The sequence below is a fragment of the Coregonus lavaretus genome, assembly GCF_964263955.1.
Source record: "Coregonus lavaretus genome assembly, chromosome: 2".
Lineage (NCBI taxonomy): Eukaryota > Metazoa > Chordata > Actinopteri > Salmoniformes > Salmonidae > Coregonus > Coregonus lavaretus.
In genome coordinates this window covers 26,832,076-26,950,512 of record NC_139989.1, presented here as the reverse complement: position 1 = coordinate 26,950,512, position 118,437 = coordinate 26,832,076, and the positions used below count along the sequence as shown (strand labels likewise).

At 42.5% G+C, this 118,437-nt stretch overlaps 1 protein-coding gene across 1 annotated transcript; it reads right to left on the bottom strand.

Annotated features, from left to right (window-relative positions):
* Positions 1-46,325: 46,325 nt before the first annotated feature.
* Positions 46,326-116,563, bottom strand: LOC311100441 (enhancer of polycomb homolog 1-like). Its single transcript, XM_084141362.1, has 14 exons — positions 116,143-116,563; positions 99,807-99,966; positions 92,652-92,797; positions 89,830-90,036; positions 85,853-86,001; positions 84,550-84,706; positions 73,033-73,191; positions 72,625-72,714; positions 72,237-72,385; positions 64,526-64,962; positions 49,235-49,395; positions 48,866-49,007; positions 48,227-48,644; positions 46,326-48,025 (listed from the first exon to the last, which is right to left on the bottom strand). Exons 1-14 carry the CDS (start codon positions 116,293-116,295, stop codon positions 47,953-47,955), a joined length of 2,601 nt encoding a protein of 866 aa, XP_083997488.1. The 5' UTR covers positions 116,296-116,563; the 3' UTR covers positions 46,326-47,952.
* Positions 116,564-118,437: the final 1,874 nt, after the last annotated feature.

The window sequence follows — 118,437 nt, the reverse complement described above, 5'->3', positions numbered from 1 at the left end:
TGTTCCACTTCCTCCAGTCCATTCATATTGTCCATGTTTGAGTATTTGAATCCAACTCTCCACATCCCCATATACTTCTGGAAGAAAATAAAACACCAACCAGTATCTTTTGCAAAACAACACATGCAAATTAAAACATCAATATCAACAATAATATAAGAATAATATATATATATATGAATCACATTCCATTTCCCCCTTTTGGGGGGCCAGTATAAAAAAATATGTATTCACTAACTGTAAGTCGCTCTGGATAAGAGCGTCTGCTAAATTACTAAAATGTAAATGTAAATTCATAAGAAAATACTAAATATCACAATAATATAATTATCCCACAATCAGATATTCAAAATTTCCTAGGGTTATTTCAACCCTAGTTTTCATAACATTTTAGTCTGACTTTTTTAAAAAATTTTGATTCAATTTTTTCAAAAACCATTTCACTGATTTATCCACAAAACTCTTTACCATTTTCTGAGGACATTAAATCGGAAAATTCCCACCTGCTTATGACTTCTTTACACAATAACTTTGCAACCAACTGAGCATCTTTTAGCTTAGTTGGACATCTTATGCACCTCTTGGTGTAGGAATGTAACCAAGAATAACAGTCACACCCCTGCAAACATTATTTTTCAGACAGATTATGCACCTGCCTATGACATAGTCAAACTGTTAAAGCAAATATGGTGCCCAAAAACCATACTCCTTTGTGATCTTTCTCCTAACCTCCCCCCTTGCAACATTAGCTAACCCATAGCTTCCTAAATCATCAGACCTAATAGGTCTAGAGGCACTACTATCAACCCCTCATGGTTTCTCCAAAGGCAACAAAGGATTGTTACTCTGAGGATTTTTTATTTTCTTCAAACACTTGCTTTCGAAAGTCCTTCAATTTGTGATTCAATCCCTTGGATTGCTTCATCTTTCAATGAATACTGATTCTTCCAAGGAGGTCTGGCTCCTCGTCGAAGTTCAACTTTCACCGGTTGGGCTGATTTCACAAGTCCAATATTGGTACTGTGTTGACACCACAACATTCTGGAACTTGTTGCAACATCTCCTCTTTCATAGGGTCTGAGCTTGTGGCTCTCCTTGTCCTTGAGCCGAAATCATGATTTTCAGAAATCGCTGATCTTCACTCCTCCAAATCACCAAATTCTCTTTCATCGGTACGAAAACAGCTTTCTCTGCTTCTGTCATAATTTCTCCTATTTGCTTCTGCTCATAGCCTTCAGAAACCAACAAGGTCACATGTGGCACACTCTTCTCAATCTCAAATTCTTTATCCAGATAATCGTCTGTGTTTATCTTCATAGCTGCTCCTTGTGGTCCTAAAATTATGCAACATGAGCTGAGTTGAACTTTCTTTGGTTGATGACTCAACCATTCCTCCGAGTCCGATTGGGCAGCATTCTTGAAATACTTGAGCGTACAATGAAATGGATATTCCGGAAGCCTCGCATCTGGCATGTTTGTCACAATGAATTTCTCCCATATCTTAGCCTGCTTCAAAAAATCTTCACTGAGATTTCCAATCCAGAATACTGAAGAAGAATCCATCTCTGTCGTCATCAACAATTGGTAAACCTTTTCCTTTGGCACTTCTACCAGACAGCCGTCTGGTGTACATTTTATTGTACAGTTCAATTTACACAATGCATCTCTTCCCAACAATGCAATAGGTGTATGTTCTGATACCAGTATGGGTATTGTAATTTTCTCATTTTCATAGCAGAGCTCAATTGGTTCCTTAAGAGTAATCAACTGTTTCACTCCCTCAAATCCCTATCCTAATTAGTTGATTTGACATAGTGAGATGTGTAACCTCTTCAGGCTGAACACAGATAAAAGCAGTTCCGCTATCAACCATCACTTCCAATGGTCAGTTGTTTATTTTCACCTCAATTGTTGGATCTTTTTCCGGTCCTGATGCTACCAGCTGACACCCCCCTTTCGGATCTTCTGGGCACCTCTAGAATCCTTGCTCCGGGCCCCTATAAGGGTTCACCGGTCCTCCAGATGATCTTGACTGGCCCTTGTACCTTCCTCTGAAATTCCCTCTGGTGTTTCCTCCTGGCCCTTTACACTCACGGGCAAAGTGACCAACCTGTCCACAATTATAACACACTTCAGAAGATTGCTGGAAGTATGGCTTAAATTTTCCTCCTCTTCCTCTTCCTAAGCCTTCTCGTCCTCTTCCTCTCCAATTCTGTGTCTGTCCAGCGACTGTCTATGGATATGAAACAACTGGTACCGCTATTGGTGGCTGGTACAATTGCGGTTGGAACTGGTTTGGTTGAAGCTGTGGCAGTGATTGTTGATTTGGTGCACACTGATTCTGCATAACCAAAGCTTGTTTCTTCTCCTTCTTATTCTCCACCAGTTGTATTTGATTGAGTTTTCTGAGAGTTTCTTGGTCCTGTTCTTTCTGGTTGTGTTCCTTTTTCCGGTACAGATCCACTTGATGGGCTATATGATCTGTATAGACACCTTTTGTCATGCTTCCAAGTCCAACCACCTCTGCCAGTTTGCTCCTTACTGGTGAGGGCAGTCCCATCTGTAGTTTAGCTCTCAAAATTGACTGCTCAATTTGACTCATATCTGGATCATTTCCGGTAATATTTCTTCACACTTGATGAACTCTTGACACATAGGCTCTCGGATTTTCTTGTTGTCCTAGTGGGTCAATCAGAATGTTGTCAGGATGCACATTTGTTGGAAACGTATCTTTCAGTGCTCTCCACAGCCGATTTCTACTTGCAGCCAACAATTCAGGGTCATTCACTGCAGTCCCCACATATCTATGAAGTCCAGCTCTCTGAAAAATGTATTCCATACCTGGAATCCCAAGGAGATTAGCCAAAAGTCTCTTAATGTCTCCTATGGCAGACTGTGTTCCCACCGTAATTTCTTCCAACTTTGAAATCCAAGGATATGCTCCATCTTGAAGAGTAGGCAGCTTCTCAAGTATATCTGACATATCGGTATTCTGCAAAGGCTTATACTCCAGGTTTTGTCCTCAAATTATCACTGGCATCATCTTCTTACTTGTGCTCCCTTGTCTTGGCCTCAATGTATACTTCTTCTCCAATTCTTGGGATCCTTTTTTCAGCAGTTTTTTCTTCTGTATCTTCAGCTTTTTGAGTTGTTCTTCCAGTTCTCTTACTTCTTCTAAATTATTGGCCTTATCCAGGCATGATATGCATCGATCTATATCTTGTTCTATTTCTTCTGTGCTAGTCATTGTAGGATAAAATCCTCTTGAATTGAAGTACCTTTAATCTCCAAGTCTTCATCGCTGTCTCCATCTTCACTTTCATCAGAACTCGAATCTCTTGTATTCTTCTTCTTCCAACTTCCATAACCCCTTCTTTCCGCTCTGGCCAACCTCTGTCTGATCACAGGGTCATATCCACCCATGATCTCTTCTGAATCATTCTGATCATCATCATCATCATCATCTTCAAGGTCCATCCTCCTGAACCTCACTCCACCCTTAGTTTCCAGACATCTCGTTTTGTTCTTACTTTTGGAGTTTGGATTCATCTTTATGGTCGTTTCTGCTTGTCCTCTCTCTATTATTCGTTCATCTTCATCTCTGATGCAATAATCACCCTCCTGAATGATCACTGGAAGCTGAGGATAGACGTCCTTAAACTCTACTTCTTCCTCGTAAGGTGGGGGTCTTTTTGCTGAATCCATATGTGAGAAAGGTGTATTGACTTCTGCCATTAGTTTTTCTGTTACCTTCACCTCTTTTGCCATTTTCTCTATACCTCTGTCTCTTTTATCTTTTCTATCTTTTATCAGTTTTTGTCCTTCATTTTCAAACAGCTTAAGAACACCCAGCTCTCTTTGTCTCTTTGGTCCTCTGTAGCTCAACTGGTAGAGCACGGCGCTTGTAACGCCAAGGTAGTGGGTTCGATCCCCGGGACCACCCATACACAAAAATGTATGCACGCATGACTGTAAGTCGCTTTGGATAAAAGCGTCTGCTAAATGGCATATTATTTTTTTTATTTTTTTTTATTTCTTTACGTTGTTCCCCTTTTTTCCCCTTCTTTTGATCTGCCTTATACGTGGATACAAGCACTTGCATTATCTTGATGACGTCTGGGTTAAGAGTCCCTTCCACTGGCCATGGTTGTTCAATGTCAGGCCAACGTTTATTCCATTTTCCAGATAACCTTGCAATACCATTAACTAGAGGATTACCTTTTTGTACTACATCAACAGGAGTAATTACTTTTGTAGTTTTGATGTCCTTTTTCCCCATTGTAACGACTCTTTTATATGTTTCTCTCCTTTTTTTTGTTCTTTTTTTTGGGATTAAAAATAATTAATTAATGAATTCAATATATCCATTTATTTTATTTATTTTATTTTACCAAATTATTGATTAGTGGCAATCTTACCACATCCGGTCAGGAAAAGTAAAGGAAAGTAGTCAACTTCATAGCAATCCAAAAAAGAAAGACCTGTAATCCAGCAACACTACAGCACTCACAAACCAATTGCTAATAATCACCCAATTACCTTAATTTTACAGAATAATGTCAGTGCTGGATTTCCAACACAACTCTAATCAAAACAACTCATTCACAAAAACCCTAATGTGGAATTATCAATTACATCAATTCATCAGTCTGTTGCCAAGTTCCTGTGAAATGGTTACAACATGAAATATTCTATGTATACACAATGTATCTATTATATCCTGTAAGGGAAAGTAGGTTTTGTGGATAGAACAGTACTGGCCTTAATTGGACTTGATCCGTTGCAGCACACCCTGTCGCTTGATGTACTCGTCAGCACCTCCTCTCTCTCTCTCTGTCTCCTCCTTCTCGTCTCTCACATGACAGAAGAACAAAGGAAACAGACAACAATTTAGTATTTTATGCATACCTATGTTCACATTGGTGCTAAGAAATAAGCAAACCGCTTAACTCAGGAATATTATAAATAGCGCAATAACATTTAATTTAATTTATTTATTTAATTATTTTTTAATCCGTCAACATATCTTTCATTTATCAATTCAATCAAATAGTTTCATAGTTAAACAACAGCCGATTTAACAAACAGAATACTTTAATCGTATGTAAGTCTCCCCCTCCCTCTCTGTCTTGCTCTGAGTCTGCGTCTCCCAGCAACTCAGTGCAGGCAGGGGAGTGGCATATTTGCTCTACGTAACTCTAAACTCATAAAATCCCACGCGTGCGTAGTTCATTCACCAGTGTGATTTCAGAGTGAAAGGAGCTCTCCCAAGCAGCTCTCTCCCAGCCTAAACAACAGAAAGTAGACAGACCAGCTGTACCTCCGTCCTGTCCCCCCATATACAAACAGTAACACTTAACAGAACTCACAAACCAACACAGAACATAGAACACAAATCCTACTTCGAAGTTTCTTATCTTCACTTATTGTAATCTGCAGATTTATAGTTATTTTCTTATCCATTACAAAACATCTCTATACACTCTTAAAAAAGTCTGCCCTGTAGGCTCATGATATTCTAATAGTTAGTAAACGTTCTCTGTTTATAGAGACTCATAAGATTTTTTACCTTAACGTCCTTCCAGGGGGCTCATATATAGTTAACAATTATTAACGTTCTCACCAACGGAGACTCATAAGATTTTTAACCTTAACTTACATATTTCCTTATGAAAACAAAAACGCCTGTTCTCAACCAAAACATATATATGTATATATCTCTAACATAAATCTTATCCTAACATGAGTCGACACACAGTTTAAACACAACAGAGACGTCTTTATTTTATTATTTTTCTCTCTCCCACACACACACAGACATAGGCTCTCTTCCTCTCACACACACACAATTCAAGAGGACTGCATCCGTTCATACAATACACTAAGCATGCTACCGTCGCTCCTTATTTCTCAATGGTCCTTCCTAAATTTGTGCTACCTCGAGTTGCAGATTATTCAATGAGAGGTTACTTCGAACATATACTTCGTCAACTATATTTCGAGAGGTAACGTGCAATTGAATGTATCTTCCACAAACTCACAGTTCCCCGAACTAACCCGACAGTCAATCTAATGACTCTCCTAGGATTTATGGCCCATCTTAATGATCGCCTCGTTTGAGGGCTTCCTTAAAATCAGCGACGTCCTAAAAGTATACTTTTTCCTTATTTCCTGGCCTTATTCCTTCATGCTTTTCCTGGACACTCCTTTTAATGTTATTCAAGCCAAATATCGGTGTGCCCAGTGTTAATAATTCCTATAGACACTCCCCCCAGTTTGCGTTGTTCCCAACGCAAACAAATTTAGAAATTTAGAATGGATTCTCATCACACAGCAAATAACAGCAAAGCGCACACACAAGTCCTTTGACGGTACATCTGAACGCACACACATACACAAGCACACGAACCGACCAGCGCCCAAAGCTGTGAGAAATCTCACCTTATCTGCCGGTGTCTTGAGCGGGAGACACTTCGCAGCCCATGAATGGAATGCTGAGAAAAGACGTAATACGTCCCAAATCCTCGTCGCCATTTCTGTGGTGTCCGAGACAACGATGCCGATTACGCTGTGATGATAAGAATTCCGCTGACGCTGTACTTTGATTATAAAGATGTATTATTTCAAAGGATTCCAGCGTCAATTTACAGACATCTGCAGATATCTGGAGAATAACCAGACCCAAATCTCTGATATGTTATTTCTCCCCGTCCTTTGTTCAAAACATGGTATTTATCCTATGTAACATAAGATGGGTGGTTTTTGACAGACCAATCCCCGGCTTCCACAAATCTCCAAATGTCCTCTATTCCAAGAAGCCTATGTAGTAATGCTTTCCAGATGTTTCAGCAAAGCAGAGTAAAGTTAATATATTACACCATTTGTAAATGTCAGCAAAATCATAGACATTCAGACACTACAATCATCCAGATGGTCATTGGCAAACTTCCGATGGGCCTGGACATGCGCTGGCTTGAGCAGGGGGACCTTGCGTGCGCTGCAGGATTTTAATCCATGACGGCGTAGTGTGTTACTAATGGTTTTCTTTGAGACTGTGGTCCCAGCTCTCTTCAGGTCATTGACCAGGTCCTGCCGTGTAGTTCTGGGCTGATCCCTCACCTTCCTCATGATCATTGATGCCCCACGAGGTGAGATTTTTGCATGGAGCCCCAGACCGAGGGTGATTGACCGTCATCTTGAACTTCTTCCATTTTCTAATAATTGCGCCAACAACACTGCTGCCACATGCCCACAATCTTGACACCTGTAACAACGTAATGTATTCGGCACAAAATCTAATACAGGATAACTTACAGTGGCTTGCGAAAGTATTCACCCCCTTGGCATTTTTCCTATTTTGTTGCCTTATAACCTGGAATTAAAATGGATTTTTTGGGAGTTTGTATCATTTGATTTACACAACATGCCTACCACTTTGAAGATGCAAAATATTTTTTATTGTGAAACAAACAAGAAATAAGACAAAAAATGTAATCAACTTGAGTGTGCATAACTCAATACTTTGTAGAGCCACCTTTTGCAGCAATTACAGCTGCAAGTCTCTTGGGGTATGTCTCTGTAAACTTGACACATCTAGCCAATGGGGTTTTTGCCCATTCTTCAAGGCAAAACTGCTCCAGCTCCTTCAAGTTGGATGGGTTCCGCTGGTGTACAGCAATCTTTAAGTCATACCACAGATTCTCAATTGGATTGAGGTCTGGGCTTTGACTAGGCCATTCCAAGACATTTAAATGTTTCCCCTTAAACCACTTGAGTGTTGTTTTAGCAGTATGCTTAGGGTCATTGTCCTGCTGGAAGGTGAACCTCTGGCCCAGTCTCAAGTCTCTGGAAGACTGAAACAGGTTTCCCTCAAGAATATCCCTGTATTTAGCGCCATCCATCATTCCTTCAATTCTGACCAGTTTCCCAGTCCCTGCCGATGAGAAACATCCCCACAGCATGATGCTGCCACCACCATGCTTCACTGTGGGGATGGTGTTCTCGGGGTGATGAGAGATGTTGGGTTTGTGCCAGACATAGCATTTTCCTTGATGGCCAAAAAGCTCAATTGTAGTCTCATCTGACCAGAGTACCTTCTTCCATATGTTTGGGGAGTCTCCCCCATGGCTTTTGGCGAACACCAAACATGTTTGCTTATTACTTTTCTTTAAGCAATGGCTTTTTTCTGGCCACTCTTCCATAAAGCCCAGCTCTGTGGAGTGTATGGCTTAAAATGGTCCTATGGACAGATACTCCAATCTCCGCTGTGGAGTTTGCAGCTCCTTCAGGGTTATCATTGGCCTCTTTGTTGCCTCTCTGATTAATGCCCTCCTTGCCTGGTCCGTGAGTTTTGGTGGGCGGCCTGCTCTTGGCAGGTTTGTTGTGGTGCCATATTCTTTCCATTTTTTTAATAATGGATTTCAATGGTGCTCCGTGGGATGTTCAAAAATTTCGTATATTTTTTTATAACCCAACCCTGATCTGTACTTCTCCACAACTTTGTCCCTGACCTTTTTGGAGAGCTCCTTGGTCTTCATGGTGCTGCTTGCTTGGTGGTGCCCCTTGCTTAGTGGTGTTGCAGACTCTGGGGCCTTTCAGAACAGGTGTATATATACTGAGATCATGTGACACTTACAGTGAGGGAAAAAAGTATTTGATCCCCTGCTGATTTTGTACCTTTGCCCACTGACAAAGAAATTATCAGTCTATAATTTTAATGGTAGGTTTATTTGAACAGTGAGAGACAGAATAACAACAAAAAAATCCAGAAAAACACATGTCAAAAATGTTAAATTGATTTGCATTTTAATGAGGGAAATAAGTATTTGACCCCCTCTCAATCAGAAAGATTTCTGGCTCCCAGGTGTCTTTTATACAGGTAACGAGCTGAGATTAGGAGCACACTCTTAAAGGGATTGCTCCTAATCTCAGTTTGTTACCTGTATAAAAGACACCTGTCCACAGAAGCAATCAATCAATCAGATTCAACACTCTCCACCATGGCCAAGACCAAAGAGCTCTCCAAGGATGTCAGGGACAAGATTGTAGACCTACACAAGGCTGGAATGGGCTACAAGACCATCGCCAAGCAGCTTGGTGAGAAGGTGACAACAGTTGGTGCGATTATTCGCAAATGGAAGAAACACAAATGAACTGTCAATCTCCTTCGGCCTGGGGCTCCATGCAAGATCTCACCTCGTGGAGTTGCAATGATCATGAGAACGGTGAGGAATCAGCCCATAACTACATGGGAGGATCTTGTCAATGATCTCAAGGCAGCTGGGACCGTAGTCACCAAGAAAACAATTGGTAACACACTACGCCGTGAATGACTGAAATCCTGCAGCGCCCGCAAGGTCCCCCTGCTCAAGAAAGCACATATACAGGCCCGTCTGAAGTTTGCCAATGAACATCTGAATGATTCAGAGGAGAACTGGGTGAAAGTGTTGTGGTCAGATGAGACCAAAATCGAGCTCTTTGGCATCAACTCAACTCGCCGTGTTTGGAGGAGGAGGAATGCTGCCTATGACCCCAAGAACACCATCCCCACCGTCAAACATGGATGTGGAAACATTATGCTTTGGGGGTGTTTTTCTGCTAAGGGGACAGGACAACTTCACCGCATCAAAGGGACGATGGACGGGGCCATGTACCGTCAAATCTTGGGTGAGAACCTCCTTCACTCAGCCAGGGCATTGAAAATGGGTCGTGGATGGGAATTCCAGCATGACAATGACCCAAAACACATGGCCAAGGCAACAAAGGAGTGGCTCAAGAAGAAGCACATTATGGTCCTGGAGTGGCCTAGCCAGTCTCCAGACCTAAATCCCATAGAAAATCTGTGGAGGGAGCTGAAGGTTCGAGTTGCCAAACGTCAGGCTCGAAACCTTAATGACTTGGAGAAGATCTGCAAAGAGCAGTGGGACAAAATTCCTCCTGAGATGTGTGCAAACCTGGTGGCCAACTACAAGAAACGTCTGACCTCTGTGATTGCCAACAAGGGTTTTGCCACCAAGTACTAAGTAATGTTTTGCAGAGGGGTCAAATACGTATTTCCCTCATTACAATGCAAATCAATTTATAACATTTTTGACAAGTGTTTTTCTGGATTTTGTTGTTGTTATTCTGTCTCTCACTGTTCAAATAAACCTACCATTAAAATTATAAACTGATCATGTCTTTGTCAGTGGGCAAACGTACAAAATCAGCAGGGGATCAAATACTTTTTTTTCCCTCACTGTAGATTGCACACAGGTGGACTTTATTTAACTAATTATGTGACATCTGAAGGTAATTGGTTGCACCAGATCTTATTTAGGGGCTTCATAGCAAAGTGGGTAAATACATATGCACACACCACTTTTCCGTCATTAATTTTTTTAGAATTTTTTGAAACAAGTTATTTTTTTCATTTCACTTCACCAATGTGGACTATTTTGTGTATGTCTATTACCTGAAATCGAAATGAAATCCATTTAAATTACAGGTTGTAATGCAACAAAATAGGAAAAACGCCAAGGGGGATGAATACTTTTGCAAGGCACTGTATATATCCTAACATCACTTTGTCGGGCAAAGACTCAACATCAAAACTCAAAAGAACAGACAATGACAGAACCAAACGACGAGCATCACAAACACCTGTAATCTTCCTCTTCAGTTGGCCAGCTTTGACATTTACCGCTACACCAGTAATCACTGCTTTCAATGGCTTTCAGATCTCCATATCTCCCTTCTCAGGCTCTAGGGCCTGAGAGGGTGGTACGGCTTGTGACAACATTCCATGTAACTCCTCCGCCGAGAAATCTTTCAGTCCCAGGAACTGCACCGCTGCATCCACAATAATCTATTTTCCTGGACCTTCTCTCCACCTTGGTAGTGCCATTAATCACCATAGCAATAAAGGCAACAATGTCCACCTTCTTAACCTTTAAATATCAGGGTCCTGCTGGTGAAAGGCAACCCCTGCAGCTTGACTGATCTACAAAAAACCTTGCATCATAAATAACCACTCATTATTATTTGTTGATCAGTCAGTCACAATGTACCCATGATACATTACAGTTTTCATCATCTCCAACAAGGCCAATGGGCGCATTCGAGCGGATCACTTTGGTCATGGCCTTTCGAAGTGTGTTGCATTCTGGGGCAAAACATTTTCCGACTTGCGCCTACATGTCGACTGCATGAACTTTACAAAAATCATGTGATCAAAGGTCATGAAGTTTTGAATGCAGTCGACTACAAGTTTCTGCAGTTTCCCTTCACTAACTTCATCCTACACCCAACACCTGCATTGTGAGAGGCTCTATTGTCAACCAATCATATGGGTGTTCAAATCAATGTTTATTTGTCACATACACAGTTTACCAAGTGTTATACCAGTGCAGCGAAATGCTTATGTTACTAGCTCCTAACGATGCAGTCAAATGTCAAACAGCTAAAACGTAAAGAAAAATACAAAAAAAAGAAAGGCAAGAAATCAAGAATTCAATTAATAACCAAAATAGTGCTGTAGCAGTCTCAAAATGCAATCCATACGTACAGTTGAAGTCGGAAGTTGTACATACACCTTAGCCAAATACATTTAAACTCGGTTTTTCACAATTCTTGACATTTAATCCTAGTACAAATTCCCTGTCTTAGGTCAGTTAGGATCACGACTTTATTTTAAGAATGTGAAATGTCAGAATAATAGTAGAAAGAATGATTTATTTCAGCTTTTATTTCTTTCATCACATTCCCAGTGGTTCAGAAGTTTACATACACTTAATTAGTATTTCGTAGCTGTTGAGCTGAATCTCAGGAGTGAGTCAAAGAACTACACTTCCCAGAGTGCACCAGCAGCAGCAAACCGGCTGCTTGTCACCTGATCAATCATTTTCACTGATTTGGAGCACCTGTGAAGGCATGGAGGGGCTCAGTCATTCAGAAGAACAAACTTCAGAGAGAAGACTCCAAGTTCAGTCCAAAGACGCCAATGGTAAAAGGCTTAAATGGTTAATTCATTTCAGTTATTTAGAATGTTTATTTAAATGTTTAAACTAATTTACGTTCATTAAAATGTTTAATTAAAATGGTAACTTTTTGTTCTGTCTTTAAAGGTTTACAACCTAATTTACTGGACAGACCAATCAACTGAAAGCAAACAAAAAATAAAAAAGATTGAGTCGGAAATTTGAGTTGTCCCTGTGTCCTTTGGATGGTGAACAAGAGGAGGACTTGACAGTAGCATTGCCTTTAAATTGTTTAACTTGGGTCAAACGTTTCGGGTAGCCTTCCACAAGCTTCCCACAATAAGTTGGGTGAATTTTGGCCCATTCCTCCTGACAGAGCTGGTGTAACTGAGTCAGGTTTGTAGGCCTCCTTGCTCGCACATGCTTTTTCAGTTTTGCCCACATATTTTCTATAGGATTGAGGTCAGGGCTTTGTGATGGCCACTCCAATACCTTGACTTTGTTGTCTTTAAGCCATTTTGCCACTACATTGGAAGTATGCTTGGGGTCATTGTCCATTTAGAAGACCCATTTGCAACCAAGCTTTAACTTCCTGACTGATGTCTTGAGATGTTGCTTCAATATATCCACATAATTTCCCTTCCTCATGATGCCATCTATTTTGTGAAGTGCAGCAAAGCACCCCCACAGCATGATGCTGCCACCCCCGTGCTTTACGGTTGGGATGGTGTTCTTCGGCTTGCAAGCCTTCCCCTTTTTCCTCCAAACATAACGATGGTCATTATGGCCAAACAGTTCTATTTTTGTTTCATCAGACCAGAGGACATTTCTCAAAAAAGTACGATCTTTGTCCCCATGTGCAGTTGTAAACCGTAGTCTGGCTTTTTTAATGGTGGTTTTGGAGCAGTGGCTTCTTCCATGCTGAGCGGCCTTTCAGTTTATGTCGATATAGGACTTGTTTTACAATGGATATAGATAATTTTGTACCTGTTTCCTCCAGCATCTTCACAAGGTCCTTTGCTGTTGTTCTGGGATTGATTTGCACTTTTCACACCAACGTACGTTCATCTCTAGGAGACAGAACGCGTCTCCTTCCTGAGCGGTATGACGGCTGAGTGGTCCCATGGTGTTTATACTTGCATACTATTGTTTGTACAGATGAACCTTCAGGCGTTTGGAAATTGCTCCCAAGGATGAACCAGACTTGTGGAGGTCTACAATTTATTTTCTGAGGTCTTGGCTGATTTCTTTTGATTTTCCCATGATGTCAAGCAAAGAGGCACTGAGTTTGAAGGTAGGCCTTGAAATACATCCACAGGTACACCTCCAATTGACTCAAATGATGTCAATTAGCCTATCAGAAGCTTCTAAAGCCATGACATAATTTTCTGGAATTTTCCAAGCTGTTTAAAGGCACAGTCAACTTAGTGTATGTTAACTTCTGACCCACTGGAATTGTAATACAGTGAATTATAAGTGAAATAATCTGTCTGTAAACAATTGTTGGAAAAATTACTTGTGTCATGCACAAAGTAGATGTCCTAACCGACTTGCCAAAACTATAGTTTGTTAACAAGAAATGTGTGGAGTGGTTGAAAAACTAGTTTTAATGACTCCGACCTAAGTGTATGTAAACTTCCGACTTCAACTGTATGTACACCGAGGGAATTTACACAAGCTAAACTAAGAATGATATGTACAGCTGTAGATACATTTGAGTGAGCTATGTCAAGAATCAAGTATATAAATGTGTTGTAGTGTAACTAAAATACAATGTACAGTAGTAGAAATATTAGAATAAGCTATGTCGGGGATACAGTATTTAAATACACAGTGTGAAATGCGAGTGACCAGTGGTTCAATGACTGTATAACATGTGACAGCAGCGTTGGCTGTGAGTGTGTGTGTGAGTGAGTGTGCATCAAATGGTAGATGGCTAGTTATGGCTGTTCAACAGTCCGATTGCCTGGTAATAGAAGCTTTTTTTTAGTCTCTCAGTTTTGGCTTTGATGAATCTGTTCTGTCTCCATCTGTCGGACGGTAGCTCGGATGACTGAAGTCCTTGATGATCTTCTTGGTCTTCCTTTGACAACGGGTGCTGTAGATGACCTGGAGGGCAGGCAGTGTGCCCCCGGTGATGCATTGGGCTGACTGCACCACCCCTCTGGAGACCCTTGCGATTGCGGACGGAACAATTGCCGTACCAGGTGGTGATATAGACCGACAGGAAAAATGCTAATCTCCTCTGTAATTGTAATGGTGAGAGGTTAGCATGTCTTGGGGGAATGATATTTGTGCGTCTAACTTTTTCACTCATCATTATTCACGATTCATTCAGGACTATCCATAATCATGGTAGCATCCACTTTAATGTAGAAGTGTTTAGAAACATATTCTATAATTTTTTACAATAAAAGTGACTCCAAAATGACACAACACATTATTTACCATTCATTTCTATTGGGCACAAAATAAACACAACCCAAACAAACAGCAAATACATCCAACAAGTTTGTGGAGTCACAAGCTTGCCAGAAGATTCTGACCCTACTTGTTTACGCTGAGCTTCACTGGGGTCGGAACGCAATCATGGTTACATTAAGACACCGCCCTTACAGAAAAAGATAAAAAGTGCAGTAACTGCAGTCAATGTGGTATTTTGGACGCAGTAATTGCAGATTAACTGCAGTGTACTTTATACTGCACTGTAACTGCAGTTACACTGCAAAATTACTGCAGTAACAACGCTGTATTTGCAGTGTATAGTGTGAAATACACATATAAACAATAACCTAATTGTAGGCACATTTTGCTGAGGGGAATTAGGAGATTCTGGATCTTTCCCCCACGGCATCTTTTCCCCACGCGTTTCCATGACATTTCCATTGTTAGGGTCGAGTTCCATTGACCTCTATACCGCATCTATGGTATAACTTACATTAATTAATGAATATTGAAAAATATAAACATTAATATTGAAAATATGAAATGTTTGATTTGGCAAATTTGAGGTACCTGGGAATCGCTTTAAATCCTTATCTAGAGAACATGATTTCTGAAAACCTTGACCAACTATTGAACAAAATTCAAATAGCTGGGATAAGCTACAAATCTCATTATGGGGTAGGATACAGGTTATAAAGATGGTCAAAGCTCCTAAACTGAATTACATCATCAGCATGTTACCACTATCCATACCTGTCTATACTTTTAAATCCATAGACAAAATTATTACTGGGGTTATTTGGGCCGGTAAAAGGGTCAGGATGAAACTAGTGAGATTACAGGCAAAGATTGAGAAGGGAGGATTAAAGCTCCCTAACATTCAATTATATCAAGAAGCCTTTGTAGCTGCCCAAATAGGCTCTCTCTTTATTGAGAACTCGACTAGGCCAATTTGGGTGGACATGGAAGAGGAACTTAATGCCCCATTCGGAGCATCAGATTATTTGAGTCAACAAAAATTGGGACTGCAGAATCCAATAATGTCCCATACTAAAAATATATGGAGCCAGATTCATAAGAGAGAGAGATCTTCACCTTTCTTGACAAGCTTTGCTCCTAAATTGAAAATCGGGGGACACATGGTTTTCTGGAAAGATTGGTATAGAAAAGGGATAAAGAACATTGGTTGTCTGTATCAACAAAACACGTTTACCTCTTTTGAAGAACTAAGGTCCAAGTATAATTTACAGAAACAAGACTTTTGGAGGTATCTCCAGTTTAGAGATTGTATGTTTAATGTAGGACGAAACAACAACAAATTCCCAGTACATTCCGATATAAGTGTTAAGATAGAAATCCTATGCAAGTTACCACATACCACAGGGCTTATATATAGCCACCTTATAGGTGCATTTAATGGAACTTGTAAGGGCCTAAAGGCTGTATGGGGAAAAATACTTGGAGGTAACATTTGGAGAGGAGGAAGGGAATATAATAGTACAACAGATGCTCCTCCCTATGAGAGATGCCCGGTCCAAGCTGATTCAATTTAAAGTGTTCAATAGGTTTTATTGGACTCTGAGGTTGAACAGAATCGGTTTGATAGAATCCAACCTATGCTGGAGATGTCAGTCAAGTACAGGTGATATGATCCATATGTTCTGTAACTGTAGCCTTGGCAGAAACAGCTTCATACAAAAGTGATTTATAAAATGAATGGTGAACTCGATACTTTTTCTGACATGTGGGGACATTTTCTCTCAGAGATAGAAAGTGAAAACAATATGTAATGGTCTGATAGACTTCAGACAGACATAGACGACTGGTAGGGGTATGTTTTTTGTTTAGTTTGTTTAGTTTTTTCCTTTTGTTGTAATAGTTGTTATGGGAGAGGGTGGGGGGTTGTGGGTGAAAAATGAAAAGTTTGTTTCATTTTCCATCTTTATTGTGTGTGTGGTGCGTTCGGGGGGTGTTCACGCCCCTTGACTTTTTCCGCATTTTGTTGCGTTGCAGCCTTGTTCTAGAATGGATTAGGTTGTTTTTTATTTGGTCCATTTTGGAGTGGGGCTGTCGCGTGGGGGGTCTGGGTGCTTTCCGGGTGCACTGTAAATTCATGTATGTCAAATGATTGTTTAATGCCAAATGTAATTCAATTGCATTGTTGTTATATCGTGAAAGGAAACAATACAAATTACAAAAACGAACGCCTACTCTTTACATGACATAGACTGACCAGGTGAATCCAGGTGAAACTATGATCCCTTATTGATGTCACTTGTTAAATCCACTTCAATCAGTGTAGATGAAGGGGAGGAGACAGATTAAAGAAGGATTCTTTCCTGTATGTATCAAGAATGGTCCACCACCCAAAGGACATCCAGCCAACTTGGTACAACTGTGGGAAGCATTGAAGTCAACATGGGCCAGCATCCCAGTGGAACGCTTTCGACACCTTGTAGAGTCCATGCCCAGACGAATTGAGGCTGTTCTGAGGGAAAAAGGTTGATATTGGGAAGGTGTTCTTAATGTTTTCGACACTCAGTGTATATGTACATTGTACAATCAATTGGTGAGAAGGAGAACCTCAAATATCACATTCATTTGTAGATATCCACTGTATACATGAATTGCAGCAAAGTTGGTTCCTGTTTCAGTCCATCTTTGGTCACGTTCGCGTGCGTCAAACAAAAACACCCTAATAATTGGTTGACGATAGAGCATCCCACAATGCAGGCGATGGCTGCAGGATGAAGTTGGTGAAGAGCAACTGCAGAAACTTACAGTCGACTGCAGTCAAAATGACATGACCTTCAATTACATGATTTATGTCAAGTTCATGCAGTCGACATATAGGCGCAAGTCAGACAATTTTTGTCCCCATAATGCAGCACACTTTGAAAGCCATGACAAAAGTGATCCGCTGAACGGCACACTCCATGTATGTAGTTACCGATGACTCAATGGTGACCCGTCATTCAGGGCAGGTGGGGCAGAGCCACCTGTTTTGCATGTTATTTGGGCATTAATACGTCTCACATATCAGTTTGCAAACAATGTTAAAAAAATAATTATTGAGTTAATAAAGCCGCATACAGACATGGTCTCTTTTGTTGCTTTCTTGAGTAAGGCAGCTCCAAAATGCAGGTGTTTCAGCCTAGCTCAGTGCTTTCTGTGGTGGAGGGGCAGCCAGCAAACACAAAATACAGAGCGTAGGGGTTGGTAATCTTCTCTAGATGTGCCGTGATTAGCTCAGTGTTCTGTCACTCATGGGGACACTACGCCACCGCAAAATCTACAGGGAGAGCTTGAAAGTTCAAGCCCCCTTGGGTGCTGCCATAGATTTACATTAGAAGTGCCCATCCAAGAAGGCTCAAGGTCATTGGCCACAGATAAAATGACGTCAAATCACGTTATATCTAACGTAGCTTTTATTGGACTGATCATGTCAATATCATACTTTCAAAATCTTAGCTAGCAAGCTAGACAAGCAGTCATCATCATGAATCACGTCGACAATCTACTGGCAAATCCTTTTCAATCCTTGTCATATGAAGAGAAATTATAGATAAAACGTATCAGTGCTCATCGGCCATTGGACATAAACATTACACAACAAGTTGGAAATCGCAAATTCAACAATGAGTGGTTTGGAAGGAATCAGTGGCTCTTTTCCAAGCTTAAAATGATAAACATTCACACGCAATACCATGGGTGTCACGAGTTCCTCCGAAGCTGCCTCCTCTCCTTGTTCGGGCAGGCTTTGGCGGTCGTCGTCACCGGCCTTCAAGCCACTGCCGCTCCTCATCTCATCATTCCATTGGTTTTGTCTTGTTTATTACACACACCTGGTTCATATCCCCTCATCAGTACCTGTATGTGTTCCCTCTGCCCCCTTGTCTTTGTGTGTGATTGTTTATTGTGGAGGATAGTTAAGCTCGGTGGAGCTCCATGTATTTTGTATCGCCGGGATATTTCCCTGTGTGCCTTGTATTTACTGGAGTGTTTTTTTACGTATTACTGCGTAACGCTGTATTTGCGGAATAAAGCCTGTTATTCTGTGATTTACCCTCCTGCGCCTGACTCCTTCGACATCACCTCATCACAGAATCACACACCAGAGTCAGCAGGAGAGGAGCACATGCCTGGAGTCGTGGCACGGGTCCGGGAGCATTCGACGATGCTAGCCAGCTTGGGAGAAGCGATGTTTCGGGACTAGCTGAGCAACCGAAAACAGTCACCCACACCCCAGCACCCAGAGGGATACATATATCCCGACCACGGGATTTCGACGGTACAGCTGCCCTCTGCCAGGGATTCCTCCTACAACTGGAGTTATACTTCTCAACCATCAGCCCGGCTCCATCGGAGCGGGAGAAGCTGTCCGCCCTTGTCTCCTGCCTCTCTGGGAAAGCCCTGGAGTGGGCCATCGCGGTCTGGAGTGAAGGAGGAGCCGCATTGGACAACTTCAGGGAGTTCGCTCGCCTCTTCCGGGCCGTCTTCGATCACCCGCCCGAGGGTAGAGAGGCGGGCGAGCGGCTGGTCCACCTAAGGCAGAGGACTTTGCCCTGGAGTTTCGGACTCTAGCGGCTGGGTCCGGGTGGAACGAGCGGGCCCTCATCGACCACTTCCAGTGCCATCTGCGAGAGGACGTCCGAAGGGAGCTAGCCTGCCGTGACACCACGTTGTCCTTTAATCAACTGGTATACATGGCCATCCAGTTGGACAACCTGCTGGCTTCTCGAGGACATCCTGGACGGGGCCTGCCCGTTTCACCCTCCCCCAACCCAGATCACGAGAGGATGGAGCTGGGTGGTGCGGCAATCCGGGAGAGTGGAGGACGACAGTGCCTGTGTCACTCTGGTGGCAAGAGAGGACATTTCGCTTCACGCTGTCGTCAGCATTCCTTTGGGTCTGAAGGCGGCAGGCAGGACGCTCTCGCGTCACCCCAGGTATCCAACACCCACACTCGTTCAGAGCCCTCTACTGTGCACTGTACCCTACACATCCACTTCCCTGATTACACGGTAGTTCCCCAGTGTAAGGTGCTGGTCGATTCAGGCGCAGCTGGGAACTTTATGGACAGGTCATTTGCACATAGTCTAGGCATTAGGGTCCGGGTTCGTTAGGGAAGTTACAGCACCAGTCACTATGGTTACGCACAAGGCCCATAGAGAGGAAATCACCTTTTTTATTATTGAGTCTCCTGATTTCCCTGTTGTGTTAGGTCTTCCCTGGTTAGCACTACACAACCCAACCTTTTCATGGCCGCAGAGGGTTCTCACGGGGTGGTCGTGAGAGTGTCAGGGTAGGTGTCTAGGGGTTTCCGTTGGTGCAACCACGGTGGAAAGTCCAGACACTACCTCCACCGTGCGCATTCCCCCCGAATACCTCAATTTGGCGCACGTGTTTTCCAAAACGCAGGCGACCAAATTACCACCTCATCGGTCGGGGGATTCGGTCCCAGGAGTCATGTGTATCCTGTGTCGCACGCTTAAACTGAGGCGATGGAGACATACATCTCCGAGTCCCTGCGCCAGGGGTTCATACGTCCCTCCACTTCGCCCGCCTCCTCAAGTTTATTTTTTGTGAAGAAGAAAGATGGAGGTCTGCGCCCGTGCATTGATTACCGAGCACTGAGCAAGGGGACAATACGTTATAGTTATCCTCTACCCCTCATTCCATCGGTAATCGAGTTAATGCATGGGGCGCGCTTCTTCACAAAATTAGATTTTCATAGGGCGTACAACCTGGTGCGTGTCCGAGAGGGGGACGAGTGGAAGACAGCATTCAGCACAACCACGGGGCATTACAAATACCTGGTGATGCTGTACGGTTTGATGAATGCTCCATCCGTCTTCCAGTCCTTTGAGAATGAGGTGTTTCTTGGTCATGCTTGGTCGCGGTGACATTCTGTTGTATTCTGCTACACGCGCCGAGCATGTGTCCCTGGTTCGCAAAGTACTGGGCCAACTGTTGGAACATGACCTTTATGCCAAGGCAGAAAAGTGTCTGTTTTTCCAACAGTCCGTCTCCTTCCTCAGATACCACATTACCACCTCAGGTGTGGAGATGGAGGGTGATCGCATTACAGCCGTGTGTAATTGGCCGACTCCAACCACGGTAAAGGAGGTGCAGCGCTTTATAGGCTTTGCCAACTACTATCAGAGGTTTATCTGGGGATTTGGCAAGGTCGCAGCTCCCATCACATCTCTGTTGAAGGGTGGGCCGTCCCGGCTCCGCTGGTCTGCTGAGGCTGACAGGACCTTCAGTAACCTGAGGGTTCTGTTCACCTCAGCCCTGGTAATGGGCCATCCCGATCCATCACTACCGTTCGTAATAGAGGTGGATGCGTCCGAGGTAGTGATAGGCGCTGTCCTATCTCAACGCTCGGGCACGCTCATAACAATGAGCTAATGAGGTGTGATTTCACCTGGCATTGAAAATGTTAGCCAACAACAGACTAGCTGCACCTCATTTAGTTTGACCTTTTTTCAATTGACATTTATTTGTATATATCCATAAAAATAATGCCAGCTGATTCATGATTTAGACTGGCTGAGAAACGCTGCCTGTCTGTCTCGTCCCGACTCCCGACACGTTCATTACTATGGGACAGCTTGAGATCGAATTTGAATATTGAAACACTGTTGCAAATGTCGGAGAGACAGACAGCAAGGTTTATACAAATCTCTGCTGTTGAAAACTAAATGTTAGTCTAAAAGAAATGTCTAGATGCTTTTTATAGCAGAGATCAAGTTTATAAATTGCCTGGCAGGGCTGATGAGATAGTGGATTGCGCAGTCAGATGGAACAGAGTAAATAGGCATTTTAACGTCATAGATTTAGCCGGTGGTAACTTGTGGAATAGACACTGTCTGGAATGCGGTTTTAACCAATCAGCATTCAGGATTAGACCCACCCGTTGTATGATTAGTTATATTGACTACGTCCGTCTTAGCTCGCTCATTAATGTCTTAATCGAAATTACGGATTGCCTCTTATCCGTTCATTGTTCCCGTATGCCATAGTTTGTACATCTCAATTGTCTGTAAAAACCACATTTGTTTAAGCAAATCAGCCATATCAGTGTTTTTTAAAAAGGCAGTAAATGAGGCTGAATGACCTGTTTCGCTGCCAGACAAGGCTCCGCTGATAGCCAGGTGTAGCGGTGGTAAGGATTCACTCCATGGGGCTGAAAAGAATGCTCTGCTGTTGGGACAGCTTTATGTAGGCCCTAAAAGTTTGTGGCACCGTTTGTCACCGTTATAGTGCCATTAATGTATTGTTTAGTGTTGTGTTGTGTAGTGGCTTTGCTGGCATGCATAAAAAAACGAAATGTTGTGTTTGCCCCACCAAGATATTCATGCCACTGCCATGACTCCCTTCTCCCCTCTGTTTGTAAACAAACCAAAAAGCCAGGGTCAGGGTGGCTTCGCTAAATCGCTACGCCAGGGGTTCCCAAACTTTTTTGTCCCACGACCCCATTTTGATATCTGAAAATTCTCGCTACTCCAACCATGTAAAAACATTATAATGTAATTAACAGCCAATGTTTACTTTTTTAATTGGGGCAATGGCAGTCAATTGCAAAACATTTTCAAATAAAATTGTATTTGTCACATGAGCCGAATACTTACTTACAAGCCCTTAACCAACTGTCACGACTTCGGCCGAGGCTGCCTTCCCTCTTTGTTCGGGCAGGCTTCGGCGTTCGTTGTCACCGGCTTACTAACCACTGCCACCCCAATCATCCTCACAATTGTCTTGTCTTGTTAATCACACACCTGGTTTTAATCCCCTCATTAGTCTGTGCAGTGGCGGCTCCTGAAAAAATTCTCAGGGGGGGCAATTTTTCTGATGATTTAGGTGACCTACACACATTTTAAAAAAGATATGTCCAGCAACAACATGAAGACAGGGGCAGCATATAAGTCAATACCAGAAGCATTTATTGACTGATCTCAAAAGTGTTGGCTTACCAGGGTTGGTGGAGCCCTCAGTTTCATCTTTGCCTCGCAAAGCTAACTCAAACACTCCGCAAAACTTCACACACTGGATTAGCCGGCTGAGGATGTGGCGGTTCTTGCTAATGTCGTAGTAAATATATTTGTTATAGTGAATATGGAATATGATATGTTGAGTAAAATTTGTGCTAAGATCTATTTAGGTCAGGAGCTGGTTATAAGTTCAGTTCCTATCCAATAACAATGGACAAAAGGGTCCTATCTTGTCAGCCTTGTCAGTTTCAGTTCTCCAGTAAACTTGTGATTATCAACACTAACCTCATCGTTGTGGCGGCGGACAGCTAGCCTGTATCCCTCATCCAGTTGAGTGGGAATGTTCACTCTCCCCAAAGCAGACAATCTCAAACAGCTATCCATGTGGGTCTTTGACAGCTCATGTTTCTTAATCTTTCCTGAAAGATGGTGCATGTCCGTTACACACCAGTCGCTGTCCAAGCGGTGCTGTCTGCCGTGCCGCCTTCAGGGTGAAAGAGTAAGCAGGGGGTAGCAGAAGACTGCATTAGCTACATCGCAGCCTGCTAGCCAGGTTTTTCGTTCGTACCAATTTTTGGAAAATCCTCGGGTGTAGGACTTCCCCCCTTTAGTAGAAACCTGTTGAATTATTAAATTTGGTCTGGGAGGTCCTAATTGTTTCGTTGCCAATTTATCTTGATTTGTTCGCCGACAAAAAGTAACTTATTTCAAAGAGACAATCGAGTTGCACTGAACGCTATAGCCATCTTGATAGTAGTACGTGAATTGATTGATGAGGCTACCCGCTCTTTTCTTAGTTACGTTCATGGTTACGTTACGTATGACGAAAGCGCGTAAGTGCAAGCCCTCAGAAACCCATAGAGATTGTATTGAAAGCTCTGATATTTGAAAAAAATAGATTTTACATGGGAGTCTATGACAGACTTCTGGGCGATTTTCAACCTGACTGAAATCGCCCCAAAAGGGGGGGGGGCCATTTGAAGCACGACTTTAGCCTGATTGGACATTTAGTGGCACTGTGGCAGATCAGACGTCTAGATTACAACACTGATAACTACTGTTGCCGTGATATAATTGATTAGAAAAAAAATCCCTTCCTTTTCCCGTTTGGCAGTGCGTCGCCCATATCGCCCTATTGAACACACCGCCCCTGAGTCTGTGTATAAATGTTCCCTCTGCCCCCTTGTCCTTGTGGGTGATTGTTAGTTGTGAGAGTAGTATAGCTCGGTGGAGCTACTCGTACATTTTGTTGCCAGGGTAGATTTTCCCCTGTGCCTATGTATTATTGGATTCTACCGTTACAGTGTATTTGCCAGGGATGAGAGTTTCCCCTGTGCCTGTTTCGTTGATCGCTTTTTGAGCGCATTTATGTGTCCACGAAGGACTAACTCTGTATTCAGTGATTACCCTCATGCGCCTGACTCCTTTCATCACACTCATCACACCTAACAATGCAGTTTTAAGAAAGAATACCTACAAAAAAAAAAGTTTCAAATAATGAAAGAGCTGCAGTAAAAAAAAATAGCGAGGCTATATACAGGGGGTACCGGTACTGTCACGTCTCCTCCCGTTGCTCCCCTCCGGTGCTCTGATTCACAGGTCTACTGAGCCACCGGTTTGAGTGCACCACCTCGGCAACACCGGAATGGAAACCCAACGCACCCTAATCACCTCCAGCGCACCTGCACCTCATCATCTCATCACCACCCCTATATAGCCCTGGACTGTTCAGCGTTGTGTTGTATGTGATTGTTAGTGTCATGTCGTGTACTTGCTTTTTGTTGTTTGCTGCCCAATTTGGGGGGGGGGGGCGAGACGAGACGAGACGACGATGACGACAATGCAAATAGTCTGGGTAGCCATTTGATTAGATGTTCAGGAGTCTTATGGCTTGGGTGTAGAAGCTGTTTAGAAGCCTCTTGGACCTACATTTGGTGCTCCGGAACTGCTTGCCGTGCGGTAGAAGAGAGAACAGTCTATGACTAGGGTGGCTGGAGTCTTTGACAATTATTAGGGCCTTCCTCTGACACCGCCTGGTATAGAGGTCCTGGATGGCAGGAAGCTTGGCCCCAGTGATATACTGGACCGTGCGCACTACCTTTGCGGTCGGAGGCCGAGCAGTTGCCATACCAGGCAGTGATGCAACCAGTCAGGATGCTCTCGACGGTGCAGCTGTAGAACCTTTTGAGGATCTGAGGACCCATGCCAAATCTTTTCAGTCGCCTTAGGGGGAATAGGTTTTGTCGTGCCCTCTTCACGACTGTCTTGGTGTGCTTTGGAACATGTTAGTTTGTTGGTGATGTGGACACCAAGGAACTTGAAGCTCTCAACCTGCTCCACTACAGCTCCGTCGTGCTCAATCCTCTTGTTTTTCCTGTAGTCCATAATAATCTCCTTTGTCTTGATTACGTTGAGGGAGAGGTTGTTGTCCTGGTAACACACAGCCAGGTCTCTGACCTGTGTTGTTACCTACCCTTACCACCTGGGGGCGGCCCGTCAGGAAGTCCAGGATCCAGTTGCAGAGGGAGGTGTTTAGTCCCAGGGTCCTTAGCTTAGTGATGAGCTTTGAGGGCACTATGGTGTTGAACGTTGAGCTGTAGTCAATGAATAGCATGGTCACGTATGTGTTGACCCTGTAAAACAACATATTTCATTGCACCTATGTGCATTCATTTTTTGGGTTTGCCCGAAGATTATGACCACTTGCCTGAAAATGTAGATTTGCTATTTACATGCAGAAATGCCATAAATAGTAGGCTATTGCCTGCCTTTCACCTACACATGGGTGAGGAATCAGAAAGATCAGTTCTGGAATTATTAGTATTGTGGTTGTTGTCATTAAAACAAATTGCAGAGCAGACTCAACTTGCCCAACTGCCATAAATGCCATAAATGTTCTGTCTTTCACTTAAACATTTTGGAGGAACGAGAAAAATCAGCTTTAGGCTACTGGAAATCTTTGCAGTTTGGTTTTTTATTTTTATTACCTGCCCAGTGGGGCAACCTCAGAGCAGGCTCAACTAGCACGACTGCTCAGTTCACTTGCCCCAGACAATAGGGGAACCCTTAGTGTCAATCCAATTAAGCCAACTGTGTGGCTCAGTTGATAGAGCATGGCGCTTGCAATGCCAGGGTTGTGGGTTTGATTCCCATGGGGGACCAGTACGAAAAACAAAAGGATGGAAATGTATGCACTCTGGATAAGAGCATCTGCTAATGACTAAAACGTAATCCCTGCATCCACTCTCCTTCTGCAACGGAATTGAATACAGAGTTTAATGGTAATACTGGAGTTTTAAAGGCTAGATAACCCAACTCCTTGGACCATTAAACGTAGCTACCGGTAACCTTTAGCAACTGTGGATAATTGGTTCCAAAGTTGTTTCAAGCATAACTAAAGGTTAGGTAGTTAGTAGCTATCTAGGCTACGTGCCTTTCTCTGTTTGCTGAAATGTATACTTTTATAAAATGTTAATAAAATACAACCACCAACTGTTTCCTCATTGTTATTGCTCTTAGATGGCAACTCAATTGTGCCAATTGAATCTCAACAAGGAATCAGTTGGTAGTTGTATTTGATCAAAATTGTATAAAAAAGTATGGTTTCAGAAAACAAAGAAAGGCGTGCAACAACAGAGGACAAACGTAGGGACACGGTAAGGGTTTAAGAATTTACATATTTGAAGTATCGATGCATAGCAACTCGAAGGAGGTTCATTAAAAGAACTCTAGTCGTGTGCTCTGGGGAGGAGTTGAGGTATTTGGCTACCTCTGACTATGCCCTCCTGCTGCACATTTCTCATATCATAGGATCTCCCTTCGACACACTGCTGCAACATGTCCGAATCATTGGCACCTAAAGCACCATAGCGGATTCGAACATATAGGCTCTCACAGAATAGCAAATATAAACTAACATGACCTTATCAGGCAGAAGCTCAAAGCTCAACAAGACTGACATAGTATTCTCAGTCTTGCCATTGCCACCCTTCTACATCTTACACCAGGAATATTATTTTTCATTTGATCCACCTCTACACTCAATGGTACCCCACTGATCACTCCTTTGAGCGGCGCACTGCTCCGGAGAGCAAAGCATGACAAAGGTTGAGCCCCGACACTGCTGCGAAACAATTCCACTTCTCTAAACTTTCACAGATGTAACCGTTCCCAGTTTGTCCTTTACCCAGCTTGAAACAACGTACGGGTCAGCCAAAAAGCAGGAATCTACTCCTTCCAAAAATCTCACTACTACCGGTCCAAAATCTGCATCGAATTTGGTCAAGATAAAAGTGAATTGCTATTTTGATAGGTGAGGCTTATTTGATCTAATAGAAGTTTCATAATGCTTAGGTTGTTACGAGTGTACTGATATATACTGAGTATAGCAAACATTAAGAACACCTTCCTAATATTGAGTTGCACCCCCCCCCCCCCCCCCCCCCCCCCCCCCCCCCCCCCCCTTTTGCTCTCAGAACAGCCTCAATTTGTCGGGTCATGGACCCTACAAGGTGTCGAAAGAGTTCCACAGGAATGCTGGCCCATGTCGACTCCAATGCTTCCCACAGTTGTGTCAATTTGTCTGGATGTCCTTTGGGTGGTGGACCATTCTTAATACACACAGGAAACTGTTGAGTTGCAGTTCTTGACACAAACCGGTGCGCCTGGCACCTACTACCATACCCCGTTCAAAGGCACTTCAATATTTTGTCTTGCCCATTCACCCTCTGAATGGCACACATACCCAATCCATGTCTCATTTGTCTCAAGGCTTAAAAATCCTTCTTTAACCTGTCTCCTCCCCTTCATCTACACTGATTGAAGTGGATTTAACAAGTGACATCAATAAGGGATCATAGCTTTCACCTGGATTCACTTGGTAAGTCTATGTCATGGAAAGAGCAGGTGTTCTTAATGTTTTTTATACTCAGTTTACATGTAATGCACATGACATTCCGGCAACTTTAAGAAAACCGATTTTATATCAAAGTTGTGCCTGTTATTTACACGCATATCAAAGTAAAAAAAACTAAAACTGAAAGGGTGCATACTGTGTGTTGTAAAGGTATAAAGCCAAGGTTGGCAATCTACTGCCACTTACAGTTATGGAATGTTTGCTCACGAGTATAATTAATTGGCTGATCCCTCCTGATGACCCGGATGGAGTCATGTGATCCTTCCTTCACCCATAGGAAGGCCCACCCAGTTGACTATTTTAAGATTGTGGAAGCCCTCAATGGCAATGTCCATACCAAAACGGGTCCTCTATCTAACACTGATGGTAAATTACTGTCACAGATGTTATAATGGCACAGATATAAAGATGAGTCCTCTATCTATTTCAATGCGAACGTAGCATTAAAGGATGCCAAAATGTCACAAATATTCTAACTTCATTAATTATTTCTCATTATGCTTTAAGATGTAAATAATCCTTCCTCCAAAGGACCGTTCTATGGATAAAATGTAGTGAAAATCCCCAAAATCATGGTCTTTTTTTGTTCCACTCTTGCCCCCTACTGGCCCTCCAACACCACTTATCAGCGTGACCCTTGACGAAGCAGAGAGAAGAGCAAACATCTCTAGGACTGATGAAACCAAAAACCTGTTTTACTCACTGTGTGTGTGTGTGTTTATGTGATGTGTGGCATGTGCACCTGTGTATGTGTGTACGCTTGCATGCTTGTGTGTGTGTGCACACCTGTGTGTGTGTATGTGATGTGTGGCATGCGTGCCTGTGTGTTTGCGCTTGCACGTTGTGTGTTTGTGTGTGTGTGTGTGTGTCTGCCCCTGGCTGACAGTCCTGTCATTACAGAGCTACAGGGTGTGAGTGAGGCACAGCAGGCTTATCTCAGGGCCCATAGTGTGCCCCTGTCACGCCTGCTGTAGCCCACGGCAACCAACAGGAAATTGCAACAGGGAACAGGAAGCATGCACGGCATCAGACCATTCACAGGACTTTGTCTCAAATGGCACCTTATTCCCTATACAGTGCACTACTTTTGACCAGGGCCCATGGTCAAAAGTAGCGCACTCACTATATAGGGAATAAGGTACCATTGGCGACGCATCCTGAACGTAATGAGAAATCAGTTAAATAAATCAACTGAACAGGTGTTCCCCAGATAGAGGGTGCATCCCAAATGACACCATATTCCCTATATAGTGCACTACTTTTGACCAAAGCCCCATGGGATCTGGGCAAAAGTAATGCACTATATAGGGAATAGGGTGCAATTAATTGTTTAAATTATTTTTTATTTAACCTTTATTTAACTAGGCAAGTCTGTTAAGAAAAAAATATTATTTACAATGACGACCAAAAGGCAAAAGGCCTCCTGCGGGGACGGGGGATTAAAAATAAAAATATAGGACAAAACACACATCACGACAAGAGAGACACCAGAACACTACATAAAGAGACCTAAGACAACAACATAGCATGGCAGCAACACATGACAACACAGCATGGTAGCAACACAACATGACAACAACATGGTAGCAACACTACATGGCAGCAGCACAACATCGCAGCAGCACAAAACATGGTACAAACATTATTGGGCACAGACAACAGCACAAAGGGCAAGAAGGTAGAGACAACAATACATCACGCGAAGCAGCCACAACTGTCAGTAAGAGTGTCCATGATTGAGTCTTTTAATGATGGAGATAAAACTGTCCAGTTTTAGTGTTTTTTGCAGCTTGTTCCAGTCGCTAGCTGCAGCGAACTGAAAAGAGGAGCGACCCAGGGATGTGTGTGTTTTGGGGACCTTTAACAGAATGTGACTGGCAGAACGGGTGTTGTATGTGGAGGATGAGGGCTGCAGTAGGTATCTCAGATAGGGGGGAGTGAGGCCTAAGAGGGTTTTATAAATAAGCATCAACCAGTGGGTCTTGCGACGGGTATACAGAGATGACCAGTTTACAGAGGATTATAGAGTGCAGTGATGTGTCCTATAAGGAGCATTGGTGGCAAATCTGATGGCCGAATGGTAAAGAACATCTAACCGATCGAGAGCACCCTTATCTGCCGATCTATAAATTACATCTCCGTAATCTAGCATGGGTAGGATAGTCATCTGAATCAGGGTTAATTTGGCAGCTTGGGTGAAAGAGGAGCGATTACGATAGAGGAACTAAGTCCAGATTTAACCTTAGCCTGCAGTTTTGATATGTGCTGAGAGAAGGACAGTGTACCGTCTAGCCATACTCCCAAGTACTTGTATGAGGTGACTACCTCAAGCTCTAAACCCTCAGAGGTAGTAATCATACTGGTGGGGAGAGGGGCATTCTTCTTACCAAACCACAATACCTTTGTTTTGGAGGTGTTCAGAACAAGGTTAAGGGCAGAGAAAGCTTGTTGGACACTAAGAAAGCTTTGTTGTAGAGCTTTTAACACAAAATCCGGGGAGGGGCCAGCTGAGTATAAAACTGTATCATCTGCATATAAATGGATGAGAGAGCTTCCTACCGCCTGAGCTATGTTGTTGATGTATATTGAGAAGAGTGTGGGGCCTAGGATCGAGCCTTGGGGTACTCCCTTGGTGACAGGCAGTGGCTGAGACAGCAGATGTTCTGACTTTATACACTGCACTCTTTGAGAGAGGTAGTTAGCATACCAGGCCAAAGACCCCTCAGAGACACCAATACTCCTTAGCTGGCCCACAAGAATGGAATGGTCTACCATATCAAAAGCTTTGGCCAAGTCAATAAAAATAGCAGCACAACATTGCTTAGAATCAAGGGCAAAGGTGACATAATTTAGGACCTTTAAGGTTGCAGTGACACATCCATAACCTGAGCGGAAACCAGACTTCATTCATGTTAATTCTTTCCTCATAAATGTATCAAACACTGGCACCTTGTGGTTAGGATCAGTCCTTCACTGAGGTTTGGTAATGAGATTGAGGGCCACGGCTATCAGCTTCTCAGTTGAAACATAAACCTGGTATGAAATTATGACATTCTTATGTAGATTGTTAACTTACACGCACGCACACACGTAAACATACAAACACACACATACACACACGCTCTAGAATGAAAGCGTATCCATACACAGTTCAGCCCAGATTGTACCTAAACAAACTCTCTCTCTCTCTCTCTCCTCTCTCTCTCTCTCTCTCTCTCTCTCTCTCTCTCTCTCTCTCTCTCTCTCTCTCTCTCTCTCTCTCTCTCTCTCTCTCTCTCTCTCTCTCTCTCTCTCTCTCTCTCTCTCTCTCTCTCTCTGAGAATGCCTTCCTGTCCATCTCCCAACAGAACAGCCTCTTAATTATGGGGGTCTCTGCTGCTGCCAATTAGTGTAGCAGCCCCACTGGTTTTAATTATACAAACTACACTGATAATGACTACAATGCAAAGACACGCTGTCATTAGACTGGCTGCACACAAACTCTACATTTTTATTTATACAGTCACTCTGTGCATGTAATTCAAAACAACATGATGTTATACACAATTGCTGGAAAACAGAGCAGATTCTTAGTATTGAATTCACAATATGTACTGAAGATTGAAAATGATTATTCAAATAGGTATGGTAGATAGTCACCTTGCTATTCATATGAGCTATTCATAAAATAAAAGATGACATTGAGATGTTCAAGAGGTTTGTCATGAAGGTCTGGAGTACTAAGAGAAGTAGCTGTGTGAGTGATGAGTCATTCTGGTTTTACAGGTGCAGAGAACATACTGTACATAACAGTTTACCATATTTTAAATCCTCCAAGCATCAATCCCCACCACTCTCCTGCCCTCCACTTTCTACTATCAGCCTCCAGCTAACTTCAAACAAGAAGAGGGTCTATTCTATTCGGTTCTATTCTATTTTACCCTGATTCAGTGAGCCAACCAAATGTCAACATTTTGTGTCAACAAAGATGAGGGAAACTTTTGTCTACATCCCTAAATGATACAGTATTCCTGGTCAGAAGTAGTGCACTAAAGAATAGGGTGCCATTTGGGATGCACACTTAGTCTGCCTCAACAGAGTTGTGGAGTAGTGAGCAGGTCAGATTACTGTGATCGTAAGGAAAATATACCATCCACTGACACAACGGTGAGGTGACAGGTTTCACAGGTGGGATAGAATGAGCCCCTCCCCCTTCCATAATTAGTGTTCTTCTCTGTTCTGCTCAGGTGCTCATGGGAAATTAAGAGACACTATTTGTAACCATGCTTGCAACATAGCTTTTTAGACAGGAGAGCTAGTAAACAAAGGCAAATTCTCTCATAATAAGCGAAGATTAAAGAGGAAGGTGACATTATGGCTGTGTACAATACAATTGTTCACACTGAAATAAGAGAGAAGAAATTCATGAGTTTGGAGCATTGTGTATGCCTAATTTCAATGCAGGTATTTTTTGTGTTGTACATTCACAAGGAACAACCCACCACCCACACACGCAGAAAATGTGAATATATGGGCACCACTTACCATACAGCATCAGCGGCCATTGAATTCATCTAAAGTTTATATGGTAACGGTTTCTGTGTTGTCCTTGAAATGCTCCTGTTGCTTCCAATATGTTGTAGGTAGGTTACTTATTTGACCTAATGGGCATCATCAGACAGGTAGCAGCACAACTGACGCAGCCACGATGCAATCGCAATGTGTCTGTCTGGGACTGATGTCTATTGGAATCATGAAGAACAAATTGGAATCTTCTCACCTCTCAAATAATTAAAATCTGCTCAGTTAATAATTCTTATGTCAATCAATGTAATTTCACTAAAATAAAAAACATCTGACATCAGTTATTTTGTCAAGTAACAATATGTTGATAGAAGAAAAAAAGTAGAGTATTAAGCATAGGCATAGCCAATGGCAAAACACATTTTGTGTCAAAAGTAATCCCTTTTTTATCGTCCCCTCTTGAACAGTACAATTTTTCAATTTTGGCCACTAGATGGCAGATGGAGCTCTAATCTGAAGATGAGTAGGTTTACTTTAGATAGTCTGGTTGATACCAAAATCAAAGTCCTCCTGACTTCATAATCTGGAAAGGCTGTTTTGATGTTGTCGGCACGATGCGTTGATAATAAATGGGGGCTGTACTTTTACTGGTTGGTTCTCCTCTGTGTCTTTCTCACTCAAACACCCACAGGCACAGCCACAAACAGTCCTCTGTGTTTTCTGTTTGTTATTGTGAACAAGCAAGCTCTTTCTATTGACACACTGGATGTATGATCATTGAAGTATATTGACGACAATATTATCAATGGAACCATGGGAATTTATGACTCGATATTCTCATACTTTGAAATCAAGTTGTGAGAAAATGTCTTCTGTTGGTTGTTTTTTTTGACGAGAGGCAAACCTTCTTATTCTGCCAACCCTTTTAAACACACACCACTCTGTTTGGCTAAAATCAATCAGTGCTTTAACTTCTTTGACTGGGGCCATATAATTTCCTCTATAACCCACCCTCTCTGCCTGGGTCTACAGTAATTACCAGCCCATTTACTGAGAGATGTTAATGCCACACTGTCACACTAATAATTTCTGAGCTAAGGGAGTGGGGACAAAGCAATGCAGTGACAAAAGCGGGCCCCCAGGTGTGCGGTTGATGGAGATAACAGGAATGTTCTGTACGTACGTTACACAGACTTCTTTCCTTTGGATATACATGTACATGGGGCTGGACATCACACACACATCACTCTCAGAAGGATGGATAGGATACAAAAAGATGAGGGCCAAGGGCCAGGGCCACACTCCAGTGTTAATACTACTCTTGTGAATGGAGAGAGAGAGAGAGAGAGAGAGAGAGAGAGAGAGAGAGAGAGAGAGAGAGAATGAACTCTCCCCTACCCCTCACCCACACAAAACAGTCAATCACATTGATTCAAGATGCAATTTGAAGGTTGTAACAATTTGTTTCAAAGCAACCAGAAAGGTAGCAATACATTAACTGAGTTAGTCTGAAATAAATGTGATGTTTGTTGCCCTGTAATACTGCCATTCATTCATGATGTCTATTTCATCACTGCTTCCTTCGACATGCTCCTCATTAAATTGCCTTAAAACGATACAGTAGATACTAAGAAAGTATTTTTTTTTTCAGTGAAACTCATTCTTCACTCTTTCTGTTCCCTTTTTTTCACAGTGAAAGATAAACATTCACTCCAAATTACATCATAATTTTAAAAAAATCTAAGACATTGTTCTGATGCAAGAACATGATATCAGATTAAATGTTACTCTGCTATCGTACGATACGGATCCTTATTTTTTTTTTAAAGGGGAACACATTAAACTATGGGGGAGGAAGATTATGTTATTCTCCATTTCAGCTTTCCTCATTATCAGTTCACATATAATCCCAAAGGCTGGCAAAAAAAAAGCTCCGGCACACAAAAGGACTAAACCACTTTGATCCAGAAGACTGGTTAAATATAACTTCACTTGTTTCTAAACAAGCTTTGATGTGAAGATTATGACAACAGCACCACTGTAAAATAGGATACACGACTCCAGACTCACGAACCAAACAATCTACATATTCTGGACAAGAAGCTTTTGGGATGGTTCATTGTTTTTCTTATTTTCTATTGAAAGATATGCATGAGATATAACCAGTGAAGTGAATAGTTCAGTTAATTCAGATAAACACTCAATCTCAGGATGGATCAATAATCAACCTAAAATCACAACAAGGATTGGGGATCCACACTAACTTGCCCAGAGTTGCTTATTGCCATTAGCAACTATGTAAAACGAGACTATAACATCTATGGGACTGTGTGCTCTGTCTTTGAATGTGACTCAATACATGAAAAGGCACCCTGTTATCCATGTTATCCTGTTATCCTGTTATCCTGTTATCCTGTTATCCTGTTATCCTGTTATCCTGTTATCTATCCTCAAGATACTGTGACTCAACATATGAGGGATGCACGTCATAACAACCCCTCATAACCCAAGTTAAAATCCATTATTTGTTCAATTGTTGCTATGAGGTTATGTTGTTAGGGGGTTACTAGGGAACCAGATTGGTCATTTGTCTATCTTCTGTTCTGAATGGGATAACCAGGGGTAATCTGGTAAAAGGTTGACAGAGTTCACCCCTAATCTCCGTGCAGGTCTGGTCATTGGAACCTAAAGTGTTGGTCAGGGCCTGATTAGTGCTAGTCCCCTAGTCTAGTTTAGCGCGGTTAGCATAAGGTAGTTCCAGATTAGGGCTAAATTGTTTGTTAAGACATTATTCAATGGATTAAAATGTTACTTACTCAGCGGTTAAACCTGGACAACACAACAAGCACTGTGCAGGCAGAGGAGATTGTTGCTTTCCACAAATGCTAGAACTGAATAGACAAAAAATAACCATTGTTATTAATATAAAAGGCTTCTGATAGCTTCACCAATAATTTTGTTAAATATTAGACATGATTTATTGTGATACTTTCATTCAGTCCCCTCACTCTTCTCATGTCGCGAGTGTTACTTCATCCTAGGGGGCGCCAAACACCCAAACTAAAGCTAGGGGCAATTAGGGACTGTGATACCTAGATCTTCCAACAAGCTACATTGCCTTGGCCATCCTGTGTTGTGTGCTACCATGAAGCCTGTGTGTCTATTTATATCCAAATCCTCTTTTTCATGGTCAGCCTACCCTCACACAAACCTCCACCAACACCCCACATAATAACCGTAGTGCCCCGACAGCACTGGGGGGCCACTAAGCTGCTCATGAATACATTTCAGATGGGATGCGTCCCAAATGGCAGCTTAGGTAACACTTTATTTGGATAGTCCATCTTTAGATGCTCTACAGACTATCATAAACATTTCAACTAACTATCTACTAAACCTAGCTCTAACACTAAACTTAACCCTTATCCTGACCCTAAACGTAACCCTTACCCTAACCTTAACCCTTACCCTAACCCTTATTCTGAACCTAACCCTTACCCTAACCTTAACCCTTACCCTAACCCTTATTCTGAACCTAACCCTTACCCTAACCCTTATTCTGAACCTAACCCTTACCCTAACCTTAACCCTTACCCTAACCCTTATTCTGAACCTAACCCTAACCGTAACCTTAACCCTTACCCTAACCCTTATTCTGAACCTAACCCTTATTCTGAACCTAACCCTTACCCTAACCTTAGCAAGCAGTTGCATCTAGATCTACAAATGGAAAATCCAAACTATCCAAATAAAGTGGGACCGTAGCTTATTATCTATAGCGCTCTACTGTTGACCAGACTCAACCATGGAGTCTTCCTCCTCAGGGATCAGGGGTTTGTTAGACATACACAATATATACAAAAGTATGTGGACACCCCTTCAAATTAGTGGATTTGGTTATTTCAGCCACATCCGTTGCTGACAGGTTTATAAAATCGAGCAATCTCCATAGACAAACATTGGCAGTAGAATGGCCTTACTGAAGAGCTCAGTGACTTTCAACGTGACACCGTCATAGGACGCCACCTTTCCAACAAGTCAGTTCGTCAAATTTCTGCGCTGCTAGAGCTGCCCCGGTCAATTGTAAGTGCTGTTATTGTGAAGTGGAAACGTCTTGGAGAAACAACATGGTAGGCCACACAAGCTCACAGAACAGGACCGCTGCGTGCTGAAACGCATACAAATAACCTGTCCTCGGTTGCAACACTCACTACCGAGTTCCAAACTGCCTCTGGAAGCAACATCAGCACAATAACTGTTTGTCGGGAGCTTCATGAAATGGGTTTCCATGGACGAGCAGCCGCACACAAGCCTAAAATCACCATGCGCAATGCCAAGCGTCGGATGGAGTGGTGTAAAGCTCGCCACCATTGGACTCTGGAGCAGTGGAAACGCGTTCTCTGGAGTGATGAATCACGCTTCACCATCTGGCAGTCCAACGGACTAATCTGGGTTTGGCGGATGCCAGGAGAACGCTACCTGCCCGAATGCATATTGCCAACTGTAATATTTGGTGGAGGAGGAATAATTGTCTGGGGTGGTTTTTCATGGTTCGGGCTAGGCCCCTTAGTTCCAGTGAAGGGAAACCTTAACGATACAGCATACAATGACATTCTAGATGATTCTATGCTTCGAACTTTGTGGAAACAGCTTGGGAAAAGCCCTTTCCTGTTTCAGCATGACAATGCCCCCGTGCACAAAGCGAGGTCCATACAGAAATGGTTTGTCAAGATCGGTGTGGAAGAACTTGACTGGCCTGCACAGGGCCATGACCTCAACCCCATCGAACACCTTTGGGATGAATTGGAAAGCCAACTGCGAGCCAGGCCTAATCGCCCAACATCAGTGCCTGACCTCACTAATGCTCTTGTGGCTGAATGGAAGCAAATCCCCGCAGCAATGTTCCAACATCTAGTGGAAAGACTTCCCAGAAGAGTGGAGGCTGTTATAGCAGCAAAGGGGGGACCAACTCCATGATTTTTGTATGAGATGTTCGACGAGCAGGTGTCCACATACACGACATGACCAAAAGTATGTGGCCTTTGGGCCCTCACAAAAGAAGTGCACTATATAGGGAATAGGGTGCCATTTGGGTTCCACACGAAGGTTCCACAGCAAAGAAGCAATGAACTGAGAGTAGTGGGAGAGAGGAGAGCTGAACGAACAGCCCACCACACACAATGGATAGGAAATTAGCTGAATGCGATTTGGAGGGGTGAAGGTAGGGATTAGGTGAGTGTGAGATGCAACAGCTGGCTGTGTGTGTGTGTGTGTGTGTGTGTACAGCGATCATTAGATACACACACACACACAAACACACACACACACACAGCTAATTTGTATATGCCTATTTGCATAGCATACACGCTCTGATGAACAAACAGTTACACACAGTGGTAAAACACACAGGCAATCATTAATTAAAACACACAAATGTATCATTGCTTGCATCATGTATAAATAACGAATTGAACAGCCCAAAACATTTCTGTGTCATTATACACTGAGCAAACCAAACATTATGAACACCTTCCTAATATTAAGTTCCCTTTGCCCTCAGAACAGCCTCAATTCATTGGGGCATGAACTCTAAAAGGTATCGAAAGAGTTCCACAGGGATGCTCTGGCTCATGTTGACTCCAATGCTTCCCACAATTGTGTCAAGTTGGCTGGATGTCCTTTGGGTAGTGGACCATTCTTGATACACACGGCAAACTGTTGAGCATGAGAAACCCAGCAGCATTGCAATTCTTGACACAAACCGGTGCACCTGGCACCGACTACAATACCCCGTTCAAAGGCACTTAAATCTTTTGTCTTGCCCATTCACCCTCTGAATGGCACATATACATAATCCATGTCTCAATTGTCTCAAGGCTTTAAAATCCTTCTTTAACCTGTCTCCTCCCCTTCATCTACACTGATTGAAGTGGATTTAACAAGTGACATCAATAAGGGATCATAGCTTTCACCTGGATTCACCTGGTCAGTCTATGTAATAGAAAGAGCAGGTGTTCTTAATGTTTTGTATACTCAGTGTATATTCATAGCTGCCAGTGACTGTCTGTAAAGATGCATAAGAAATAGAGGAAATAGAATGGAATCTTGCGAAGGAATAGAATAGAATGGTGAGTAAAGCCAGAGGTTTAATGACACAGTAATAGGCTCTATGGGACACACACTCCTCAGCTCCTGTGCCCACACAGGCACACGCACACGCACACTGCATGGGTGTAATACACACACACACACACACACACAAAACCTTTGTGTTACAATCTATAAATATTTTTTCTGTGTAAATCTTTAGGCGGTTTAGCAGAATTCATACTTTTGACATAAGCTGCCTATTTATTTCTGCTGTTCATTGCTTATTGGCAAATAGCAACAATATCAAACTGCTTCATAGATATAACAGTTCAATTGAATGGCAACTCTGATTTTACATAATCCATTTAGCTCTATGATGATCAGAAGAACATGGACTGATACAACCAAGCAGAACAGTGCAACCTTTGTAACCTAAATGATCAATGTGTATCCATGGACTACAGACCAGGTGGTCTATGTTGACCCGTGCCTGCCTATCTAGCCACACACCATGCCCCAGATCGGTGTGTGCTAATAGCTCTCTCTTCCCTGCATAATGTCACATACCATGGTCCACCACATTCACAGAAACTTATCACAGCTTCCAAATGACACCTTATTTCCTATTTAGTGCCGATACAATACGTCAGAAGTAGTGCACTAAATAGCCAATAGGGTGGCTTTTGGGACACATCTTATATCAGGTGTCCAGAGGTTAGGGTGAGCCCAAGTAGTCTGATTTATGTACAGTATTTACAGTAACATACAGTGAGATTAGTTACAGTTCAGAAAGTATTCACACCCCTTGACTTTTTCCACATTTTGTTGTGCTACAGCCTGAATTTAAAATGGATTCAATTGAGATGTTGTGTCACTGGCCTACACACAATAACCCATAATGCCAAAGTGGAATTATGTTTTTAGAAATGTTTACATATTAATAAAAAATGAAAAGCTGAAATGTCTTGAGTCAATAAGTATTCAACCCTTTTTTTAAGGCAAGCTAAATAAATTCAGGAGTAAAAATATGCGTAACAAGTCACATAATAAGTTGCATGGACTCACACAGTGTGCAATAATAGTGCTTAACATGATTTTTGAATGACTACCTCATCTCTGTACCCCACACATAAAATTATATGTAAGGCCCCTCAGTCAAGCAGTGAACTTCAAACACAGATTCAACCACAAGGACAATGAAGGTTTTCCAATGCCTTGCAAAGAAGGGCACCTATTGGTAGATGGGTAAAAAAAAAAAAAGCAGACATTGAATATCCCTTTGAGCATGGTGAAGTTATTAATTACACTTTGGATGGTGTATCAATACACCCAGTCACTACAAAGATACAGGCGTCCTTCCTAACTCAGTTGCCGGAGAGGAAGGAAACTACAGTGATTTCACCACGAGGCCAATGGTGACTTTCAAACAGTTACAGATTTGAATGGCTGTGATGGATCAACAACATTGTAGTTACTCCACAATATTAACCTAAATGTCAGAGTGAAAATAAGGAAGCCTCTACAGAATCCAAATATTTCAAAACATGCATCCTGTTTGCAATAAGGCACTTCAGTAAAACTTTTTTTTTTTTAAATTGTAAAGAAATGTACTATGTCCTGAATACAAAACGTTATGTTTAGGGCAAATCCATCACTGAGTACCACTCTTCATATTTTCAAGCATGGTAGTGGCTGCATCATGTTATGGGTATGCTTGTCATCGGTAAGGACTAGGGAGTTTTTCTTAGGATTAAAAAAAACAGAATAGAGCTAAGCACAGGCAAAATCTTAGAGGAAAACCTTTCAGCAGAGAGAGAGAGAGAGAGAGAGAGAGAGAGAGAGAGAGAGAGAGAGAACCATCCCCCCCTTAAAGCCACTGAAGCCTGTTCTGAGCGGGGCCCTCTTTGGTGGGTGGTAGAGGGAAGGGGAGGGAGGGAGGAGAGGCAGGTGCTGAGGAACAGTGACTCTGTTGTGGGTCCTCTCAGTCTCTCCACTCTCATCCCTCTCTCCATCTCTCACTCCCACCATCACTAGGAAACAGGTGTGTGTGAATCCCTGCCTCCCTGCCTGTCAACTCTCTTTCTCTATCCCTGTATCTCTTCTCTCTCTCTCTCTCTCTCTCTCTCTCTCTCTCTCTCTCTCTCTCTCTCTCTCTCTCTCTCTCTCTCTCTCTCTCTCTCTCTTATGCTTCAGCTGTCTCATGCATGCTGTTCTAGAATGCAGTTTATTGACAAAATATATTTTTGTGTATTATATTCTCATCATCTTCAAGGTCTCTTTCTGTCACATGCAAATCCTGAATCCCCTGAGTCTATAAGACCCTGGACTATAGTGGAGACAGGGTACCATGAGCTCATCAACCATTTGGACCCCTGCGGCCCTGAAAACATCGTCAAGGTGACAACATCGTCATAACAACATCTCAAGGGTAATGTGTTCTGATAGGGGCAATAAAAGTATATTAAACAGCAATCAAACTTCCATTTGGGTAGGTGTTGATGACTAGCACATGGGTATAATGCTGAATTTATTCATTCATGCTGCTCTGCCGAGGTCATCACACCACAGAGGCAGAGTACAATCCACCAATAATAACATAAACACATTTCTAATTTAAGGCATAATTAAATTATAGCTCAATATTTTGTGTGTTATCAGTTCTGTTGGTCATTGTGAAGTAGGCCTAGGTTACGTCCTAAATGGCACCCCATTCCCTATACAGTGAACCCTCACATTGCCTTTGACTGTTGGATGCATCAGTCATAGATAGACGGAAGGCTGACAATAACAATCCTATACGTCCATTCTCCAACGCACTCAAATGCAATGTATTTTTCATTTGTCTTTTATTGTTGACACACTGTCACTGTGAAGCCTTGCTGCTTAGCAACAGAAGTTTGTCGGCTGCTGTTTTTCAATCTTTTGTCAGGGAAAGACCATCCTCTTCCTGTCCCCCGGGATAGATGGAAAGGTCACATCACTCGTCCACTAGTCTATCCACAGAAGATGTACTCAAATACCTGTCTGTCAATACAGAGGAAGGAGGAATGTTTACCATTGCCTGTCTGTCTGTGGGCACAAAACATCCACTTTGGGACAATGGGAAGAGCATCCATACATCCATGTAGCCTGGCCCTGATATCCACACTGAATATCGCTCTGTTTCACTATGTTTGTGTGCGTCCCAAATGTCACCCTATTCTGCCATTTGGGACGCAGATTTTACTTTGCAGTGTCCAAGTGTCTATTGGACTTTCGATCTGGAGTCCTCCTCTGAACTAGTTTTTACATTATCCTCTCCCAAAGGAAAATAACATGACAAGAAATATACTTTATTAATCCCAGAAGGGAAATTGGTTACATTTGACTTAAATTAACTTTAGGTTGGCTACAACAGAAAAGTATTTAAAAAATATTATAAACCTAACATCTTTTTGAAAAGGCATCTAATTTGGCATTTCAGGGACGAGCACTTCAGTCCTCTATCATCACCTTATTGAGATTCCTCTCACACTATACATTCATGCATTCTTCCAGACGAAGCAATCAGGACCAGGATGGTTTTCCGTCCCTTTCACTTTAGTAAATGTCATGTTTTATCAATAAAGCAGCTCATTTAAAGCAGACCGAACACACACTGCAGAAGCCCAGAGTGTGAATGTGAAAGCCCGTCAATGTCCCAAATGGCACCCTATTCCCTACATAGGCCCTATGGGCCCTGGTCAAAAGTAGTACACTATATAGGGAATAGGGTGCCATTTGGGACATAACTCCTGTCTGAGTCTGAATTAGCATGCTATTCACTGCTAGTCATTCTGAACAGCCTTTTTCTATTCGTGCACAGAAAATATTCGAATAATTCAATTCCAGGGCTTTTGATAAGTGACGTGATAGATAAAATGATGAAATGGGAGTGCCTTCCAATTAGCACCCTATTCCCTATAGAGTGCACTACTTTTGACATAGGCTCTGGTCAAAAGTAATGCACTATATAGAGAATATGGGTGCCATTTGAGATGCAACAGGGGAGTTGGCCTTAGGGGAATGTATTGTGAGAGGCTGTACAGTACAATACTGGAGGTTGTTATTCAATCACACAACCAACCAACCATCCACCTCTCTTCCAGTCAGTAAGTACCTCTACTGAAGTGACAGGACAGCATCACCCCTCTCTGCTTCACGGGAGATCTGTCTGACTGCCTAAATGACTGACACATACACACACAGACACACAAGCACAAGCACACACACACACACACACACACACACACACACACACACACACACACACACACACACACACACACACACACACGCGCGCGCGCACACACACACACACACACACACACACACACACACAAATTACACAGCCACTAATTACACTATAAACTCTATCTGTACATTCAGTACCAGTCCCACTCATAAAACTCTCTGCTGCTCTATACATAGCACTGTATTCAAACCCTCCTTATTAATTTCTAAGAAAACTGAATCGGAAAAGTATGGATCTTGAAGATGGGGGTAAAAGGTTGCTGTGGCAACTGCGCTTACATTCAGTTTAAACTGAATGACACAGGAATTAAATTGTTATCCTTAACTATTGCATGCTAGAATAAACAAGCATTTGCAATCTTCCTCACTAGTACACAATGATTGGAAAATTGATAATCTAATCATCCAGAAAGTATAAAGTTGGAGAAACTATTTTTTATTGCCTATTATTCATGTGCCTCTGACTGTTCTTCCGAGGCCCCTACATACCACCTACCTACCGTACCTCTCTCTCTCACACATACGCCACCTACATACCTTACCTTACTCTGTCCTCTGGTTTGTGTCCCCATCTCAGCCCAGACTGACTAATTTCCTGTGTCACTGCAGCCCATCTGCATTAGGTTGACATGACACTGAAAAAACTCAGTGGCTCACAAACGCACAAACATGCACACACACGCGCGCAGAAATACGCAGTTTAGATTGGAAAACGGTTTTTCAGCTTGCAGATAAAACAACTATATACATACAGAAACACAGACATACACATAACTCACTGGTTGAGCTCTCTTGCTGGAATACACACAGAACTAGAACAACATCCAACAGTCAACCCTCTTAGATCGGCCAATAAAAACCCAATGTTCCTGTTAAAAACCCAATGTTACTAAGAACTCTGCAAAAGGTTGCCATAGCAGAGTGTTTTCAAAAGCAGACGGAGTAACACTCATGGTACCAGGCAAAGAGAATGGCCTCTCTCTATATTGAGTGCAATTTTCTCTCAAGGATGGCACAAGCACAATAGCACCGGCTGGCTGCTACATCTAGCTTGGCTGGCCCCAAACTCCTCAGCTGGAGGAGAATCTAGTTTGTTTCAGCCTAGCAAAGGTGAGTGAGTGTTGCATTGTGTGTGTGTGTGTGTGTGTGTGTGTGTGTGTGTGTGTGTGTGTGTGTGTGTGTGTGTGTGTGTGTGTGTGTGTGTGTGTGTGACTGTTGCAGAGTAGACATCCACTACTTTTGACCAGAGCCCTATTGACCCTAGTCAAAAGTAGTGCACTACAAAGGGAAAAGGGTGCCATTTGTGACGTATCCACATAATCATTCAGGGCCAAAACTACTCTCCACTCCTGTCACCGTGGATACAGTTGGAACGCAGATTCTGTTTACCACGGCATCATGTTCACAGCTTCAAACAATGCACTTAATTCTGCTCACACGTCAAGGTGAAGACAGAACCAGCTTCAAATCAGCCCGGAGTCTGACTACATCACCTCACAAGAATGAAATAGGATTTGTCCCAATTTGCACCCTATTCCCTTTATAGTGCACTACTTTTGACCAGGGTCCAAAAGGCTTTTATGTTCCTCCATCTCTCTCAGCATCTACCCTACTGAGACAGGAATCATCATTAATCCCTGAGTAAAACGATGATGTTATACAAGAAAGGCTATCTCTCTCCAGATTATTTATGAGTTAGAGCGGGACCATAGGTGTTTCCATTTCCTTGATAGAGAAGTCACATCATAGACAGCACCAAGGTATCAATCAATAACGTCCTGACTCCCTTTCAGACTACTGCACCTATCGGCCAGGGCGAGGGGGGAGGGGGGACAGAGAGGGGGAGAGAGAGAGAGTGGGACAGCGAGGAGGTAGAGAGAAAGAGGAAAGAGGGGGAGAAAGAGAGAGGGGAGGGGGGATACAGTTGGGGTGAGAGAAAAGGAGAGTGAGAAGGGGGCGCATAGAGGGGGATAGTGAGAGGTGGAGAGTGAGGGGTTCTACTTGGCTGTCAGCCCTTCCAATCACCTCCCTGATGAAGACATCTGATCCAGTGGTGGTAAACAACTGGATCTGTTTTCCATTAGGGTTATTTTGGGCACACTTTCCATTTTTTCCTATACTCTGAATGCTAAACCCATGCCAAGGAGAGAGAGAGAGAGAGCAAGAGTTTTATATTTAAGCTGTTTGCTTCGAAGGGTTAATGTAAAGCAGAGTAATTCTACCATGTGCTGCCTGGCTGTATGTTGACAGCACAGCATTGTCATGGTGAATCTTCCCTGGGAGCAGTGTGTGTCTGTGTGTGTGTGCTGTTGGGAGCGTAGGTCACGTGTGGCTCAGTTGGAAGAGCATGGCGCTTGCAACGCCAGTGTTGTGGGTTTGATTCCCATGGGGGACAGTACAAATAAATAAAAGTATGGAAATGTATGCATTCTACTGTAAGTTGCTCTAGATAAGAGTGTCTGTTAAATGTAAAAAATGAGTGTGTGTGCTGTTTTTTTTTTTCTCACATCAGAGAGCGCGTGGAGCAGCCGAACGCCCTGGTTGTGTTGGAGGCATGGTCTGTGTGCCAAATCGCACCCAACAGTAGTGCACTATATAGGGGGAATAGGTTGCCATTTGGGACACTACGCAGTCAGTTTATAATTGATTCCACACCAGCGGAGCCAGCTAACATTACAAATCGTATCTCATTTTGTCAGAAATCTGTTTGCATTGCTAGTTTAAGCATAGCTAGTCAACCTTAAACCGTGTAGGCTACTACTTTCACCACACTACCTTAACCATTCAGTTTAGCACATGGCCTCACATGAAAACCTAAAGAGATGCGTGGGGCTAAGACTTAAGAGGGTGTGAACAATGCTGAATGGGCGTACTCCAAAAAGAGCTTGAGAGCAAGTGTGGAATTACACGTTTTGCCCTATTCAAATAAACATAACTTTCCTATGTTTCCCCCAACTGCAGTGTATGATATACCATTTGAAGCTCTGAGTCTGTACTTTTATAAAATGTACAAAAAAGCCAATCTTGGAAATGGTACATAAGACTCAATTGGGAAATGTAGTCACAAATGACATAAAAGTGAAGATATAATTGAGGCCCAGCGGTGGAGGGTTTTCTCCTTAAATGTAATCCATATTGAAAGTCACTGAGCTCGTCACTAAGGCCATTCTACTGCCAATGTTTGTCTATGAAGATTGTATGGCTGTGTTCGATTTTATACACCTGTCATTAACGGGTGTGGCTGAAATAGCCGAATCCACTGATTTGAAGGGGTGTCCACATACTTCTGTATGTATGTTTAGTGAGTCAGCCAGATGAGAGGCAGTAGGGATGACCATGGCTGTTCCCTTTATGTGTGTGAATTTGACCATTTTCCTGTCCTGCTAAGCGTTCAAAATGTGACGAGTACTTCTGGGTGTCAGGGTAAATGTATGGAGTAAAAAGTACATTATTTTCTTTAGGAATGTAGTGAAGTAAAAGTTGTCAAATATAAATAGTAAAGATGCCCAAAATAACTACTTAAGTAGTACTTTAAAGTATTTTTACACCACTGATCACACCACTACTCCGGGCTAGTAGTAGTGGGTAAATGATTGCTATTTCACACCACAGATCATCGCCTTTGACTTTTACAATGTCTGAATACAGAGTTACATGTTATATAATCATTTTTCAGTCAAAGTTCATGGATGTGTGTTAAATGGATGATCATTTATTAATTTTTTGGTCATTTTTGTGAAAAACCCTTTTGAATTTTGCATGACGTCAGTGGCCTAGTCAAGGAAGCATCATGCAAAATATATTGGCACACTCCACTTAGACCATGGGTAACAAATTAAACCAAGCAGGTGGGGATGGTTTAACAATTTGCCTCTGGTGGCCAAACTGACCTGTTGAACATATGCGATTGGATGGTGGCTCTACCGTTTGTCAGATAGGTTGATTCGTTAACGGATATAATGATCTGCTCAGCTGGGCATCCTCAGCATCGTGGCTAATTTGGCCAGGTTGCCCTATGAGAAAAACTAGCAGCTATCCATTTTAGATCAAAGGTTTAAACCATGGTCTAAGCAAAAGTTCACAAGTATGGCCCCTCCAAACAATACCCTTTCTCAAATATACACACAAAACCCACTATGACATGAGTAGTTTAAAAAACGACCAACGTTTTATTCAGATGTTGATTTTTAGCTTACACACCCACCCACACACGACCATGACATTCACCCGACAAAAGACAGCGAGCCACATAATCCACATAATGCCCTGGGCTTTATTGTCTTATTTTATTGTGAGAGTTCGGTCACTTTTTTTCTTTAAAAAAAAATTATATTTTCAGCCTCCAGGTGGGACAAGAAAACCAAGGACAAATCTTGCCATTGGACTGGGCATTCAGATTCTGACGACATAGACAAGAAGTACTACTAGTAGCACTGTCTTTGTGCCTTACTCTTCACAGAAGAGAGCACATAGTTCCCCCAAGGGAAGGCACCCGATACTTGTGGTTTTTGGCCTTGCAGCCTTCTGGGGAGAAAAGAGAAAAGCAGCCTTTCTCCATTAGCTACTCCCCTTTCAGATTTTTAATTATTGTCAGGAATTGGAATGATGATACATGTACAGCAATTTTAACTGCCATTCACCACCCTTATAACCTATGTATGAACAATTAACAAAATAATGAAGTCTTTCAATACGAAGAAGCTTACAATCATTTTTTACCACAAGAAAAATACAAAAATAACAATTCTGTTAACAAAAAAAATGTATTGTGTGGGGTAAAACAAATATGGTAAGGGGGGTGGGGATCCCATTGCATGAAAACTGGGGACCACAATTATACAAAAGCAGCATTAAATATCAATCAAATCATTAGAAAACAAACAAAAACAATAGTGCTTTGAATCAGAAGCAGCAGGAAGAGACTTCATCCCTAGTTGTGTTACTTGTATCGGGATAACAATGTAAATGGAAGATCCCAGGAAGAGATTTAACCCCGCGAAGTAAAGTGAACCAAAGCAGACCTTCTCCTCTGGCTCCCCTCATCCCCAAAGAGTATCTTTATGTCACCATTGAATTCCATATGATCCAAAGAAGTGCAGGGACCCAAAAGGGGGAAAACCTGCTTTGTGTTCACAATATACAAAATACCCAGGAGTCCGTAGCTACCTAACATTTACTACAGCACAGGAACCAATGAAGGTACAGTGTACAAATAAACAAAAGAAAAAACTGTAAACACAACACAATAAATAGATAAAACTCTGCAACATGCAAGTGATGAAACGTCTTATTTTGAAACTTCTCATCTATACAACTCACATAAGTTTATCGCTTTTTTCTTTTCTTTTTATTCCCAAGTGCAAAACATCACAAATGAACAAGTTTCTGTATTCAAGTAACGTATATACAAGGGGGTATTAGAAATATGTAGTTACTGTACAGATACTAACTTGCCATATTCATAATTTGCAAGATGACAATTTTTACTCTTATTAACAGTAACGAATACAAAACATTTAAAAAGCATGAGATGAGAATTGCAACCATAAGTCCCCACAGTTGCCATGGAAACGTGTCTGTCCGTACTACATACGTAGTCCGTTGTGTGTGGAGTCCCATCTGCTGCCCTTTTTGCATTCCCAATGCTACGATGCACAGCACCTAAAGAGTGAGTGGGTAGCAGGAGACAGAGCAAAGAACTGGTTGGGTAGCCTCGTTGGGTAGCGTTGGGCCTGGCCTGCCCGTCATGGCAGCTAGCTGCACCACCACTCTGCTACGTCACCTCCATGGCCACTGTGTTGTCCGTTATACTGTTCAGAGCTGGCTTGTCTTGATTGGGATTATCCCTGGAGGAGGAATACAAACAGTGTCAAACTTTTGTTGTAATACACAGCTCCCACTCAACATTAGGCAATCAAGACATGGCACCCTATTCCATATATAGTGCACTACTTTTGACCATTGCCCATAGGGCACTACATAGAGAATAGGGTACAATGTGAGAGACATGCATAGTACATCAGTCAGAGTATATCAACTCATCTTACCTGGATCCCATGTCCATGGTAGAAGCCCCGGTGACCTTGTTGGGCATCTGACAGTTGGTGTTGGCAGTCATCTTTAAGGCAGAGGAGGGCACGGCTCCCAGGGCCATGGGTATGTGGTGCGTGGTGGTGCCGCCAAGGCTGGGGAGGGCAGGGGAGGAGGAGGGCACGCTCAGACGGATGTTATTCCCAATCAGGACCTGAGTGGTGGTGGGGGAGGAGTTTGCAGCATTGTTACCCAGGTGGGTGTGATAGGCGTTGGGAAGGGATGTGAGAGAAGAGGCCGTGACGGGGGACGGAAAGGTAGAGGAGTGGTTGGATGAGGGCTGGAGGAAGGTGGGGGTCGATGGAGGAGGGGTGGGAGTCTGGTTGCTGTTGGGGTGATGGGTGGTGCTGGCCAGGTGTAAGCCCTTGTACACTCCTGAGAGAGATGGGGAAAGACAAAATACATTTATAAGAGATACATTGAACACTTCCTCAATTGAACACTTGACTTGCAATGACTGATATGTGGTCGACAAAGTCACTCTGGATAAGAGCGTCTGCTAAATTACTAAAATGTAACTCTCCAGTCCCATCTATTTCATTGTATTCATTGGTAATCTGCTATGAAGTGAACTACAGATCAGCGGTGCTGCTCACCTGAGCCTGGGAGGACCCCGTTGACTCCACTTCCCAGAACCCCCTCCTCCTTGGCCTTGAAGGCCATCAGCTGGTCCGTGGTCACCAGGGCAGAGGCAGCAAACTGGGCGCTGGCAGAGTCTAACGTCTTAGAGATTATACACTGGAGGGGAGGGTGGACAGAGAGACCAAGTCAGACATTCTACGTACCACTGAACAAACAAATTGTCAAACCGTGAAATCAGTGGTTTTTCTAACATCTTTTAGGAGGGCTAGAGAGGGGGGCCTGCCTTGCCTTTACAATGGTAGGGGAAACGCTGGGTGAAATACACAGACAGGGCTATTTTGGAGCTTTTGGAGGTTTGTGTGTGTAAAAGAGTGGTGTCTGACCTGTGTGTTGGGTGGTGGTGCTGAGGATGTTGTAGTAGTAGAGGATGTGTCTGTGTTGGCCTGCGGCTGTGTCTGTTGCTGCTGTTGGATCTGCTCCAGCTGCTGTTTCTGCATCAGTGCCAGCTGCTCCTGGTGCTGCTGGTACTGCTCTGCTGTGAACGCTACACAGATACAGGATAACAGTGTTATAACACACACAAGGGTTATACACACACGGTCACAGGAGAATGAATCGTTTTGAGGTGATATGCAGATCCTATATTTCTCCACCAGTCATAGATAATAAAGCAAAGAAATACCTGCACAGTGCACACGGTAGGCTATATGCCACTCCCATGCCTTATTCCTGCACCCACATATACACAACGTTTCGGCTGTTATCGCCAAGGCTGACTGACCTTGTATACCTGTAGCTTGTCATCTAGATCAACATTCAATATCTTCACCAAGCTGGTGAGTCCTAATTTAAGCCATTAGCATGGCTGACAAAAGACATCAAAATAGCTAGCCTTCTATGATGTCAGAAATACATTTTCCAGTGGTGGTCTTGTAAGCAAATAGCCTAATCAGTTCACAGTTAGCCATTGTTATGAAAATGCCAGCCGAGAAGTACCAAGTGAGAGCAGGTCTGCGTGTGTCTTGCTGCGTTCCACCTCTGGGCAGCCGAACATTCTAGGCAGCAGAGCGTGTATCCGGACCGGTAAAAAGTGTGTGAAAATGAGTTCGTTTTGCGTCGCCTGGTGCCACAGTTCTGCCATATACAGTGGGGAGAACAAGTATTTGATACACTGCCGATTTTGCAGGTTTTCCTACTTACAAAGCATGTAGAGGTCTGTAATTTTTATCATAGGTACACTTCAACTGTGAGAGACAAAAATCCAGAAAATCACATTGTATGATTTTTCAGTAATTAATTTGCATTTTATTGCATGACATAAGTATTTGATACATCAGAAAAGCAGAACTTAATATTTGGTACAGAAACCTTTGTTTGCAATTACAGAGATCATACGTTTCCTGTTGGTCTTGACCAGGTTTGCACACACTGCAGCAGGGATTTTGGCCCACTCCTCCATACAGACCTTCTCCAGATCCTTCAGGTTTCGGGGCTGTCGCTGGGCAATACGGACTTTCAGCTCCCTCCAAAGATTTTCTATTGGGTTCAGGTCTGGAGACTGGCTAGGCCACTCCAGGACCTTGAGATGCTTTTTACGGAGCCACTCCTTAGTTGCCCTGGCTGTGTGTTTTTCGGGTCTTTGTCATGCTGGACTCAATGCTCTTACTGAGGGAAGGAGGTTGTTGGCCAAGATCTCGCGATACATGGCCCCATCCATCCTCCCCTCAATACGGTGCAGTCGTCCTGTCCCCTTTGCAGAAAAGCATCCCCAAAGAATGATGTTTCCACCTCCAGTTTAGACCAAAAAGCTCTATTTTTGTCTCATCAGACCACATGACCTTCTCCCATTCCTCCTCTGGATCATCCAGATGGTCATTGGCAAACTTCAGACGGAACATGCGCTGGCTGTAGCAGGGGGACCTTGCGTGCGCTGCAGGATTTAATCCATGACGGCGTAGTGTGTTACTAATGGTTTTCTTTGAGACTGTGGTCCCAGCTCTCTTCAGGTCATTGACCAGGTGCTGCCGTGTAGTTCTGGGCTGATCCCTCACCTTCCTCATGATCATTGATGCCCCACGAGGTGAGATCTTGCATGGAGCCCCAGACCGAGGTTGATTGCCGGTCATCTTTAACTTCTTCCATTTTCTAATAATTGCGCCAACAGTTGTTGCCTTCTCACCAAGCTGCTTGCCTATTGTCCTGTAGCCCATCCCAGCCTTGTGCAGGTCTACAATTTTATCCCTAATGTCCTTACACAGCTCTCTGGTCTTGGCCATTGTGGAGAGGTTGGAGTCTGTTTGGTTGAGTGTGTGGACAGGTGTCTTTTATACAGGTAACGAGTTCAAACAGGTGCAGTTAATACAGGTAATGAGTGGAGAACAGGAGGGCTTCTTAAAGAAAAACTAACAGGTCTGTGAGAGCTGGAATTCTTACTGGTTGGTAGGTGATCAAATACTTATGCATAAAATGCAAATTAATTACTTAAAAATCATACAATGTGATTTTCTGGATTTTTGTTTTAGATTCCGTCTCTCACAGTTGAAGTGTACCTACGATAAAAATTACAGACCTCTACATGCTTTGTAAGTAGGAAAACCTGCAAATCGGCAGTGTATCAAATACTTGTTCTCCCCACTGTATGCTGATATTCTGGCGAGAGTAAATAGCTGCATGTAACTCAGCAGCTAAGAAGAACACGACATCGCTAGACTCCCTGTTTGTACGAACATGTCAATAATGTATTTTGTGTAAAACATGTAAATAGCTGCATGTAGCCTACTCCCCTCCCCCCTGAAAAAAGAACATGAAATCATGCTTATGCTTACTGAGGCATGGAATGCAATAGTTCTAACAGTTTTGTGTACAACATGAAGTTGGTAGGCTAACCTGTGACCAAAGGCGATCAATGAGGGGGAGCGGCAGCTGCGCACTCAGCAGAGCACTCCGCAGAGCAGCTACGTAGGCAGCGGAGTGGGCACTTGGCCACGTAAAAGAAAATCCTGCACATGCTCAGAAATATGTATTTTTAGCCTGGGCAAATTGGGATACAAAAACTCTGTATCCGTAGCCACTCCATTAACTAAAAGACATTCTCAATCCACATCCTACACTTAGCCAGCCGCTGTGGTTTGGGAGTAAATCTTTCCAGATTCTAGGTGGGGTTTGAGATTGGGCATGTAACCTCTATCAGGTCACTATTTACACTAGGTCAAAGCCTTGACTTGACTGAGTCCATACAAAAACCTCCTTCAGAACAACTGAGCCTGAACATTGTTCATCAGGATAATAACCAGGTTAGCTATGAACTAACTCCTATGGTTATCCTTTGATCTAAGCAAAACAGGCGTAAAAGCCACTGAATTGCCAGAACATAGCCTACTCGAACACAAATACGCCTAATGACATCAACAGCCGCTAGGTGAACATAAACACACACACCAGTTCCCACAGGAGCATGTGCATGGCAAAATATGCCTCCCCAAAATTGTAATGCAGTTTAATGCCTGGCCTAGCACAACACAAGGGGGTATGGAAAGGAAACACACCAATTGTAGCTTTCTGACATCAAACAGCATTCTAAAATGTACATATTCCTGTGAAGTATATTCTGACCTTCAGACACTAACATGAATGGCAGGACTATCAAGGTTAAGCTCCAATCAAGCAAAGACCCTAGCTTGAGACACTGCTCTGCTCGTCATCTGGGTAAGCCCAATACTCCAGCTAGCATCCTCCTGAGTCATGACAGTGTTTAGTATGCAGCAGACCTGACAACCCAGCACCTCTTCTGAATCTATTTATACAACACAATTTCTAATTGACTCCCTGAGCTGGGAGAACAGGAATTAATGTATTCTAATAAGGAAGAAGCGTTTGAATTAGGGCTGTCCCCAACTTAAACAAATCTTGGTAGATTGGTCAAAATGTTTAAGCATGCTTTTTTTCTTCATATATAGACACCCTATGTCAGCGTTTCCCAAAGCTTGATGATTAGTTGATTATTTGAATGAGCTGTGCAGTGCTACGGTAAAAGCATGCACCCTTTGGGGTACCGAGGGCCGAGTTTGGGAAACACTGCCCCATATGTTTAATAAAATCAACTATATGAAACAATTAAGAAACACAAATTACTCAAGAGGGAGCCAGAGATCAAGATAACCAGACAAAAAATAATAATAATGTTCATGACCCTTCTCCCGCTCCTCCTGACCTTCGCAGATCTGAAGTTGCTGCCGGTAATAGGCTACATCAGGTGTCGGCAACCTTTTCATGTGGAGTGCCAATTTACATCACCATTTATACCGATCTATGTGCCAGTTATGATTTTCATATGCACATTTTCATGGAAATTATTTGTTTTAAATCAATTGCCAACTAGGTAAAAATTGCCTGCATATAAAGCCAACAAATAAAAACATTGGAGAAAATATCCTGATAAAAATAAATATCCTATAAATCACATTGGCTACGCATGGAGGTTTGTTAATGTTCTTTCAATCGCATTCATCTCTCTACTCCGCCTGTCTGCAACGAACTTGAAACACATCAACTATCAACTGGGTCTGGCCAGCAGCGCTATAGCTAACTTGCAACATTGTATTAACTATTCAGGGCCCTCAGTTTCCCACGCCAGTGAGCTCCAGACAGACAGCTGTACTTGCGCAAGGGATAAGAAGTTATCAGGTATTTTATGAAGCTTCCACTGGATTAGAGCATGACATTTTTACATTTCACACCAAGGCTCATTAATTATTGAAAGGGAGAGCTGGAAAGATTTTTCAAATACATTGAGGAACTATTGTCATTCTCAATAGATTTAAAAACAGACTGTTTACTTGCTGTTTGAGGTGAAGAAACAATTACTTTGAGAAGCGCCACAGCTCATTCGTGATGGTGAGTTAAAACTAATCAGACATCCCCCAAATGGGCACATTTATACATTAGTGCACAGGACAGGTAGCCTAGGCCTACTTCTATCAGTGTTTTCCATTGGCATTTTCCACTTCATAATAACTAGGCTACCTTCAATTTAAAAAAGTTTCAATTCGCTAGTCCAGGGGTACTCATTACTATGTGAGAAGGTCCAGTGACACACATTTCCTAGGTAGCAAAGGTCCAGATGGATATCGTCCTTTATCGGCGCTGTGGTACAGCGTAGTAACAAACATAGTCGTCTACGACTTAGGAAACGTGGTTATATAAAATGTGCATTAAAATACATTACATTTGAATTAGGAATTTGAATTAATTACTACTTATTTTGAATGTAAACGTGCAACATTGCATAAACATTGCTGAAGAACAAAAGTGGTTGCATAAATGTCTGTGCAAAAAGTGCACTGTGAACCATTGTACATGGGCCTTGAATAAAAAAAAAAATATTTAAATAAAATAAAGTGCATGTTTTGTGGAGAACAAAGGAGAGTTGAACAAAAATAATAATCTGAATGCACAGAACGTCATTGTGAGCCATGCAATATTCATGTAAAGTCAATCTGGGCCTTGCCCTGCATTAATGAGAGAAATTACACTCTCCTGCCAATGCTTTGAACTTTGGCACAAATTGTGTGAGAGCAACTCTGAGACACTGGTGCAGGTGTTCATTGCTGAGCCTGGTGCAGTATTTGTTTTTAATAAAGGTAATTGTGGAGAAGGCTGATTCACAGCTGTATGTGGAGCCAAACATGGTCAGGATGTATAGTGCCAGTCTCTTGAGAACAGGGAAATCAGCTGTAGGCACCATCTTTCCCCAGAAAGTGATAGGGTCACAATCACCAGCCTGCTCCTTCAAAGCCCTATTTTCTTGCAGCTCAATCAACTCCATTTGCAGTGATGCAACATCTACCCATTTGAAGATCTGTTTTGCTTCTGACAACTTTGTCACCAAGAAGGGGTTCCGGACGAGCAGCAGCAGTTCTCTTCCAACAGTGAAGTTATCAAAGCAAGCCTCGAAGTTATCCATCAGCTTCTGGATGAGATCAACATGGCCTCATGGATATCCTCTCCCTGTGTGTGCGCTTCTAGATTTGTTAAGCCCAACAGCTCCTCACAGAATTCCATCTTAGTTTCATTATAAAATCTGACAAAATCTGTTCGGTCTTAGCAACTTCGCTCATGCATTCTTTATCCATCTCTGCATCAGTAAATAGCTTTTTGCGTTTTCCCAAAACCCAAGCTATTTTCAGTGAGCACTCCATTGCACGTTCTTGGGCTGTCAGGGAATGCACAAAAACTTTGGTGGACCTCGCATATTGGGCTTTGAGCCTAGTTATTTTTCTTGTTCTCACCTCTGTGTTTTGGGGATACGTTTGCTCGAAATGACTTGTGTCATAGTGGCGCTTCACATTGGCATTTTTCACAAGCGCACGGACTCTGAGCATATCACGCACATTGGTTTTGAACTTGTTGCGGGGAGAATGAATGCATACTTAGTCTGTCCACTCGTCTTTGAAAATGCGATTTTCACTATCAACTTTTCTTTTCTTTGAACAAGCCTTCCTCACATTCACAATGTCTATCGATGGACGTATTTCGGTGTGTGTCTGCCTGCTGCTTGCTCCCAGTCCCAACACCGTTTCTGTGTTGAAGATATTTGCATATATTTATGTGATTGGATGAGACGCGGCTCTCTTCATGAGACTAATTTGCATAAATGCACACGATTGGATAGAAAGGAGAGGCGAAGAGAAAGGCTTCACTCTCGCCAAAATCTGTCCACAATAAGCCCAATGCGTTTATACGTTTTCTGACATTCATTTATTTTTGTTTTTTGTGTTTCACATCTTGGCGCATAGTAGGCTATTTTCTGTATGTTGGTTGACAACTGAACAGCAAGTGTTTACTAGTTTATAAAAGGTGTCGAACTTACAATAATAAATCATGCAATGTGTCCATGGTATCGCATTGGGACAAGTACACCAAAGGATTTCCTAGGTTTTCATTCTAGGATGTCGGGGCTTGCCAGACAGTGACGCTAAAGTGAGTGACTCGGCAGTGTAGCCTACCGGATTGCATTGTGAGAGAGCCGTTCATTTGACTCCCCAATGTGCATAGGCTACTGGTAGGCCTAGGCTTTTTGGCGGTTATGTGCAGATAAATTATGAAAACATTTGAAGAATCATCACCGCAGGAACAATAGCTAGTGTGACAATTAGGGCCCTCATGGAAACCAGGCATTAAACTGGAATTCAACATGAAAAAAAAAAAAAGATTGACCTTAAATAAACTGGAGGAGCTCCGTTTGAGACTATCCTACCAACGGGACATAAAAAGCGTTAATATCTTATGTTTCACCGAGTCATGGCTGAACGACAACACGGATAATATACAGTTGGCTGGGTTTTCCGTGCATCGGCGGGACAAAACAGCTACGTCCGGTAAGATGTGCGGTGCGCGTGTCTACCGCTGTTAGCGACGATCCTAATGAAAACGGTCTTCTGGTAGATGGAAAGGCATTCCCAAAAACCTTCTCAATTAAATGTTAACTACAAAGTAGCCTAAGCTAAGTATTTGTTTTGCAAACTAACATCCCACGTGCGCTACAAAAAAACACACCTAAAAGACCTCTTGCACTTAGGGTAACTACACCAAAAAATTTAAATATCTCAGATATTTTCCCAGACCTCAAAAGTGGTCTCCTGATGTGGTTTTAAGCATTGTTGTGGACTTAGAACATCCAATTGTTTCTCCATTTAAAAAAAATAGTGAGATTGAGAGTGAAAGCATGAAAAATCTGGGAAAAAAGGAAACCTGGAAAAACAAAACCTATATGTGTATATATACATATATACACATATACACACATATATACATAGTGGGGAGAACAAGTATTTGATACACTGCCGATTTTGCAGGTTTTCCTACTTACAAAGCATGTAGAGGTCTGTAATTTCTTACCATAGGTACACTTCAACTGTGATCCAGAAAATCACATTGTATGATTTTTAAGTAATTAATTTGCATTTTATTGCATGACATAAGTATTTGATCACCTACCAACGAGTAAGAATTCCGGCTCTCACAGACCTGTTAGTTTTTCTTTAAGAAGCCCTCCTGTTCTCCACTCATTACCTGTATTAACTGCACCTGTTTGAACTCGTTACCTGTATAAAAGACACCTGCCCACACACTCAACCAAACAGACTCCAACCTCTCCACAATGGCCAAGACCAGAGAGCTGTGTAAGGACATTAGGGATAAAATTGTAGACCTGCACAAGGCTGGGATGGGCTACAGCACAATAGGCAAGCAGCTTGGTGAGAAGGCAACAACTGTTGGCGCAATTATTAGAAAATGGAAGAAGTTCAAGATGACGGTCAATCACCCTAGGTCTGGGGCTCCATGCAAGATCTCACCTCGTGGGGCATCAATGATCATGAGGAAGGTGAGGGATCAGCCCAGAACTACACGGCAGTCTCAAAGAAAACCATTAGTAACACACTATGCCGTCATGGATTAAAATCCTGCAGTGCACGCAAGGTCCCCCTGCTCAAGCCAGCGCATGTCCAGGCCCGTCTGAAGTTTGCCAATGACCATCTGGATGATCCAGAGGAGGAATGGGAGAAGGTCATGTGGTCTGATGAGACAAAAATAGAGCTTTTTGGTCTAAACTCCACTCGCCGTGTTTGGAGGAAGAAGAAGGATGAGTACAACCCCAAGAACACCATCCCAACCGTGAAGCATGGAGGTGGAAACATCATTCTTTGGGGATGCTTTTCTGCAAAGGGGACAGGACGACTGCACCGTATTGAGGGGAGGATAGATGGGGCCATGTATCGCGAGATCTTGGCCAACAACCTCCTTCCCTCAGTAAGAGCATTGAAGATGGGTCGTGGCTGGGTCTTCCAGCATGACAACGACCCGAAACACACAGCCAGGGCAACTAAGGAGTGGCCTAGCCAGTCTCCAGACCTGAACCCAATAGAAAATCTTTGGAGGGAGCTGAAAGTCCGTATTGCCCAGCGACAGCCCCGAAACCTGAAGGATCTGGAGAAGGTCTGTATGGAGGAGTGGGCCAAAATCCCTGCTGCAGTGTGTGCAAACCTGGTCAAGACCTACAGGAAACGTATGATCTCTGTAATTGCAAACAAAGGTTTCTGTACCAAATATTAAGTTCTGCTTTTCTGATGTATCAAATACTTATGTCATGCAATAAAATGCAAATTAATTACTGAAAAATCATAATGTGATTTTCTGGATTTTTGTATTAGATTCCGCCTCTCACAGTTGAAGTGTACCTATGATAAAAATTACAGACCTCGACATGCTTTGTAAGTAGGAAAACCTGCAAAATCGGCAGTGTATCAAATACTTGTTCTCCCCACTGTGTGTGTGTGTATATATATATACACACATACACACATATATACATAGAAAACATTAAGAGAACACTGCAAATTTTTCTTAAATCAACATCTCTACATGTATGACAGCCATTCCATTCCAGTGTCTGTTGAATTCCAATACAGGCACACCTCATTCTACTGAATTAGGTACTGATTAGGAGATCACCTGAACCAAATCTTAATTAACGAGGAAAAGTATAAAAAACACTGCTGTGGTCATCACTATCCTCTTGCAATAGGACCTGCTGAATGGCAAAAACAGTGCTAATAGTCCCTCAAAAGTACAATTAATCAAAAAATAACTATTGACCATGCCAAAAGAGTTGAAAAGGGAAAGTTTTGAGAGAGGAAAAGGGTTCAATTCTGGCTTTACTGGGATACAATGAGCGTCAGGTTGCTTCCATCCTTCAAATTTCAAAGACGGCGGTTCACAAGAACAAGGTCAAGCAGCAGACATTGGGGACAACAATGCTACAGACCGGCAGAGGGCGAAAACGACTCTCTACTGACCGGGATGACTGCCAACTCATTCGAATGTCACTCAACAACCGTAGGATGACATCAAGTGACCTACAAAAAGAATGGCAAACGGCAGCTGGGGTGAAGTGCACGGCGAGGACGATTCGAAACAGACTACTAGGGGCAGGGCTGAAGTTGTGCAAAGCTAGAAAAAAGCCCTTCATCAATGAGAAGCAAAGAAGAGCCAGGCTGAGGTTTGCAAAAGACCATAGGGATTGGACCGTAGAGGAGTAAGGTAATCTTCTCTGATGCTCTCAGCTTTGCCCAACACCTGTTCGTCTAATGGTTAGACGGAGACCTGGAGAGGCCTACAAGCCACAGTGTCTCGCACCCACTGTGAAATATGGTGGAGGATCGGTGATGATCTGGGGGTGCTTCAGCAAGGCTAGAATCGGGCAGATTTGTCTTTGTGAAGGACGCATGAATCAAGCCACTTACAAGGTTGTCCTGGAAGAAAACTTGCTTCCTTTTGCTCTGACATTGTTCCCCAACTCTGAGGATTGGTTTTTCCAGCAGGACAATGCGCTATGCCACATAGCCAGGTCAATCAAGGTGTGGATGGAGGAACACCAGATCAAGACCCTGGTCATGGCCAGCCCAATCTCCAGACCTGAACCCCATTGAAAAATTCTGGAATGTGATCAAGAGGAAGATGGATGGTCACAAGCCATCAAACAAAGCCGAGCTGCTTGAATTTTTGCGCCAGGAGTGGCATAAATCAATGTTAAAGACTGGTGGAGAGCATGCCAAGACGCATGAAAGCTGTGATTGAAAATCAGGGTTATTCCACCAAATATTGATTTCTGAACTCTTCCTAAGTTAAAACATTAGTATTGTGTTATTTAAAAATGAACAATAACTTATTTTCTTTGCATTATTCGAGGTCTGACAACACTGCGGCTTTTGCTTTTTGAACAGTTGTCATTTTCTGCAAATAAATGCTCTAAGTGACTATTTTTATTTGGAATTTGGGAGAAATGTTGTCAGTAGTTTATAGAATAAAACAAAAAATATATTTTTATCCAAACACATACCTATAAATAGTAAAACCAGAGAAACAGATAACTAATACTCTTTTCCACAGCTGTGTGTACATACACACACACACACAGTTGAAGTTGGAAGTTTACATACACCTTAACCAAATACATTTAAACTAGGTTTTTCACAATTCCTGACATTTAATCCTAGTAAAAAGTCCCTGTCTTAGATCAGTTAGGATCACCACTTTATTTTAAGAATGTGAAATGTCAGAATAATAGTAGAGTGATTTATTTCAGCTTTTATTTATTTCATCACATTCCCAGTGGGTCAGAAGTTTCCATACACTCAAATAGTATTCGGTAGCATTGCCTTTAAATTGTTTATCTTGGGTCAAATGTTTTGGGAAGCCTTCCACAAGCTTCCCACAATAAGTTGGGTGAATTTTGGTCTTTCTTCCTGACAGAGCTGGTGTAACAGTCAGGTTTGTAGGCCTCCTTGCTCGCACACGCTTTTTCAGTTCTGCCCACACATTTTCAATGGGATTGAGTTCAGGGCTTTGTGATGGCCACTCCAATACCTTGACTTTGTTGTCCTTAAGCCATTTTGCCACTACTTTGGAAGTATGCTTGGGGTCATTGTCCATTTGGAAGACCGATTTGCGACCAAGCTTTAACTTCCTGACTGATGTCTTGAGATGTTGCTTCAATATATCCACATAATTTCCGTTCCTCATGATGCCATCTATTTTGTGAAGTGGACCAGTCCCTCCTGCAGCAAAGCACCCCCACAGCATGATGCTGCCACCCCGTTCTTCACGGTTGGGATGGTGTTCTTAGGCTTGCAAGCCTTCCCCTTTTTCCTCCAAACATAACGATGGTCATTATGGCCAAACAGTTCTATTTTTGTTTCATCAGACTAGAGGACATTTCTCCAAAAAGTACGATCTTTGTCCCCATATGCAGTTGCAAACCGTAGTCTGGCTTTTTTATGGCAGTTTTGGAGCGTTGGCTTCTTCCTTGCTGAGCGGCCTTTCAGGTTATGTCGATATAGGACTCGTTTTACTGTGGATATAGATACTTTTGTACCGGTTTCCTCCAGCATCTTCACAAGGTCCTTTGCTGTTGTTCTGGGATTGATTTGCACTTTTTTTGCACCAAAGTACGTTAATCTCTAGGAGACAGAACGTGTCTCCTTCCTGAGCGGTATGACGGCTGCGTGGTCCCATGGTGTTTATACTTGCGTACTATTGTTTGTACAGATGAACGTGGTACCTTCAGGTGTTTGGAAATTGCTCCCAAGGATGAACCAGACTTGTGGAGGTCTCAAGGATGATCAATGGAAACAGGATGCACCCGAGCTAAAATTCGAGTCTCATAGAAAAGGGGCTGAATACTTATGTAAATAAGGTATCTGTTTTGTTTTTTTTACCTCAAGGATTGGACCCTTTTTTCCCATTTTCGCCTAAAATGACATACCCAAATCTAACTGCCTGTAGCTCAGGATCTGAAGCAAGGATATGCATTTTCTTGGTACCATTTGAAAGGAAACACTGAAGTTTGTGGAAATGTGAAATTAATGTAGGACAATATAAGATTAGAACTGGTAAAGGGGGGGGGGGGTTCCATCATCTTTGAAATGCAAGAGAAAGACCACAATATAATATTGCAGTTTAGGCGCAATTTAGATGTTGGCCACTAGATGGCAGCAGTGTGTGTACAAAGTTTAAGATTGATCCAGTGAAGCAAAGCATACTGGACTATTTTGTATCAAGTCTGCTGAATTGGTCAATTGATACACTTTCAAGTACATATCTAGAGAGAACATACATTTTGTATTACCATATCATTTTTGTAAGTTTACACACTCCCAGGAATGTCATACATGATGGATCAATAGCTTATACATTAACTTTCACACATCTAGATGGCCGGGCGGGATGGGTGTGGAGCCAGAGACAGCAGGGGTTCAAACTGTAGAACCCAGTTCCTACATTCGAATATAAAACTGGATTTTATTAAACAAAACTATGCTACATTTTATCTCTGGGACCCTTAGGATGACAAATCAGAGCAAGATTATTGAATGTAAGTACATTATTTACCTTGAGGTGAATGTATCAAACCAGTTGCCGTGATAAGTTTGTTGTTGTGCACTCTCCTCAAACAATAGCATGGTATTTTTTCACTGTAATAGCTACTGTAAATTGGACAGTGCAGTTAGAATAACAAGAATTTAAACTTTCTGCCCATATAAGACATGTCTATGTCCTGGAAGGTTTGCTGTTCCTTACAACAGTCATGCTAATCACATTAGCGCACATTAGCTCAACCATCCTGTATACGGTACACCAATCCCATAAAGGTTAATACATTTGCTGAAATAAAACAAAAACAGTTTTTTTCGTTTTGTCATTATGGGGTATTGTGCGTAGATTGCTGAGGATTCTTAAAAAATAAAAAAAAATAAAAAAATCAGAATAAGCCTGTAATGTAAGAAAATGTGGAAAAAGTCAAGGGGTCTGAATACTTTCTGAAGGTACTGTATAGGCCTATGCGTATGCATAAACGCCAACATGCCTATGGATGTTTGGAATTAATCATCTGCTTAGAAAGTGCTGTCCATTTCAATGCGTTAGGCTTTGAAACATCCACAACAACCATGTTATACACTGTTTCAACCAGTTTAACTTCTTTCTTTCTTCAAATTGATCAATCACAGTGAGTTTTAAAGTTTGATGTGATTTTCTATTGCATTTGCATTGATGTCAGTGGTTAGAGGGATAAAGAGCCCTGAGAACCAGGCCATTAGCGACCTGATGGTCATTAGTGAATTGTGTACTCCCAACACATGTCCAGAGTGCATAAAATGAGATTACAGTGACACAACGGTCATGTGGATTTTTATTGCGGTCATGACTCTTGACTGCTGGTGCTGTGACGGTAATACGGTCACCGCAACACCACTACGGTCACCGCAACAGCCCTACAGTCACCGCAACAGCCCTACAGTCACCGCAACAGCCCTACAGTCACCGCAACAGACTGCACGCACGCGTACACACAAGATCAATGAAAATATGGCAGCTCACAATTTCAGGCATGGAGAAATGTTCCAATTACACCCCTCCCCACAAACACATTCAAAGCCTGCTCAATTCTCATTTTTCACACTAAACCTTCATAGCTCTGCCAGAACAGAAACTGTCTTTTCAAGAGATGATGATCCTGTGACGAGGTCAAAACAAACAAACCACCTCCTTTACGTGCCTGACAAACTATTTTCAATCTCTAAAGATAATTTCTAAAAGAGAATACATGTCCTGCATAGCATCAACATCGTGCCCTAAAGCAAGAGGGTGGAATGCTGTACACCAAATGGCACCGTTTTCCCTTTATAGTGCACTACTTTTTTTTAACCAAAGTCCTACGGGCCCTGGGCCCATAGCCACAAAGAATCTCAGAGTAGGAGTGCTAATCTAGGATCAGGTTCCCTCTATTATTCATTATGATTTAAAAAAGTCAAAACTGATCCTAGATCAGCACTCCTACTCCGAGATGCCTTGTGGATACGAGATGCCTTGTGGATACGAGCCTAGGGACAAACTAAAGTTGTGCACTATATAGGGAATAGGGTGCCATTTGGAGAGCAGAAGGGCAGAAACACCCTCCATCACAGGGCTGGGGTCAATTCCATTTACAGTTGAAGTCGGAAGTTTACATACACCTTAGCCAAATACATTTAAACTCAGTTTTTTACAATTCCTGACATTTAATCCTAGTAAAAATTGCAATTTCAGTTCTGTCCACACATTTTCTATAGGATTGAGGTCAGGGCTTTGTGATGGCCACTCCAATACCTTGACTTTGTTGTCCTTAAGCCATTTTGCCACAACTTTGGAAGTATGCTTCGGGTCATTGTCCATTTGCGACCAAGCTTTAACTTCCTGACTGATGTCTTGAGATGTTGCTTCAATATATCCACAATTTTCCTACCTCATGATGCCATCTATTTTGTGAAGTGCACCAGTCCCTCCTACAGCAAAGCACCCCCTGTGCTTCACGGTTGGGATGGTGTTCCTCGGCTTGCAAGTAACCCCCTTTTTCCTCCAAACATAACGATGGTCATTATGGCCAAACAGTTCTATTTTTGTTTACTATTGTTTGTACAGATGAACGTGGTACCTTCAGGAAATTGCTCCCAAGGATGAACCAGACTTGTGGAGGTCTACAAAAAAAATGCTGAAGTCTTGGCTGATTTCTTTTGATTTTCCCATGATGTCAAGCAAAGAGGCACTGAGTTTGAAGGAAGGCCTTGAAATACATCCACAGGTACACCTCCAATTGACTCAAATGATGTCAATTAGCCAATCAGAAGCTTCTAAAGCCATGACATCATTTTCTGGAATTTTCCAAGCTGTTTAAAAAGGCACAGTCAACTTAGTGTATGTAAACTTCTGACCCACTGGAATGGTGATACAGTGAATTATAAGTGAAATAATCTGTCTGGAAAAATTGTTGGAAATATTACTTGTGTCATGCACAACTTGCCAAAACTATAGTTTGTTGAAAAACAAGTTTTAATGACTCCAACCTAAGTGTATGTAAACTTCCGACTTCAACTGTACATTCAGGACTCAGAAGCAGATTAGCATGTACAGCTAGGCCTATACCTGCATTGAGTAAAGCCCCTAAAGCAAAGTAGTGAGTGACAGAAACAAAGTACTCAGTACTCTCAAGCTGGACATTGCAGGCTACCTGATGCCTGAATACTAGCATAAACCTCCTAAAGCAGGGATGAGTGCTCCAGCACGACAGTGGACTAACTCACCTGTGACGGGGGTAGCTCCAGGGCTGGTGCGGGGTTGGGCATTAACTCCACTCCCCAGGAGCCTGCTCTGTCCCGAGGAAGTAGTCCGGTTAAATCCTCTATAGCGTGAGATGTCACCTCCACCCAGGGGGTGATGGGATAGTGTCCGCGGCCTAAAGTGCCTCCAGCGGCACGACTTAATGTTCAACAGAATCTCACTGAGGTCCACAGATGACGACAAAGAGGAGGGGATTGAGGAGGAGGAAGAAGAGGAGGGGTGGTGGTTGTTGGGAGCATTGGTTCGGTCCGAGGTATTGGTGTCTGAGGTACTGGCTGGCGCTGCGTTGCGGAGAGGAGAGCTTGTGGGAGATGAGGCTTGAAGTGGTTCGGTTTCGGGGTCCGAGTCCAGGCTGTGGAAAATGCTGTCCAGGTCTGTGTGTGCTCTGTCCAGTAACAGCCTGAAACAGAATCAGAAAGAGACTCATTACAATCACAATAGGGATGCACATTTCTGTCAATTTTGCTGCCGACTAAGCAACACCCATTAACGGGTTAACAAACGGTTAAACTCATTCCAGTAAAATTACGTGACAAACAGAAAATACTATGCATGGGTCCAAGGAATGGACATTTTTTCATTAATAGCTTAAAAAATGACAATAGCAAGCCTATCGTCTCATATTATTGAACATGCAACTAAACTACTGTAATGAAGCAGACAATGTAATACATAATGAAAACCAGTAGAACAGGAGAGTAATGCTGAGAAGTTTTTTCTGTCGCTAGTTTAGCAGTTGTTAGTTGCTGCGTGCTGCTCCTGTCTGTCCCTCTGCTCATGCTCTCTGCGCAGCAGCCAGTGTTGCCAATTTAGCGAGTTTTCAGACCCATCCAACAACTTTTATTGGTAAAAGAGGCTAGCGTCGAATTCAGCTACTTTTCAGGCTGCCTTTGGGGAGTTTTGACACCAAGGATTTATATGGTTTTGAAAACATTTAGCGAGTTTCCCCACTCAACTCTGCTGCAAACGAGAGTGGGAGAAGCTGTCTGTGCAAAAGATGTCACAGCAACGGAACACACAGGCAAAGAAGCACAAGCGAAGAGGGTATGCGGCAGGAGAGGGGACCACAGTTGGGCTGCAGCACGGCAAATTGATGCTGTGACGTCGTCGGGGCAACGGCAAAATGTCATTTAGCGATTCTCTCTGAAAAATAGTTGCCAACACTGGCTGCTGCAGCCTGTGTCGCTTAGCAACGTGTTTCTGCTCTGGCTTGCTTTTAGCTCACTAGACCAGGGGTTCCCAAACTTATTCACTCAAGCCCCACTTCCAGCAACGGGGAACATCTCACGCCTGCGCCCGCACACCACGTCTATTTCTATGGGCACAAGCACTGTTCATGAAAAACTGTTCACACCCCTCTTGTTGGCGGAGAGAACATTTTGCAGGTTTAAAGCTTATACATTTTGCCATGTTTAATATGTATTCATGTGATGTTTAAGTGACTAAAATATTACAACAAAATCTATTGGCTAAAAAACCTAGCTAAAAACGTTAACTGACATGGGCTAGTTGATCAGGACATTTCGGACAAATTATAAATAGCTCTAAGGTGTGCAATGACAAGAGGAACATTTATTATGCACTACCCAATTTCGAAATTGCACCTTGTGCATCCTACTATTACAACTTTCAAGAGTAAGATGAAAGCCGGACGGAGTTCCTTCATTTATTTTTTTTGACAAACATTGGCAGTAGAATGGCCTTACTGAAGAGCTCAGTGACTTTCAACATGAAACCGTCATAGGATGCCTCCTGCCCCGGTCAACTGTAAATGCTGTTATTGTAAAGTGGAAACGTCTAGGAGCAAAGTGGTAGGCCACACAAACTCACAGAACGGGACTGCGGAGTGCTGAAGCGCGTAGCGCATAAAAAACGTCTGTCTTTGGTTGCAACACTCACTACCGAGTTCCAAACTGACTCTGGAAGCAAAGTCAGCAAAATTACAGTTCGTCGGGAGCTTCATGAAGCAGCCGCACACAAGCCTAAGACCACCATGCGCAATTCCAAGATGTAAAGCTCGCCACCATTGGCCTCTGGAACAGTGGAAACTCATTCTCTGGAGTGATGAATCACCCTTCACCATCTGGCAGACCGCGGACAAATCTGGGTTTGGCGGATGCCAGGAGAAAGCTACCTGCCCGAATGCATAGTGCCACCTGTAAAGTTTGGTGGAGGAGGTATAATGATCTGGGACTGTTTTTCGAGGTTTGGGCTTGGCCCCTTAGTTCCAGTGAAGGGCAGCAATGTTCCCTCATTTTTTCCGGCACTGAGCAAATTTAAGGTCTGCTGAGCGCAAACTTGAACGTTGTGCAACTTCCAACAGGCATTTACTGTGAGCACTGTGTCTGTACCCACTTTAAGTTACAGTTTTAACAGTGGCCATGTAGGCTACTGTGGCTATTTGATCATAATGTAGGCCTACCAGAGTGGCTTACCATTTTCTTTTTAAATGGAGAAAATGCATCCCATAACATTTTAACATGGAAATAGCTGTTCTGTCATTCAGCCTACAGTAGCAGCCAATGTGTGGTGTTCAATGTAGGCCTACATTCCATGATACTTTTGGGAAAAACACATGCAGGGCTTGACATACACCTGTTTATCCACTTGTCCTTCAGACAAGGAGGTGACTGAAAATGTGTTTGATGCAAGAAACCACTTTACAAAATAAAATGCATTATTCCCATATAATTTTACAGAGAATCAGACAAATTATACTACCCTCTGCCTATTGGCTACTTAGCTTATTCAAGCCTGGTCTCAAAATATAACACTGCCCCTTTAAAAAAAGAAAAAGAAAAGCTCTTTACCTGACTTGCGTTTCAAAGATGTCCAGAAATGTACACGTTTTGTGCTTTTGTAGGAAGAAATCACTCACCTATTGCTGGCTATGAATGATCTATAACTGGGCTAATAACTCACTAACTAGCAAAGGATATGAACAAAATGTGCACAGGTGGCTACACGCAGCTCTCGCTATGATCTCAAAACAAGAGCATCTACTCATGCTGTAAACACAGTCCAGTTCAAAGTAAATGGCACAGATCCATATATGGCAATGGTCTATTTGCATATAGGCCTACTGCAGCTCTGATTGTTCATGCCGCACAGGCCTGTGTAGAGTACGGGCTGAGTAGTGCGTGTCAATGCAATAGAATCCTACTCCGATGCCTTCTGCCTACAACAACATTTCTTACATAGTTTGTTTTGTTTCGGTATGTTTCATTGAAAGTGGCTAATATTGCGTGGATTCGATCACAATTGCCACAGTAAAGGGAAGTGTTGATAGTTTTAACAGGGAAAACTCTAGAACAGTGGTCACCAACCTTTTCTGAGTCAAGATCACTGAGTCAAACTGCAAGCCGAGAACTACAGCTCAGATTTATTTTTTCTTCACTTAAAAGAGTAAGCCTATGCAACATTAAACAATTAAAAACAGTCCTGTCGCAATGAGGTTTGTGAGGTAAGCTATTGGCCCAATACATTACCACTGCATATTTGCTTTGCTTAAATTGACCTGCCAATGCATTGTCGTTCGGGACATATAAAAATTGGAGGTAAGCTATATGATCACACGGGTAATAGATCCGTTGTTGTATTACTTGTAAAGCACAGCTGAGTGAGTATACATTTATAAAATCGTATTTGTCATGTGCGCTGAATACAACAGGTGTAGACCTTACCGTGAAATGCTTACTTACAAGCCCTTAACCAACAATGCAGTTTTAATAAAATAGAGATAAGAAAATATTTACTAAATAAAATAAAAAATAAAGTAACAATAATGAGGCTATATACAGGGGGTACCGGTACCGAGTCAATGTGCGGGGGTACAGGTTAGTTGAGGTAATTTAAATAATTAGCTTTTTATTTTACTGGGCTGATGGTGCCTGCATCTGATGGTCAGTCTCAGTGGAGGGAGCGAGCAGCAGACTGATGGTCCAGTCTCAACATCCCTCCGCTCTCTCTTTCCTCCACTGACACTGACCAAAAAGGGACAGTCTTCCAACTGATGGCAAAACTCAAGTCGCACCACATTATTTCTGCCTCATGCACAAATTCATGTTGTTACTCCTATGAACAGAGAAAGTGAAATGTTCCTCGATATTGACCCAAGCTGCTAATAATAACAACACAAGTCTATATATACACTTTCCTACTCATTCATTACTGCTGCAGTGCTTGTTGTAGCGCTGAGTGGAAATAGGAAGAATGCACATTTTATGGCTTATAAAAGTGTTGAATACAAAAGTGTTGACAGTGGTGAGTAAGAACTTAAACATGAACTCACTCATAAAAACAGCATTTCTTTGCTGTATTCGTTCACAGTCTCTCTCTAGTCATGGTTTTAAATATTTTGAAATCTCACAGTATTAACTTTGCTGTAGCTTTCTTTTATGCCTGCTATACTGTAGGTGTCAGAATGTAACATCTTGTCAGTCATAAAACCGGAACAGTGTCGGAGTCTAATGGAATTATTATTTTGCCAAAAATCATGTACAATGAGTTTATAGAGTTAGAAAGTAGCTTGCTTAACGTCAACTAATGGCTCCGTTTCTAGTCTAGTGGAGTGGTTCCCAAAGTGAGGGGAACCCCCCCGCCAGATGTTCCTATAAGCCATGCAGGCTTGCAGTTGCTCCGAGACTGCCACGCAGTGAAATGCAATCGCGTGCTTCTCTCTGTGGGCTGATATTTCTGCACGGTAGTCTCAGGGCTACTGCAACTGTGCACTGCTTAGAGGGAACATTTGGAGGGGGTGGGGGGGGGGGGGTGGGGGGGGGAAACCACTCCACTAGACTAGAAACTGAGCTACTTTCTAACGCTATAAACTCATTGTACATTATTTTGGGCAAAATAATAATTCCAGTCGACTCCTACACTTATGGTTTTATGACTGACAAGATGTTACATTCTGACACCTACAGTATTTCCACAAAATTATGCAAATCAACCTATAGACTGATTAGCATGACCCCTAAATTATAGCATTGATAACACACAGACTGATATGGCACCCTATTCCCTACATAGCGTACTACTTTTGACAAGGGCCCATTAGGCGGCCAATAGGGTGCTGTTTGGTCAAAAGCAGTGTACTATATAGGGAATAGGGTGACATTTGGGATACAGTTATAGACTCCTCTTCCCAAAACATGAGATAGTAAGTTCTGGATATATATATATATATTCAGAGCCCCAGGCAGGTGGTATAAGCGTGATTACATTTTGCAGCTGTAATTGCATGTCACACTATGAGAGTATTATAGTCCTAGCCTTCCTCAAAGACCTGATAGTTGATTCCAATCTCTCTCGTGCGTATGTGCGCGTGTGAAACAGTCGCCATCTAAACGTAATCTCCTAAATCAGGGGTTCCCAAACTAGGGGGCGGCACCTTCCTTGATTTGAGGGGTAATTATTATAATATATATACACACAGTGGGGAGAACAAGTATTTGATACACTGCCGATTTTGCAGGTTTTCCTACTTACAAAGCATGTAGAGGTCTGTAATTTTTATCATAGGTACACTTCAACTGTGAGAGACGGAATCTAAAACAAAAATCCAGAAAAACACATTGTATGATTAAGTAATTCATTAGCATTTTATTGCATGACAATTATTTGATCACCTACCAACCAGTAAGAATTCTGGCTCTCACAGACCTGTTCGATTTTCTTTAAGAAGCCCTCCTGTTCTCCACTCATTACCTGTATTAACTGCACCTGTTTGAACTCGTTACCTGTATAAAAGACACCTGTCCACACACTCAATCAAACAGACTCCAACCTCTCCACAATGGCCAAGACCAGAGAGCTGTGTAAGGACATCAGGGATAAAATTGTAGACCTGCACAAGGCTGGGATGGGCTACAGGACAATAGGCAAGCAGCTTGGTGAGAAGGCAACAACTGTTGGTGCAATTATTCGAAAATGGAAGAAGTTCAAGATGACGGTCAATCACCCTCGGTCTGGGGCTCCATGCAAGATCTCACCTCGTGGGGCATCAATGATCATGAGGAAGGTGAGGGATCAGCCCAGAACTACACGGCAGGACCTGGTCAATGACCTGAAGAGAGCTGGGACCACAGTCTCAAAGAAAACCATTAGTAACACACTACGCCGTCATGGATTAAAATCCTGCAGTGCACGCAAGGTCCCCCTGCTCAAGCCAGCGCATGTCCAGGCCCGTCTGAAGTTTGCCAATTACCATCTGGATGATCCAGAGGAGGAATGGGAGAAGGTCATGTGGTCTGATGAGACAAAAATATAGCTTTTTGGTCTAAACTCCACTCGCCGTGTTTGGAGGAAGAAGAAGGATGAGTACAACCCCAAGAACACCATCCCAACCGTGAAGCATGGAGGTGGAAAGATCATTATTTGGGGATGCTTTTCTGCAAAGGGGACAGGACAACTGCACCGTATTCAGGGGAGGATGGATGGGGCCATGTATCGCAAGATCTTGGCCAACAACCTCCTTCCCTCTGTAAGAGCATTGAAGACGGGTCGTGGCTGGGTCTTCCAGCATGACAACGACCCGAAACACACAGCCAGGGCAACTAAGGAGTGGCTCCGTAAGAAGCATCTCAAGGTCCTGGAGTGGCCTAGCCAGTCTCCAGACCTGAACCCAATAGAAAATATTTGGAGGGAGCTGAAAATCCGTATTGCTCAGCGACAGCCCCGAAACCTGAAGGATCTGGAGAAGGTCTGTATGGAGGAGTGGGCCAAAATCCCTGCTGCAGTGTGTGCAAACCTGGTCAAGACCTACAGGAAACGTATGATCTCTGTAATTGCAAACAAAGGTTTCTGTACCAAATATTAAGTTCTGCTTTTCTGATGTATCAAATACTTATGTCATGCAATAAATGCAAATTAATTACTTAAAAATCATACAATGTGATTTTCTGGATTTTTGTCTCTCACAGTTGAAGTGTACCTATGATAAAAATTACAGACCTCTACATGCTTTGTAAGTAGGAAAACCTGCAAAATTGGCAGTGTATCAAATAATTGTTCTCCCCACTGTATATATATTTTTAAACAATTCACAATTATTTATGCCAATTTAAAACGAAGCATAAATACACAATGGTTTAGGCTAGAAACAAGCTGTAAAAAACCAGAGGAAGATACGACTGATGCACGTGGGAATACCTCTATGACATTCAGAAGCTGAGCTACAACTTTGGACTCTTGGACTTTGCTTGGGAAGTAATCTTATACAATGTGTGACTGTCGCCATCAATTGTTCAAATCACTCTCTGTAAAAGAGAATACGTATAATTAAATAGAGGGTTCATATAAATTACCATAAAACATTTGGTAGTGGAATAACGTTTCAGGAAATAGGGTCTAGATTTTATTTTCCTTATCCATGTTTATTATTATCATCATTAAATAGCCTACCTAAAAAGTGTAATGAGTCTTGTTAAACTACATAGAATTGCAGGAAATGAGCTACAAAACAAAAATCTTGTCAAACGTGAAAAGGGGCCCTGGGGAAAAAAGGTTGGGAAACCCCTGTCCTAAACGCCATCCAGCACAGAAATAGGATCCCGTCAAATGAACGGCTACTATACAAGGATAGTACAACCACAAGGTGAGATTCGGGATGTGTCCCAAATAGAATCCATTTAGGACACAACCTTATGGAGCAATAAGGGCACCTGAACTCACCTGCCCCCTCTGCCCGTGCGCCGCCGTGACAAGCCTACGCAGCGCCGGGGCACCGTTAGGGACGTGAGACAGTAGCGGAAACGAGGGTCGCCCAAACCGCCCTCCGACGGGCTGACCCATGGCCAGTTACCACTCTGGTCCAGACGAGACTGAGACAGGGAGAGAGAGGAGAGACAGGGAGAGAGGAGAGCGAGATCGAGAGAGTTAGAGACAAAGGAGGAAAGCTCCGTAAGTAAGGCATTGGTGTGACCAGTAGAATGTGGAAGGTAAAAAAGCAGCAGAGTCAGTGGCAGCCCTGACTGTGTGTGGCTGGCGGGCCGAGAGAGCACCGTAAGGGCTATAAATAGAGCAGTTGAGTCACAGGATGGTAGGCAGCTACTCTACTCACAGCGTAGTACTGACAGCCGGCCTTCCTCCGGAACACAAAGCAGCCATCTGGGTCATTCTCCTCCTCTGCCTCCGAGGAACCTGAATGGATCTAAACATAAACACAGAGGGGGGATGGGGGAGTTACGTTAAGAGGCAGAGACCATAACAACAACGTGGCTGGCTACCTAGACAACAGCCAAGATTGTGAACATATCGCCAACTGCTACTACTACTACTATTACAGTTTCAAATACAGACTGATACTTAACATTATCGCCTTCACTACCATTGTCTGTGCCCCAAATGGCATCCTATTTCGTAAACAGTTGCACTTCTGACAAACTGGTGCAATAAATAGGGAATAGGGTGACATTTAGGACGCAACAGTCATCATCACCACCACCAGCGGTGTTATTTATGAGTTTACCTGGGAAAAGGGTTCGTCGTCAGAGCTGGGGAAGTCGTACTGGTTGAGGTCCTTGGGGTTGAACACAGAGGGGCCAGAGTTTTGGGGTGCAGAGAGAGGAGGAATCTTAGGCTTCTTCTCGTACTTCCTCTTTGTTCGGACCACTTCAGTTTTCTCCAGCTGGAAGGAAGTATATAGAAGAATACTTAACACTCCATTTACTCCATGAACAACGGAAATGTGTCTGAGCCCTGTAACATTTCCTATGGAGGTGGTGCCGTGATCGGGGAGAACCATTTAGAAACAGAACAGTGTAGTGAGTTAAGACTCATTGATATGCAGATGGGGGGCGAGGCACGCGCCAGATGCTTCTGCACAGACAGATGGTGCCTCTCCCTGCCTCCACTAAGACCAGACCCCCCTACCTGACTGCACACACACTCCTCCACACCACTACTGGGGGTTAGTGAACTGAACTCCCATTCAACCTAAGGCCCCAGGGGGAAGAGGCAGGGAGAAAGGCTACAATACGGGGGAGCAGGGGGGTGTCATAAGTCAAAACATTGGAAGGAATGAAAGCAAAATGCCAGTGGGGTGTGGAGGGACAGGGTTACGTCAACGGATGAGGGTGGGAGAGAAACAATAGGGGAGTCACTCGTCACCCAGCTGATTGATTGACTGTTTAATAGTCATAAGTAGTAGGGATGGGCAATTTCAAGACGAATCGATATGCATCTTAGGGCTGGGCGATATATCGAATTAATTCCAAAATGCCTGTATTTTTCTGTGCATTTATGTCCGCTTGTTCTCATGTCTTTTTGGTCTCTTCTCCTTCGAACTTTCAGTGCTGTGTGCACCTTCCCATTTACAGGGTATTATACCCTGATGAAGACAGGCTTGTGCTTGAGAGATTGTTTATGAGACCTGTGTGACTTTTCTATAATGCCTGCTATAAGAAGTTAGTCATTATTAGGGAATGTGTATTATGCATGGTTTCGGTTAAATTTGACCAAATAAAAGGGGCATTTTCATAGACAGACTTGGTTAAAACTATTTTGATGAAATAATATAATTCTTAGAGAGTCTTATGGTTGTGGAAGGCTTATATTTAGCCTAGGTATAATTTCACAAGCCCTGAATTCATTAGATTTTTGCTGACTGTTTGAAATGAAGTCTATTTGACCTTTAAATTGTACAACAAAGCTTATTTAAAGAAAATATTACAAAAATTGTGATATATCGAGAATCTCCCATAAGTAAAAAAATATATATAATAAAATAACAATCTAAGCCTTAACACATATCTAGATACATGGGCTCCATGTACGTTTTAGTTTGAAACGATCCGGTTTGATTAGAGCAGGGATTATCAACTAGATACAGCCGCGGGCTGATTTTTTCTTGAGCGGATGGTGGAGGGCCAGAACATAATAACAAATCATTTGTAGACTGCATATTGATTGCAAGAAGCCAAAACAGAAATAAACTAAAACAATTTCAAACCTTGCTTACATTTGCATATGATCACGTCTGTATTATGCGTGGGAATACTTGGGAACAGAATTTCACAATTCAAATAACTTGGAACTGATTTCCTGGTGTTTTTAGACTTTTATGTCCAACAACAGAGAAAAATAAAAATATACATACAGTACCAGTCAAAAGTTTGGACACCTACTCATTCAAGGGTTTTTCTTTATTTTTTCCTATTTTCTACATTGTAGAATAACATCTAAACTATGAAATAACACAAATGGAATCATGTAGTAACCCAAAAAGTTTTAAACAAACAAATATATATTTTATATTTGAGATTTTTCAAAGTAGCCACCCTTTGCCTTAATGACAGCTTTGCACACTCTTGGTATACTATATATACAAAAATGTGGACACCCCTTCAAATTAGTTGACACGGCTATTTCAGCGACACCAGTTGCTGACAGGTGTATAAAATTGAGCACACAAACATGCATTCGCCATAGACAAACATTGGCAGTAGAATAACCTTACTGAGATCAGTGACTTTCAATGTGGCACCGTCATAGGATGCTACATTTACATTTTTTTTTACATTTTAGTCATTTAGCAGACGCTCTTATCCAGAGCGACTTACAGTTAGTGAATACATATTTTTTTTATACTGGCCCCCCGTGGGAATCGAACCCACAACCCTGGCGTTGCAAACACCATGCTTTATCAACTGAGCTACATCCCTGCCGGCCATTCCCTCCCCTATCCTGGACGACGCTGGGCCAATTGTGCGCCGCCCATGAGTCTCCCGGTCGCGGCCGGCTGCGACAGAGCCTGGATTCGAACCAGGATCTCTAGTGGCACAGTTAGCACTGCGATGCAGTGCCTTTGACCACTGCGCCACTCAGGAGTACCTTTCCAACAAGTCAGTTCGGCAAATTTTGGCCCTGCTAGAGCTTCCCCGGTCAACTTTAAGTGCTGTTATTGTGAAGTGGAAACGTATAGGATCAACAACGGCTCAGCCGCGAAGTGGTAGGCCACACAAGCTCACAAACCGGGACCGCCGAGTGCTGAAGTGTGTAAAAATCATCTGTCCTCAGTTGCAACACTCACTACCGAGTTCCAAACTGCCTCTGGAAGCAACGTCAGCAAAATATCTGTTCGTCAGGAGTTTCATGAAATGGGTTTCCATGGCCGAGCAGCCGCACACCAGCCTAAGATCACCATGAGCAATGCCAAGCACCGGCTGGAGTGGTGTAAAGCTTGCCACCATTGGACTCTGGAGCAGTGGAAACGCATTCTCTGGAGTGATGAATCACGATTCACCATTTGGCAGACCGACGGACGAATCAGGGTTTGGCGGATGCCAGGACAACGCTACCTGCCCCAATGCATAGTGCCAATTGTAAAGTTTGGTGGAGGAGGAATAATGGTCTGAGGCTGTTTTTCATGGTTCAGGCTCCTTAGTTCCAGTGAAGGGTAATCTTAACGCTACAGCATAGAATTCTAGATGATTCTGTGGTTCCAACTTTGTGGCAACAGTTTCCTGTTTCCGAATGACAAGGTCACCGTGCACAAATTGAGGTCCATACAGAAATGGTTTGTTGAGATCGGTGTCGAAGAACTTGACTGGCCTACACAGAGCCCTGACCTCAACCCCATCGAACACCTTTGGGATGAATTGGAATGCCGATTGCGAGTCAGGCCTAATCGCCCAACATCAGTGCCGACCTCACTAATGCTCGTGGCTGAATGGAAGCAAGTCCCCGCAGCCATGTTCCAACATCTAGTGGAAAGGCTTCACAGAAGAGTGGAGGCGGTTATAGCAGCAAACGGGGGACCAACTCCATATTAATGCCCATGATTTTGGAATGAGATGTTTGACGTGCAGGTGTCCACATACTTTTGGTCATGTAGTGTATGTATGTACAGTTGAAGTCGGAAGTTTACATACACCTTAGCCAAATACAATTAAACTCGGTTTTTCACAATTCCTGACATTTAATCCTAGTAAAAATTCCATGTCTAGGTCAGTTAGATCACCACTATTTTAAGAATGTGAAATGTCAGAATAATAGAGAAAATTATTTATTTCAGCTTTTTTTCTTTCATCACATTCCCAGTGGGTCAGAAGTTTACATACACTTAATTAGTATTTGGTAGCATTGCCTTTAAATTGTTTAACTTGGGTCAAACGTTTTGGGTAGCCTTCCACAAGCTTCCCACAATAAATTGGGTAAATTTTGGCCCATTCCTCCTGACAGAGCTGGTGTAACTGAGTCAGGTTTGTAGGCCTCCTTGCTCACACATGCCTTTTCAGTTCTGCCCACAAATGTTCAATATGATTGAGGTCAGGGCTTTGTGATGGCCACTCCAAGCCATTTTGCCACAACTTTAGAAGTCTGCTTGGGGTCATTGTCCATTTGGAAGACCCATTTGCAACCAAGCTTTAACTTCCTGACTGACGTCTTGAGATGTTGCTTCAATATATCCACATAACTTTCCTTCCTCATGATGCCATCTATTTTGTGAAGTGCACCAGTCCCTCCTGCAGCAAAGCACCCCCACAGCATGATGCTGCCACCCCCGTGCTTCATGGTTGGGATGGTGTTCTTCGGCTTGCAAGCGACCCCCTTTTTCCTCCAAACATAATGATGGTCATTATGGCCAAACAGTTCTATTTTTGTTTCATCAGACCAGAGGACATTTCTCAAAAAAGTACAATCTTTGTCCCCAAGTGCAGTTGCAAACCGTAGTCTGGCTTTTTTATGGCGGTTTTGGAGCAGTGGCTTCTTCCTTGCTGAGCGGCCTTTCAGGTTATGTCGATATAGGACTTGTTTTACTGTGGATATAGATCCTTTTGTACCTGTTTCCCCCAGCATCTTCACAAGGTCCTTTGCTGTTGTTCTGGGAATGATTTGCACTTTCCGCACCAAAGTACGTTCATCTCTAGGAGACAGAACGCGTCTCCTTCCTGAGTGGTATGACGGCTGCGTGGTCCCATGGTGTTTATACTTGCGTACTATTGTTTGTACAGATGATCGTGGTACATTCAGGCGTTTGGAAATTACTCTGTAGCTCAATTGGTAGAGCATGGCGCTTGTAACGCCAGGGCAGTGGGTTCCATCCCCATGACCACCCACACGTAAAAATGTATGCACACATGTCTGTAAGTTGCTTTGGATAAAAGTGTCTGCTAAATGGCATATTACTATTATTATATTATTATATGAACCAGACTAGTGAAGGTCTACAATTTTTCCCAAGCTGTTTAAAGGCAAAGTCAACTTAGTGTATGTAAACTTCTGACCCACTGGAAAGGTGATACAGTGAGTTATAAGTGAAATAATCAGTCTGTAAACAATTGTGCATGACAAAAGTAATTTTTCCAACAAAGTAGATGTCCTAACCGACTTGCCAAAACTATAGTTTGTTAACAAGAAATTTGTGGAGTGGTTGAAAAACGAGATTTAATGACTCCAACCTAAGTGTATGTAAACATCCGACTTCAACTGTACATACATACATACATACATACATACATACATACATACATACATACATACATACATACATACATACATACATACATACATACATACATACATACATACATACATACATACATACATACATACATACATACATACATACATACATACATACATACATACATACATACATACATACAGTTGAAGTCGGAAAATTCCAGAAAAAGTCATGCTTTAGAGGCTTCTGATAGGCTAATTGACATAATTTCAGTCAATTGGAGGTGTACCTGTGGATGTATTTCAAGGCCTAACTTCAAACTCAGTGCCTCTTTGCTTGACATCATGGGAAAATCAAAAGAAATCAGCCAAAACCTCAGTAAATAAATTGTAGACCTCCACAAGTCTGTTTCATCTTGGGAGCAATTTCCAAACGCCTGAATGTACCACGATCATCTGTACAAACAATAGTACGCAAGTATAAACACCATGGGACCACGCAGCCGTCATACCACTCAGGAAGGAGACGCGTTCTGTCTCCTAGAGATGAACGTACTTTGGTGCGGAAAGTGCAAATCAATCCCAGAACAACAGCCAAGGACCTTGTGAAGATGCTTGAGGAAACAGGTACAAAAGTATCTATATCCACAGTAAAACGAGTCCTATATCGACATAACCTGAAAGGCCACTCAGCAAGGAAGAAGCCACTGCTCCAAAACCGCCATGAAAAAAGACAGACTACAGTTTGCAACTGCACATGGGGACAAAGATCGTACTTTCTGGAGAAATGTCCTCTGGTCTGATGAAACAAAAATACAACTGTTTGGCCATAATGACCATCGTTATGTTTGGAGGAAAAAGGGGGAGGCTTGCAAGCCGAAGAACACCATCCCAACCGTGAAGTACAGGGGTGGCAGCGTCATGCTGTGGGGGTGCTTTGCTGCAGGAGGGACTGGTGCACTTCACAAAATAGATGGCATCATGAGGAAGGAAAATTGTGGATATATTGACGCAACATCTCAAGACATCAGTCAGGAAGTTAAAGCTTGGTCGCAAATGAGTCTTCCAAATGGACAATGACCCGAAGAATACTTCCAAAGTTGTGGCAAAACGGCTTAAGGACAACAAAGTCAAGGTATTTGACTGGCCATCACAAAGCCCTGACCTCAATCCTATAGAGAATTTGTGGGCAGAACTGAAAAAGCGTGTGCAAGCAATGCGTGTGCGAGGAATGGGCCAAAATTCACACAATTTATTGTGGGAAGCTTGTGGAAGGCTAACCTACACGTTTGACCCAAGTTAAACAATTTAAAGGCAATGCTACCAAATACTAATTGAGTGTATGGAAACTTCTGACCCACTGGGTATGTGATGAATGAAATAAAAGCTGAAATAATTCTCTACTATTATTCTGACATTTCACATTCTTAAAATAAAGTGGTGATCCTAACTGACGTAAGACAGGGAATTTGTACTAGGATTAAATGTCAGGAATTGTGAAAAACTGAGTTTAAATGTATGCATGCATGTATGTACACACACACACACACACACACACACATATATACACACATACATACACACACACACACACACACACACACACACACACACACACACACACACACACACTACCAGTCAAATGTTTGGACACATCTACTCATTCAAGGTTTTTTATTTATTTATAAAATAAAAATACATTGTAGAATAATAGTGAAACATCAAAACTATGAAATAACATATGGAATCATGTAGTAACCAAAAAAGTGTTAAATCAAAATATATTTTATATTTGAGATTCCTCAAATAGCCACACTTTGCCTTGATGAAAGCTTTGTACACTCTTGTCTTTCTCTCAACCAGCTTCATAAGGTGGTCACCTGGAATTCATTTCAATTAACAGGTGTGCCTTCTTAAAAGTTAATTTGTGGAATTTCTTTCCTTCTTAATGCGTTGGAGCCAATCAGTTGTGTTGTGACAAGGTAGGGGTGGTATACAGAAGACAGCCCTATTTGGTAAAAGACCAAGTCCATATTATAGCAAAAACAGCTCAAATAAGCAAAGAGAAATGACAGTCCATCATTACTTTAAGACATGAAGGTCAGTCAATACAGAACATTTCAAGAACTTTGAAAGTTTCTTCAAGTGCAGTCGCAAAAACCATCAAGCGCTATGATGAAACTGCCTCTCATGAGGACCGCCACAGGAATGGAAGACCCAGAGCTAACTCTGCTGCAGAGGATAAGTTCATTACATAAGAGTTACCAGCATCAGAAATTGCAGCCCAAATAAATGCTTCACAGAGTTCAAGTAACAGACATCAACATCAACTGTTCAGAGGGGATTGTGTGAATCAGGCCTTCATGGTTGAATTGCTGCAAAGAAACCAATACTAAAGGACACCAATAAGAAGAAGAGACCTGATGGGGCCAAGAAACACGAGCAAGCAGCTAAATTTCAGATTTTTGGTTCAAACCGCGTGTCTTTGTGAGACGCGGTGTTGGTGAACAGATGATCTCCACGTGTAGTTCCCACCGTAAAGCATTTAGGAGGAGGTGTTATGGTGTGGGGGTGCTTTGCTGGTGACACTGATTTATTTAGAATTCAAGGCACACTTAACCAGCATGGCTACCACAGCATTCTGCAGCAATACGCCATCCCATCAGGTTTGGGCTTAGTTGGAATATCATTTGTTTTTCAACAGGACAATGACCCAACACACCTCCAGGCAGTGTAAGGGCTATTTTACCAAGAAGGAGAGTGATTGAGTGCTGCATCAGATGACCTGGCCTCCACAATCCCCCGACCTCAACCCAATTGAGATGGTTTGGGATGAGTCGGATGGCAGAGTGAAGGAAAAGCAGCCAACAAGTGCTCTGCATATGTTGGAACTCCTTCAAGACCGTTGGAAAATCATTTCAGGTGAAGCTGGTTGAGAGAATGTGTGCAAAGCTGTCATCAAGGCAAAGGGTGGCTATTTGAATATAAAATATATTTTGATTTGTTTAACCCTTTTTTGGTTACTACATGATTCCATGTGTGTTATTTCATAGTTTTGATGTCTTAACTATTATTCTGCAAACAATAAAAATAGTAAAAATAAATAGAAACCCTTGAATGAGTAGGTGTATCCAAACTTTTGACTGGTACTGTGTATGTATATGTGTGTATATACACTGCTCAAAAAAAATAAATGGAACACTTAAACAACACAATGTAAATCCAAGTCAATCACACTTCTGTGAAATCAAACTGTCCACTTAGGAAGCAACACTGATTGACAATACATTTCACATGCTGTTGTGCAAATGGAATAGACAACAGGTGGAAATTATAGGCAATTAGCAAGACACCCCCAATAAAGGACTGGTTTAGCAGGTGGTGACCACAGACCACTTCTCAGTTCCTATGCTTCCTGGCTGATGTTTTGGTCATTTTTGAATGCTGGCGGTGCTTTCACTCTAGTGGTAGCATGAGACGGAGTCTACAACCCACACAAGTGGCTCAGGTAGTGCAGCTCATCCAGGATGGCACATCAATGCGAGCTGTGGCAAGAAGGTTTGCTGTGTCTGTCAGCGTAGTGTCCAGAGCATGGAGGCGCTACCAGGAGACAGGCCAGTACATCAAGAGACGTGGAGGAGGCCGTAGGAGGGCAACAACCCAGCAGCAGGACCGCTACCTCCGCCTTTGTGCAAGGAGGAGCAGGAGGAGCACTGCCAGAGCCCTGCAAAATGACCTCCAGCAGGCCACAAATGTGCATGTGTCTGCTCAAACGGTCAGAAACAGACTCCATGAGGGTGGTATGAGGGCCCGACGTCCACAGGTGGGGGTTGTGCTTACAGCCCAACACCGTGCAGGACGTTTGGCATTTGCCAGAGAACACCAAGATTGGCAAATTCGCCACTGGCGCCCTGTGCTCTTCACAGATGAAAGCAGGTTCACACTGAGCACGTGACAGACGTGACAGAGTCTGGAGACGCCGTGGAGAACGTTCTGCTGTCTGCAACATCCTCCAGCATGACCGGTTTGGCGGTGGGTCAGTCATGGTGCGGGGTGGCATTTCTTTGGGGGGCCGCACAGCCCTCCATGTGCTCGCCAGAGGTAGCCTGACTGCCATTAGGTACCGAGATGAGATCCTCAGACCCCTTGTGAGACCATATGCTGGTGCGGTTGGCCCTGGGTTCCTCCTAATGCAAGACAATGCTAGACCTCATGTGGCTGGAGTGTGTCAGCAGTTCGTGCAAGAGGAAGGCATTGATGCGATGGACTGGCCCGCCCGTTCCCCAGACCTGAATCCAATTGAGCACATTTGGGACATCATGTCTCGCTCCATCCACCAACGCCACGTTGCACCACAGACTGTCCAGGAGTTGGCGGATGCTTTAGTCCAGGTCTGGGAGGAGATCCCTCAGGAGACCATCCGCCACCTCATCAGGAGCATGCACAGGCGTTGTAGGGAGGTCATACAGGCACGTGGAGGCCACACACACTACTGAGCCTCATTTTGACTTGTTTTAAGGACATTACATCAAAATTGGATCAGCCTGTAGTGTGGTTTTCCACTTAAATTTTGAGGGTGACTCCAAATCCAGACCTCCATGGGTTGATACATTTGATTTCCATTGATAATTTGTGTGATTTTGTTGTCAGCACATTCAACTATGCAAAGACAAAAGTATTTAATAAGATTATTTCATTCATTCAGATCTAGGATGTGTTATTTTAGTGTTCCCTTTATTTTTTTGAGCAGTGTATATTTATTAATTTCTCTACTATAAGCCGCCTCAATGTCGTTTTCGGGAATTTGGCAGTTCGTCCAACCGGCCTCACAACTGCCGACCACGTGTAATGTGTCGTATGGGCGAGCAGTTTGCTGATGTCAACGTTTTGAACAGAGTGCCCCATGGTGGTGGTGGGGTTATGGTATGGGCAGGCATAAGCTATGGACAACGAACACAACTGCATTTATAGCAATTTGAATGCACAGAGATACCGTGACGAGATCCTGAGGCCCATTGTCGTGCCATTCATCTGCCACCATCACCTCATGTTTCAGCATGATAACGCACAGCCCCATGTCACAAGGATCTGTACACAATTCCTGGAAGCTGAAAATGTCCCAGTTCTTTCATGGCCTGCATACTCACAAGACATGTCACCCATTGAGCATGTTTTTGATGCTCTGGATCGACGTGTACAACAGCGTGTTCCAGTTCCCGCCAATATCCAGTAACTTCGCACAGCCGTTGAAGAGGAGTGTGATGACATTCCACAGGACACTATCAACAGCCTGATCAACTCTATGCGATGGAGAGGTGTCACGCTGCATGTGGCAAATGGTGGTCACATCAGATACTGACTGGTTTTCTGATCCAAACCCATACCTCTTTTGTTAAGGTATCTGTGACCAACAGATACATATCTGTATTCCCAGTCATGTGAAATTCATAGATTAGGGCCTAACTTATTTATTTCAATTGATGGATTTCCTTATATGAACTGTAACTTATATACCTCCGCCTGGGGCGGCAGGTAGCTTAGTGGTTAAGAGCGTAGTGCAAGTAACCGAAAGGTCGCTGGTTCTAATCCCCGAGCCGACTAGGTGAAAAATCTGTCGATGTGCCCTTGAGCAAGGCACTTAACCCTAATTGCTCCTGTAAGTCGCTCTGGATAAGAGCGTCTGCTAAATGACTAAAATGTAAATGTAAAATCTTTGACATTGTTGCATGTTGCGTTTATATTTTTGTTCAGTATAGTAAAGCTGTTCCTGAAGCTACCATAATGGTGTCCGTCTCCTTATCAATACAACAGCTATGGGAATATCTGCCTCTTCAGGGTCTAAAATGGTTGATTTTGGCATTGCCAGGTAAGATGTCTATTTCACTAGCCATGTTGGCGGGTGGTCAGGGCTCCACCATGCAAGTATTTCACTTGCATTTGTGAAAGAAACAGTCAAGTATGATCACATTTATAGTAAAATAAATGCTGCAGTAGCTGTTTAAAGCATTTTCGCCGTTTTGTTTCATAGCTGATAAATTAAATTGCACAAAGTCAAAGAACTACGAATTCTATATAGCCTATTCCAACTCGGGCTGCAACACTACCTGGCTGGGGGCTGTGCACGCATGAAGAGCTGAGTGAAAGCTTCATTTTTAGAAGCGCTGTGCACAGGCATAAAAGTTGGTCTAATTTACTGAAGTGAGACTGTCCTTGTGTTTCTTGGCTATTTACATTGTTTTGATCACAAGCTAGGTTGAGTTTCAACTGCTAGGGAAGAGAAGACAATTCTACTAGTCAGACTCAATCTCACAGGCACAAACATCACTCGAGTCATGCTACCAAGGGAACCTCCAGCCGTTAAAGGGGTAGGTGAACCTTTTTACCTCATCTATGATATTTTGGTTAAAAGACTCCGGTCACAAAAAATGAAGAAAAAAATATATACCACTTTTATGTGTAATTTTAGCACACACAAAAATTATTTTGCTGGTAAAAAATCTGAGTGGCTGGTAGATTTTAAATCTACCTGCCACAGTGGCTGGTGGACCAAAAAGTAAATTTTATGCCCTGTGCCTCTTACCTTCGTTTTGTAGTCCTTCATGTCCATGTGGTCTTGGTGGCGGTACTGGTTGCTGTTGGAGAGGGGAATGATGGGTATCGTGTAGATGGGCTTCACCAGAGCCCTCTGGGCCAGGGCCTCAGCCATCACCTCACTGCCATAATCAGGCATGCCGTTCCTGGGGAGGATACACGGAGAGAAATGGTTAGGACTCGGCGAAATACCTTTTTGGGTCAAAACGTTGCACAATAAAACTGCAGGAACATTCAACAGTGTGCAAGTAACCTTTTTTTTTAAATGACTTCACTTTTTGTACTCTGCACCTGCAGGTTACTGGATACGAGCAGGATACACCATTTCAAATTAGAGAAAATGCCCAGAAAAGCACAGTGAAGGAAGTTGGCCACCTGACAAGCCTTTTAGCATAGGAGTGCAAAACATCTCCCATCAAAAATAGAATAATATCCCAATCTATCTCCAAGTAAAAATAAAACCATAGGAATACAGGGAGCGACCAGCGCAGGGCAGGCTGATAACAGGCGGAAATTGAAATGTCACTACAAATCAGAAGCACTACAAATCAGAAAGAAGTCTAATCTAAAGTCGCAGTGACAGCTACTTTCAGATGGAATCTATTCCATTCTAATAGGTCATATTTAGATAGGTTGATTCCCAAATGGCAGCCTATTGTCTGCATAATGCACTACTTTTGACCAGAGCCCAATGTGCCCTCTTCAAAAGTAGTGCACTATATTAGGGAATAGGGTGCCATTTGGAGTCCCAAATGGCAGCCTATTGTCTGCATAATGCACTACTTTTGACCAGAGCCAAATGTGCCCTCTTCAAAAGTAGTGCACTATATTAGGGAATAGGGTGGTGCCATTTGGGATTCACCAATAGACGGCTCCACAAGGGAACAGCAAGCCCCCCAAAATGTATTAAGAAATATTCTAATAAGGTGCCATTTGGGGGGGGACACCCAGCCTGCCCGGACTCCTAACTGAGTTTCCTTGGGTTAACAAACATCACAGGTTAAATCAACCAGACAGGCTAATACCCAAGCCAAAGATCCAAAATGGCCGGTGTGTCTAACAAAAACGGTATAATTAATAGTCTGCTACAGTCACGGAGAAAGTAACTGTTTCATTGATTTGGGGAAAAATTAATTCATAATCCACAACAGTAGAAAAATCCATAAACCAAATCACAGAGAGAAAAGGTGGGGGTTTGATTCCGGAGTTACCCATTCTTTCCTCACGGTGATGACCTTATCCTTCTCCCTCATTCATATGAATAAAACGTAAAAATATGAAAAAGTTCTCACCGCTTCTCTACAATCTCCAGGGTGAGGTGCAGCAGCTCTCTCTTGCTCTTCTCCCTCCTCTTGATCATCTCCAGAATGGTGACGGCTCGGCTCAGATCCCTCCGCAGTTTCAGCATCTTCTCATACCCAGCCTCGTCATTCTTACGGTTCTGCAGAGAAACAAGGTAGATGTTAACATCTATGTTGGTGCAGGAATAAATAATGGGAGCAGTATTTATGGAGGCATTTTCCTTCTTTAAAATATTAACTAGGTTCTCTGCTTTACTGTCACTTCCTGAGAATAGGTTATGGCTAAATGAAATCAACTTTTATTTTCCACATGCGCCGAATACAACAGGTGTAGACCTTACAGTGAAATGCTTACTTACAGCCCAACAACGCAGTTAAGAAAAGAAAAAAAAGTGTTATGTAAAAAATAAAAATAGAAAATAATTAAAGAGTAGCAGTAAAATAAAATAACAGTAGGGAGGCTATATACAGGGGGTACCGGTACAGGGTCAATGTGTGGGGGCACCAGTTTATCGAAGTAATATGTACATGTGGGTAGAGTTAAAGTGACTATGCATAGATAATAAATAGAGTAGCAGGAGCGTAAAAGAGGGGGTGTGGTGGAAAATGCAAATAGCCCGGGTAGCCATGATTAGCTGTTCAGGAGTCTTATGGCTTGGGGGTAGAAGCTGTTAAGAAGCCTTTTGGACCTAGACTTGGCCCGCTTGCCGTGCGGTAGCAGAGAGAACAGTCTATGACTAGGATGGCTGGAGTCTTTGATAATTATTCGGGCCTTCCTCTGACACCGCCTGGTATAGAGGTCCTGGATGGCAGTATGCTTGGCCCCGGTGATGCACTGGGCCGTACACACTACCCTCTGAAGTGCATTGCGGTCGGAGGACGAGCAGTTGACATAAGGCGGTGATGCAACCAGTCAGGATGATCTCGATGGTGCAGCTGTATAACTTTGAGGGTCTGAGGACCCATGCCAAATCTTTTCAGTCACCTGAGGGGGAATAGGCTTTGTCGTGCCCTCTTCACGACTGTCTTGGTGTGTTTGGACCATGATACATTTGTTGGTGATGTGGACACCAAGGAACTTGAAGCTCTCAACCTGTTCCACTACAGCCCCGTTGATGAGAATGGGGGTGTGCTCAGTCCCCTTTTATTCCCCTGTAGTCCACAATCATCTCCTTTGTCTTGATCACGTTGAGGGAAAGGTTGTTATCCTGGCATCAAACGGCCAGGTCTCTGACCTCCTCCCTATAGGCTGTCTCATCGTTGTCGGTGATCAGGCCTACCACTGTTGTGTCGGCAAACTTAATGATGATGTTGGAGTCGTGCCTGGCCATGCAGTCATGGGTGAACAGGGAGTACAGGAGGGGACTGAGTACGCACCCCTGAGGGAACCCCGTGTTGAGGAACAGCGAGGCAGATGTGTTGTTACCTACCCTTACCACCTGGGGGGCGACCCGTCAGGAAGTCCAGGATCCAGTTGCAGAGGGAGGTGTTTAGTCTCAGGGTCCTTAGCTTAGTGATGAGCTTTGAGGGCACAATGATGTTGGAACGCTGAGCTGTAGTCAACGAATAGCATTCTCACGTACGTGTTCCTCTTGTCCAGGTGGGAAAGGGCAGCGTGGAGTGCAATAGCGATTGCATCATCTGTGGATCTGTTGGGGCGGTATGCAAATTGAGTGAGTCTAGGGTTTCTGGGATAATGGTGTTGATCTGAGCCATGACCAGCCTTTTTTGGGATCTATCGCATCCCACAACTGTCCCAGACTATGTTTGGAATATTTATTTCTCACACAGAATAGGTCAACTTTTGTACTATGGGGGATAGTAGATTGACCTAGGCTAGTGCTTTTGCTGTTCGTTAGGCCTACTCATCTTGTTGGCTGACGAAAAGTAAATGTGGACAGCTCTTCCAACATCTATATGCACCTCGGAATTGGATAAGGACACACGCAGATGCGTCCCCGATGTGTTGTCTTAACTTGTAGCCTGTGCGAAAGACCCGATGACGTGACTGAGAGCAGTGTGAGTGAGAGACGTTTCGGATTGCACAGCGCACTCCGGAAAAAGGGCACAATGTAGCACTCTGGGCAGCAAAAGGCATGGATTCTTTTAGGGTGTATTACGGCCACAAAGGGGATGCCGCAGTGAAATTCGAGGCATTATCAAGTGCTTGTCAAATTGTGAATGTGACTATTGGAGTGTGTACAGCCTGCGCAAAAAAACTAAGCAGAGCTCATGCCTTTCAAGCAACTTTTTTCTAAATCATTATAGTCTCATCATGCAGCCTTACAATGTATTAAACTAAAGTTACATTAAACTTAACTCTAAATGAAGCATATAGGAGTACCTATTTCTTTATTAACTGCTCAACACAGAATAACCGCATGTGCGCACTCCCTCAAATCATTCAGAGAAAATATTTATATTTTATTCACCTTTGTTCAATTGTATTCTTCATACTATAAAATAATGCCACGGAATTTAAAGCAAATCTTGTCTGCTAACTGCTGGGATTTAAAGCCAGAGAAGAGGCTGCTGCCCAAAGACAATGACCATTTCAGTAGACTGATTAATTATTGTACATTATCTAACTCTAGAGCAATCCTTGTACATATTGCACATGTTTAAAAACCACAAAGGGACAAATGTGAATTTTAAAAAAAATTGATGTACATGTGCGTATGACATTTGTTATGAAATGGATTCTAATGTGGTATAAATGTGCCTGTGCCAATTCTATTCAAAGTTGCTTCAGGCAATGATGGCTGGTTGGAGCTTCAGGCAATGATGGCTGGTTGGAGCTTCAGGCTCCTCAGCCTATTTAGGTCAGGAGCCTACAATTTCATTAATCGAACCTACTGTCATGGAGAACTCATGAGGTTGTGGGTTCGATTTCCACGGGGGGCCAGTATGAAAAAAAAATGTATGCACTCACTAACTGTAAGTCACTCTGGATAAGAGCGCCTGCTAAATGACTAAAATGTAAAATTAAATGAACTAGTGTAGCCCACAGCCATTTGGCATAGCCATATCAGGACCACTCAGAGTATGTTATTATTTTCTTCTGAAATAGACTACATTTTCTTCAGATCATACCATGACCAGCCTTTCAAAGCACTTCATGGCTACAGACGTGAGTGCTACGGGTCGGTAGTCATTTAGACAGGTTATCTTAGTGTTCTTGGGCACAGGAACTATGGTGGTCTGCTTGTAACATGTTGGTATTACAGACTCAGTCAGGGACATGTTGAAAATGTCAGTGAAGACACTTGCCAGTTGGTCAGCGCATGCTACACGTCCTGGTAATCTTTCAGTGAATGTTGACCTGCTTAAAAGTCTTACTCAGTGAATGTTGACCTGCTTAAAAGTCTTACTCACATCGGCTACGGAGAGCGTGATCACAGTCATCCGGAACAGCTGATGCTCTCATGCATGCTTCAGTGTTGCTTGCCTCGAAGCGAGCATAGAAGTGACTTAGCTCATCTGGTAGGCTTGTGTCACTGGGCAGCTCGCGGCTGTGCTTCCCTTTGTAGTCTGTAATAGTTTGCAAGCCCTGCCACATCCGACGAGCGTCGGAGCACGAGTCAATCTTAGTCCTGTATTGACTCTTTGCCTGCTTGATGGTTCTTCGGATGGCATTGCGGGATTTCTTATAAGCTTCCGGGTTAGAGTCCCGCTCCTTGAAAGCGGCAGCTCTACCCTTTAGCTCAGTGCGGATGTTGCCTGTAATCCATGGCTTCTGGTTGGGGTATGTACGTACGGTCACTGTGGGGACGACGTCATCGATGCACTTATTGATGAAGCCAAATGACACACTAGTGAATACAGAAACGTGGGTAAGAACGTTCCCTCAACCCTGTCCTGGATCCCAATGTTATGTGAAAAGCCCCCCTTTCTGAAAGTGAAATGGTTTATTATACTTGCATGCAGCCCTTGTTTAGTCCCGTCATCCTACCTAGGTCGTGGCTCACCTTTCTGGTCTGCATCTTCTCAGTCCTCCTGCGGAAGGCCACGTAAGGGTCTGAGGTGCTGGATCCGTCCCTCTTCTCCTGCTTCACCGTGGGGATGAGCGAGCCGCTCTTACAGTTTTTCCTCTTCCTGGTCCAGTAGTCAAACACCTCCTTGATCAGCTCGTCATCCTCCTTCAGCAGCAGCTTGGCCTCCTGCAGGCTCACCAGCTGAGGAGACAACACATTTAGTCACTTCTTTCTAGTACTCAATAATCCACCGCCTACCTAGGGCTGTTGCGGTGACCGTATTACCGTCACATCGGCAGCCACGAGTCATGAAGTCAGTCAAATTTCACATGACCGTTTAGTCACGGTAAATAGGTTTCTCCAAGCTCTGATGCTGCTGCTGATTATTAGTAGCCTACCAAACTTGCTAACTGCCTAGTACTTAGCACTATTGTCCCTCTAATCACTCTGACATCAATGCAAATGTATTTGAAAATTTTATCAAACACTTCATGAGAGCCCATGAGCTGTTGCGGCGCAACATTTCTATAGGGTATGAAATTGTGGGAGAAAACAGAGTGATGGTGGCTAATAAAAAGTGGATCCCATCAGCTTTCTATAGGCTAGGCCTACTATATTTATTTCTCAACTTTCCTAATATTAAGCACATTGCTTATATTTACAACAGGAGTATTGGCTACCTGGCTGGAATGAAAAGAAATCACGGGGAAAAGCGTCCTCCATTCTCTCAGTGCATAGATGACATGTATTTTTTCCCGCTGCCCCTGGTTCGATACAGGTGCATAATAATGGTCCAAACTAAATCAAAACAAATGTCACATATATTATATAGTAAAGATTAAATCAAGAATAGTCTGATGGGTGACAATATTAGCCTATCACTTGTGAATTATATTATCATCACTTGTGAATGATGCCCAGCATAAGAAATAATGCCTTTTCCCGCCCCACTTTTTCTAATCATAGTTGCACACCTCATGTTGCCTAGCCCATAGGCATATATGTTTTAATAAGGTTTGTATCACAACTAAAGTGGCAAAATAACTTCTTAAAATTAAGCACATTAATCCGCTTTAAAAGGGGTGTAGAGCTTAACTGGCATATATAAGCAGTGCATGAGTTTCATGTTTGGGTAAGATTATTTACCATAAAAATGCACCTTTATAATAAAAGCATTACATGCATAATTGCATTTGCGGTCACTTTTGATAATGGTGTTTTCCGCTAATGGAACATTCGCGCTTATAAGAAATAGCCTAATAGTTTATCAACATTTTAAGCTAAACTTTCTTATCTGTTGATGCTAGTGGTTGTATTAATTTGGGATCTATCGTATCCCACAACTGTCCCAGAATATGTTTGGAATATTTATTTCTCGCACAGAATAGGTTGACTTTTGTACTATGGGGGATAGTAGATTGACCTAGGCTAGTTAGGCCTACTCATCTTGTTGGCTGACAAAAAGTAAATGTGGACAGCTCTTCCAACATCTTCAATATGCACCTCGGAATTGGATAAGGACACGCACAGTTGCGTCCCCGTTGTGTCGTCTTAACTTGTAGCCTGTGAGAAAGACCCGATGACGTGACAGAGAGCAGTGTGAGTGAGAGACGTTTCGGATTGCACAGCACACTCAGGGAAAAGGGCACAACGCAGCACTCTGGGCCGCATTACGGCCACAAAGGGGATGCCGCCGTGAAATTCGAGGCATTATCAAGTGCTTGTGAAATTGTGAATGTGAGACTATTGGTGTGTACAGCCTGCACAAAAAAACAAAGCAGAGCTCATGCCTTTCAAGCAACTTTTTTCTAAATCATTATAATCTCATCATGCAGCCTTACAATGTATTAAATATCAAAACATATAGCCCAATGTTTGTAGAACAACTAAAGTTACATTAATAACTCTAAATTAAGCATATAGGAGTACCTATTTCTTTGTTAACCGCTCAACACAGAATAGCCGCATGTGCGCACTCCCTCAAATCATTCGGAGAAAATATTTATATTTTATTCAGCTTTGTTCAATTGTATTCATTTACATTTACATTTTAGTCATTTAGCAGACGCTCTTATCCAGAGCGACTTACAGGAGCAATTAAGGTTAAGTGCCTTGCTCAAGGGCACATCGACAGATTTTTCACCTAGTCGGCTCGGGGATTAGAACCAGCGACCTTTCGGTTACTGGCACAACGCTCTTACCCACTAAGCTACCTGCCGCTATAAAATAATGTATATTTTATAATGTATATTTTATGTATACTATAAAATAATGCCATGGAATTTAAAGCAAATCTTGTCTGCTAAATGAACTAGTGTAGCCCACAGCCATTTGGCATAGCCACATCAGGACTTAACATAAGGACAACTCAGTATGCTATTATTTTCTACATCAGGACCTAACATAAGGTCAACTCAGAGTATGCTATTCTTTTCTTCTGAAATAGACTACATTTTCTTCATATCATGCTTCTTTAGACCTGTCTAAAATAAATAATGGATGTATTGTGAAGGTGTAGGCTATACTACATGGATTTATTAGACTTTTTAAAAATGGCTTGTAGGCTGTGTGGAAGCCAGGAGATGCTAAATGTGTTTATGTTAATTAACGGTAAATTACCGTAAGACCGACAGTTATTTGCTTGACAATCACCGGCTGACTAAATTTTGTGTCCGCCACAGCCCTACGTCTACCCGTTCCACTTTTTTGATCAAATAAGCAGAATGGTAGTCGAGAAGAGGTTTGACAAACACTGGCCTATGTCCCATTTTCTGAGAGAAGTGCCTTTAGCATTGTGGTGTGGTTTGGTAAAGTACCTGCGTGCCACTGCCTTTCTCCAGCCGGTCGATCATCTCCTCAAACTGCACTGAGGTTATCTCCATCTTCTTCTTCAGCTTATTCACAAACACCTCATCCTCTGAATCCAGGTCGAAGTCCGGCTGCTCTGTATCCAAACTGAAAGCTGTGATAGAGAAGACAGGATGAAGTAAGAAATAACCAACATGTTTTTTTAAATATATTTGTTTAGTTGGTAGATAAGCTTTAATATTAAAGATAGATTGTGGGATCTATCAAAGTATATATCTGCACCTTTTCCAATCCCCCATATATTTTGTATAAATATATATTATTTTAAATATATATTTTCCTTCTTTATTATTTCTCGCTAACCCTACCACCCCTCCCCTGCCCTAATTGGAGTAAACTAATGGACAATACACATAGGCTTCTACTTCCAGCTTATACATGCTATATACATTTTATTGACAGTATATTTTACATTAGTTATCTTTTATTTGTTTTTAGTCACAGCCTTCAGCTACCCTCAACTCCTCCCATCTATCTCTGAAGACCATCCAGTTTTGATTTCTATTTGCCATATCTTTTTCCACTGTGCTGTGATGTTTCGCAACAGTTCTGAACCTTTCCATTCTAATAGTTTCTACAGATGGTTAATTATATAAACATTTTTTGCTAAGACTATTATATTACTGATTGATTGACTAGGACTTTTCAAATCACCCAGCAATGCTATTTGCAGAGTTAGCTCCAAGCAAGTGTTATATTTTTTTGCCATACCTGAAACTGCGACAAGAACAAGCTATATATAGGCAGTACCTAAACAAGTGATCTAATGATTCTGTCTCTTCCCAGCAAAATCAGCAGAGCTGGGATGGTTGTATCCCCCATACATATACAATTCTATTGGTTGCAAGAATGTTGTATAATAATTTAAAATAAAAATAAAAAAACGTTTTGAATCTGGCGTTGTTTTGTGTATCAATTCATACACCATGTGCCATGGTATTGGTACCTCGAAAATCTCCTCCCAACTATTTTTGCAACCTGTATGGCGCAGCCATACATATGTGGGTCCTTCAATTAACCTGGTATACTTATTTATTTATCACAATTTTCTTTAGCCAATTTTGGTCTTTAATGCAGGGCCGACAGACAAGTCCATTACCTTCTCCCCTTTCCACTTGCCTCCTCCATTTTTGAGGTAATGCTGCAATCAGTTGGTTATCATTTTAGATAGAGCAGACATTTCCATATATTTTTGTTAACTGCATGTGTAACATAACTCCTCCAGTCCTATTTATGATATAATTTACAAAGAGCATTCAAAAATAATGTTATTTTTTATAAATTAGAATATTTGAGTTTAACCATAATATTTGTTCTAATATTTGTTCTGCTTTTTCTGGTGGATTAAACTGAAATTGCAACCAGCTTTCTATGGTTTGTTTTAAAAATAGCTATATTTTGGAGATTATTTCATTTTCAAATAACCAAAAGTGAGAGGTTATCTGAAAAGGGAAAAAGGCCATTCTTGAATACGGGGTGAGCCATTCTTAATAGTCTGCTAGAGAACCAGTTTGGATTTAAGTATAGTTTTTGTATGACTAAAGCCTTTAGTGAGAGGTCCAATGCTTTAATATTTAATAATTTCCAAATTCATATTCATTATATACAGTGCCTTTAGAAAGTATTCACACCGCTTGACTTTTTCCACATTTTGTGTTACAGTCCGAATTTTAAATTGATTAAATTAAGATGTTTTGGTCACTGGCCTACACACACAACCCCATAATGTCAAATTGGAATGATGTTTTTCAATTTTTTTCCCAATTAAACATTTTAAGCTGAAATGTATCGAGTCAATAAGTATTCAACCCCTTTGTCAAGGCAAGCCTAAATAAGTTCTGGAGTAAAGATTTGCTTAACAAGTCACATAGGTTGCATGGACTGTGTGCAATAATAGTGTTTAACATGATTTTGAATGACTGCCTCATCTCTGCACCCCACACATACAATTATCTGTAAGGTCCCTCAGTCGAACAGTGAATTTCAAACACAGATTCAACCACAAAGACCAGGGAGGTTTTCCAATGCCTCGTCAAAGGGCACCTATTGGTAGATGGGTAAAAAAAAGCAAACATTAAATATCCCTTTGAGCATTGTGAAGTTATTAATTAGACTTTGGATGGTATATCAATACACCCAGTCACTACAAAGATACAGGCGTCCTTCCTAACTCAGTTGCAGGAGAGGAAGGAAACTGCTCAGGGATTTCACCATGAGGCCAATGGGGACTTTAAAACAGTTACAGAGTTTAATGGCTGTGATAGGAGAAAACTGAGGATGGATTAACAACATTGTAGTTACTCCATTATACTAACCTAATTGACAGAGTGAAAAGAACAAAGCCTGTACAGAATAAAAAATATTCCAAAACATGCATCCTGTTTGCATTAAGGCACTTAAGTAATACTGCAAATTGTCCTGAAAACAAAGTGCTATGTTTAGGGCAAATCCAATACAACACATTACTGAGTACCACTTCCCATATTTTCAAGTATAGTGGTGGCTGTTATGGGTATGCTTGTAAATCGTTAAGGACTGGGGAGTTTTTCAGAATAAAAAAATAAATGGAGCTAAAACAGGCAAATTCCAAGAGGAAAACCTGATTCAGTCTACTTTCCAACAGACACTGGGAGATGTACCTTTCAGCAGGATAATAACCTTAAACACAAGGCCAAATCTACACTGGAGTTGCTTACCCAGAAGACAGTGAGTGTGGCCGAGTTACAGTTTTGACTTAAATTTACTTGAAAATCTATGGCAAAACCTGAAAATGGTTGTCTAGCAATGATCAACAACCAATTTTTGAAAAGAATAAATGGGCAAATGTCGCACAATCCAGATGTGGAAAACTCTTAGAGACTTACCCAGAAATACTCACAGCCTTAAATCGCTGCCAAAGGTGATTCTACAAAGTATTTACTCAGGGGAATGAATAATTATATAAATTAGATTTCTGTATTTCAATAAGTTTGCAAAAATTTCTAAAAACTTGTTTTTACTTTGTCATTATGGGTTATTGCGTGTAGATTGGTGAGAAAAATCCATTTTTAATTCAGGCTGTAACAACAAAATGTGGAATAAGTCAAGGGGTATGAATTCTGTCTGGCTTGCCTTTCCAAATAAAGTGGAATATTTTGTGCTCATTTAATTTTTTTAAACAAGTCGTTAGGCGTAGGCAGGGCCATAAGTAAATAGGTAAACTAGGATATGACTAAAGAATTAATCAGGGTGATTTTTCCCCAAATATACAGGTGTTGTCCTTTCCATGGTAGCAAAATCTTATCTAATTTGGCCAACTTTCTACACTGAAGAAAAATATAAACGCAACATGTAAAGTATTGGTCCCATGTTCCATGAGCTGAAATAAAAAAAATCCCTGACATTTTCCATATGCACAGAAAGCTTATTTCGCTCAAATTGTGTGAACAAATTTGTTTACATCCCTGTTAGTGCATATTTCTTATTTGCCAAGATAATCCATCCACCTGACAGGGTGGCATATCAAGAAGCTGATTAAACAGCATGATCATTACACAGGTGCACCTTGTGCTGGGGACAATAAAAGGCCACTCTACAATGTGCAGTTTTTTCAAAACACAACGCCACAGATGTCTGGACATTACTGCAGTAATGTCCACCAGAGCTGTTGCCAAAGAATTTAATGTTAATTTCTCTACCACAAGCCGCCTCCAACGTAGTTTTAGAGAATTTGGCAGTACGTCCAACCACAGGCCACAATCAACAGCCTGATCAACTCTATGCGAAGGAGATGTGTCACGCTGCATGAAGCAAATGGTGGTCACACCAGATACTGACTGTTTTTTTTTGTTTTTTTTTAAAGGTATCTGTGACCAACAGATGCATATCTGTATTCCCAGTCATGTGAAATCCATAGATTAGGGCCTAATGACTTCATTTCAATTGACTGATTTCCTTATATGAAATTGTTGCATGTTGCGTTTATATTTTTGTTCAGTACATTTATAAATACTATACATAACTGTTGTATTTTGTTATTTACGGTAATCCGTAAATCTGTTTGTTAGTTAGTCTGTTAGTTCTCTTTTAGAGTTTGGTGTTCCATTCTTTCTGTGTTTAATCTCCACCATGTTTTGGTGTTGACTGCGTCGGTAGTATTTGTCTATAAAATTACAAACTGTTTTGCGTTATTATCCAGTTTGGATGATTTTGCCCAGGAGTGAGCAGATCAGCGTAAAAGTACATTAATTGATATGCTTTTTCACGAGGCATTCTGCACCGCCATCTTCAGTCCACCATACTCCTGCCCTGAAGCCCAAAAACATGCTGCAACACTTCCCAAGTAGTAGTGCTTCCCAAATGGCACCTTATTCCCTTTATGGTGCACTACTTTTGACCGGAGCACTAATTGACCGGCCCTAGTCAAAAGTAGTTTACTTAACAGTGAATAGGGGATACAGAAAGATGACCATGGGAACTCTGGTAAAAACACACGTCTCTATATTCAGCGCAGATCACAATCAGCAGCGTAATGCGGCCAACTCCAGAAATAGGCTAAGCTTGCAAAAAGTCTGCCCTCCCTTTTCCTTTGGTTCTACATGAAAGCCCCTTAGAAAAAACAGAGCCGACAGGAGTGTTTGTGAGCTGGGGCTGAGAGGGGGTCCCCTGGGCTTAGACTATTCAGACCCCCTGCCTAGTCTGTGCCCCTCTACTTCCCCATCTGTGCCGTCTCTCACTGTGCGAGTGTGCGCAAATGCTTTCAGACAGCAGGACACCTCTGGATCACACTGCTGCTATTAGAGACACCCCAGGGGCAGACAATCACTTAAAAAAGGTCCAATGCAGCCATTTTTATCTCAATATCAAATCATTTCTGGGTAACAATTAAGTACCTTACTGTGATTGTTTTCAATAAAAATTGTCAAAACAAACAAAAACAGCTTCTTAGCAAAGGGCAATTTCTCAAACAAGATTTTTGCTAGGACTGTCTGGGAGTGGTCTGAGTGGGAAGGCAAAAAAACTGAAAAAATGTGCAGAGGTTTGGAACGCTTTCTTATTGGTCTATTACGCCTAACTAATTTACAACATGGTGATGTCACCATGGAAGGCCAAAACTCCATCCCACCAAAACAGGCTGAAATTTCAGGTGCTCTTTTCAAACAACTCTTACACTAAAAGGGCATTAATTTCACAATTTCACAGTATTATTATTATTATTATTAGTGTGGAGATCTATACAGTGAGGGAAAAAAGTATTTGATCCCCTGCTGATTTTGTACGTTTGCCCACTGACAAAGACATGATCAGTCTATAATTTTAATGGTAGGTTTATTTGAACAGTGAGAGACAGAATAACAACAACAAAAATCCAGAAAATCGCATGTCAAAAATATTATACATTGATTTGCATTTTAATGAGGGAAATAAGTATTTGACCCCTCTGCAAAACATGACTTAGTACTTGGTGGCAAAACCCTTTTTGGCAATCACAGAGGTCAGACGTTTCATGTAGTTGGCCACCAGGTTTGCACACATCTCAGGAGGAATTTTGTCCCACTCCTCTTTGCAGATCTTCTCCAAGTCATTAAGGTTTCGAGCCTGACGTTTGGCAACTCGAACCTTCAGCTCCCTCCACAGATTTTCTATGGGATTAAGGTCTGGAGACCGGCTAGGCCACTCCAGGACCTTAATGTGCTTCTTCTTGAGCCACTCCTTTGTTGCCTTGGCCGTGTGTTTTGGGTCATTGTCATGCTGGAATACCCATCCACGACCCATTTTCAATGCCCTGGCTGAGGGAAGGAGGTTCTCACCCAAGATTTGACGGTACATGGCCCCGTCCATCGTCCCCTTGATGTGGTGAAGTTGTCCTGTCCGCTTAGCAGAAAAACACCCCCAAAGCATAATGTTTCCACCTCCATGTTTGACGGTGGGGATGGTGTTCTTGGGGTCATAAGCAGCATTCCTCCTCCTCCAAACACGGCGAGTTGAGTTGATGCCAAACAGCTCGATTTTGGTCTCATCTGACCACAACACTTTCACCCAGTTCTCCTCTGAATCATTCAGATGTTCATTGGCAAACTTCAGACAGGACTGTATATGTGCTTTTTTGAGCTGGGGGACCTTGCGGGCGCTGCAGGATTTCAGTCCTTCACGGCGTAGTGTGTTACCAATTCTTTTCTTGGTGACTATGGTCCCAGCTGCCTTGAGATCATTGACAAGATCCTCCCGTGTAGTTCTGGGCTGATTCTTTACCGTTCTCATGATCATTGCAACTCCACGAGGTGAGATCTTGCATGGAGCCCCAGGCCGACGGAGATTGACAGTTCTTTTGTGTTTCTTCCATTTGCGAATAATCGCTGTTAACTGTTGTCACCTTCTCACCAAGCTGGTTGGCGATGATCTTGTAGCCCATTCCAGCCTTGTGTAGGTCTACAATCTTGTCCCTGACATCCTTGGAGAGCTCTTTGGTCTTGGCCATGGTGGAGAGTTTGGAATCTGATTGATTGATTGCTTCTGTGGACAGGTGTCTTTTATACAGGTAACAAACTGAGATTAGGAGCACTCCCTTTAAGAGTGTGCTCCTAATCTCAGCTCGTTACCTGTATAAAAAGACACCTGGGAGCCAGAAATCTTTCTGATTGAGAGAGGGTCAAATACTTATTTCCCTCATTAAATTGCAAATCAATTTATAAATATTTTTGACATGCGTTTTTCTGGATTTTTGTGTAGTCATTCTGTCTATCACTGTTCAAATAAACCTACCATTAAAATTATAGACTGATCATTTCTTTGTCAGTGGGCAAACGTACAAAATCAGCAGGGGATCAAATACTTTTTTCCCTCACTGTATATATATAATTTTTTTTAACACAGGAAAAACACATTTGGACTGCACTGGGGCTTTAAACATACCTCAGACAGAGCACACAAGCACTGAAAACTCACAAACACACACACAGCAACATGAACACAAACTGCAGAATGTGCACACCCGCCAGGCTCACTCAAGAGAAGAAAAACAAACATCTGCCGACTGACCAAAGAGACAGACAGAGAGCTAACAGACACAGCAGAAAAACAAAGAGCGCTGACAAACAGGCTACATGAACAGTAATACTCCTCACGCTGTATGTGAATAAGCTGCTTTGGCATCTTGAAGTCCCCAGGGTAGAGGGACTCGTAGTAGGCGATGTTGCTCCCTGCTTCGGGGACGGGGATGACCATGTTGTCCCGTTTCTCCCCATACACCTGCTGTGCCGAGATAGCCCGCTGGAGATGGTGCTCCTGTGGGGGAGGAAGATAAAGGAGAGGTCAGTGGGCCTACAACAACACAGTCAGGGTGGGAAATTAACTTTTTGGTCCACCTGCCACTGTGGCAGGTACATAAAAATAATAATTATACATAGCCTAATTACACCAAAAATAGACATGTATTAATAGTAAGTAGTAATGGGGTATAACTGCTTAATTTCATTTTTGTGACCTAAGTCTTTTAAACAATATGTTAAAATAAATCATTTAGATCCAATAATAAAAACAGAAACAGATCTACAACTGAACATCAAGAATCAACAAAGTGCCTGTCCTGCCACAAAATGCTGCTTATTTATTATTATAGTTCAGGGCTCTACGCCGACATTTCTTACAAGGAGTACATGATGTGCTCCTAAGTAGAAATGCAGAAGCACACAAATAAAATATAGGAGAACGATGACTAAAAGTTCATGAATAAACGTTTTAGGTGAGACAAACACTCAGCTGGCCCTTTGAGGGATGGGCCGTTATTGTGGAAACTTGGGCACTAGCTTGTCTGTGATTTAAAAAAAATCTGAATGTGATATCAAACTAACATTGAAAAACAACCTAGTGTGTGAACAAAACGCTCAAATTGGAAAAGTGCCAACCATAAAGCAGTCTCTGTGTAGGCTAACCCAGTGTTTCCCAATCCGGTCCTTAAGCCCACCCCAGCAATTCCACATATAGGCTTACACCACCGACTCTATCCAGCATTAGGTCCAGTGTCCACATCCACAGTACTCATCCAATTTTAATTCACATTACGGGGAAATCAATTCAGGAGAATTCGAGGTCGGACGTTCAGCATCATTACCTCTGTAGCTCAGCTGGTAGAGCACGGCGCTTGTAACGCCAAGGTAGTGGGTTCGATCCCCGGGACCACCCATACACAAAAAAAAAATGCATGCACGCATGACTGTAAGTCGCTTTGGATAAAAGCGTCTGCTAAATGGCATATTATTATTATATTATAACAATATCAGCACAGGTGAGTATCAACTTTGGGATACGTGTACACACACTCAAGTTATTAGGTCGGTTGAGAAACTAGATAGAAATATAGTCGGGCTGTCCCAGACTAAAGAAGAACTTGGTCTACCGAGAGTCTGTTCTTTCGACTAATCGATAGGTTGACATTTTTTCCATTTTTATGTTTGAATAAAATCAACTATATGTAGGCTACTTTAGCCCTATTCGCACGGGACTAGTATTACTACAAAACGTTGATTATGTAATTATCACCCCAGCATGTCAGTTTTTCCATTGGACGATTTGGGCAGAATTAGTTTTACCAAACTACCCCTGTAAATAAATAAAAATCCTCATTCAAAATTGACCGTTATGACGCAAGCCTGGAGGCTCTTCTACGCGATGACATTTCAAATGTTTAGGGATAGCCTAATATTGGCCTAACATCCTTAAGTTTGGAGAAAGTCAAAATAATAATGCATATCAGTAAGAACCATGAACTGTAACCTACGCAGACATTTAACTACCTGACGTATTTGTCAATTTATCAATTCATTGGCACAATATCGCCCACTTCATCTTATAAAAGAGTATGGCACTAGGAAAGTTGATATGTGACAAAACAGTTCCTTCTTCTGTAGGCCATGTGCATAGCACTTTGTTTTAAGCATACATTTGTTCCTGATGCTTTAAGCACTGCAATAAAAAATGAACACACAAATTACTAAAAAGAGGGACCAGAAATCAATATAGCCTAACCAGAAGAGCAAAAAAAAACTGTTCCCGACCCGACCCCCCTCCTCCCGCTGCCCTTTGCAGATTCTGCCATTATGCTCCTGGAGTTGCTGGTAATAGGCTACCTTTTCCATTTGGAGTGCCAAGTTATCGTACCATTTCTACTGATCTGCGTGCCAGTTATAATTTTGGTGGAACTGTTTCATTTAATTTATAATAGTCTTCATATCTCAAAATCAATGTCATGTGGTTTTAATCAAAAGTCTATCTATTGCCATAATGTAAAAATAGCCTACATAAAGCCAACAAATAAAAACATTACGGCCCACAGGTTGAAAATATCCTGATAACAATAAATATCCTATAAAATCACATTGGCTATGCAATGGCCTGTCTGAAAAGGAACTTGACACATTGTATCAACTATTAACTTGGGTCCAGCCGAAGCTTGCACTAAAGAATTTGCAACATTGTATAAAATATTCTGGGCCCTCAGAGTTTCCTGGCCCAGTGAGCTCCTGACAGAGACACAGCTATATGCTATTTGCGCAAGGGACAAGTAGTAATCAGGTAGGCCTTTATGAGATTTCCACCAGATCAGAGCATGACATTTTCTGAGTGGTTATCGAAAGGGAGAGAGCTGGAAATATATTTTTCAAATAGGCTACATTGAGGAACTATTGTCATTCTCAATGGATGTAAAAACAGACTTCTTTTACTTGCTTTTTGAGGCGAAGAAAAAAATACTTTGAGAAGCTCCACAGTGATGGTGAGTTAAAACAATCAGAAATAGTATCAGATCCCGAAATGGGCACAATTATAAGCCTACATTTGCGTGCAGGCCAGGTAGCCTAGGCCTAGCATAATCGAGTGCGTGTCCTTACTCAAGATTGACAGGAGTGCTCCAAACAAAAGACAATTAATAAATTGACAACTTGTTGCCTAGGTTGTGTGCTCTGCAAACAACATGTCCACTCCTACAATGACAACGGTAAGACTAATAATGATTTGAATGCATTAACAGAAATTACCATAACCAAACAAACATTGTAGATGAGAAATTATGGTAATTAAAAAGGTACATGTACTACTGGTGTGCAATCCCCGCAATCGATTAGCCCACTCAGACAGGCGTCTCATGTGCCATAACAATTATTATTTTTTACATATATTTGCCACTAGAATCGACCAGTCGACTAAATGGGGTCAGCCCTAATACACAGTGTACAAAACTATGCTCTTTCCATGACAGACTGACCAGATGAATGCTATGATCCAATATTGAGGTCACTTGTTAAATCCACTTAAAATCAGTGTAGAGGAGGAGACGGGTTAAATGATTTTTAAGCCTTGAGAGAATGAAGACAAGGATTGTGTATTTGAATGGGGTATGGTAGTAGGTGCCAGGTGCACCGGTTTGTGTCAAGAACTGAAACGCTGCTGGGTTTTCACGCTCAACAGTTTCCGGTGTGTACAAAGAACGGTCCACCACCCAAAGGACATCCAGCTAACCAACTCTGGGAAGCATTGGTCAACATGGGCCAGCATCCGTGTGGAACGCTTTCGACACCTTGTAGAGTCCATGCCCTGACGAATTGAGGCTGTTCTGAGGGCAAAAGGGAGTGTAACTCAACAGTAGAAAAGAGTTCTTCATGTTTTGTACACTCAGTGTATAACATGATAAAATGCATTCAAAATAGGTCTTTATTTGCTATTGGCCTATTATCCAAAAAGCATTTCATATCAATTAAAAATAACTGCCATCAAATTGTCCTCCTGCCGCACTAGCCTTTCGCTCCATGGAAGTCAACATGCCAATGTCATTTCATTTGCAGAGAGCAAGCAGATAGACTATTCAATAAATTTGGGTCCGCCTGTATTTCTGGTTAACTATGAGAACATTTCACACTGTGAAGGCATGTCCAATTCAGAGGAAAGCCATGATTGAGCTTGCGCATCCATCTACCTTGGTGCTTTAGACTAAGCAGAATCAAGACTTGTAACAGTTATACAAATCTCTAATACATAATGAATTGGCAAGGTGCCAACCAACAGGACAGAGCAACAATAACTTCAAGAGGTAATCAACACACATAATTTAGCCTACCCAAATGATAAAATCCATGACTCAGCAACAAACTGCCTTAGTCAGGAGTTTAAGGCAGCCCGCTGCCGAAAAGTTAATGTTGTTTATCTTTTAGAACAAACGATGTGCATCAGAGCAAGACTGAACATCCTCTTACAACTACAACATTAACAGAGAGAAACTAGTATCTGAAGCTAGTCTACAAACAGGCCAGTCTAAGGTCTTCCTTCTCTTAGCAGTTGAAGCAAATCATGATGCAACACCCAGCTCACATTCCCTACAATGCAAGATTAATCAAATTCAGATCGAAATTGTGATATTGACAAGTGCAATATCCATAAATCGTAGGAGGCTGCGATTTTCTCCTATTTTTGACACTCCATTAATCCAACAAAAACTAGACTTACGGTACCTCCTCCAATGAGATGCGCTAGATTCCATTCATTCACTCTCCATATAACAAGCAGGCTCTCTCACTCTGCATGGTATGCACATGCTGGTCAATCACAAACGTCCCCGCTTAGACTGCGCAGTTAGATGCTGGTGAGGAGAGAAAGGGCTTTACCTCACTAAACCACGGAAACATGAACGCTGCGAGTGCTAACGAGATCGATTTGGTGCCAAAGAACGGCGTCTTCAGTGGTATGGCAGTATTTCTGCTACAGGCAAACCAATATCAACCAAATGCAAGTGTTGTGCAAAAAGTGCTTCAGTGTTGTGGCGACAAAAGTATTTAAATCATTTGAAGAACCATCCCCTACTTTACGACAATTGCAAGATGAAAAAAGCTCCCGACAGCAGCAAAGTGCCTCAGCCACCTATGTTAAAACAGGCATTGATTGCTGATGTGTTTTCAAAATGCCCTACGAAAAAACATCCCACAGACACATAGAAATCACAGAGGCTATCACCTACCACATAGCCAAAAACATGGCTCCTATTTACAGTCAGCAAAGACGGCTTCAAGAAGATAAACAAGCTGGTCAGGAGATACAAGATTCCATCTCGCACATATTTCTCTCAAGTCGCCATCTGTATAACAACATTTTTAAGGAGAAGTTGAAACCGAGCTCACGCGTTGATTACACGCCTACAACAGACCTTTGGTTTAGAAGATCAACTGAGCACAACAGTAGGATACTTTAGTTTGACAGTACACTTTATTGATGAGGAGTTTCAACTGAAAGGGTGGTGCTTGCAAACATCATAGCCACACGGGAGAAAACTTCGCTCTGGGGTTGAGAGAAGCTTTAGCCACCTGGAGCCTGAATGAGGAGCAGCAAGTGTGCATAATGATAATGGCGCAAACTTGGTAAAGGCCACACCTTGCAATCGGTAGGCTACGTGTTACATGTTTTTAAAAAGGTGTAAGATGTAGAAATCACTCCACCATTTCCTGGTTGCTAAATTGTTTATCGTTTCCCTAATTTCAGTTTGACACAAAACAAGCAAGTATAGTGTAGAGACTCATTGTACAGTCTAAACCACTATGAAATATATGTTCCATAACCAAAAATATTGTATTTTCAGCTGGTGTACAAAACTGAAAGTAAAAGACGCAAAAACAAAACTTAACGGGAAGCATAGAATTAGAGCACATAGAACAGATCTACCGCTTAGACTTGCTTTCAATGAGAATGACAGATCTATAATACCATTTTTATGGGAATTTGGTCGGGTCATAAAAACAAAAGTTACATATTGCAGCTTTAAGGCACTTAGACTCAATTTAAATTATAATAATGATTGAGCCTACAAATAATTACACAATCATAAGTGTACTATTCCAACTGCGTCCTATTCCTGAATAAATAATTAACTCATAATGGTAAAATAAGAACTCATGTTATTCATTAATGAATGAATAAGTGCTGTGCTTATTGCACACTATATTTTGATGATAATGTAAAAAAAAGAATGTTTGTTAATATGTAGTCTTAATAATCCTATGAACTACAGTACCAGTCAACAGTTTGGATACACCTACTCATTCAAGTTTAGATTTTTTTTTAACGTTTCTACATTGTAGAATAATAGTGAAGACAACTATGAAATAACACATATGGAATAATGTAGTAACCAAAAAAGTGTTAAACAATCAAAATATATTTTAGATTCTTCAAATAGCCACCCTTTGCCTTGATGACAGCTTTGCACACTCTTGGCATGCTCTCAACCAGCTTCATGAGGTAGTCACCTGGAATGCATTTCCAACAGTCTTGAAGGAGTTCCCACATATACTGAGCACTTGTTGGCTGCTTTTCCTTCACTCTGCAGTCCAACTCATCCCAAACCATCTCAATTGGGTTGAGGTCGGGCGATTGGAGGCCAGGTAATCTGATGCAGCATTCCATCACTCTCCTTGTTCAAATAGCCCTTACAGAGCCTGGAGGTTTGTTTTGGGTCATTGTCCTGTTGAAAAACAAATGATAGTCCCACTAAGTGCAAACCAGATGGCGTATCGCTGCAGAATGCTGTGGTAGCCATGCTGGTTAAGTGTGCCTTGAATTCTAAATACATCACCGAAAGTGTCACCAGCAAAGCACCCCCACACCATCACACCTCCTCCATACTTCACGGTGGGAACCACACATGCAGAGATCATCCGTTCAACTACTCTGTCTCACAGACACGACGGTTGGAACCAAAAATCAGCACTTGAAGAAACTTTCAAAGTTCTTGAAATTCTCCGGATTGACTGACCTTCATGTCTTAAAGTAATGATGGACTGTCGTTTTCCCTTTGCTTATTTGAGCTGTTCTTGCCATAATATGGACTTGGTCTTTCTTCCATATACCAACCCTACCTTGTCACAATACAACTGATTAGCTCAAACAAATTAAGGAAAGACATTCTTAAAGGAAATAAATTAACTTTTAACAAGGCACACCTGTTAATTGACATTAATTCCAGGTGACTACCTCATGAAGCTGGTAGAGAGAATGCCAAGAGTGTGCAAAGCTGTCATCAAGGCAAAGGGTGGCTACTTTGAAGAACCTCAAATATATTTTGATTTGTTTAACACTTTTTTTGGTTACTACATGATTCCATGTGTTATTTCATAGTTTTGATGTCTTCACTATTATTCTACATCGTAGAAAATAGTAAAAATATAGAAAAACCCTGGAATGAGTAGGTGTCCAAACTTTTGACTGGGACTCTATATATTATCATATATATATAACAATGTTGGAAAATACTTGTTAGGGTTCAGCAGCTAAGCTATTGCATTAGTTGGCATTCATTATTATTCCTCTTCTTCCGTAAAGCCAAATTAAAATGCTAATTCCCGCGAGATGATAAGGCCTAGGAGGGTGCAACCTGGCATGATGGTAAAGGGCCACACCTTCTCATGCAATGCCATGCCAAAAGGCCACATGGTGGCACTATATCGATTTAACATGCAAACTTTGCAAGGTCATTTAGCACATAGGTCCCTCTCCTCAAAACAAACAAATTTGCCTCAAGGACCCATGTGGTACACCATGATGGATTTTTAGCCCTTTTTTAAAAATAGTTAAAAAACACTTAAAAAGGCTACTTCTCTGACACCAAATTTCCTATATGTATGAAACCTTGTGGCATCTACGAAGTTCTCCCAACGCAACATTTTCCAGACTAGTACCTAAAATATGGCCGCTATTGACCAATAAGTATTCACGTGGGCTGGCACATAAATCAGTCACGGATATTTGTTTTGTAACAAAACTTGGTACCCGTTCCAAACACTGAATACTCAGCAAATTCAGGCACGTCAGATCGACCACACGGTGTCGCTATAACGCGCAAATGTTTATATATCTTAATCGGTTTGATTCAGGGTGATGAGATTCGGCACACATGCTCAAGGATATGAGTCTAGCTAACCTGTAAAGTATGGTTCAGTTATGCCGCATGGTGGCGCTGCTGGACATGAAAAAACAATGCAAGCTCATTGGCTCATAGTGGCCATATTGTTTGAGCTAGAGTCCTGGAAAATGTCGCATTTAAGACTTGGGTACTGAGATGATATCCCAGATTTGGTGCCAAATCCGTCCAGGAGAAGAAGACGTTTTAAAGTGAATACACTCCAGACAACCATATTGGGAGGATAGACTGTTGCTTTAGTAATGTGACAATGTCCCTGACAGGATGTTCATATCAGATATGATAGCATATAAAGTAAACAAATAATTAAACTCTCAATGAGCCCGTTTTTGCACTAAAGGTCTCAGCATAGCCCCAAATCACCCACATTAGGCCTTAGTCAACACACACTGCTGAACTCTGGGCAGGGTGAAAACTTGCATAATGAACCAAATTGGAAGCAGGCCTGAGCCAGATCCTTTGCACGCTCCTCTGGAGAACGCCAGGCCCACTAACCTGAATCACAGCTGAGCTGAGACATGACGATAGCAAATTACTCACAGCTGCTAGACTGAGCGTAGTGCAGTTGGGGACCTTCCTCTACTTGTGTGTGTGTGTGTGTGTGTGTGTGTGTGTGTGTGTGTGTGTGTGTGGTAGTGATAAAGGACGTCTGTGAATGAAACAGCCAATGAACAAAATAGTCACAGCAGGGAGATGGACTGTACATTAGATCACTCAGCTAGCTTATCTTTAGCCCAGGTAGCCTACCTGCTTATGGCCTAGCAGCATTAGCTACGGTAGGTGCAACCTGTAGTGTGGGTGATAAAGAGAAAAGCACCCTGATAGCTACGATACAGAAACTTTGCTACAAGCAGCAGCTTACTTGCCTCAGTGCCAGTCTTTGTGCTATCATGCCAACTCCTTATCACTCATTGTCATGACAAACATGCAGTTGGCAATGTCAAGAACAGAAACATCTGGGAATGGGACGAGGCTAGCACCATACAACTCTACTGCCATTAGACTACCTGAAACACAGCTAGGCCACCTTGGCTAAAACAACAGCAATAAAAGTGTGAATGTCATGTAGCCTATTTCCACAGGGACATGCATTTCCCTCAATTTAATGTTCCCCGGAGCCACAGGACGGGACTCCAATAAAAGAATGTGGCCTCCAGCAGGTGCTCAGATTCAAGCTGATTGGATGGGCCCTGGTCAAAATAAGTGTACAATATAGGGAATAGGGTGCAATTTGGGACACAACCAATGACTCATAGCCAGTCTGTTCAGTCAGACAATGGCATCCGCTAAAGGTAAGAGTGGTGTAATCAAAGGTAGAGGCAGGCCAACATTCTCTTACATTCAATTAAATGAAAACTGTTCGTGCAGGCCTGTTCAAGGCCTAGTTCAGTATTCGAGTAGGTCTCATAATTACAGCCTTGGTGCAGATTCTGTTTTGATTGACAAATTGAAGTAAAAGCCTAGCGTGTATAGTACATTCTAGTAAAGTAGCAGGTGCACTGTGTGGTTTCAGCAGGGATGTTTGCTATTAGGCTAGGTGTTAGTGTGGCGGATTATGAAACACTGGCTCAGTCTGACTCATGTTCCTCTTGAAGGATTACAAAACAAACTGTGCGAGGCAGGCTGGGTTTGGAAATTGTTCACTATATGGGACACATAGCTTAGCGCATGCGCTCTCAAACTTTTTGGGGCCGGGAACCCCTTTCTGTTATAGCAAATTCATCAGGAACCCCCCATAATCCAAACAATTTGAGTGAGAAAAATAGCATAAAGAGTTTTACCATGACTTCAGCAGTGAATGGCTGGACGAACCATGTCTCGGACCCTCGGAAGGAAAATTTTAAAGGCCCGCCTCTTGGCAATGGAGAGAATGTTGCAGTTAAAGTTAATTTCCTGCAATTTATGCTTTGGCCACAAATACAGGTATGTGTCAACAACCTTATTTGAGTATGAGTTAACAGACTATTAACTTTTAAAAAGTTAGATTTTGACTGGACAGTTACTTAAAAATTACAGTGCATTAATGTAAAAAATATTTCAAAAAAATGGGGGAATATACGTAATATTGAGCTGAAAAATTTAGACTTGGAAAACCGTCGATACCAATATTAAATCAAATGTATTGGTCACAAGCAGATGTTATAGCTAGTGTAGCGAAATGCTTGTGCTTCTAGTTGCGACAGTGCAGTAATATCTAGCTGTTTCCTGAAGTCCACGATCATCTCCTTTATTTTGTTGACGTTGAGTGAGAGGTTATTCCCCTGACACCACACTCCGAGAGCCCTCACCCTCCTCCCAGTAGGCTGTCTCATTGTTGTTGGTAATCAAGCCTACTACTGCTGTGTCGTCTGCAAACTTGATGATTGAGTTGGAGGCGTGCATGGCTACGCAGCCATGGGTGAACAGGGAGTACAGGAGTGGGCTGAGCACGCACCCTTTTGGGGCCCCAATGTTGAGGATCAGCGAAGTGGAGGTATTGTTTCCTACCTTCACCACCTGGCCCGTCAGGAAGTCCAGGACCCAATTGCACAGGGCGGGGTTGAGACAGAGCCTCAAGCTTAATGATGAAGTATAGTTGTGTTAAATGCTGAGCTATAGTCAATGAACAGCATTCTTACATACAGCTGTGGAAAAAATTAAGAGACCACAGCAAAATTATCAGTTTCTCTGGTTTTACTATTTATAGGTATGTGTTTGGGTAAAAATAACATTTTTGTTTTATTCTATAAACTACTGACAGCATTTCTCTAAAATTCCAAATAGAAATATTGTCATTTAGAGCATTTATTTGCAGAAAATGACAACTGGTCAAAATAACAAAAAAGATGCAGAGTTGTCAGACCTCGAATAATGCAAAGAAAATAAGTTAATGTTCATTTTTAAACAACACAATACTAATGTTTTAACTTAGGAAGAGTTCAGAAATCAATATTTGGTGGAATAACCCTGATTTTCAATCACAGCTTTCATGCGTCTTGGCATGCTTTCCACCATTCTTTCACATTGATGTTGGGTGACTTTATGCCACTCCTGGCGCAAAAAGTAAAGCAGCTCGGCTTTGTTTGATGGCTTGTAACCATCCATCTTCCTCTTGATCACATTCCAGAATTTTTCAAATGGGGTTCAGGTCTGGAGATTGGGCTGGCCATGACAGGGTCTTGATCTGGTGGTCCTCCATCCACACCTTGATTGACCTGGCTGTGTGGCATGGCGCATTGTCCTGCTGGAAAAACCAATCCTCAGAGTTGGGGAACAATGTCAGAGCAAAAGGAAGCAAGTTTTATTCCAGGACAACCTTGTACGTGGCTTGATTCATGCGTCCTTCACAAAGACAAATCTGCCCGATTCCAGCCTTGCTGAAGCACCCCCAGATCATCACTGATCCTCCACCAAATTTCACAGTGGGTGCGAGACACTGTGGCTTGTAGGCCTTTCCAGGTCTCCGTCTAACCATTAGACGACCAGGTGTTGGGCAAAGCTGAAAATTGGACTCAGAGAAGATTAACTTACTCCTCTACGGTCCAATCCTTATGGTATTTTGCAAACCTCAGCCTGGCTCTTCTTTGCTTATCATTGATGAAGGGCTTTTTTCTAGCTTTGCACGACTTCAGCCCTGCCCCTAGGAGCCTGTTTTGAACCGTCCTCGCCGTGCACTTCACCCCAGCTGCCGTTTGCCATTACTTTTGTATGTCACTTGATGTCATCCTACTGTTGTTGAGTGACATTCGAATGAGTTGGCGGTCATCCAGGTCAGTAGAGTGTCGTTTTCGCCCTCTGCCGGTTTGTAGCTTTGTTGTCTCCAATGTTTGCTGCTTGACCTTGTTCTTATGAACCGCCGTCTTTGAAATTTGAAGGATGGAAGCAACCTGACGCTCACTGTATCCCTCTGCCAGTAAAGCCAGAATTGAACCCTTATTTTCCTCACTCAAAACGTTCCTTTTCAACTCTTTGGCATGGTCAATAGTTATTTTTTGATTAATATTACTTTTGAGGTACTATTAGCACTGTTTTTGCAATCCAGCTGGTCCTATTGCAAGAGGATAGTGATGACCACAGCAGTGGTTTTTATACTTTTCCTCGTTAAATAAGATTTGGTTCAGGTGATCACCTAATCATTACTTAATTCAGTAGAATGAGGTGTGCCTGTGTTGGAATTCAACAGATACTGGAATGGAATGGCTGTCGTACATGTAGAGATGCTGATTTAAGAAAAATGTGCAGTGGTCTCTTAATTCTTTCCACAGCTGTAGGTATTCCTCTTGTCCAGATGGGATAGGGCAGTGTGCAGTGTGATGGCGATTGCATCGTCTGTGGCTCTATTGGGGCGGTAAGCAAATTGAAGTGGGTCTAGGGTGACCGGTAAGGTGGAGGTGATATGATCCTTGACTAGTCTCTCAATGCACCTCATGATGACAGAATTGAGTGCTACGGGGCGATAGTCGTTTAGTTCAGTTACCTCTGCATTCTTGGGTACAGGAACAATGGTGGCCATCTTGAAGCATGTGGGGACAGCAGACTGGGATAGGGAGAGATTGAATATGTCCGTAAACACACCAGCCAGCTGGTCTGCGCATGCTCTGAGGACACGGCTAGGAATGTTGTCTGGGCCGGCAGCCTTGCGAGGGTTAACACGTTTAAATGTCTTACTCACGTCGGCCACGGAGAAGGAGAGCCCACAGTTCTTGGTTGCTGGCTGCGTCGGTGGCACTGTGTTGTCCTCAAAGCACAAAGAACTTGTTTAGCTTGTCTGGCAGCAAGACGTCGGTGTCCGAGATGTGGCTGGTTTTCTATTGTAGTCCGTGATTGTCTGTAAACCCTGCCACATACGTCTCGTGTCTGAGCTGTTGAATTGCACTCCACTTTGTCTCGATATTGACGTTTTGCCTGTTTGATTGCCTTGCGGAGGGAACAACCACTCTGTTTGTATTGTGCCATATTCCACGTCACCTTGCCATGGTTTAATGCGGTGGTTTGTGCGTTCAGTTTATCGCTAATGCTGCCATCTATCCACGGTTTCTGGTTAGGGTAGGTTTTAATAGTCACAGTGGGTACGACATCTCCTATACACTTCCTTATAAACCCACTCACTGAATCAGCGTATACGTCTATATTATTCTCAAAAGGCTACCCGGAACATATCCCAGTCCGGGTGATCAAAACAATCTTGAAGTGTGGATTCCGATTGGTCATACCAGCGTGGAATAGTCCTTAGCACGGGTGCTTCCTGTTTGAGTTTCTGCCTATAGGAAGGGAGGAGCAAAATTGAGTCGTGGTCAGATTTGCCGAAAGGAGGTCGGGGGAGGGCCTTGTATGCATGGCGGAAATTAGTGTAGCAGTGATCCAGTGTTTTTCCAGCACGAGTGCTACAGTCAATATGCTGATAGCAAATTTGAGAAAAAGGCTACCTAAATGCAGCCTCAGGATATATGGTTTCCTATTTGCATAAAGTCCAGTGAAGTTCCTTGAGCGCCGTCATGGTATCGGCCGAGGGGGGATATATACGGCTGTAACAATAACTAAAGAGAACTCTCTTGGGAGATAATACGGTCGGCATTTGATTGTGAGGAATTTTAGGTCAGGTTAACAAAATGACTTGAGTTCCTGTATGTTGTTACAATTACACCATGAGTCGTTAATCATTAAACAAACCCTCCCACCCTTCTTCCCGGAGAGATGTTTATTCCTGTCGGCACGATGTACTGAGAACCCAGATGGCTGTATGGACGGGGACAGTATATCCCGAGAGAGACATTTTTCCGTGAAACAGAGTATGTTACAACCCCTGATGTCTCTCTGGAAAGCAACCATTGCCCTGATCTCGTCCACTTTGTTATCTAGGGACTGGACATTAGCAAGTAATATACTAGAAAGCGATGGGCGGTGTGCGCGCCTCCTAAGTCTGACTAGAAGACCGCTCCGGCTGCCTCTCCTCCGGTGGCTTTGTTTTGGGTCGGCCTCTGGAATCCCTTCCAGAGGATCCGCTTCGGGTAAGTCGTATTCCTGGTCATAGTGTTGGTAAGTTTTTTTTAAGGGATAGATCAGCTCTAATATTGCAGATAGATTCTAACTTCCATCAATGTAATTGTCTGCATCACTTCCAATCCCCCATATTTTTTCCCCCCTCGCATATGCATGCATATATATAAAAAATTTTTTTTTATTTTTTTTATTTTTTTATACACACACATATACATTCCCTTTTTTTAAATATATTTCCCTTTATTATTTTCCAACCTCACCACCCCTTCCCTAATTGGAGTAAACTAGTGAACAACAATGCTTAGGCCTCTACTTCCAGCGTATACATACTATATACATTTTATGGACACAGTCAATTTTACAATAATTCTATTATGTTTGTTTTTACTCCTGAACTTCCTCTACCCTCAACCTCTCCGATCATTTTCATGATGTCCATCCGGTTTGCTTCTATATGCCATATCTTTCTAACTGTGCTCTTTCACAAAAGCTCTCAACCTATAACCTATATACTTATTATGGACATAGTTTGCTTACATTATTAGTTATCTTGTTATTAGTCGTTATTAGTCCCATCTTTCAACTCCATTCAACACCACCCATCCATCTCTTAACACCATCCATATTGGATTTCTATTTGCCATATATTTTTCAACTGTACTATAGTGTTGGTAAGTTGACGCTGCTCTGATATCCAATAGTTCTTCCCGGCTGTATGTAATAACACTGAAGATTTTCTGAGCTAACAATGCAACAAAATACTGCAAAGTTTCCTAAGGACTAGAAGCGAGGCAGCCCTCTCTGTCAGCGCCATTTTCTTGTGAGCCTCCCAGGCCCATGTTGTGCAGGGTTAACAACATCAATTGTAGATTAGGGATGGGAAACTCTAGTCCTCCAGGTTGGTTAAATCAAAAACAGGGTTGCCTACCCCCGTCTTAGACCAAAGCATGAGGAAACTATTTCAACATTCCATAAACACTGCATAAATCAAAACATTGAGCTGTATAAAATATGCATGCTGTTGATTCCTATATGGTTTCACTATAGGCCTCCAGCCACAGAGCTTTGCTTTCCAGATTTTAAACGACCTGGTCAGGGGAATCTAGCTAGCAGTTCATCCATCCAGTCTGCCCCAGTCAACCAGCTCCCAGACTGCGTCCCAAATAGCGCACCACTAACCCTATGTGCAGTAGCCACAAGTAGTGCACTATAAAGGGAATAGGGTGCCATTTAGGACACAGTCCAGGGTTTCCCATCCAGTTCCCACTGGGGTAGATGAGAGTCAGACAGCAAAGAAGCCACACCGCATATCACTGGAGCCCCTGTAGTAAAACAGCCTCTCTCCTCTGTCTCTGTCACTCCAGGAGTTTACGTAACATAGAGCACAGGAGGAGAGAGGGGTTAGGGGGGCTGGCGGGATTCTTCTGGCAGTTAAATTAACTGCACTCCTGCTCCCCTGTCCCTCCCTCCCTCTGTTTGCATCCACTGAGGCAGCACAGGAGGCCCCCCTCTGATGCTCTAGTTAGGTGATGAAGAGGCAATGTCTCTCTGATCATCACAACACAATGCTCAAAATTGGCCACTGGGTTTATTTTGGATTATAACCCAGAACTGGGTCGTTTTGCGTCACGCCCCGACAGGCAAAAAATATGCACAGCATCTGCACTCAGATCTGCTATATTACATTCAGGAGAGCATGTGCTTCATTTTACCATTAGGCAGGTGCTCTTTCCTTCCATAGCTAGCTTACTACAGCCCTCCTACTCTGAGGTGCTTTATGAATACCGGCACTGGCTTCTAAATTGTATATTTTCTGTCAGGTCTAGTTCAAGCTTGAAAGAATTTGACCATGGTATAAATTCTAACACACTCCTTGCTCCTTGTCACATTGAGACACTTGGTTAAGAAAAGCTGATGTGCATACGTATGTATTAGAAAAATAACAGCTTGTGCAGTGTGGCAATAGTGGTCTCAGCGCCTTAGAGTTCGCTTCATGCAAAATAAATGCACGTTACTGTTCAATTATTGACTAGGAGTGACACTTGCACAGGCACAGAGTCGTGCGTGTGATTGTTGTTTTACCGATCTGTCCAAATGTGTAGCCCATTCAAAACATGCTGAGAAAAGACATGTCGACTCAGTGTCTCCCCCTGGTATTTGTTCATGTAAGGGCACCACTTCAAAGCCCATCCCCAACTGTCTTTGGCAAAGAGAAAGTCAACAAAATGGCGGATGCGAGACGAACCACGTGACCCCTTTGTGCTTTACAATGCAATTCCAAGTGAAAAAAGTGAATACAACACGGCTTACGAATCTAAATTCGAAACAATACAAGGTTGGGATAATGTTAAGGGGAAAAGGATGTCGGTGTTACACGCAAATTACGTCTCAATCTACAGTTCACGGAAAACATATGGGCGCCATTTTGTGCAAATTTACGCAGGCAAGATAGGGGCGACCCCATATTGTGAAAATAGGGCAAACATCTCAATTATGAATCTGACTGCGATAAAATAAAATAAACATACCGATTCCTCCTCTTTCTCCATCCCAGTTGGCATTTGCGGCACTGCCCGATTGATTGAGGCATATTCGTGCAGGTCAGGCAAGTCCTCGCAGCGGAAGACTGGTAGAAGCTTGGTAGCGTCCAGCGCCCGTGCCCGAAACGACAATTTACTCATTTTTTATAATGTAAGATGCAGCATAAATAAATCCGATCTAATGTTCACTACAGTACTGGTTTGAGTTCTCATGGATGGATATGTGATGTTCGTCAGAAGTCAACCGTTCGCTTGGTAGCAGGGCAGGTATATGGCAATGCGAACAGGAGCCGGGAAGGCCCGGATTTTGGTCGTTCTCTGTCGGTCTCTTTTTTTCCGAGGCTCCGCTCTCCCTCCCTGGTTCAATACGCCATGTCCAACATGGCGGACATTACAAATTCTTGCAGCTGTCCCTTCGCTCCTGCCGGCCCAACCCTCGATCACACAACAGCCATTCCCATACGGTATCGCGCGCATGCGCGCTCACGGAGCCCTGAGGGGAGGGAGCACTGGGGCAAGTGTTGTCACTAGTTACCCCAGCCAGAAAGTCAAACAATTTATCTTCAGAAAATGTGATTTTAAACTTTACCACCCTCCTAACCTTATGCCTAACCCTAAACTTAAATTATGACCGAAAAACTATTTGTTTTCATAAATTTTTACGATATAGCCAATTTTGACTTTGTGGCTGTGGTAACTTGGGGAAAGGAGAGTAATCACACCCCGTCACACGCTCCCTCCGTAGAAACTGACTGATATTCACATAATAGGATAGGCAGCTGCAAACCATACAGAGAAACAGACAGCCCAGCAGTGATTAATATTTTGCACAAAATGCAGATGAGAAAAAAACCTCATACAAATGCACACACACAGTACCAGTCAAAAGTTTGGACACACCTACTCATTCAAGGGTTTTTCTTTATTTTTACTATTTTCTACATTGTAGAAAAATAGTGAAGACATCAAAACGATGTAGTAACCAAAAAAAAAGTGTTAAACAAATCAAAATGTATTTTATATTTGAGATTCCTCAAAGTAGCCACCCTTTGCCTTGATGACAGCTTTGCACACTATTGGCATTCTCTCATCCAGCTTCATGAGGTAGTCACCTGGAATGTGTTTCAATTAACAGGTGTGCCTTGTTAAAAGTTAATTTGTGGAATTTCTTTCCTTCTTAATGCGTTTGAGCCAATCAGTTGTGTTGTGACAATTTAGGGGTGGTATACAGAAGATGGTCTTTTACCAAACAGGGCTAAGTCCATATTATGTCAAGTGCAGTCGCAAAAACCATCAAGCGCTATGATGAAACTGGCTCTCATGAGGACCGCCACAGGAAAGGAAGACCGAGATACCTCTGCTGCAGAGTTAACTGCACCTCAGATTGCAACCCAAATAAATGCTTCACAGAGTTCAAGTAACAGACACATCTCAACATCAACTGTTCAGAGGAGACTGCGTGAATCAGGCCTTAAATGGTCAAATTGCGGCAAAGAAATCACTACTAAAGGACACCAATAAGAAGAAGAGACTTGCTTGGGCCAAGGAACACGAGCAATAGACATTAGACCGGTGGAAATCTGTCCTTTGGTCTGATGAGTCCAAATTTGAGATTTTTGGTTCCAACCGCTGTGTCTTGGTGAGACGCAGAGTAGGTGAACGGATGATCTCCGCATGTGTGGTTCCCACCGTGAAGCATGGAGGAGGTGTGATGGTGTGGAGGCACTTTCCAGGTGACACTCTGTGATTTATTTAGAATTCAAGGCACATTTAACCAGCATGGCTACCACAGCATTCTGCAAGTATATGCCATCCCATCTGGTTTGCGCTTAGTGGGACTATCATTTGTTTTCAACAGGACAATGACCCAAAACAGACCAAGAAGGAGTGATGGAGTGCTGCATCAGATGACCTGGCCACCACAATCACCTGACCTCAACCCAATTGAGAAGGTTTGGGATGAGTTGGACCACAGAGTGAAGGAAAAGCAGCCAACAAGTGCTCAGCATATGTGGGAACTCCTTCAAGACTGTTGGAAAAGCATTCCTCATGAAGCTGGTTGAGAGAATGTCAAGCGTGTGCTAAGCTGTCATCAAGGCAAAGGGTGGCTACTTTGAAGAATCTAAAATATATTTTCATTTGTTTAACACTTTTGGTTACTACATGATTCCATGTGTTATTTCAGAATTTTGATGTCTTCACTATTATTATACAATGTAGAAATTAGTAAAAATAAAGAAAAACCCTTGAATGAGTAGGTGTGTCAACTTTTGACTGGTACTG

Excerpts from the sequence above, each read along its gene's own strand:
- LOC311100441 (XM_084141362.1), bottom strand. The coding sequence starts at position 116,295 with ATGAGTAAATTGTCGTTTCGGGCACGGGCGCTGGACGCTACCAAGCTT. Across the intron at positions 72,715-73,032 it reads ACGACGAACCCTTTTCCCAG|ATCCATTCAGGTTCCTCGGA; the intron begins GTAAACTCATAA and ends GTTTATGTTTAG. Across the intron at positions 72,386-72,624 it reads CCGGCTGTCAGTACTACGCT|TCTCGTCTGGACCAGAGTGG; the intron begins GTGAGTAGAGTA and ends TCCCTGTCTCAG.